Source organism: Maniola jurtina, chromosome 16 (genome assembly GCF_905333055.1).
Source record: "Maniola jurtina chromosome 16, ilManJurt1.1, whole genome shotgun sequence".
Classification (NCBI taxonomy): Eukaryota; Metazoa; Arthropoda; class Insecta; order Lepidoptera; family Nymphalidae; genus Maniola; species Maniola jurtina.
The window spans coordinates 11,448,194-11,592,372 of NC_060044.1; the positions used below are offsets into that span (position 1 = coordinate 11,448,194).

At 37.5% G+C, this 144,179-nt stretch overlaps 9 protein-coding genes across 21 annotated transcripts in view; 6 read left to right on the forward strand and 3 right to left on the reverse strand.

The window, feature by feature from the left end:
- Positions 1–3,393: 3,393 nt before the first annotated feature.
- On the forward strand, positions 3,394–23,287 carry LOC123873298. Its single transcript, XM_045918097.1, has 6 exons — positions 3,394–3,547; positions 14,398–14,555; positions 20,843–21,059; positions 21,784–21,911; positions 22,215–22,395; positions 22,793–23,287. The coding sequence occupies exons 1-6, from the start codon at positions 3,499–3,501 to the stop codon at positions 22,840–22,842; spliced, it is 783 nt and encodes a 260-aa protein (XP_045774053.1). The 5' UTR covers positions 3,394–3,498; the 3' UTR covers positions 22,843–23,287.
- A 5,927-nt stretch (positions 23,288–29,214) lies between these two features.
- Positions 29,215–55,351, reverse strand: LOC123873291 (centrosomal protein of 164 kDa). 3 transcript variants are annotated; one of them, XM_045918080.1, is made up of 22 exons: positions 55,157–55,351; positions 54,043–54,154; positions 51,962–52,109; positions 50,739–51,195; positions 50,001–50,214; positions 48,926–49,239; positions 48,270–48,459; positions 46,775–47,696; positions 46,068–46,245; positions 45,487–45,644; positions 44,450–44,611; positions 43,950–44,050; positions 43,342–43,519; positions 42,559–42,673; positions 41,595–41,666; positions 41,142–41,211; positions 39,314–39,447; positions 38,478–38,635; positions 37,743–37,880; positions 31,138–31,282; positions 30,351–30,415; positions 29,215–29,759 (listed from the first exon to the last, which is right to left on the reverse strand). In XM_045918080.1, exons 1-22 carry the CDS (start codon positions 55,221–55,223, stop codon positions 29,676–29,678), a joined length of 4,182 nt encoding a protein of 1,393 aa, XP_045774036.1. In that variant the 5' UTR covers positions 55,224–55,351; the 3' UTR covers positions 29,215–29,675. The 3 variants fall into 3 exon arrangements, 2 of the variants coding, with proteins under 2 accessions (XP_045774036.1, XP_045774037.1); XM_045918081.1 differs by lacking the exon at positions 37,743–37,880; XR_006797655.1 differs by lacking the exons at positions 29,215–29,759; positions 30,351–30,415; positions 31,138–31,282; positions 37,743–37,880; positions 41,142–41,211 and having other exon boundaries at positions 38,500–38,635.
- On the forward strand, positions 52,379–59,314 carry LOC123873297 (26S proteasome non-ATPase regulatory subunit 8). Of its 2 annotated transcripts, XM_045918096.1 has the most exons (6): positions 52,379–52,389; positions 55,803–55,921; positions 56,052–56,227; positions 57,169–57,376; positions 57,930–58,100; positions 59,107–59,314. In XM_045918096.1, the coding sequence occupies exons 2-6, from the start codon at positions 55,814–55,816 to the stop codon at positions 59,248–59,250; spliced, it is 807 nt and encodes a 268-aa protein (XP_045774052.1). In that variant the 5' UTR covers positions 52,379–52,389; positions 55,803–55,813; the 3' UTR covers positions 59,251–59,314. The 2 variants fall into 2 exon arrangements, with proteins under 2 accessions (XP_045774052.1, XP_045774051.1); XM_045918095.1 differs by lacking the exon at positions 52,379–52,389 and having other exon boundaries at positions 55,712–55,921.
- A 1,160-nt stretch (positions 59,315–60,474) lies between these two features.
- Positions 60,475–78,331, reverse strand: LOC123873294 (nuclear RNA export factor 1-like). Of its 3 annotated transcripts, XM_045918088.1 has the most exons (18): positions 78,037–78,331; positions 76,818–77,024; positions 75,416–75,534; positions 74,757–74,882; positions 73,943–74,023; positions 73,149–73,298; positions 71,976–72,117; positions 71,031–71,181; positions 69,999–70,076; positions 69,749–69,844; positions 69,138–69,375; positions 68,337–68,460; positions 67,712–67,928; positions 66,945–67,143; positions 66,563–66,735; positions 65,407–65,607; positions 60,878–60,996; positions 60,475–60,701 (listed from the first exon to the last, which is right to left on the reverse strand). In XM_045918088.1, exons 1-18 carry the CDS (start codon positions 78,129–78,131, stop codon positions 60,608–60,610), a joined length of 2,610 nt encoding a protein of 869 aa, XP_045774044.1. In that variant the 5' UTR covers positions 78,132–78,331; the 3' UTR covers positions 60,475–60,607. The 3 variants fall into 3 exon arrangements, with proteins under 3 accessions (XP_045774044.1, XP_045774045.1, XP_045774046.1); XM_045918089.1 differs by lacking the exon at positions 76,818–77,024; XM_045918090.1 differs by lacking the exons at positions 76,818–77,024; positions 78,037–78,331 and adding an exon at positions 77,957–78,030.
- On the forward strand, positions 61,265–71,537 carry LOC123873295 (nuclear valosin-containing protein-like). Of its 2 annotated transcripts, XM_045918093.1 has the most exons (3): positions 61,265–61,946; positions 70,995–70,997; positions 71,405–71,537. In XM_045918093.1, the coding sequence occupies exons 1-3, from the start codon at positions 61,409–61,411 to the stop codon at positions 71,473–71,475; spliced, it is 612 nt and encodes a 203-aa protein (XP_045774049.1). In that variant the 5' UTR covers positions 61,265–61,408; the 3' UTR covers positions 71,476–71,537. The 2 variants fall into 2 exon arrangements, with proteins under 2 accessions (XP_045774049.1, XP_045774047.1); XM_045918091.1 differs by lacking the exons at positions 70,995–70,997; positions 71,405–71,537 and having other exon boundaries at positions 61,291–64,193.
- A 2,283-nt stretch (positions 78,332–80,614) lies between the features above and the next one.
- Positions 80,615–90,919, forward strand: LOC123873292 (putative molluscan insulin-related peptide(s) receptor). 6 transcript variants are annotated; one of them, XM_045918086.1, is made up of 8 exons: positions 80,615–80,655; positions 82,039–82,204; positions 83,758–83,986; positions 84,896–85,036; positions 85,473–85,678; positions 86,771–86,917; positions 87,759–87,921; positions 88,609–90,919. In XM_045918086.1, the coding sequence occupies exons 2-8, from the start codon at positions 82,182–82,184 to the stop codon at positions 90,463–90,465; spliced, it is 2,766 nt and encodes a 921-aa protein (XP_045774042.1). In that variant the 5' UTR covers positions 80,615–80,655; positions 82,039–82,181; the 3' UTR covers positions 90,466–90,919. The 6 variants fall into 6 exon arrangements, with proteins under 6 accessions (XP_045774042.1, XP_045774038.1, XP_045774039.1 ...); XM_045918082.1 differs by having other exon boundaries at positions 80,618–80,763; positions 82,002–82,204; XM_045918083.1 differs by having other exon boundaries at positions 80,618–80,763.
- Positions 90,920–93,646: 2,727 nt separating this feature from the next.
- LOC123873296 lies at positions 93,647–109,682 on the forward strand. The gene is made up of 2 exons (XM_045918094.1): positions 93,647–95,288; positions 109,671–109,682. The coding sequence occupies exons 1-2, from the start codon at positions 94,251–94,253 to the stop codon at positions 109,680–109,682; spliced, it is 1,050 nt and encodes a 349-aa protein (XP_045774050.1). The 5' UTR covers positions 93,647–94,250.
- Positions 109,683–109,921: 239 nt separating this feature from the next.
- Positions 109,922–117,241, forward strand: LOC123873461 (odorant receptor 4-like). The gene is made up of 9 exons (XM_045918305.1): positions 109,922–110,180; positions 110,984–111,136; positions 111,790–111,975; positions 112,457–112,664; positions 113,564–113,660; positions 114,063–114,167; positions 114,917–115,005; positions 115,837–115,903; positions 116,690–117,241. Exons 1-9 carry the CDS (start codon positions 109,922–109,924, stop codon positions 116,744–116,746), a joined length of 1,221 nt encoding a protein of 406 aa, XP_045774261.1. The 3' UTR covers positions 116,747–117,241.
- Positions 117,242–141,473: 24,232 nt separating this feature from the next.
- The window catches only part of LOC123872918, a 17,072-nt gene continuing 14,366 nt past the window's right edge, over positions 141,474–144,179 (reverse strand). The window contains exons 2-3 of one of the 2 annotated variants that reach the window (XM_045917517.1): positions 142,932–144,075; positions 141,474–142,901 (exon numbers count right to left, since the gene is read on the reverse strand). In XM_045917517.1, the coding sequence (XP_045773473.1) occupies positions 142,651–142,901; positions 142,932–144,072 (1,392 nt within the window). In that variant the 5' untranslated portion in view covers positions 144,073–144,075 and the 3' untranslated portion in view covers positions 141,474–142,650. Of the gene's footprint in view, positions 144,076–144,179 lie in introns of both variants that reach the window. The other variant, XM_045917516.1, reaches the window with a different exon arrangement.

Sequence of the window (144,179 nt, forward strand, 5' to 3'; positions counted from 1 at the left end):
TCTATTGAAATTCAAACAAACGAAAAATTGCGAAATTCTAGAAACTTAGAAACACGCTCAATAAATTACATAGCTGTTCTTAAATTTATATACATACCTGACAATCCTCAATTTCGTTTTTATAGAAAATATTACGATCAAATTTATTATTGTAAAGTGTATGTACAGGTCATGGGCCGCGTGGACTATTGTGTCAAGACTATTGGCTGCATTTCCACCCTGAACAGTCAGGCTGAATCTTTGCACAAATGATAATCCAGCACACGCCCTGTCACTGTTTTAAAAAAAAAAAGAAATAATTTCACTTGTAAAACAGGTACCTAACCATAGGTACTATATTTAAAGAATTAAAGCCATTGTACAAAAGTACTTGGCACTATCAACATTCAATTTTATTTTTCAGATAGAATTCAACTAATCGGAAATTCGCCAAAGTTTCTTGACAGCCGCGGCCAGAATCGAACCTATTAAAAGGGATTTTTGTGTGAAACTTTGCGTAGAAAAATGTCCAAAACTTTTATAATAGCCAAAGTTTTTATCGATCATTGAAACGCGGATTATTAACAATCTGTTTGCTGTTAAACTTTGGAAAGGGCGTATTCATTTTGTTCAACGGGACCCGGCTTGAAGGCTTTTTATATAAAAAAAAACTTACACAATAAAGGTCGACGTTAACCTATATACAAGGAGTGGAGTGGAGTGTGATGACAACAACTTTTTAGAGTTCCATAGTAAAACTAGGAACCTATAGTTTAGTACAGTACATCTGGCTGCGTGTCATAGACATTTAAAAAATAAACTGTAACAGAGTGCAGTTAAAAAAATTATTACATACTACATTAAATTTAAAAAAAAATGTAAATTGCTAAATTACTTGCTAGTCATGAAAAGTGAAAATCGAAAAGTAATATTGGGTTTACTTTCTCGAGTGAATTCTAGTTAAATAGATATTTTCAAATAAAATTAAAATAAAAATCGCCAAACTTTTAAACAACAGCATGGCTACGGAGCCATCTTTTTATGCATATTTTGACACACACTTAACTAATTTTTACTTATCAAACGGCTGAAATTTGGTCTCTATAATGAAAACAAACATGGAAGGGAACAAGTTTAGTTTGCAAAAATTACGCTCCACCTTGACTCAACTCCACTTTGCCGGTGGGCGTTGCGCCTTGGCCTGAATATTTCAGACTTTCCCAGAAACTGTTGTAGGCATAATCCTTTGAACGAGCAATTTTACACTTCGTATTACCCTTTTGAACTATAGAACTTTTTCCACCAATTTAAAAATAACCTTTTCGGATTTCAAAAATATTTATTCACACAAATAAATACAACTTGTCTGTATAAAAAGATATTAAGGATAGAATTCTGAAATGATTGCTCTATAATCAACATTATGATTCGTACCTATTAATACTTTCTATTATTTAGTTTAGAACGTAGAGTATAAATATAAAAATAATAAATAAAATAAAGGTTAAGCGCCCACTCAGAAAGGATTTTTGGAAATTTCAATCCTAAAAAGTTAGTTAAAAACTAATAGTTTAAGTATTTCAAGGTTTTTAGAAATTCCACTCCCAAGGCGATTAAATAGAGGATGAAAACTTGTATGAAAGTTCGTCATTTTTCAAGTTATATCTACGAAAATTGGTATTTTATAGTATTAGGAAGAAGCATCTAGAAGTTTCAGGATTTTTGGAAATTCTACTCGAGTGAATCTGGGATGGGTCACCTAATACTTAGGTATATTGAAAAAGTACCTGTCGTATGATTATAAAATATGGACAAAACAAAAGATAAATAAAATCGATGACAGTTTGTCTTAGACCCCGCATCATCAACACAGTTTATAAAATCATTTTTTGAGGGTTCCTTTTATTAAAATACACTCGACGAATATTGGTGCCACCCAAAATGCAAAAACTTGTTCCGTGGGTGGAATTTATTCATGGACATAATGTTTATAGACTTTTGGAAATATTTCTAATGGCAGCAAATACCTGTTCCACTTTAATAGATATTTAAGAGTAATAGTTAATAAGGTAAGTGGTTAATCTGTTAAGCCATACTAATATCATAAATTCGAAAGGGTGCCTGTCTCTGATCTGTTTGTCACGTGTTGATTTTGACGAAATTTGGTACAAAGATACCTTGCATCCTGGAAAACATAGCCCTAACATTTTATTATTGATAAAGTTAAGTATTTTCCACGAGAATTTTAATGGCACGTTCTATTAACAGATTTAAATAAAATTTTACTTGCATCCTGGAAAATAAACAGTTTGCCACAAGGTTCTTGAAACCCTAAATCCAAGAGAATAAAGTCGTAGGTGGCCATCTAGTGATCAAATAATTTAATTATTGTATTAAATTTGTGAGTACATATTTAGATTTCATTTTGATTTTTTACTGATAAAAGTGATTTTGACACGTTCCTGTGCTTAAATCGCATTAACAAATCTATAATTTACTCGCAACTCGATACTAACTTAATTATTTAAATTAACCTTATTTCATTGTAATAAAGATCATTTTCGCCAACACGGGCTCCGCTTGTGGTGGCTATGAATTTTAAACGAGCTTTCATTTATGTCAGTATCTGTCTGGTATGCGAAATCATGAACAGTCTGTGAAATCGTATTTGTTGTGGTCAAATTAAGCTTGCACGTTCTATCAAATATGTACACGATGCATAGTAAATCTCTTTTGTTCATTTATTATTGGAATTGTGTTTTCAACAATCTTGTTATTGTTCATTTTGAATCAAAATTTCAAAGATAGTTCAAGTTCAGCAAAATAATTTGATAGATGCCGTTTGCCGTTGTGTTGTGTGTGTTGAATGCCGTTCCAATGAGATGGATCTTGAGGTTGGGCGTGAGTTTCGGGACGGTGAAAATTGACGTAAAAATCAAGGAATTCTACGTCGTTGTCTTCCTTCCACTTAACTGAGAGGGTTCGTAGGGTAGGGCCCTACGAACCCTCTCAGCTAAGTGGTGCATCTACAGTGAAATTACCTACCTGAAACTCCCGCGTAGTATTATTTTTAATGAACTATCAGTTAGTTAAAAAATAACAATCAATTGAAAAAGGATGTATATTACTCAGTTTCTACAGCAATTTGAGCTGTACCTACATAAATATGTCATTCAGTCAACTTCTCCTTCTGTACTCGTTTAATACGTAGTTTATAATAAAATAATTAATGGGCTTAATTCTGGAAAAAACAATATAAGACATATTTACTTTTCTTTTGATGTTGTAGTTTCTAAGAACTTTGTAGACCTTTCATTAATAAATCATTACACACGTACTAAGTAGAACGCTTGCATGCTTCGCACATACATTGGTCGAATGAAGTTTAATTTATTGTGTGCGCGCGCGCCGCTTTTACAATAGAGACAGTTTAGTCAAAACTGCTTTAAACAGTGGACGTGTTTTATATACGGTTAATTGTTCTGTTTATTGTACAATTCGGTTCAATTAAAGACTGTGATGGCATCTAGGATGTACTTTATAGTGACCGTTACGCTAACGCTATTGGGTAATTAAAATTTTACTACTAATTTCTACTAACTACTACATCCTACTATCACTACTCATATTATTACAAATGAGAAATTGTGTTTGTTTGTTAGTTTATTGCTTACTTGGTTTGGCCTTCAATCACGTCGCAATGGAGCAACGGATCGTCGTTATTTTTGCATGACTATTGTTCAAGACCTGGAAAGTGTCACAGGGTTTTCATCCCGAAAAATCAAAGAGTTCCCTCGGGATTTTCAAAAACTAAATAGTCGCGGGCATCAGCTATGTACTAAGTAGGTAGATACCTACTGAAAGTGTGTTTGTTTGTCAGCATTCACGCGGCAACGGAGCAATAGATGGACGTGATTCTTTTTTTGCATGGACTTGGTCCAAGATCTGGAAAGTGGCAATAGGCTTACTCTTCATCCCGGAAAATCAAAGTGTTTCCACGTACTTTTAAAACCTAACTTCAGGCAGATTTTAGAGTTTCCACGGGACTTTCGAGTCTAAATCCAAACGGGTGATGATCTAGTTAGTCATAGCTTTGATAGCCTAGTGCTTTTAACAGGGCTCTCTCCGTCACTCGTTTCATACAATCGTAGTTCCAATTTCATTTGAATATTAAGCAACCAAAGTTCATGAAATTTTGCAGACATATTCTAGAAACTAATATCTGTGTCTGTGGTGTTTTAGATTTTTCTAAAAATATGTAGTTTTAAAATTACAGGGCTCAAAGATTTGTATTAAAATTTTTAAGACCGCGTAACTTTGAAACCGAATATTTTAACACAAATCAGAAATCAAAAATTCATGGACTTTGGTTGCTTAGTATTCAAATGAAATTGGAACTACGATTGTATGAAACTAGTGACGGAGAGAGCCCTCTTAAGACGTCGGCCTCCTATTCAGGGAGTCGGGGGTTCGATACCGGGCACGCTCTGCTAACTTGTACAATCAAATATTTTATTCGTGTTTTATCGGTGAAGGCAGCATTGGCGTGAGGAAATCTGCATGCTGAGAGCTCTCCATAATGTTCTCAAAGGTGTGGGAAGTCTGCCAATTCGCATTGAGCCAGTATGACGGAGTATGGCCTAAACGTTTCTCATTTTGAGATGAGACCCGTACTCAGTAGTGGACCGGTGATGGGTTGATCATGATGATGATTAGATAGATACAGATATAGGTCGAAATTCCACGAACTCCTACGAAGCGATTTGCTTCCTCGTTTCTATGTATAGGTACCTACACATTGCTAGAATATGGAATCTTCAAAGAAGAGAGAATAGGCATCACACTTCACACTAATATTATAAAAGCGAAAGTATGTGTGTATGTGTGTGTGTGTGTGTGTGTGTACGTTTGTTACTATTTCACGCAAAAACTTGGCTGAAATTTGGAATGGAAAAAGTAGCCTATATGTGCTAATCCAGGATATTATCTATATCCTGGATTAGCACATAGGCTACTTTTTATCCCGGAAAATCAAAGAGTTCCCACAGGATTTCGAAAAACCTAAATCCACGCGGGTGATGTCGCTATCGGCTAGTCTTCTGTATAGGCGCGCTCTACCTTAGGATCATCATCACTTACTATTTCGTGTGATTGCAGTCAAGCGCATGCCTTAATATTAAAGTTGGAAAAATAGCAAGGGAAAAGCTAGTTGAAACCGCAAACCGTCATATACCCCGGTTCCCATCTTGCATATTAAATTTTTCACATCACCCGTCTCTATTGCAGATGTCTCTTTAATTATGCTCAATTGGCAGCAATTACTAAGCAAGAGAAGTTTCCATAAAGGGACCTCGCGACTCCTCGTTTGATGGCGGCCGTAAAATGACATTTTGCTTAATAAAGTACCCTTTTAATCTTCGAGCTCCCCATAGGAATAGCAATTATATACTTTAGCTTATTATTGGAGTAATAATGCTAAGTAGAGTCGTTTCATATATCTACAACTAGATCATATCCGCGACCTCCGCGTGGAAATAGGCTTTTTAATCCCGTGGGAACTCTTTGATTTTCTGTGCTAAAAAATAGCCTGTGTTACCTAAGGCAGAGTATAATCTATCTCTATCACACACACACACACTCATACATACACACACACTCGCGCGCGCGTGCACAGAATCAAAATCGGTTCAGCGGTTGAATTTCGTCAAAATTGGTTCAGGACATGTTCAGGACCATGTACAAAATCGCGCCGATCCGTTGCTCTATTTCGACGTGATTGAAGGACAAACCAATAAACAAACACTACCGCATTAATTAATTATTATTATAATAGATATGGGTAGGGTAGGATAATACTAATAAGTGGTAAGTGGTAACACAATATTTTATTTAATTTAGTAGGAAGCCAAAAATATACACTATACAAAAATATAATTTTATTATTCTAAGACAACTTATTTCAACTTAAGACTAAGATAAGTGTAGCTTCAAGTTTTATTATGATTATATGATTACTTTTTTTAAATAAATTACTAACTAAATACTTAAGACTATCGATGCATACCTACCTACTCACTTACAGGCTAACTCAACATACTTACATAAATTATTCTAAAACTGATTGATAACACAACTAAAACCATTCTTTGCTTGTATCTAATCTATAATTTTATATTATTTAATAAGCTAAAAACACAAATTTCAAAACACAAACAATTTTAAAATAAGTCTACTAGGTACTTATATTTTCTTTAATGGTTCGTTAATACGAGAAAGAAGACTAAACTAAATGCATCGGCATATCGACTTGAATTAAACCCGCGTTAAGAGGGGTCTCTCCGTCACTCGCTTCATACAAACGTAGTTCCAATTTCATTTGAATATTAAGCAAACAAAGTCCATGAAATTTTGCAGACATATTCTAGAAACTAATATCTATGTCTGTGGTTTTTCAGATTTCTGTTAAAATATTCGGTTTCAAAGTTACGCGGTCTTAAAAATTTACATACAAATCTTTGAGCCCCTGTAATTTTAAAACTACATATTTTTAGAAAAATCTAAAACACTACAGACACAGACAAATAATAGTTTCTAGAATATGTCTGCAAAATTTCATGGACTTTGGTTGCTTAATATTCAAATTAAATTGGAACTACGATTGTACGAAGCGAGTGACGGAGAGAGCCCTCTTAACGCGGGTTTAATTCAAGTCGATATGCCGATGCATTTAGTTTAGTCTTCTTTCTCGTATTAACGAACCATTAAAGAAAATATAAGTACCTAGTAGACTTATTTTAAAATTGTTTGTGTTTTGAAATTTGTGTTTTTAGCTTATTAAATAATATAAAATTATAGATTAGATACAAGCAAAGAATGGTTTTAGTTGTGTTATCAATCAGTTTTAGAATAATTTATGTAAGTATGTTGAGTTAGCCTGTAAGTGAGTAGGTAGGTATGCATCGATAGTCTTAAGTATTTAGTTAGTAATTTATTTAAAAAAAGTAATCATATAATCATAATAAAACTTGAAGCTACACTTATCTTAGTCTTAAGTTGAAATAAGTTGTCTTAGAATAATAAAATTATATTTTTGTATAGTGTATATTTTTGGCTTCCTACTAAATTAAATAAAATATTGTGTTACCACTTACCACTTATTAGTATTATCCTACCTCTAGAGAATCCCGGGCATTATGATGCATAATTTGAACGCAACGACCGACGCTTCAACCTCATTCGCTAAATGCTTAATTGAAATGCATCTAACCAGCTTTAATACATAATTAAGCGTAGTTGTCATCAAATTATTGGGGTACGTTTCGCGTTTTAGACTGAAGTGTAGATCATTGGAAACTCACCCTTAATCCCCGTGCAAGCGAGGCGGGTCACAATGGCATAATATTATTGCAAATTAGCTGATGCCCGCAGCTTCGCCCGCGTGGATTGGTCAGATCCCCTGCAGCATCAGGATTGAGGAGTTGGACTCCAAATTTTTTATGAAACAATGTCGCAAAGTTCCTCTATCGATTAAAAAAGAAATGACGCAAATCGGTTCAGAAATCCCGGAGATTTCGGTGTACATAGGTAGAAAAACACAACTCCCTTTTTGAAAGTCGGTTAAAAAAGTAGCCTATGTTACTCCCTGGTCAATTCTCTACTTGTCTGTGAAAATCCCGTCAAAATCGGTTCAGCCGTTCCCAAGATTAGCCTTTTCAATCAGACAGACAGACAGACAGACAAAAATTTTAAAAACGTGTGATTCAGTTATAGTATCGTTCAAATAACCATAATTATGACCTTAATATGCGGTAGTTATTTCGAAATTACAGACAGACACTCCAATTTTATTTATTAGTAAGTATAGATTGAACATTTGAATAGAGCAACCGCCGAGTTTCTTGCTGGTTCTTCTCGGTAGGAATGACATTCCGAACCAGTGCAGTAGTAAATTCTTTGAGGAAACCTGCATGCCTGAGAGTTTCCCATCATGTTCTCATCTGACGTCGCAAGTTTGTCGTCGCTTTACCTCAGTAGATGTTAAGAAAATACCAGGTATTTCAGTTAAGTTCGACTTCCTTAATCTCGGAGCCAAGACAATCCCATAATCCGGGGAAAGCAAATCTTTCCTTAATCTTTGGTACAAGCCTGCCTAATAAAATATGTATCTTAGAAAAAAGTAAGTACCTGAGTAGCTTTATTTATTTTATTCATTCTTGTTTTTTTAATAAATCCAGAATTTTGAGTTTAATTCAAATAAATCCCAAAGCGGGATATAAAAATAATGTCCAGTTGTTTAGGCAATATTTTTTAACCCCCGACCCAAAAAGAGGGGTGTTATAAGTTTGACGTGTGTATCTGTGTATCTGTGTGTCTGTGTATCTGTGTATCTGTGTATCTGTCTGTGGCATCGTAGCGCCTAAACGAATGAACCGATTTTAATTTAGTTTTTTTTGTTTGAAAGGTGGCTTGATCGAGAGTGTTCTTAGCTATAATGCAAAAAAATTGGTTCAGCCGTTTAAAAGTTATCAGCTATTTTCTAGTTTTCTTGTAGAAAAGAAGGTTAGATAACCCTTAGGTTCATAATATTCAAGTGCCAATTGACAAATGTCAAGCTGTCAAGATGGACGTTGCCTAGATATACATAATTATTTATTTGAAAATGATTTGTCGGGGGTGTTGAAAATTTTTAATTTACACGTGTAGCTCGTTCTATCGGCTCGCTGAGTGACTCAGAGCTTTATCTATAACTAATTGACGTTAGGGTCCGAAAGTGATGGAATGGCGACCTCGCACCTGAAATTGCAGCGTTGGAAACCCCCACTAGGCGGACGGGCGGCATCAGGCGAGTCGCAGGGGACGGCACAAGACCGTGGCGTGTGGAAGTCCCTACAGGAGACCTATTTCCAGCAGTGGACGTCTATCGGTTGTCGATGATGATGATGATTTAATCGTTTTATCAGAAATCGTTTCCTGAGCTCTTGTGTTAAAATGTCATCCATGGTAAGCCACCAGAGTAAAAATAATAGCACTACTTGCCTATAGAAAAAGAAAGTTTTTTTTATTGAAAATTCAGATACTCTTACAATTTACTACTTCGAATAGTCTAATGAATTTACCGCTGGTTCGGAATCCACTTCTTACCGAGAAGAACCAGCAAGAAACTCGGTAGTTGATTTTTTGTAACAAATCAAATCGAATCATTTATTCAAAGTATGCCGATTTTTCCACCATTATCATCTTTTTTACTGTCAATCCTTGAATTTGTAACTTAACTTATAAGATAATGATAGTTTGGTGATACTTGTAAAAAACTTAAAACTAAAGCTACGAAACGTCAAAATAGTCAGTAGAGTGAAATAGTCCAGGGAAATTAAACAAGCAGAAATCTCAAACTCAACAAAAACAACAACGAAAAACGAATTCCCGGGAAGCTGGATTTTGGTATCATTTTGTCAATAAAGTGTCAAAAGTCCCCATCGATCCGACTGCAGCTAAAAAATTTAGGCGGGGTCCAAAAGTCACCAAATTTTTTCGTAAATAGGTATCTCGGTAATGACTAATGAGCCCTTTATTACCTAACTACGTTTGCCGAGCGCTTCATTGAAATGCGTCTAATTAAGTAGGTAATATACATAATTAAATGGCTGGTGTATTATGTAATCGCGTTCCGTAGTGAATTTACCTACATCCTTATAACTACGCATAATAGTAGGTACGTTGTAGGTACACTAATTATCTCTAGGTTCTATGCGTCCTCCGACCCAAAAAGAGGGGTGTTATAAGTTTGACGTGTGTATCTGTGTATCTGTCTGTGGCATCGTAGCTCCTAAATTAATGAACCGATTTTAATATAGTTTTTTTGTTTGTAAGGTGGCTCGATCGAGAGTGTTCTTAGCTATAATCCAAGAAAATCGGTTCAGCCGTTTGAAAGTTATCAGCTCTTTTCTAGTTCCTGTAACCTTCACTTGTCGAGGGTGTTATAAATTTTTAATTTACACCTGTCCCTATGGTAGATAGGTAAACTTTTGATGCCGTTGGTCTGGTTTATTGTAAACTTTGCTATGCTAGAGTCGTGTTAAGCGCATAGAGCGATAATGGCGTAGCTATTGAGACGTCAGAATCCTATTCAAAGGGTCGGAGGTTCGATCCCGGGCACGCACCTCTAACTTTTCGGAGTCATTTATGTGCGTTTTAAACAATTACATATCACTTGCTTTAACGGTGAACGAAAACATCGTGAGGAAACCTGCACACCTGAGAGTTCTACCATAGTCCATAGTACAAACATAATGTTCTCAAAGGTGTGTGAAGTATGACAAGTGGTTGTCTGTGGCCTAAATCATTCTCATTCTGAGTGGAGACACGAAAATCACGTGCTCAGTAATGGACCAGCGATGGGTTAAACACTCTAATACTCTAGGCTAATACTCGTATTAAAACAATGACTTAATTGATGCATGTCGGTTATTATCCACGCATCAAAGGCGATGTGCCTCGGAGTATCACAAGACGTCCCGAGTGGTACATTAAAGTATTAAGGCGCGCATGACTCTTCAATTGAACGTATTAACTGCTCGTTTCGGAATGTCCAAAACTGAACATAATAGTCAGTTATGACTGTGTATCGTGACTATAACCTATATGCATAGGCATTATACTAAGAAACGACCTAAATAGTTAGGGTAATTCTTGGGCGATTACAAGTGTTAATTAAAAATTTATAACACCCCCGACAAGTGAAGGTTACATACAGTAACTAGAAAAGAGCTGATAACTTTCAAACGCCTGAACCAATTTTCTTGGACTATTCCGCGCCTACGATCCAAAGTATCTGAGTTTTCCAAAACATCATTTTCAAATAAATAATTATGTATCAAGGCAACGTCCATCTTGACATTTGTCAATTGACATAATATTATGAACCTAACGGTTATCTAACCTTCTTTTCTACAAGAAAACTAGAAAAGAGCTGATAACTCTTAAACGGCTGAACCAATTTTCTTGAATTATGGCTAAGAACACTCTCGATCAAGCCACCTTTCAAACAAAAAAAACTAAATTAAAATCGGTTCATTCGTTTAGGCGCTACGATGCCACAGACAGATACACAGATACACACGTCAAACTTATAACACCCCTCTTTTTGGGTCGGGGATTAAAAAATAGAACAGTCAAACTACTTTATTTGTTGTTAAATGCGAAAGTGCGTTTGTTTGTTGGTTTGTCCTTCAATCACGTCACAATTACGGACCGTGTTATTTTGTGTGGTTATAGTTAAAGACCTGGAGAATGACAGGCTACTTTTTATACCGGAAAATCAAAGAATTCGCACGGGATTAAGTCGTGGACATCAGCTATCACTACCCATATTATAAATGCGAAAGTGTATATGATTTGTCCTTCAATCACGTCATCGCTATCTAGCGATCTCTTCCAACCAACCAAAATGGTGCAAAGGACATAGCTATAGATATTAGAGGTAGGTGGTGTAAGCATAATACATTAATGTGTAATAAACAAGTGTAAATTAAAAATTTATAACACCCCCGACAAATGAAGGTTACAGTATTAACTAGAAAAGAGCTGATAGCTTTCAAACGGCTGAACCGATTTTCTTGGATTACAGCTAAGAACACTCTCGATCAAGCCACCTTTCAAACAAAAAAAACTAAATTAAAATCGGTTCATTAGTTTAGGAGCTACGATGCCACAGACAGATACACAGATACACACGTCAAACTTATAACACCCCTCATTTTTGGTCGGGGGTTAAAAATAAGTAATTCATAAATAACCATTCATAAATATCTTTAGTAGGTAATTTATTGAACCGAGGAGGTTTCAGGTCAACCTTTGAGCTATTGAGACTTAATTAACGTAGCTAGTACTTGCTAACTGCATTAACAATGCATCTGCAAAAGGACTGATGAATAAATCAGACAGGTTTATTCATAAGCGAAGTCTATTGTAGATTGTCAAGTATTTGATTATGCAGATTTCTGTAGATCGATTAACAACGCACGGGGAATTAACTCCCGGTCACTCACTCCTAGTGTACCTACTGTGTACTAAATCTAAACAAGATTTTACCTTCGGCTTCGATCGTGTTAAACAAAATCAGGTAGGTAAATTTCTTTCTTTCTTTCTTTTCTTTCTAGTGTACCGATTTTAGTCAAACTTAGCGCAGAATCCATTCTCCATACTTAATATTATAAATGCGAAAGTGTTTCTGTCTGTCTATCTGTCCGTCTGTCCGTCTGTCCGTCTGTCAGCTACGTTTTCACGGCCCAACCACTGAACCAATTTTAATGAAATTTGGTGCAGACATGGGATACATCCCGGGAAAGGACATTTTTTATCCCGGGAAATCAAAGGGTTCCTACGGGATTTTAAAAAACCGAAATCCACGCGGGTGAAGCCGTGGGCATCCTCTAGTATATATAATAATATGCTTGCAAACTGAAAAAATTTCGTTCTGAAGGGTCTAATCGTACAATTGCATCATCATCTGCAACCGATAGACCCCTAAAAAACTGTTTGACAAATTATATCTCTTGAAGGGACTTCCACACGCAAAATGTAATTCCTTTTATTCGTGAAATTTATAAAACAAAATGAGAGTTGTTTAAATTGCACATTAGTGACATTTTTTCTCTGAAAAAAGAAAATGAATTACCTAACACTTAACTTTTAAAACGCAACTCATTAAGCACCTTAAATACAATTTTCCCTAACGAAACTAAGCGCATTTCCTGCACTAAAACTCTTATCAAATGCAATCACTTTAAAGCTAAATGTTTTCGCGGGCGTGGAATAAACAAACCCCATTGCATAGACAACAGGAAAAGTACAGATGGAGCTCTCAAAAACAAATCCTGTAAATAGATTTTCGCTAGCGGCATCCAAAATTCACATGACATAATGTATAGAAACGAGCTATATTTACGACTAATTCGCGGAACCAAAGTAAGTCTATATTTTGAGAACATTATGGGAGACTCCCAGATATGCAGGCTTTTTCACGATGTTTCCCTTCATTATTTATTAAAAAAATAAAGGATATTAGCCATGTTAAATGACTAATATTCCCCTTTCCTCTCCAACTAAGCGTCAGGCTTGTGCTAGGAGTAGGTACGACAATAGTGCAACGGGCGGGTTTTGAACCGTCGACCTTTCGGTTTTCAGTCCACTCCTTTACCGGTTGAGCTATTGAGGCTATATTATTAAAGCAAGTGATATTAATTAATTGCTTAAAATGCACTCAACTCCAAAAAGTGCACGGGATCAAGTCCCGGTTCTCCCTAATAGAAACCCGAAATCACCGCTTTCTCTATGTACCTAGTAAGTCTCTAACTTAAAGCGTTTTCTCTAAATCGGCTTCTTATTCTAGTAACCCGTTCATCATCTATCTTTTTCTATTAGTCCAAGCCTTATTTGCGGCGCTAAAACACTTTATTTACATAACGTTTTTGTCAGCCAAGTGGATTAAACAATTAATTATGCAAATGTGGTCTAACACCTGACTATGGGTGGGTCACGAAGCTGTGAATAGCGTGCGCTTTGTGTGAGCGAAAAAGTACAGCCTACATTTAATTAACGACTTTCGTAATACTCTACGACCCTTTTACGTGAATCTAGGTCATTCTGGGACAAAAAGTAGTCGCTGTACTCTAAGTAACCTGTATTGATGCAAAAAATAGAGACGATGAGTAGCTCCATTGCTGCGTGAAAGGATCAATCAATACATCAAACTAACATACACCCTATATCACTTGGAATGGAGTATAGACCATTAAATATATTCGAATGGACTGCTCAAAAAATAACAACTGACGAACTTACCTATCTATTATTTATCTGACCATACTGCATAAACTGGTAGGCATAAGTACAAAAAGACAGAAATAACAAATTTTTCAAAATTTAAAAACCCCCACCAGATTTTTATTAGAATTTGGCTGGACGCTAATTTGCATTGGTCGGATAGTAATAAGCGGTCTAATAAGAAAACTAGAAAAGAGCTTAGACTTTCAAACGGCTGAACCGTTTTTTTTGGATTAGCTAAGAACACTCTCGACCAAGCCACCTTTCAAACAAAAAAAACTAAGTTTAAATCGGTTCATTCGTTTAGGAGCTACGATGCCACAGACAGATACACTGATACACAGATACATACGTCAAACTTATAACACCCCTCTTTTTAGGCGGGGGTTCATAAAAGAAAACCCAAAGGAACTACTTAGAGGCAGAAAGACCTTTTTATGAAGAGCTGTGTTTAACGCGGGGTAAAGCACCCATATGCTTATTGCCTCAGATGAAATCACTCGATTGAAAGTGTTATTTATTATGATCAGTGGCCTCACTCAATAAATCATTGGTCTCGATGCATAATGCACCTGTTTGTATTTTGTATTCCAGCAACAATAGCCCGAGCAATAGATGTGAACGTCACGGGCGAATGGAGGCCGGAGCGTGGATGGGAAGTGACGTGTTCCTGGGCGACCCTGCCCAACGACACGCTGCAGTCTGTGCGCCTTTACAACAACGGACAACAGTTCATGATCTACAGACCTGAGGTTTGTAACACGAGCAATAGCTGTGAACGTCACGGGCGAATGGAGACCGGAGCGTGGATGGGAAGTGACGTGTTCCTGGGCGACCCTGCCCAACGACACGCTGCAGTCTGTGCGCCTTTACAACAACGGACAACAGTTCATGATCTACAGACCTGTGGTTTGTAAATTATTGTTTCAGGAGCAATAAATGTGAATGTCATGTGCGAATAGCGGGTGGGAAGTGACGTGTTCCTGGGTGACCCTGCCCAACGACACGCTGCAGTCCGTGCGCCTTTACAACAACGGACAACAGTTCATGATCTACAGACCTGAGGTTTGTAAATTATTGTTTCAGGAGCAATAAATGTGAATGTCATGTGCGAATAGCGGGTGGGAAGTGACGTGTTCCTGGGTGACCCTGCCCAACGACACGCTGCAGTCCGTGCGCCTTTACAACAACGGACAACAGTTCATGATCTACAGACCTGGGGTTTGTAACACGAGCAATAGCTGTGAACGTCACGGGCGAATGGAGGCCGGAGCGTGGATGGGAAGTGACGTGTTCCTGGGCGACCCTGCCCAACGACACGCTGCAGTCTGTGCGCCTTTACAACAACGGACAACAGTTCATGATCTACAGACCTGAGGTTTGTAAATTATTGTTTCAGGAGCAATAAATGTGAATGTCATGTGCGAATAGCGGGTGGGAAGTGACGTGTTCCTGGGTGACCCTGCCCAACGACACGCTGCAGTCCGTGCGCCTTTACAACAACGGACAACAGTTCATGATCTACAGACCTGAGGTTTGTAACACGAGCAATAGCTGTGAACGTCACGGGCGAATGGAGGCCGGAGCGTGGATGGGAAGTGACGTGTTCCTGGGCGACCCTGCCCAACGACACGCTGCAGTCTGTGCGCCTTTACAACAACGGACAACAGTTCATGATCTACAGACCTGAGGTTTGTAAATTATTGTTTCAGGAGCAATAAATGTGAATGTCATGTGCGAATAGCGGGTGGGAAGTGACGTGTTCCTGGGTGACCCTGCCCAACGACACGCTGCAGTCCGTGCGCCTTTACAACAACGGACAACAGTTCATGATCTACAGACCTGAGGTTTGTAACACGAGCAATAGCTATGAACGTCACGGGCGAATGGAGGCCGAAGCGTGGATGGGAAGTGACGTGTTCCTGGGCGACCCTGCCCAACGACACGCTGCAGTCTGTGCGCCTTTACAACAACGGACAACAGTTCATGATCTACAGACCTGAGGTTTGTAAATTATTGTTTCAGGAGCAATAAATGTGAATGTCATGTGCGAATAGCGGGTGGGAAGTGACGTGTTCCTGGGTGACCCTGCCCAACGACACGCTGCAGTCCGTGCGCCTTTACAACAACGGATAACAGTTCATGATCTACAGACCTGAGGTTTGTAACACGAGCAATAGCTGTGAACGTCACGGGCGAATGGAGGCCGGAGCGTGGATGGGAAGTGACGTGTTCCTGGGCGACCCTGCCCAACGACACGCTGCAGTCTGTGCGCCTTTACAACAACGGACAACAGTTCATGATCTACAGACCTGAGGTTTGTAAATTATTGTTTCAGGAGCAATAAATGTGAATGTCATGTGCGAATAGCGGGTGGGAAGTGACGTGTTCCTGGGTGACCCTGCCCAACGACACGCTGCAGTCCGTACGCCTTTACAACAACGGACAACAGTTCATGATCTACAGACCTGAGGTTTGTAACACGAGCAATAGCTGTGAACGTCACGGGCGAATGGAGGCCGGAGCGTGGATGGGAAGTGACGTGTTCCTGGGCGACCCTGCCCAACGACACGCTGCAGTCTGTGCGCCTTTACAACAACGGACAACAGTTCATGATCTACAGACCTGAGGTTTGTAAATTATTGTTTCAGGAGCAATAAATGTGAATGTCATGTGCGAATAGCGGGTGGGAAGTGACGTGTTCCTGGGTGACCCTGCCCAACGACACGCTGCAGTCCGTGCGCCTTTACAACAACGGACAACAGTTCATGATCTACAGACCTGAGGTTTGTAACACGAGCAATAGCTGTGAACGTCACGGGCGAATGGAGGCCGGAGCGTGGATGGGAAGTGACGTGTTCCTGGGCGACCCTGCCCAACGACACGCTGCAGTCTGTGCGCTTTTACAACAACGGACAACAGTTCATGATCTACAGACCTGAGGTTTGTAAATTATTGTTTCAGGAGCAATAAATGTGAATGTCGTGTGCGAATAGCGGGTGGGAAGTGACGTGTTCCTGGGCGACCCTGCCCAACGACACGCTGCAGTCCGTGCGCCTTTACAACAACGGACAACAGTTCATGATCTACAGACCTGAGGTTTGTAACAAGAGCAATAGTTGTGAACGTCACGGGCGAATGGAGGCCGGAGCGTGGATAAGAAGTGACGTGTTCCTGGGCAACCCTGCTCAACAACACGCTGCAATCTGTGCGCCTTTACAACAACGGACAACAGTTCATGATCTACAGACCTGAGGTTTGTAACACGAGCAATAGCTGTGAACGTCACGGGCGAATGGAGGCCGGAGCGTGGATGGGAAGTGACGTGTTCCTGGGCGACCCTGCCCAACGACACGCTGCAGTCTGTGCGCCTTTACAACAACGGACAACAGTTCATGATCTACAGACCTGAGGTTTGTAACAAGAGCAATAGTTGTGAACGTCACGGGCGAATGGAGGCCGGAGCGTGGATAAGAAGTGACGTGTTCCTGGGCAACCCTGCTCAACAACACGCTGCAATCTGTGCGCCTTTACAACAACGGACAACAGTTCATGATCTACAGACCTGAGGTTTGTAACACGAGCAATAGCTGTGAACGTCACGGGCGAATGGAGGCCGGAGCGTGGATGGGAAGTAACGTGTTCCTGGGCGACCCTGCTCAACAACACGCTGCAATCTGTGCGCATGTACAACAACGGACAACAGTTCATGATCTACAGACCTGGGGTGTGTAACACGAGCAATAGATGTGAACGTCATGGGCGAATGGAGGCCGGAGCGTGGATGGGAAGTGACGTGTTCCTGGGCAACCCTGCCAATACACGCTTCAGTTTGTGCTCCCTTACAACAACGAAGCAGTTACAACAACAACGGACAACAGTTCATGATCTGCATTCTGCAGACCTGAGGTTTGTGTCTTTATTGAACGATAACGCGAGCAATATTATGTAAAAGAAATTTTATTTTATTTAATTATTTTCAATAGATGTGAAGTGGGAACATCACGGGTACCTAAATGAGAAATACATAGTTCATTGACCCAATGACTATTAACATTCATGATCAGATTTTGACTGGGATAAGTCAAGTTCTTGGTCAAGTGGGAACCAGCGAAGAGCATATTAGGTATTGTGGGATGTGTGTAAAATTGATAACAAAAATTATGTTCGCTATGGGTAGCGTGACGTACGTAGATAGTACGGTTGTTTTTGAGTAGCTCCATGCAAGCTAATTTCTTTATTCGAATTGAACTTCACCCTATACTCTTTTAATCAGGTAAATCCATTTTTATTATGGCTATACCTACTTGATACAGTAATTATCTAATCTCGGTCACATCTGAATTCTGAATCGAACGAATCACGATTGATCTTCTAAATCTCAAATCTGGAATGGAGAATAAATTAGCTACTCAGTTGGTTTAAATTCGAGTTAGATAGGTATAAATAAATTTTTATCCGATTTGGTCTGCAAAAAAAAACTTTTTATATCAAGCCCCATATAAATTGCTCGGAATTTAGCCGTAATCTAAATTCAAAAGATAATCTTCATAAATACATCCGTGTAACCAAAGGTTTTCTTTTCGAATGGCTTTCCAGTCTGTTAGTTAAATAAAAAGGGACCAAGGTCGGGTGTAACGGCAAAATTAATTGCTTCCCCGGCTATTCATAATAAAAATTTCCTCCGCAAATGTATTTTGTTTAACCACTAAGCTTGAGATAGATAAGGTCAGCTAAAGTGAGAAATTTATTTAATTACTTTGTGGAACGACTAGTGTTTCACTTATTTTAATCTAAGTAAACTTTTACAAGTAGGTACCTTTTGAATTGTCAAAAGCATCTACAGCCGGTTCGGAATGCCTTTCCTACCGAGAAGATTGTGGTATACGTTACCTAGTATACCCTAGGGTGGCTGTTTTAGGGTAGTTAAACGGAATAAGCCACGAAACTGTGCCTGTCTGTCTGTTACCTTTTCACAACTCATACCTCTGTTTAACCGATTTTCACGAAAGCTTGCATTCTGGAGACGCACGTAGGCTTCTTTATGTTCATTTAATTTTCATTGTTCATTTTTCATAAAATTTTCAACAGATCGACATGGCAATCGACTTTTTTATGTAACCTAGGTAGGTATTATTACCAGAAGGTACCTATTATACGTTTCCAGAAAGAGCTAAATTCATTATTATCTTTGCGCCAACCAAAGATATTAACCACTACTTAATTAAGTCTTGTACCTACCTAACTACAGTTTGATCTCAAAAAAGGTTAATATAATATTATTAGGAAGATTACTTAATCTCTTTGGGTTCAAACGATAACATAGGTGCTTATTTAAATACCTAAATAATAAGTATAGGTAGAATATAATATTCGTGTATTCTGAGTTTGTTGTGGGCTCTTCTCATACCTGGACGCGTTTGGAACCCTCACAGCTTTAGGTTTAACGTAACACCATTACATCACTATCTTACAAAATAAATAATCTAACAATTGACAATCTAAAAGTGGACCTCCAATGGTAGGTAGTATTATTGGAATCGCAATCGTTGTGATTGGCTGAATTTATGGTATTCTTGTTCCAAGAGTACATTGTATGCGAGCATCAACCAAAATGACCAATCAGAGATGATTGCGATCGTGACATTGAAACTGTCACTCTACCGCAAGCGAGCCGCTGAGCTTTAGTAGCTAAGTATAATTCCCCTTTTTAGGGTTCCATATCTTAAAAGGAAAAAGGGAACCCTTATAGGATCACTTTGTTGTCTGTCTGTCTGTCCGTCCGTCCGTCGTGTCTATCAAGAAGACCTATAGGGTACACCCCGTTGACTTAGAATCACGAAATTTGCTAGGTAGGTAGGTCTTATAGCACAAGTAAAGGAAACAATTTGAAAACCGTGAATTTGTGGTTACATCACACAAAAAAAAATTAAAATGTGTTTCAATTTTCAAAGTAACAACTAAGTATACCAAGTGTGATCGTATCAAATGAAAGGGATTTACCTGTACATTCTAAAACCGATTTTTATTTATCTTTAAGCATTTTTTTTGATTTATCGTGCAAAATGTCGGAAAAAATACTCGAGTACGGAACCCTCGGTGTGAGAGTCTGACTCGCACTTGGCCGGGTTTTTTTCGCGAGGAAAATCCATCATGGAAACCACCGGCCACGGGGAAGAACAGTAGTTATGTTAGAGTTTAGACTCCTACCGACTAAAAACCTCACGAACTGCTGACGACGGATTCCCTTAGTTTAAGCTCCCGCCATACACAAGCTACGATAGGTAAATGAACTTGTCTTATTTGAGTCATCAGTGAAGTGGAACTGAGTGGGTCTAATCTTCCCCATCCTAGTGTTGCCGGTACGACCGTCCGCTTCCTTTCTATTATGTACTTGTTAGCTACTTAGATTGATCAACAGCGGGCCCTGTTTAACATGTCATGAATTAGAAACACATTGGCATCATACAAATTGAGTGTTTCTGCTTAGGTTTGGTATTTCAACTTAGGCACTTAGGCTGAGGTCTATAGATCACTTTGACTGTGTTTAGGCGTAAGACACTGTTAAAACGAGACAGCGTTATACCGCTGGCATAAATCTGTCTCGTTTTAACTAAAACTTAAGTCTAAGCAAAGTCAAAGTGCAAGTCTAGGCGTATCCGGTGCGTTGCGGCGCCGCCCCGCAGTGTCTTTGTGAAGGATGCCACACCGGCTTCAGAAAATATTATTAAAGAACTACATTAACTCTTGTATACATAATAAATTCGGTAACAAATTAAGTTAATTTTAATTATTAGTGTTATCAATTTATCAAACACGATTGTCGTCTAAGCGCGAGCCTATACAAAAAAAATGTACCGTTTTTCGTTATACTTAGACTTTGAAACCATCCGACCGATGTGCCCCAAAGCAGTTTCATTAGAAAGGCAATAATGCGAAGATGGTTTTAGAGTGTTTTTTGTTTCTTAGCGTAGTAGTACCTACGCCAGGTATCCGCAAGTAAAAAATTAAATCTAACCAATCTACCCCCTTGTTACAGAAACACGGCCATGGTCGCACGGACGTTTTTCACGGAGCCGACAAGGTGATGACAGTGAACTGCACCACGAGCACCTACAGAGGGCAGGAGGGTCGGTGTGTTCTACTGCTGGAGCCCTACCAACCTCCTGCGGGCAACTATAACTATACCTGCGAAGTGTCTGGCGAGAGACCGATGTTTAGGATTGGGAAGAAGGATTATGTGATTCGGGCTCTTGGTACGTAAAATAGTCTTTTTTTAATATAGGTACCTACTGATACCTACGATGCCGTGTAGAAATCGATTAATGTAGTTATTTATGGGCTTATTAAACTGCCGGGCCTCTTCCAGCCGGGCGATTCAGAACACTCGATTCGGTAAGTTATCGTTCGATAAGACGTATTTTTCAATGAAGAGTACGTCTTATCGAACGATAACTTACCGAATCGAAAAATCGAATCGAGTGTTCTGAATCGCCCGGCTGGTTACTTTTCCATGTACTGCGTCGTCACTAACCACGAGGTAGATCGCAGTCAAGGACAATGTTATCGGATTTAAAAATCCTTCAATCTCGGTCTCAGAAATTGCATGTATGTTTGTATTTTTGTTGCATTGTAGCGCCTAAACTACTGAGCCGATTTTGATGAATGAGGTGTTAATCGATTCATTAGTATGGTCCGAGTGACATAGGCTACATGTTATACCAAAAAATAGACCTGACGTTACATCCAAAGTGGAGGTCTCCAACATTTTTTTTGCTATTGTATCGATTGGGATATCAAATGGAAGAGGAAAAAATTCTGAGTTCATAAATATTTAATATACCTAGTACAATGTTAAAATACACTGAGCGACAGAAAGACAGTTTTATACTATATCTATCGCTAACAATCAGCAGTTCGCGGGTAGTACTTGGGTTTTAGTGCGGTTTAACTATATACTAAACAATCTTTTTGCTCTAGTTCCACCATCTGATGCGATTCTAATAAGCAACAAGTATGAGGACTCGTCTCCAAATCGTGTGATGCTGAACTGTTCTTCCACTGGACTGCCGGCGCCAAACCTGCTGTGGACCGTCGGTGATGATATGGTAGGTACCAACCAACCTATTAAAAAAAATCTAGAATTAGGCATGTTTTAAATGAATACCTACCTACCTAGGTATATAGCAGTTCAGTAAAATACAACATAATATGGTCCATCCATACTGCATGAGAGTAATCTCCGTACGTACCTATTTTATCTTATCTTAATAACCCTGTTTGCCTTTAAATGCTACGAATTCTAGGTCAACGGGAGTACCCTATAGGTTTTCTTGACAGACAGACAGACATCAGTGATTCTATAAGGGTTCCGTTTTTCCTTTTGAGGTACTGAACCCTAAAACTTACAGGTTCAGGCTGACTTCTCCGGTCGCATGTGGAACCCAACGTCAAAGTTATGGAACGTCTGGTCTTACCTCTCGTACACCAGAAACGACGACTCCAAGGTGCTGTGCAGTCCCGAAGTGACCTCTAATAATGAAATTATTAGAGGAAGACCCGCTGAGTACAATTCTGCTAATGGATTGACTGGTATGATATTAATAAATAATTAATTAATAATAAGTAACTAGACGATGCCCACGACTTCTTCCGCGTGGATTTAGATTTTTAAAAATCTCGTGGGTTTTCCGGGCTAAAAAGTTGCCTATGTCAATTTGCAGAACGAAGCTACCTCTGAACCATATTATATAAACCGGTTAAATGGATGGGCCTTTAAGTATCCCGTGGGAACTCTTTGATTTTTCCGGGATAAAAAGTAGCCTAAGTCCGTCCCCGAAATGTAAACTAACTCTGTACGCATCAAAATCGGTCAAACTGTTTTGCCATGGAAAACTAGCAGACTGACAGACGGACACACTTTCGCGATTACAATATTAGTTGGGATTGGATAATAGAAGTTCTCTCTGACCAGTTTCAACCTTTTCAGGAACAGCAAAAGTAACAGCCCTAGTTTTGGCTCTTAGCCTACTGAGATGATCTACCTAACTACATAAGGATTCGAGTTGGATTAAATTGGACGTTTACTTAAATGAAAACCAGGACTTTGATAATGACTGTAATATTGTTTTTATTTCAGTAGAATATCGTTGTTGACTTATGATTTAACATGGTGGAGTTGTACTGAAACGATTAATTTATCTGTTGAAATAATTGTGTAGAACGGCTATTCCGAACAAAAATCGTGGTCCATAGCTGTTGAACCAAACATGACATTGGTTATCAAGTTAGAATAAGGCCTCATTTACACGAGAGATAGATTAGCGTTTGAGTAGGGTAAGTTTATACACTAAATTAAAAGGACTGAGAAGCGTAGCTTCCCTTCCACAATAATCCCTGCTGAAAATCACTGCTGCTTATAGTCCGGATTTTTTTTACAAAAGAGTACCTTGTAATCCGACAAATTACAGATCCAAAGATAAGATTCTATATGTTATACATACTCTGAAGTACAAATCATACTTTACTATGTATGTCAAATTTAGTAAATTCAATAATAATAATAGACGTCGGATTACTTACAGGGGGTGCCGGATTAGACAGGGGCCGGATTACCGGGGGTCCACTGTACTTCAAATAAATAAATAATATTCGTTCCAGTACCTACAACACTTATTAAAACAATAAAATATAATGTTACACCCCCATACTGCAATAAGTATAATTTTAATTGTGTAGTGTACTACGTATCAATGAGAACATGATCCCGATTGGTCTGTATTGACCCTAAGAGAGCGCGTACTGCGGTGCGTCGAGTTGCGGTGCGTATTAAAATTCGTGAATTTAAATCAATCACAATCCCGTGCGGAATGAATTCCGGAGTGCGCATGTTTCTATGTAGTTCTCATACTTCACAGATTGTGCGAAAAACAAAACGTACGGTGATTTACCGTAGTGCGCGCTAGCTCTTAGGTTGCTATAGAGCGCACTTTGACTTTGCTTAGACTTAAGTTTCAGTTAAAACGAGACAGATTTATCCCAGCGGTATAACGCTGTCTCGTTTCAACATTGTCTTAAGTCTGAGCAAAGTGAAAGTGCGCTCTATAGATAGCCTAAGACCTATAACGCGCGGTTGACTAGTCGCCCGGCAACTCAATCGACGGCGACCGTTAGAATCTGTAAATTATATGAAAGTCGCCGTGTGTATACGCACAAAGTAGTGTATGCTCATTTCAGGGTTCATTTTTTCTTGAGGTACGGAAACTTAAAAATCAAGGAATTCAAGGTCACCCACGAGCTGTCTCATTAAAGTAGTACACACACAGTTTTCAATAATATTTAAATACACATTTTTATGCTTTTCAGTTCACTTGCAGTATGGAGATATTTTTTATATAATATCCAGAAGACAATACGAATAGACACATAAACCGATTGAAATAAAGTTTTTGTGTGTATATCCGTCTGTCTATTAATAAGGCCGTTTTACGCCAGATCAATACAATGCAAATTTCGGACAAGCCACAGGGCTGCATTCTACAATAATAGTTGCTGATTTGACTAGGGATCATCCATAGGGATGATGCCTACAAAGTACTACAAACCCGTAACTTTTTATCAAGCGTCAAAACGCTCGCTTAAAGCCGATTGACACGCGCGCACGTGACACTTGCTTGTGACGCGCGTGAATCCGTAGACATAACTGCACGCATTACGTTCACGCCACGCAAGCGGTATGCCATGTCTCATACAGTTCCATACATTACAACGCAATGCTGCGCATACGCGGCCTGTGTGGCCGGCGCTTTAGTAAGGGATCTTGTATGAAGTACATTGACGTGACGTCATAAACATTTGACGTAAGACGTACTTTTTTAGTTAAATTGATATAGTTAATTTTAAATAATTAGTTAACTTCAAACTAACATTGGGCGTTGATTTAATTTTTGAATTGTGAAAGAATAATAATAATATATATAATAATAATAATATATTTTTGACATAGGCAGTAGGCACCATCCCGATTCAATCCAACGATGTTCTCTCGGCTGCATGAGGCCGCAAAATTAATGTTTTCATTTGTAGCATGGTGTATTATAGCATTGTTTTTGCTCAGATGTAAAACAGCCTTTACATAACATAGTTATAATATATTTGGCATTCGGGTAGGACTTGTTGCAGTTTTACATCACTATAGATTACATTTTCAAATTTGTTCGGGGTTACACATTAAAATCCATTATACAAGTAACTAGAAATCTTATATAATGTTATATTATGTATTATTTATAGTAGAACCATTGATAATTTTACTTTAATGTGCGCAGAATTGTTATAACAATTTAAGAATAAATTGTAAACAAAAAAAAACGTGTCTGTACAGATTGTAAATAAAAAAATTATATTCTTTTTTTTATATGGACGTTATTTGACGCAATTGATTTCAGTTAACATTTTAAAATAAGTGTAAATACAATTTTATTTTATTTTAATAATAATAATATAATTAATATACATATTATATGTAATAGGAGAGTGAATATGAAATGACTAGGTCATTGAGATAGAAGCTCAATATATTTTTGTAACTTTGAAGATAGGTATATTTAGCTAGATTTTACATAAACTTCTACTTTTAGAACTACCTTTGTCTTGACGAAAATTCGACGTAAAAGTACTTCTTACTTCAAGGCTCAAAGTTACACATTAACTTAATTTAGTTAAGACCCGATTGCACCAAATAACTCAGGCTACTAAATCAGGCGTTAGCTAATGACTGTTAAAAACAACAGGACTTATGTTAATATACGCTCTATAAAATATTTTTGACAGACCATCAATAAATCAAGCATTATCTGAATGACTCACAAAACATCCACTCTCGAAAACGACTAAAACGAAATATCTGTATAATATGTCGTTGCTTTAAAAATGTAAGTATCCCATTTTACATCGTCAAGTTATACGATTTATCGTTCTGCCAGTTTACTTCGAATCATTCGTCAAGACATGAAAACTTTTGTAAGGTAGGTAAAGTAGTATAAAAATGTTACTGATTTTCGTAGTTATTAATTTTAAATTACTAATTAAGGTTAAATATGTACAGTTTGATTCTTACACGAAACATTTTTGTGCGTTTTTGAACATATTTATTGCAGAGCAATATTCGTTCAGAAGACATTTTATTTTATTTTTTCAAAGTTTTACAAATCGTTCATGTGTTCAGTAATAAATTTTATTTTGTTCAAGCCAAGTTTTATTAAATAAACGCTACGTTTGTTGAATGGCTTTTTATTAATGTTTTCCTTTTTCTTCAAACTGGGAGTTGGCCAATAAAGAAAATTAGCCAAAAAAAAAGAATATACCCTGCAGGAAAAATAACACATGAGACTTTAGAAAGAGATAATAGGCGGCTTCGGTTTAATAGAGCTTTGTCTCCATCGTACAGGCTGACAAGTCAGCGACAAAACATCATAAAGGTATAAGTGACAGAGACGACACTCTATGAAGACCAAGCTGCTATCTCTTTCTAAATTTCGGTGTGTGATTTTTCCAGCCGAGTACTGCAGTAGTACCTAAGTAGATACACAATTACTAAGTTCAATAGTATATGTACATGTTTTACGTGTTAAGTGTGTTTAAACCACGTTTATGCCAAAATCTATAAATAACCGATTAGGAATATTAGATTTTTTTTTTGTAAAAATATGTGCGTACGAAGTACGAAAGTGCGCAATTCAAATTAATTTTAATGGGATTTATGAATAATAGGCATGTTTACGAACTACGTTTATTATCACAGTACCTTTCTTTCCTTCGCACTAACAATTTTTCTGTATCTGACGATTATTCAAACTAACCGAAACTCAAAAAATAAACACAGGTGTACTCTATAATCCCTCACTCTCATAGTCTAATGGGACAGCAATCTGACACGACCAAAGAGAAATCAGGCGCAGGACAACGGCTTTATTTTATTTCTGAGGTTGAAATGTACAAAGCGCACTTTGAGTTTGCTCAGACTTAAGACACTGTTAAAACGAGACAGCGTTATTTGATTGACATAAATCTGTCTCGATGATTCCTAGTGCTAGCACCGAACAGGGAATTAACCTGCCAACTTCCCATTTCCATACAGCGCGTTTTGAATATTTTTCAATAATTTTTGGTGACCTGAAACTGGGACCTCATGATCCTCAGGCGAAACCACGAAACCAGAAAGGGATTCTATTAATTGAAATCGTTAGGTACAGTAAATTGTTAGCCGATACAAGCTCGTAGCAATAGTTCAGTCTACTTGATTAAGGGTTAAAACATTCATTCAAAAGGACTAGAAATATTAAGATATTTTAGGCAGAAATCTCAAGAGCCTTCGACTTTGCACCATATTTACTTAGAAATAAAACGAGATAGATTTGTAGCTCTTACATAAATCTGTCTCGTTTGCTCTTTCTAACTTTAAGGTTCAGTTGCATGTCATGCGTTGTCGTCGTTTGACCAGTAAAATGTTAACTACAAAAAATATTTTAAGTGTTATCGACACAAAAAATATTTTTTCGCCAATTAAGAAAAACTTGTTTCTAAAAAGTTTGCTTTTTAGGACCAAACTAAAAGCTAACTTTAAATGTTGACCATCCTTGTTTAAAACATTAGTTTTTGGAAATTCCCACGTTTTTTGGGGATAACTCAAAACTGTTTTTTGGAGTTAATAGCTTTTAAGATATGGGACGACAGTGTGTCTTATGCCGTCAATAAAAGCAAAATGGGTTAACCAATAACCTTAATCATGGTGGTATATGATAGTTTAACAGTAACCTGAACGTAACTTAAACGCCTGATATGCGGCTGGCTCTTTAAGTTAAAACGAGACAGAGACAAAAGTTTGTCTCGTTTTAACTATAATTCTGAGCAAAGTCAAAGTACCGTCTGTAGATTTCAGCCGTAATATTAAAACATAGTAGGTACATGAATATAAATATAAGCCTTTACATAATTGTTTAAAGGGACCCAGAGTTCTAGGCGTTAGTACTAAAATCTGTTTTAAAAATGTATTATATCAGACATCCAAACTGTCAGACACAACAACTTATATATGTATATTTATATAATAACACATTTATTACATTTTCAACTAAATCTGAACCTTAATCGATAAAGAAATAATGACTATTATCACCATACCACTAAATACAGACGAATTTGAATTACATATTAATTATCATAATTAAGCTAAGAAATCACGAGTCGACTAGTTTCAAATCTCCACACACATTAATTTCTAGAAATACTTCATTTATTTTCTAGAAATGCTAAAGTATAATATGCGATACGATACGATACAATCAGTCAATTGACTAAGTACAATTTACTAACGGACTAGTTTTGATAGACTTTTCGAGAAAAATCTAGATTACCACGAAAGATTCACTATAACCTGTAGGTCGATTCCAGAAAACCTGCATCATTATAACAATCGCAATTGTGATTGGCTGAATTTATGGTATTCTTGTTGCAACAATGCATTGTAGCCAATAGTGAGCGAGCATCAACCAATCAGAGATGATTGCGATTGTGACATTGTAGCTGTCATTTTACCGTAATCGAGCACCTGATAAACTAACATTTAGTGACTAAAGTAAAGCTGGCTTCAGACAACCGACAACAGTACCAAATACCTTGTACACAAAACTTAGAACTAAATCGCTATGACCTGCGCGAACCGTCAGAACTTTACTTATTTTATATTACGGGGACCCTGAGATACAAATTTAGCAAACTTAATTTAGGGTCAATTTTAAGAACAAATAAATCATTTAATCAAATCATTTATTTTGCGTGTATTATAAAAGCCCTGCCAATTCATCTCAAGTTTTATGTACAGAAAGGTATCAGAAATTTTATTGTATCATTTTATCAAAAAGTAGTGAATCAGACACTTAGGTTGAAATCTATAGCACTTTGACTTTGCTTAGACTTGTTTCAGTTAAAACGAGACAGATTTATGCGAGCCGTATACCGCTGTCTCGTTTTAACAGTGTCTTAAGTCTGAGCAAAGTCAAAGTGCGCTCTATAGATCTCAGCCTTAGACTAGTATAATCGGATACAGGTTTGACCTGACGCACAGGCGCACTCCAACACGCCGATTGTGTTAGAAAAATATCATGGTTATCGTTATCGTCTAAAAATTCTGCCCTTTGATTGGTTCATTCGCTGTTTACCTTTTTTCACAGCCAATCAAAGGGCAGAATTTCTTGACGATAACAATAACCATGAATTTTACTTCTCTCTCTTCTGGCTGGCTTTACACTGATTAGCCAATGTCAAGTTTGTGTTTGTAGTTATTTACAAGTTAGGGAAACTATATGTATAAGTACGGACTTCGACTGTGCCGGCGCCCGCTGACATACACGCGGCGCCTCTTTAGAGCGCTTCCCAGTCAGTTCCACCACCAATAAACACCAGCAGAACACAAGCAAACGCCACCACAGACGAAGTCCTGAATTTTACTTACACAATCGGGGGGCTGGTCGGAGAGCTTATCGACCATTGAATTAATCGACAGTCAATCCAGCTGGAACCTATGTATCACACGTAACATATTTCTGAATCCATTGTATTTATAACTAGCCTAGAACACGTGACTTTGTCCGCGTAGACTACACCAATTTCAAACCCCTATTTAACCTCCTTAGAGGATGATTTTTCAAAAATCCTACCTTAGGGGATGTCTACGTCATAATAGCTATCTGCATGCTTCCTATACGTTCACTAGTATGAGCTGTACGTTTATAGATCAGTCAGTCACCTTTTCCTTTTATACCCGTATATTTAGATATATTATTATATAGTGAATGATATTCGTATCATAATGATTATGGCGCAGTTTGTAGCCAGGCGCGCAGCCCTTTAGCCCTCTCTGCCACACCGTCCGAGTTGTCCTGCATCACGGGCTCGGGCTGTAAAGTTTTATTTCGTATAACTATTTATAAAAAGCCGGCCAAGTGCGACTCAGACTCTCGCACTGAGGGTTCCGTACGACTTTTGCGACATTTTGAACGATAAAAGCTATTATGAATTACAATAAAAAACAGTTTTTAAAATATATAGGTCAAGCACCTTCATAATATGATACCCCACTTGGTAATAGTTGTCTTACTTTGAAAATTGAAAATGCTAATCATTTGTTCATGAACACATTATAATTTTTTTCTTGTGAATCAACCACAAATTCACGGTTTTTGGATTTTTTTCTTTACTTGTGCTATAAGATGTGCCTACCTGCCAAATTTCATGATTCTAGGTCAACGGAGAGTACCCTATAGGATTTCTTGACAGGCACGACAGACGAATAGACAGACAGATAGACATATAAGGGTTCCTTTTTTCCTTTTGAGGTACGGAACCCTAAAAACGAATCGAAAATAGAGGTGTTAAATCATTCCCTCTCACTTATACTCTTTAGCAAAAGATTTAGCACATTTTTTTTAATGATAATTTAAAATTAGCAGTGTACTTATAGATAGAAAATGAGTAAATCCGATACTTACAGCGGATAGTGTCATCCTGGTCTGGGAAGTCGTGGGCATATTACAGGAACTAGTTTCTGGTGAAACTGAAACAGAAAACAAACTAACCATAAGAGGGAGCAAGACAGAGCACAGCATCCCTTCTGTCTGGTGAGCCGTGAATAAGCTGTGCGTTGTCGTACAGATGACATTTATGTCACAGAGGCACATCACAACTTTTGTTATATGTTCAAACCCAGATGTATCCTATAGTTATGTCATTCTGCAATTATAAAGAAGACCAATCAATACTAAGGCATATAATCTATAGAGTGCACTTTGACTTTGCTCAGACACTGTTAAAACGAGACAGCGTTATACGGCTGTCATAAATTTGTCTCGTCTTAATTGAAACTTAAGTCTAAGCAAAGTCAAAGTGCACTCTATAGATTTCAACCTAAGCTATGCTGCGCTATGCTCTATCGCTCCTCTAAGATAATAACGAAGATACAAAGAAGCCCTATTGCGCTGCGCTTTGTACGGCTGTGTTGTGTTTAAAACATAGCAAGGATCACGCGACACAGGCTGGCTCGCTTGTCATCGCATTGCCCATTTCGTTCACGCTTCTTTCTCGCTTACACTTGTGCGCGTGCATGTCACGCTGTCGCAGTTGCGCAGCACACCGCATACTTTACTTAAAACAATATTGTTTGTAGAAAAAACATGGCACCAGAAAGTTAGCTTAGCTTAGCCAGCCTCTACTTCATTCTCCGCTTCACTGCCCGATGCTTTATTCGTCGATACCTCCTTGTCAACAACTGATACTCACCCGTGTTAAGTCTCCTAGCGTCCAGGGCTCGCCAAATGTCCCGCACGTCTGCGTGCAAGGCGCGAAGCGAGCGAAGCACCGCGCCGCCGGCCTCCACTTCATTCCCCGCTTCGCTACCCGACGACGCTTCGCTCGTCGTTACCTCCTTGAATTGATAAAATGTGACGTAAATTCGAGAAAGACTGGAATTTTAGGGCGCTTACACAACACTGCGGCGCGACGACGCATCACAAGAACGATGTCGCACCGTAACGCAAAAACACAACGCAAAAAATTGCATCCGGAATCATTTGACAACACGTTAACCATTTAATCTTGTTAGATATGGATAGCACCATGTGTGAGCTAGCTTTAAAACGCATCAAGAAAAATCAGAAAGTACTGGATACATTCGTTTATTGCAGGACAAAAAAGTAGCGCATCATCGCATCTCAAATTTGTACGAGTTTTGTGCGTCATAAATTTATGCGATGCGGCATTGTGTAAGCGCTCTTAGCAAAAGGGATATATGTAGATTGGTTTTCTTTCACTTAAATATTTTTTTAAACGCTTATTTTGCGGTAAGGGCATAAGTTAGTTTTAAACGTTACAGTTAAGTGTAATCTAGTTTTTGTATGTGGAATACAAAAACTAGACGATCCTTCACGAGTCACCACTGTAATCAGAACCAAGTGATGTGCACTCCGAACCGTAACAATAAGATCTTCATCCGGACTCTTGGATCCGGTTATATCTTCTAGTTGTCTAACGGAGTATTACAAGAGTAATACTCCGTTAGACAACTTCGTTAGCGCGATTTAGGTTCTTTGGCGATGAGTTGAAAACCCGGTGGCGACATCTCTATTCTGTATCTAGAGACTGCCACAACCATCAATTAGTATGTAAAGTAGCGCACATTTACAAGCTACACCTTACTAAAAGTAACACATAAAATTAAGGTTTAAAAGAAACTTTTATCGTCATGGAAGTTGAAACATGAAACTACGTAATAGTCCATTTTATAGCATTTGTTACTTTTCCAATCAATAAACGTGTACAGGGCCACGTGGCGTACATTTACCACATGTAGCCAGCGATAGCTCCCTTGCCATTTTTAGAGGGTTCTTATATAGAAAGAATTTTGAGCGCAATACTGAAACTGTTTTTCACGCTGGCCCAATATGTACTGTAGCTTTCAGTTAGGTTGCTTAGGCTTATGCTTAATCAGGGGCAGGCACAACCTATTAGCAAAACCTCCATCTTTTTCAACTTTCGTGACGCGTGTTGTAAGGTAAAATTCTAAAGCTCGACATAGAAAAATGCGACATCCAAAACAAGCAATGAAAAAATAACTACACAACCTTCCGATAACATGAGCAAACAAAATATATCGATGAATGAACCTGTACAAAATCATGAGATAGACAAGGCAAAATAAGTACAAGGAACCAAAAGCTTAATTTGCTATAATGACTGACCAGTGACCATACAGTCTGTTAGCAAATGATAATTTGCTAACAGACTGTATGGTGCAACGAGTATTATAGGTCCTTGGGTGCAACATGCAGCATGTGATATGCTGGGCGATAGGACGGACGGTGCATATCGCATGCTGAATGTCGCACGATACAGATTTGACTGTTTCAGCGAATTATTAGCAAATTAAGCTTTTGATTCCTTGTATATCATGGACTTCCGCAAAGTAACGCCTGCTTCTATACAAGAAAAATAAGAACAGCAATCTTCAAGCCACTTTTTCTGTTGCGGAACACAAAATCGAAAGAAAAAACATATATATATGACCATTGATGACAATGAAAGCCGAATGAGAGGATGAAGACGAAATGCGAGAGCTACGTGGAAAAGGCTGGGTTGGATCACCATGGCTAGATTGTATACGTGAATACGCAAACGTGTAAAGAATAATACATTCTTTACGAAAATTTGTATTTTGTACTGTAGGGTAAGGACGATTACGCACTGCATCCGATCCGAATACGTGAAAATACGTTCTGAAGTAGTGTACAATCTGCTAAGATGTTTTTTATAAATTCGTAATCACGTATGTTTAGTTTCCGTAATCGCGGATAGATGGCGTTACCGCCTGATTGTGTCGCGCGGTCAGTTGTGGCCTGTGAAAGAATATAATATCGAATGCGGTACTGTTCATTGTTGTACTCAGTTGTATACGAGTTTGTTAATAAACAACCATATAACCAGTGACCTGAAGTATCATTTTACTGTACACACCGGAAGTTGTAGCGTGTACATATGTTCCTGCGATCCGGATATAGCGGATTATAGGGTTGGTGGTTTGTACAACCTAGTCGGCATCGACGTGGTGGCGGATTGTCATCGATGGTGTCAACCCTGGAGATTGGAGCCAGGGGTTTCAGCCTGAAGAGGAAGACCAGGCTGTGACGTCAGCGGCCAGTGGTGGAGCGAGAGGGAAGATCAACCGAGGACGTCACGAGGACCCGATGACGACACGACCCGACCAGGAGTGTGAAGTTGGTGCGGAATATAGTGAGTGAAGTGTGCCGTGATAAATTGTGAGTACTTTATTAATTACTTATTTGTCAAGCTAATTTGGACCTTCAGTCAAAGAAATAAATTCAAGCAAAATTGGACCTTAAGTCAAAGAAGAAAATAACTTTAACAAATTAAAGCTAGTGCATGGACATAGACTAATTCTCGAAGAAAAGTGAAGTGACGGGGAATCCATGCCCAAATTTCGTCTATGTCCGTAATTCTCAAACACTTCTCAAACAACAAATTTCGGTAAATTGGAACATAGGATTAGTTAAGTTAAAATAAGGACTTGTGATTTTTCTAAGTTGAACTGTAACTTGTAAAATATTTTGCGTTCTATTTTGGACTTGTGAAAATTTCAAGATTGAATTTTAACTTGTATTTTATGTTTAGATCTATTTGTCAATTAGTTTAAAATTTCATTTGTTTAAGTTTAAATTTCTCACAGTTATTTGTTTATGTACCACATAAAATAGCCATGGAAGTTTTCGATAAACTTCAGGAGGATAATAAGGAGCTTATCTCTAAAGGTAAAGTCAACTTTAGGAAATCACCTAAAGATCGTATAACGATTTCATATGTAGAGACGCGTTTGGAGGCTTTAGAGAATCAATGGCAATTATTTGTGGACGTGCATAGACAGATGATTACAGAAGTAACTAAGGAAGAATTAGAAACGTCTAGTTATTCTAGAAATTCAATATATGATAGAACGGAAGAAATATATTTTGATTATAAAACTGAATTAAAAGAAACATTACTAAAATTAAAAGGCAAAGTTAAAGCACCCGTAGAGTCAGTAAGTTTGTCAAGTGAAGATAGTAAATCTAAATATTTTGTTAAATTGCCTGAAATTTCTATACCAAAGTTTTCTGGAAAGTACACAGAGTGGACAAGTTTTAGGGATCTTTTTACTTCATTAATACACAACAATCCTAAATTAGATAACGTTCAGAAACTACATTATCTTAAGAGTCATTTGTCTGAAGAAGCAGAGCAGCTTTTGAGACATGTTCCCATCACTGATGAGAATTATAGTGTTTGCTGGACTCAGTTAACTAATCGTTATGATAGTAAAAAATATTTGGCTAACAGCATTTTACGGCGTTTCATGAGTCAGAAAGCATTGCACAATGAATCGTCTAGTGCTATTAGAGAATTATTAGACAATATGAACGAATGTCTTAGTGCTCTACAAAATATAGAGATAGACATTAGTAACTGGGACATTATTATCATTTACATTATAAGTCAAAAGCTGGATCCTGAGTCCAGGAAGCAATGGGAATCAAAGGCAAATGAATCTGATGAATTGCCTACTTTGTCTGCTTTTAAAGAGTTTCTTGAACATAAGTATAGATCTCTAGAGTTTTTGGATGTTAAATCTAAGCCTTCTAATGTGAGCAATAAGGTCAATGTTTTTCATGTAGCGAATTTTAATGGTTCTAATACACCCAATCTGTCCAAATTTAGCTGTCAAAATTGTAGAGGCGATCATAAGTTAATGAATTGTAAAGAATTTGCGAAGAGTGACTATAATACCCGGCATAACTTTGTCCAAACTAGTAGGCTGTGTTTCAATTGTATGAGCCCGAACCATTTTGTCTTTTCATGCCGTCAATCCTCTAGATGTAGAGTATGTAGAAGGAAGCACCATTCTCTACTTCATCCCCAGGCAACGGATAATGTAGAGTCAGAGAAGGTAGAGTCAGAGAATGGAGAGTCGAGTGAGAAGGATGTAGTTGTTTCGTCAGCAACCACATCACAAAACGAAGAAATTGCCCGTTTTTCAAGGGTTTGTAGCCAAGTCCTCTTGCCTACAGCTCTTGTTGAAGTAGAGTCGGAAAGAGGTGCTAATGTAGCTGTTAGATGCTTGTTGGATCAAGGCTCAATGGCTTCTCTAATCACCGAGTCAGCTGTACAAGCGTTAGGACTGAAGAAAATTCCCAACACGGTTTACATTTCAGGAGTTGGTAATCAGGACAAGTCTGTAGCTTCTATGTCAATGGTAGAAATCAAGCTGAAGTCTATCCATGATCCTCAATACACTTTGGTAATCAAAGCTCATGTAGTTAACAAACTGACGCCTTTTCTTCCCTCAAAGAAGGTAAACGTTCAGCTATGGCCAGAACTAACTAGGTTGAAGTTAGCTGACCCGAAGTTTGATATACCCAATAAAATAGATTTGCTGCTTGGTGCAGAAGTGCATAGTCAGATTTTAGCTGAAGGTCTCATCAAGGGTCCTCCTGGGTCCCCTGTGGTCCAAAACACTCACTTTGGATGGATCTTATATGGCCAGATTCATGCAAATCCTCAAAAATCTAAGTTGTGCCAAGAAAACAGTGTCATGGTCAGCATGCACACTCAGATAAATGAGAATGATATGTTGAAGAAAATCTGGGAGCCAGAACCACATGATATTTCATCCAAGGAGAAATTTCACGCTCGGACTGACTCTCCCGTAGTACTTGCGTCGCGTAGCAGTCAGCGAAGTAGATGGAAGACCTTCAATGCTAATCGTAGATCGGATATTTGAGAGCTGTCGAAGATCGCGATAGTTTAAATTTGTGGAAGCAAGGTTCCTCTTGGCTAAGCAAGGTTAAAATAAATTACAGTCCACATAAAGAGTGCCAAGATACCAAACTATTAGAGAAAGACAGACAGACATCACCGAAATCTTTTTGCCGTATTTCGCCATCTAGTCAATCCATCGTACGTCCGATGGGTCAGTTTTCTCACTCAGCTAGATGGCTATAGGACGTAATCGTTGCCAAGCATGCTGGTTCGGACAATGTTACGCATGATGCACGATAGGTAGATAAAAGATCACTTTGCTGTTAGCGATTAAGTCACTGACTTACAACTATCTTATAGATATCTATTGTAGTCTAGAAATTTGAGAATTTGTAATTAATTAGTTCCTAAGTATGACTTAAGTTTAAGCTTTGTCAAAATGTATTACTTGTATGAATTTATTCTGTAAAGTCACCATGGACTAGAGATTAATGATCCTCAAATTGTTAAGTTATATAATAATTGTTATACTAGTTACTTATGAACCAGCAGCGGTTCATGGTGGGCGGAATGTACAATCTGCTAAGATGTTTTTTATAAATTCGTAATCACGTATGTTTAGTTTCCGTAATCGCGGATAGATGGCGTTACCGCCTGATTGTGTCGCGCGGTCAGTTGTGGCCTGTGAAAGAATATAATATCGAATGCGGTACTGTTCATTGTTGTACTCAGTTGTATACGAGTTTGTTAATAAACAACCATATAACCAGTGACCTGAAGTATCATTTTACTGTACACACCGGAAGTTGTAGCGTGTACAAGTAGTCATAACCTCAACTATTTGTATGGTAGCTTACGCACTAGCTCCGACTTCCGTCATCAGAGTTTTCTCCGTCATCCGTGAGAATATCTCGGATGTGCCTCGGATTCCAATCGGAAGCATGACGTAGATAATAGATATATCAGAGGCCCACTGAATTAGCTTGAATTTGAACCAGAGATCGGATTAGTGTCGGTCAAAGTTGTTTACATTATTTTCACGGACTCGGATTGGATGAGTGCGTAATCGCTCTTAGCATAAGTTTTTATATCTCATCAACGTTGATAAAAATCAGGCGGCAAAACAATGACGCCAGAGTAAAATCGACTTAGAGTTCCTTTATTTAAATTCTATCAACGTTTGTGGGTAAAATCTTAACCCTGTCGCCAGGGGCGGATCTACTTAAAGGCTTTTTGGGCTGCAGCCCAGGGCCCCGCGAATATAGAGGGCCCCCAACCGAACTGAAACCAATAGACAGTATTATCAATAATAAAAATTATCTAGAATTAATAAAAATAAATAAGGTTGGCAACACTACGATCAATCAACCCGTGTTTTAAACAGAAAACAGTTTCTTGTCAAAATGGCAATTAGTCTTCAATTAGTTGAGTAATTAGGTAGGGCCCCTAAGCAGTATTAGCCCAGGGCCCCACAAATTCAAGATCCGTCCCTGCCTGTCGTTAATCAATAACGATGTTTACTTTTTTAAGTTTACAAAAGGCGTATTCACGGCAACAATCAAGCGCACAGTAAAATCCACCTGTATCAAAGGTGGTGGCTGCGCGTCGGCGAGCCTGCGCAGCGCGCGCTCGATGTGCCGCAGCCTTATCTCCTTCTCGCCGAGCAGCGCGCGCGCTCGGTGTAACGCGACCTCTAGCTCGGTCGCCTCGCGTTCCTCCTATGTAACGAGGCACAACTCACCATATAACGAGTTATAACTTATGTCACAGTTCAAGACAACAGTTGACAAAACGCCGAGGCTTCAACGTCACTGGCAGACGTCAAATGTTCCTACATTTGACGCTAGGTAGCCCATGAGTAGCCTACCTTTCTTTGATCTCACGTCATCTATAGCCTAATACTTAACATATCGTCGATTCAGGATCAAGCCGAGAGTTCCCTCATTCTAGTTCACTCTGCTTATGTTACGTTAGGTTATAACTTACAATGTAAAAAAATATAACTTATACAACGAGTTATAACTTATAATATACCTAGCGAGTTATAATTATCAAAATATCACTAAATATAACTTATGTAACTAGTCATACGTTAAGTTGTAACGCATTATAACTTAAAAGTAAAGAGTTATTATTAAAGCTGTTACGAATTACACATTGTAACGCGAGTACCAACTTACCACTTACGGTAATAAATTATAGTGTATTGAATATAACTTGTGACGAACGGACCATATTTTCTAAATGACTAAGGTTGAGATAATAGCTTGTAACTAAAGAGTTATTACTGATTCTGGAGGAAAAGATAAACTTACCGACGGTGCTCTATGCGGGGACAGCGAAGCCCTAGACTCCCTCAGCGCAGCCCTGCGGCGCTTTAACACGGCTCGCGCGCGGCGCATACCCTCCCGTTCTATTAGCGCGCGGTGACGGACAAACTCTAATTCCGGTGTGTCGGCGGTTGCGACCGCACCTATCAATCAATCGATACTACTTAGTATAGATTTACCTATTCTACTCCATTTACAACCTCTCGCACTGCCAAGGGTCACTGGTAGAGATCTCTTATAGAGATAAGTGCTTCCCTGTCCACTTTTTCTTTCCTTTTATTTATATTGTTACAACTTTCTGGTACAAATAAATAAATAAATAAATAAATTTACTACACTAATAGTATAATAAATGCGAAAAAGTGTCTGTCTGTCTGCTAGCTTTTCACGGTCCAACTGTTTAACCGGTTTTGATGGGTACAGAGTTAGCTTACATCCCGAGGGCGGACATAGGCCACTCTTTATTCCGGAAAATCAGAGTCCCCACGGGATTTTAAAGGCCCATCCGTTTAACCGATTTGCATGAAATTTGGTTCAGTGACAGCTTGAATCCCAGAAATTGATATAGGCTACTTTTTATCCCGGAAAATACAACCGTCCCCATGGGATTTAAAAAACCTAAATCCACACGGACGAAGTCGTGGGCATCATCTAGTCTTAAAGAAAAGGTTAACAACTTCAAAGGCCCATCCGTTTAACAAAAATATGTTTGGTACAGAAGTAGCTTGCGTCTATGAAACTTGCGTATAAACCGTTTTATTGTATATAATATGTTATAAATCACATATATTCGATTAGATAATCTATATCTGTGCACATACCTAATTCGGAAAATGGATATCGTAAACTATAAGCCGGTTGACATGCCAAGTCCGGGAACTGGTCTTCTAAGTCATCTAACTTGCGTAATTGCTGTCTTAGGGATTCTAATGGACTGGACCAACCTTCGCCCCGCCTAGAGAAAAACAAATGATTATGGTCAAACATTGGTCAAATATCGGAAAATTGTAATAATATAAGATTACCTGTCCACTAAAGCTGAGCGGAGAGGAGTCGTATTTATCATAATAATCAGATTATCCATGATCGCTACAACCTAGTGCAAATTTGCAAGATTTCATAACGATTTCTTAACATTGACGAATCATTATTTATTATATTATATATATTATATTATATTATATTATATTAATTAATAACAATGGCAATCAAGAATATTCTGTGATTACAAATACAAAGGCGATGCGCTAAAAAATGTTAGCCAGAGGGTATAGGTATATGAAAGACAATAAATCCTGAATACAGTCATTTTAAAGTTTATTGTTGTTATTTGGTTCACTGGATGCGTGCATTATGATTTTGAGTAACCTGCCCCCGATTGTGTTAGAAAAACGTATTCATAGTAATCGTAATCGATAGCAAATTCTGTCCTCTGATTGGTTGAATTCGCTGTTCACGTTTTTTTACAGCCAATCAAGGGGCAGGATTTGCTACCGATTACGATGAATACGTTTTTCAGGGGCTGATCATTTTAACGATAGGTACTTGGGCGTGTTTATGGAACAAAACACAAGAAAACAAACATTTGTTTTAATGCCGGATCACAATCCAGCAATCCCGGTATCCTGCAGTTGTATCTATATTGATCCATGATTAGGTCGCTTATCGCAAATTGCACTACTCATTCCGATCACTGCAGATTATACAGAGATGACGTAATAAAATGAACACGTCATCTCCCAATAATCTAATTGGTCGGCCAAACACGTCTCCGCTCCGCTCCGCTTCAATGGACAGAAGCTACGGTTTCCTAGGCTAATTTAACTGCTGCCAATTTACTTTTAATACATTTTTTTTTTAACTGGGTATACCCGGCATTCTTTAATATCTATATTAAAGAATTCGTGAATCATTTTGGACCGCTAAAAAAACGTCGCAAACCTGTTAAACTGTCGCCGTAAATACGGCCGCTATTTGATGTTACGGAAACTCCGCACTCAAGGAAACCCCAACACGTTTCAGTGACGTCCATCGAAGTTACAATAACGCCGCTATAATAATATGGACCACTCTCTTAGGAAACCGTAACTTTACTAGAAATAGAAGAAAAATGTGAGATATCCCAAAAGGCACTGTGCTGTCTTTGAATTTAACAAGTATGTTGCATACAAAGCTTTAGTTTTCTTGGATAGATGAGCCGTCATATAACGGCCGCTATTGACGGGACCCCTAGAAATAACGCTTTTGACACCTATGTCAAAACCTCTAGGAAATCACGCAATCTTGTTTTAATAGACAAACTTTTAACTTGAAGTCATTTGATATTAAGTATGCCACTTTTAAACAAATCCCTTTTTTTATAATGGCAAGATAATATAACTTTAAATCGACATTTTTTCATATTTACTATGGAAAATATATTATTGATTTTGCGAAATATCTTATTTAATTTACACTAGCCACAAATTTTGCCACTGTTTTACCTAATAAATAATTAATATATAAATATATTGATAGCAGCTCGCAATATTTTTCGAACGTTTATCGAACGTTTATAGCAAAGAAAGCTTGTAAGATTTCTTGGAAAAAAAAGAAGTAAATGTAGAGAATTGGAAAAGAAAAAATGCTCTTATGTATATTTGCACATACTTAGGCGAATAGTTAAGGCGCGACGTTGACGCAGATTTTAATCTTGTAAAACACCTACGTCGGCCGTGACCTGAAAATAATTTGTACCTGGTTTCACACAAATAATCTAAACTACGAATATGATCGTGAATGCGAATGAGTTCGTCTGTTTGTGTGTTACCTCTTTACTTGAAAACTGTCGATTCGTATAGTATATTTTTTTAATATCAGCTAAATAGGTCACATAAATCCAATATAGCGGATGCTTTAGAAAAATTATAACTATTTTAGAGACTTATTGAGTAAGTAAATACAATAATATAAATCAATGATTTTTTATCTCAATATTTATTAAATGTTTGCGTAATTACTTACGGATTTTATTGTATAGAACTTTAAACAATCGAAACGACGTGTGTGACGTCATTATGAAATCAATATGGCGGATTATTAAAAATAGTTTTAAATACGTACCATTTATTGCCTCTTTTGGCTTTTCATCCGCAGTGGTAGCGTCTGAAGAATCTTGGCAATCGGTTGTAGCACCTGAAATAAAAAAAAATTATATATATAACTCCCCCCATAAATGCAACAGAACTAGTTTTTAGAGAAGAAAATAACTAATATTGTGGCTAATTCTGAGCGCAACTAAATTTTAGAGTATTTGCATCTTTTTCTTACCAATGTAATAAGAAAAGGACAGACAAACCTAATTTAATTTAGAACTGTCAAACTTCGTGACTTTAGGTGCCAGTCGTGGGCCGTGTTTAAAGTAGAGCACACTAAAATTTTGAATAAATTTAAAATTCCTATTCCGTCCTACTTTAACAATATTAAAAAGAAAAGGATGCAGATACTCTTAAATTTAGTTTAAAGAAAAATATCAGAATTGACGCCTATCTCTAAAATGAATTATTGTTGCCCTTTTCACAATGCTCTCTGTGGAAAAGCATAAGGCCGCCAAATTGTACTACTTACTTTTTATATTGCTTGCTGATTGATGTGCGTTTTAAAAGCTTGCTGCGTAATGTTTTATTGTTATATTTCTTTTCATGATGGTATACAATAAAGCATCTAAGTCTAGATTGAAATTGAAATCGAAATATTATTTCGATTTCAATTTCAATCTAGACCAGTCAGTTTCGTTTAGAGATTGTATGCAACAGAATTAACCACCTTTAATAACTAACCTCGGTCAAGTTTTTAAAAATAGCTTATGCCTGCGACTTCGTTCGCGTGGACTACACAAATTTCAAATAATTTACCCCATTAGAGGTTGAATTTTCAAAAATCCTTAGCAAATGTCTACGTCATAATAGATATCTGCATGTCAAACAGCCCGCTCCGTCCAGTAGTTTGAGCTGTGCGTTGATAGATCAGTCAGTTAGTCAGCCAGCTTTTCCTTTTATACATTTAGATATTGAAATTGAAAATGTACCTGCATCTCTATCTCTCTCTCGTCTTCGCCTGGGCGGTTCTCGGAAGGCGACGCTGGTTCTTTTTGATCGAGGGTGCTTGACCGCCGATATTTGTGATGTGTCTGATTGTAACGTCTGCGAATATTCATAAAAAAATTGTACACTACTGTCCAGGCCGGAAATAAGGCAATTTACGGCCTAGTAATATTGGAAGGATGAGGCAAAGCTGAGGACTTCCCAAGTGATTATAAAAGGCCGAGGCACCCGCCGAGTCGTTTTAAACAAAACGAGGCATTTTTTTTTGTTGTATCTTATCAGTAATCATCAGTACTATTACCTAGTCTTCGTTTTTGCGTTCTGGTTACACCCTGTATATTTCCTAGTTTTTAGGGTTCCATACCCCAAAAGGAAAAACGGAACCCTTGTCTATCTGTCTGTCCGTCCGTCCATCCGTCCGTCGTGTCTGTCAAGAGAACCTATAGGGTACTTCCCGTTGACCTAGAATCATGTTTGGCAGGTAGGTAGGTCTTATAGCACAAGTAAAGGAATAAATCCGAACACCGTGAATTTGTGGTGACATTATTAAAAAAAATTAAAATGTGTTTCAATTTTCAAAGTAAGATAACTATACCAAGTGGAGTATTATAATGAAAGGGATTTACTTGTAAATACTAAAACAGACTTTTATTCATTTTTATGCATTATAGTTTTCTTTTATCGCGCAAATTGTCGGAAAAAATACCCGAGTACGGAACCCTCGGTGCGCGAGTCTGAGTCGCACTTGGCCGGTTTTTTGTACTTACATTGTCCCTCCTAAGCTTCCAGTCTTCGTTATTATTGTCGACAGATTTAGGCGCATTGCTCTCCGAATAAGATGTCTCGTTATCGTTAAACTTGATCGTTGGATTGTTGTTCCTAACTCTAGTTGGCTCCGCTTCCACCACAACACTGACTGATGTGGTTTCATTCAGTTCTTTACATCTGAATGAAAGAGATATACTATTATTCTAGAGGTACTATACTCAATCCACGGAGAGAAGTTAGTATAGAGCTTATGATCAATCCATCGCCAGCTCACTACAGAGTATTGATCTCCTCTCAAAATGAGAAGGGGTTTGGCCATAGTCTACCATGCTGGCATAGACTTAACATGTCTGTCACAGGGTCACCTAATGTTAAGTGATTACCGCCGCCCATGAACATTTGCAGTACCAGAAGGACCGCCAATGCGTTGCCGACCCTTGCATTGCGTTGAATAGCCATATTGTGCTTTTATAAATTCCACGGAAACTCTTTGATTTTCCGGTTTTCATTGCAAAACTGAACAAATGACTAAATAATAATTATTCGTCTATTAAATTTTGTTTGGCTATTAAAAAATAGACCCTAACTTTATTTTTATGTACCTTACCTTTCCAAAGACTGGTTGGCTTTGTGCGAATTCGATTTTTCAGTCTCCGAACCGGTTGTCATACTCATCTCGCGTCTTTTGTTACGCCTTTCGATTGACATCTGTAAAAATGCAATTAGATTAAAACAGAAACTCTTTTATTCAAATAAACTTTTAAAAGTTATTTTTGTATATTTAAATCTTTTAGTAGTCTGTGTTTAGTAGCTTTACTCCTTTGTAAAGGTAAATCTTAAATGTATTACGAAATTTCATTATAAATATATACTCAAATGAAATGTTACGCAATATTAACGACATGCCTAAAATAAACCTGTATACAGATTTATTTTATATTGTTTCCCAAATTTTATTGAGCATAGTTTCCTGAGTGTGAGTGTGTGCGTGCGTGTCTGTGTGCCTGTATGCGTGCGTGTGTTTATAAGTCGACTTCATCCACACCCGCACGTGTCTTCTCACGGTATGGCTTGCGATTAATGATTACCATATTACTGATGAGTTACCTTAACATCATGCTTCAACCTCGCGTATTTTTCCTTCAAACACTTGTATTTCTCATGAACAGCCCTGTCATCATGTATTCTAGCAGCGGCCGCCCTCTCGCCCGCCAAGCGAGCCCTTAGCTCTTCCAAATGACACCCGTGTTGCGTCCTTAGACGTTCCACCTGAATAGATAATACCCGGCTGAGTTTGTTGTGGGCTCTTCTCAGACCTGGGCGCGTTTGGGACCCTCGTAGCTTTAGTTTTAAGTTTACGTAATTAATTATCAGCATTTTATCATCTAACAAATCTAACAATTCGGACCATCAAAAGGTGTACAATAGTACCTACTTAGAATAAATGATTTTGAGTTTTAGTTTGAGTTTGAAAGATCACTATTCGATAACTACCTACTGATATTTCGAGGAAGAAAACTCCTACTATTATATAAATAATCGAAAAGGGTCACGACCCGCAGCTATGAGGAATACGATGCCAAAAGAATCAATCATTCAGCCTGTTTGCGTCCACTGATACACATATAGGCCTTCCTGAGACGGAAGGGTTCTGTACCGTCGTAAAGAAATAACAATTTCTAACTTTCATGGCAGCCATTTAGAAATTTTTACTATTTGTTGTTATAGTAGCAATAGAAATACACATTTTGTGAAAATTTGAACTCTCTACCTATTACGGTTCACGAGATACAACCCGCTGACAGACGGACTGGCGGACGGACAGAGACTTAGTAATAAAGTTCCGTTGGAACTCTAAAAAGGGCTTTAGACACATAGGTTTCTCACATGATGGCCGCAAAATTTAACTTCAAAGATGGTACAAATAGCGATAAAGTTATAGCACCTACGCGACTGGTCGGGATTGCAATCGGGGTATAAAGCGGGGGGAACCCCCACACACCCGCACGGGCATCGGGCACCGGGTTAGCGCAGGGGCTGTGCGGGTGTGCGGGGCGTCCCACCCCGATTGCCATCTCAACCCTAGGGTCCAAACCCTTCCTTTGTCGCTGACTCTACATGACAATGATTAGTCTAACCCTTACCTCAGCCCTATAATCGTGTCTCAAGTCAGTAACTCTATTAGTGTGTTCCTCCCGCAACGTTTCCAAAGTAGCTCTGTTCTCTTCTATCATACGCGATCTCTCTCTGTTGAGATTCATTTGTAACTGACTGTGCACATCCGTTAGAGCGCGTTCATTTTCTGTGAAAAATTAACGTTTACTCCTTTATAATTATAAATGTTTATTTACACTTTCCTTTTCATCCAACCAAACAAAAAGAAAATAAATAATAATTAAACATAACCAACCCATCAATATGTATCGATTGATAGGTATGGGTTTTTAAAAATCAAAGTCAAGTGGTTTTATGTCAACTAAAATTAAGTTTACTATATTTTAACAACATTTTGAAAAAAAAACTTATTTTCTTTCATTCGAGAAAGGCTGTAGCTGGCACATAAAAACCAAGAAGCCCTAATAAAATAAATGGTCGAAGCAAAAGAATCAGTCAAAGTATACAGTTGCAATTAAAAACTATAGTACAAGTGGACCGTATAATTTCTTTTGCAATTTTATACGAGTAAAAATATCATTGAATATATTCATTCTCAAAACAAACTTACCTATTTCTAATTGTTCCCGTAACTCACTAAACTTTTTGCTATAATCATCTCTCAACTTCGCTAAATTGATTTCATGTTGCTTCGCTGCCATTTCGGCGTCGCAATGATATTTTCTTTCCAACTCTTTTAATTTATTTTGTAATTCCTGCCTATGTGATTTCTCTGCTTCTGTGAGAGCCTAAAAAATTGTACAATGCATAAATTTTGAGAAGTCACTCGCCATATTTGCTCTGTGTGAACTGTCGTCTAAAGTACGGTTCATCCTTAAATTAAGGACTAAAATCAAAATGTACGCACTATATTACACGTTAGTCAGAGAGATTCGTTAGTCAGAGTCAGAGATCAAAGATATCAGAACTCCAAGATGAACTCTAAAACTCCAGATAGGCAAATCTCATATTTTAAAACGTGGAGACAAATTCGTACACCTATGTGTGTGACACGCATGTGCGTAGCGGCATAGACTACACAGATACTGGTGGTGTGGCGTATACGCATGTTTGGGTAAAACGACACCTATGAGCATGCTACAAAATATGACGAACCATTACCAGTTTATAGAAGCCGTTGACGTCCTAGTAGTAATTATAGTTTTAACAAATACGCAAAAGGGTTACAATTTACAAATCCTTCAAGATTTTTAAGAATAAGATAGATTAATTCTGAATATTAAGGTAGATTTAAAAGATATTTTAGTCTGAACTTACTTCCTCCATCTCCCGTTGATGCCTCAAAGCCTGCTCAGATAATCTCACTCTCTTATCATTTAAAAATTTCTCCTCAGCCTCTTTTAACTCTTCTTGCAACTCTGCTCTCATTCTCTTCTCTTTAGCCGTGAACTCCATCCGAATTACTTCCAACTCCTTTTGCATCGACAGCTCTAATCTTCTTCTTTCGTCTTGCTTATTTCTCTCGATCATTTCTCTTACTCCCATATCAGGGATTAAAGGAGATTTTATAGGTTTCGGAGATTCATCTTGAGTCTCAAACTGGTAAACTACTACTACGTTATCAGAACTAGATTTCCCTTGAGATAGAATAACTCCATCTAATCTTGGACTTGCCAAACCTTTTCCTAGACTCGTCGCAGAATCCGACGATTTTAAAGGATTAATACCGGGTTTAACTAAAGGTTTAAAAGTAGATAGAGGACTAGACCAGTTTTTAGTAAATTCTAATCTAGGGGACCTATCGGAACCTAAACTAGGAGTAGGGGATAATTTAAGTTGTGTTTTTATGTCTTTAGGTATATCTATACTGTTCGATCTAGCGTTTTTAGGCTCATCGTCTTTAGATTTTCTGGAATCTTCTGAGTCGGAATGTGTAAATTTGGCTTTGTTTTGCGTGAAATCTAACTTAGGAACTCTTATTTGAGGTATTGGAATGTCACGAGATCTTTGTATGGAATCAGTAGCTTTGGAATGTGATTTTTCAGAGTTATCTTCCAGTCTTGGGCTTTTTTCTCTTTCGCTTTCTTTCAGTTCTATTATATCTTGTTTGTTAGAATCGTCCAAGTCGTTGAGGTCTAGATTAGCGAATTCTCGGTCCGGGGAGTCTATAGATGTTTCAGACTCGATACTTTCCATGAGGTTTATTGATATTTTGCTTTTGAGTGGTATTAATGGTGACCTAGAGAAAATAAAATATTTGAGACAAAACGTGTAATGTATTTCTAGCTAAATACAAATCCTAAACTAAAAATCATTCTGCCCTTTTGAAAAAAAAATAGTTCAATAGCTCCCTATATAAACATTTAGAGATTTATCCGTTCTAATATCACGGCCAACGTTGCGCGTGGTCAGGCGCGAGCGGGCATGCCTACCAACAGTTTCGTTATTGCTTTGAATGGCGCCGCGACATCATATAAAACCTTAGCGGTTCGTATCAAACATTTTTTTAAATTCAGATACAAGTTAACCCTTGACTGCAATTTCACCTGATGGTAAGTGATGATGAAGTCTAAGATGGAAGCGGGCTAACCTGGAAGAGGTATGGCAGTTTTTATTAAACCCATACAGCTATCCAGTGCTCTCGATTTTTCGCTGATTTCTCATACTGCATGAAAAGAAAGCATGAGTAAAACAATCACGTGACTTCATAGGCATTGCGCTCCATTTGGAACTACTCGATAAATCACCCACTGCGCAGGTTCAAGGTTAGAGTTCTGATTTTTCGTGATTCCGACTGAATTGTACTTCTTACCTTGGTCTGCTCCCCTTCTCCGAAGTAGGTTCTTCTAAAGTAAGAGAAGGTGGATCGATGTCCGCGCGTCGCACCAAATCGGCTATCTTCTGGAAATTCTTTTGGAATAACTCCGGCTTTATGTATTCAGCCGGTGGTGGCTTTATGAGGCGACGTCGCGGGGATGTGCCACGGTTTAGACTTTCACTGTCTAAAAAAAAAAACAATGAAACCGATTCAGTGCGCAACTTAAATTAAGAGTATTTACATTTCTTTCTTACCAATGTAATAAGAAAAGGAAAGACAAACCTAATTTAATTTAGAGCTGTCAAACCTCGTGACTTTAGCTGCCATGTTATGAGCCTATTGCTTTTAGTTATTTAGTCTTTTTTAAATTCTTGTTCCGTCTTTTTTTAGCCATATTAAAAAGATAAAGATACAGATACTCTAAATTTAGTTTCTATGAGAGAAAAACATGACACTCGACGCCATTTTCTTTTAAATACCAATTTTTTTAACAGACACTAAAGAATATAATACAATAATCATTATAGTATTTACTTTAAATTTCACAAGTATTCTCATAATACGTGTTCAACCTTGCACTAACTATCCAGCACAACGCATAAAACTTAAAAAAAACTTCTTTAGATTTTTTAATTTTACCCACAACTTACCTAAGGAATCCCTTTCAGAACCTGATATGCTTTTGACTTCCCTCGGACTGTCAAGACGGGGAGGCAAAGGCGGTCTCGCAACCAATGGTGCCAATGGTGACAGCGTATTCAAAGGCACGGGGTGTGTGATGGGTGTAAGTGTGATATTAGACGTGATAGGTGTGATAGGGGACGGCATGATGGGTGATGAGGGTATGATAGGCGAGGGCATGGTTGGGACAGCGCTGATTATTGAGCTTTGGCCGTCGTTTTGTTCTGAGGAACTGTTTGAGCCAGGACTAACTGTTGGTTCGGGAAGGTTTTCCAGTTTGAATCTGAAAAAATTGAAAATCAGAATGTAGTTTTTATTCTCCTGTTTATTAAGACATTTTTGACTGGCTCTATGATGAACTTTGTCGCTAGCAAACACAAGAAAACTGGAAAAGAGCTGATAACTTTTAAACGGCTGAACCAATTTTTTTGGATTATAGCTAAGAACAAGCCACCTATCAAACAAAAAATACTAAATTAAAATCGGTTCATTCATTTAGGCGCTACGATGCCACAGACAGATAACACCCCTCTTTTTGGGTGGGGGGTTAAAGAGGACCGGTTTGAATTCCGATCAAATCTACTTTGGAAATTATCATTTTTACACAACTGTGCAATGGAAAGGAGTGTTGTGTTCATCGGGTATCATCAGAACGCTAGCAAAAACTTAGAACGATTATATTATACTACCTAAACACAATCCAATACCAATAACCATTTGCTTTATACTTGTAGTTTTAGTGATTTAGTATTTTTCAAGGTCCAACGTACAAACTCGGGGTCAATGGCCCACCGACGCGGCATGAACCCCGCGGCACCTAACAACGCAACATTCGTTGACCTTTAGAGTCAGTCAGATGTTTTATTTGTCATACATAGCGAACTTTAAAAATACGCGTTTGCTACGGTATTTTAGCACTAATTATTACTACTATCAAATATCTTCGTTTTTGTTAGCGTTCTTCATCTTAGACGGCATCATCACTTGCCAGCAGGTCTGATTGCAGCAAAACGCTAGTCTATAATTTAAAAAAAGTATACTAACCTGACACTCTTCTTATCTTCTTCAAAGCTAGGTATTTGTTTAGGCTTTCCAAACACTACGCTTTCAGATTTCCTCTGCAGTGAATCAGATGTTTTCTCTCTAAGTATGCCCTTTGGTGGATCGCTTTTCGTGACTGAGTCTAAGTGTAACGATTTCTCTGTGTCTGGACTGGGCAGGTTTGAGCGAGATATTTTGAGGAACATACTGCCTTTACCTAAAATTATGATATCCATATGTGATATAATTTGAAAGAATTAAAGAAAAATAAATTATTTTGGAAATGAAATGATGTGAATAGATATTGCATATTCTGAAAATACAGTAGTTTTTGTAATTTTCCAAAGCAAATTATAATTATTTTTCATTTTTTAAATTGATGTGAAAACACGCCTTTCTTTAAATGGTTCTAAATAAAATGATCAAACATCAAATTAATTTTACAAGCTATCAATAAACTTTTTATCTAAAAAAAATACAAGATTCTCATTATTAATGTGGCCTGTCAAGGTTATTATATTTCTTTAAATTCGTCTTCTTATGCTACCTTCAGTAAATTGTCAACAATGAGGGTATTTCCACTGAAACGGAGCGGAGCGGAGTTTATAACGCATCAGAATATTGAAAGATAAAAAATATTATCACGTCATCTCTAACAATAGCCTGATTGGTTTATTGAACGTCTACGCTTCGCTACATTGCAGTGGAAACGCACCCTAAAACAGAAACCAAAGAACATACCAGTCAAAGGCAAACCCTTTTCTATTTTCGCCGAAGCAAGTAAAGGACTAAAATTTTCTTCTTCAGGACTAGTTAGCACATGCATTTTCAAATCAATTATTTCGGACTGTTGTTTGAACAACATCTTAGGCCTTTCGAACGTCGGTCGACTCAATATATCCCTATCAGATATGTTTCTTACTAGCACCGGTTTGGGGGATATTGGGCTTTCTGTACTACGTCTTAAAGGCGATATTCGTAGATCACTTAATTTCTTGTCCAGTCTCGAGAGTGGTGCTAGAGGTGGTCTGCCCAAAGGAGCTAGGCGTCTATTCCCTGGTAATAAGGTTGAGTTTGTATTGTCCTTTATGTCTGAGGGGTGTTGTTCGCTGTCTGTGCTGAGGTCTTCGTCTTCGCTTTCCACTTTGGTTTCGATACGTTCAAGGTTTTTGGTGTTTTCTTCAGACGTGAGAAGTTCCTGGAAATAGAATGGTACTTTAGTTTAAAGGCCGGACGGCATTACAGCGGCACTGCACAGCGCGGCAAGCGTCAAAATACTCTTTCAATCATTTCGTATGGTGCAAAGTCGCTTTAAAGCGCTGAACTACAATCATACATAAACAGCAGATGATGCAGTCTAAGGCGGAGCGCGCCTGCCCAGAATATACCTATTCATTTTTCTTTTGAAGTTACCAATATTATAGCTAGGCGGGCGGCTAGATATTAAGCTGTAGAGATAATATTGCATAACAGTGTCTTTTCTCTGATATATTCACTGGCGAGCCGAGAATCTCGTAATTGTTCTTGTCCCAGATACATAAATTATAATAATTTACCATTTGATGACTTATTTACAAGTTCTGAAGCTTTGATTATAACCTGACTATCGTTGCCTGCAATTATATTCGTGTGGGTTTAAGGCAATGAATTAAATTAGTCTTTAGTTCTAATTTAGTTTTTTCATGAATACTAGTTTTCTATATATCCTTGATGTACCTATTCTACTCCGTTAACAATCTCTCGCACTGCCAAGGGTCACTGGTAGAGATATCGTATAGAGATAAGTGCTTCCCTGTCCACTTTTTCTTTCTTTTCCTGTTTATTGTTACAACTTTTTGGTACAAAAATAAATAAATAAATAAATTTGTACCTATAGAAGGGCTATTTCAATCCAAAACTTTTGCCGAAGGGTAACAGAGAGCGCTATACTAGCTTCATTCCGTAGATAGGTTATTTATAGTTACCTGCACAGAAGCGCAAGTATCATCTTGCATGGACGCATCGCGGGCCTTCTTCACCAGTTCTCTGTACACGTGGTCGAGCGGGTGCTCCCACTGGGTCTTTTTCGTGTCCTCGTTATAGTAGTAGTGGGTTTGCAGTTTTTCGTCGAAACTGGTGACAAGTAAACTGTTAGGGAGCGTATCAGTTACCCCGGGACCCGACAGGGTCCACGTGGACGACCTCCTTGTGGGAGCGTATACCTACACCAGACGAGGTCGTATCCCGATTGGGCGAACAGTAGGCGTCTTACTACCCTCTAGCTGAGGGTGCAAACAGAGTGCGATCTAGCGATCTCTTGCGATCACATCAAAAGGAAAAACGGAACCCTTATAGGATCACTTTGTTGTCAGTCTGTCTGTCTGTCCGTCGTGTCTGTCAAGAAAACCTATAGGGTACTTCCCGTTGACCTAGAATCATGAAATTTGGCAGGTAGGTAGGTCTTATAGCACAAGTAAAGGAATAAATCCGAAAATCGTGAATCTGTGGTTACATCATTAAAAAAAAATGTGTTTAAATTTTCAAAGTAAGATAACTATACCAATAAGTGGGGTATCATATGAAAGGGCCTCTACCTGTACATTATAAAACAGATTAGTATTTATTTTTATGCATAATATTTTTTGATTTATCGTGCAAAATGTCAAAAAAATACCCGAGTACGGAACTCTCGGTGCGCGAGTCCGACTCGCACTTGGCCGGTTTTTTTATAATACACAGTCACATGCCTCCAAGCAGTCCACTGGACTGCTTATTTTGGGCACATGTATGTGACAACGCACGGTGCCATGATTGCCTAGTGGTAAGTCTGTCTCTTAAGCGGGAAGTTGGGAGTTCGATACCAGGTACGCACATCTATCTTTTCGGAGTTATAATATTAGTCATTAGTAAATCCTACTAATATTATAAATGTGAAAGTGTGGATGTTTGGATGTTTATTACTCAATCACGCAAAAACTACTGGACGGATGTGGCTGAAATTTGGAATTGAGATAGATTATACCCTGGATTAATACATAGGCTGCTTTTTATCCCGGAAAATCAAAGAGTTCCCGCGGGATTTTGAAATACATAAATCCACGCGGACGAAGTCGCGGGCATCAGCTAGTATATAAACAATGATGAGTGATCGTATAACGTCCTATCCAACAAGCTCGCGTGTTTAACATTCACGTGTGCTTTTACTAAATACACGCCATCGTTCGTGCGAGTCAAATCATGATAAGATAACCCAATCTGGGAAATACTTTTTTTATATTAACAATTATAATAAATCTTTATTTGGTAAAAACAAGTTAAATCCTAAGTAAACCAAGGTAGTCACACGCAAAATTCCTGGCCCCCAAACTAGGATTCCCTGTGCTATGGGACGCCAGCAAGAATGCTACACATTACATTTACCCTAAAATTTTACAGCTAATCTGGAAATGGTCATGTAATCATAGGAAAATAAAATAAAATTCAAAAACTGAAATCCAACTACTCTTACAAACACCAACACCTATCTAAGAGGCGTAGAATAGAATAGAATAGAATTTTATCCAATTAAACTGCATAAACAGATGGTTAATTAATACGTATCTACATATTATACATATAAAAGAAAAAGCTGACTGACTGACCAATCTATCAATGCACAGCTTCAGCAAGAAACTTAGATTCCAAGAACTAGTTTACTATGATAGCCGAATGGTTATAAGACATCGGAAAGGAAAACATCAAAAGAAGAAATGCAAGAGTTCTCCATAATGTTTTCAAAGATGAAGTATTCCAATCTGCACTTGGTTAGTGTTGGACTATAGCATTAATTCTTCTCATTCTGAGGAGACTCTTAGAGAGCTCAGTACTGAGATGATAGGTTGTTGATTTTAAACACATATCAAAATTGCAGAACTGACAGGCTTCGAATCTGTATCCCCCTGGATATCATGCCCTGAACACTTTCTACCACTAAGCCACAGTCCACTTACTGCCAAATGCCAAAATTTCAGATATAGATTTCCTTAAAGTGTAGGTAAAAATATTATCATAAAAATTATCTACTTACTATGCTTTCCATGGCGCAGGTAGTGCTTGCATGAGGCCATCGCGAGCCAGCGGCAGGAGATGGCTCTCGCTCTCAGGGTCAATGCCCAGTTGGCATGCATAATCAGATATTTCTGCAAAAATGTATACTCAGATATTATTATTTTACTGATCTCTTGGTAGAGGGGTTGTAGTAATACTGCAATGCTGTGAAATGTTAACTATACCACTTCATTCTTTTTTGATTAAGCTGCCTTTAAGGAGATGAAAATTGCAGCCCTCACTTAGTCTATTCATCTCAATTATTTACTAACTAATGCTTAGAATGCTGTGTTGCATTGTATCTTTTGAACAACTTGCATGGACCTTGTGTACACTGATGGTGCTATATTAGAAACCATCACCCAAGTGACAACAACAACAGTACAAAGTTTCAATTCAATCAGATGAACAATAGGTGAACATATAGATATGAAACAGAGACACAAAGCAATGCTAACTTTTATACATAAAGTAATAGTCTGAGCAATATTATGCTAATACACCTAAAGTTCTTGTTGTGGTAAAGTTCTTTCCATGAAAACCTGAAAGAAACAAACTGAAACAGGAAGATGGATCCTAGGTTACTTGCTGAGGCCTAAATTGTCATACAAATTGGAAAAGCTGTGACTTGAGCTTAAGGATAAGCAATTGGTAAGTTTAAGATAATAAACAGATGATATGAAATTTTAAAGGTTCATTACTGAACTTTATTCTACCTTGATGGTTAACGAAAGGCTGCATTGTACTAAATTTCTTCATGAACATTTTTGAATGGGCATTGGACAACTATATTTCCCAAAACTAGCCTTTTATCTGGATATTTTTGCAGCTCCAGAGTTGGAATATAATTTCATAAGTGCTGTTTTTAAACTGTTAAAAATATGTGTGCTGAATTAGACCTAGCCCTGTTTGTGTAATAGGGGCAAAGCATACAACTTTAAGAACATAAATGTATGATTAAAAATTATATAGTAAAACAGTAAGTAGGTCATAAGTTTTACTGTTGGTGATTTTCTAATAGTCTTCATTGCACATTTAACTAAATTTTAAGTATAGAAAAAGGTAGTTTTATACAAAATACAAACAATACAAACCCTCCGCCGAAGGCTGGCTGTTTTCGTCGAAAATCTCGCGGCACACCACCGCCGACGGTGAACTCATATTTTGATCTCATGCTTTTTCATTTCACATAAATGCCGCTACTAACGCAGCTGTAATTATTTAATGAATTTAAATCCATTATGTATTGAATAATCGACGAAAATCGCAAACGTACCCCCATGAAAAGAAAATTTTGACAACTAATGACAGTTTTAACTCAGAGTTACTATGTGTAAAAAATGTTTACCTCTAAAGCGTCTATATTACTATACACGTCCAGACTCCACACCAAGCCTCAACTCGACTTACTTTTATAGAAATCGAAAGATTTCAAGTAAGTTTTAGCATGTTTTTAGTAAGTTAGTTAAAAAAATTAACATGTCTACGCCTGAACGACGTTTCGTGTGTGAACGGCATTAGTTGATGAAATCACATTCAACGTAGGTTCCAAAAAGCTAGAAGCCAGAGCCGTAAAGCCAGTAGGAAAAAAATACTTTTGACATGATGCCATTTTTTTCTGGTCTGTGGTTAATCTGCGACAATAAAATATAGTTTGTCTATGATCAAAATAAAGGCGAAAAGGCAAGTGTTATCGCGTTTGCAAATAAAATAAATTTGTGTACTTTCATAATTAAAACACATAAAATAATATGACTTCGGTTAAAGACGTTGCTACGCTCTATCAAAATCTCAAAACTGAATGGGCAAAGAAACCACGCAAGCTCGAAAAATGCGGCGAACTTTTGAACAAAATCAAGGTAGGATGACTCGTCAAAACTCAAAACAATAATTTCTAAATTTTATCTAATAACATCGCTTTTAAACCTAATAATATTCTTATTAGTATTGAAATAAGGATTATGTGATATCTACTTTATTTATTTTCAGATCGCACTAACACAGTTAACCTTTTTACCAAGTAACAATACGGTTGCCAACCAGAAGGAATTGATATTAGCGCGCGATGTGCTAGAAATTGGTGCCCAGTGGGCCGTGGCTACCAAAGATATGAAGGCTTTCGAGAGATATATGTCCCAGTTGAAATGTTATTATTTTGATTACAAGTAAGTCTGTAAAACTAAAAAATCACGCATCTTATTTAGGTACTCTAGTGTTTAGAATTTTTGTGACTAAACAAGAGACCAATATAGTTGATAATGGTGATAGCAAGTAGGCAATATTCTAAAGTGAATGTTATAGGCCTCTTCAGTCATTGAGGCAAATTCGGTGATAGTCTATTTATTTATTTTTATTTCTCATGTAGGTATCAAAATTGTAGTTACAAAGTAATAATAAATTAAGTGACATTGGAAATGCTTATCTCTAGACAGAGATTTTTTCCAGCTTCCCGCACAAGGTTATGAGTAAGGTGCAGTAATATGCCTATTAATATCTATGTTATTCTATGACCATTGTCTATGTATGCTCTTCAGAAACATCAAAGGTCCAAAAGTATTGCTACTCTCCACACATACACACACATTTTTTTATTTTTAACTGACTTCAAAAAAGGAGGAGGTTTCATCGATCATTGGAATCTTTTCTTTTTTTATTAGACCACAATTTACAGATTTGTGTATTTACAACCAAATAGGCCTTACTTGAGGCTGCACACGACTTATTAGTGCAATGTGTTTGTAAAGAGGCACAGAGATGGGAAATATTTACATGATTTCCCATGCTTCACTAGATTGGCAGCTGTAATTACTGTATTAAAGATTTTAAAAAAATCAAATAAGCCTTGCCTTAGCCTAGTCTAAGCAACATGGCTACTTTTATCAGACTAGCTTATTCTTGGCTTGTTTGACTGGATGTATACTTTTGGATTTTTTGAGGAGCTCAAATCATCAAAGTTTACATTATAATGATTTTTTTTTGAAAATTATGTGAATTATTATTTTCTATTTTGATTCACAAAAAATCCACTGGGCCTTGTCTTTCAGTCAAACAGTGTACTGTTATAATATTAGGTATTGATTATAATCAAATATGATTTTACTTTCAGAGACCACCTTCCAGAATCAGCCTTCATGTACCAACTGCTGGGCTTAAACCTACTCTTCCTGCTATCTCAGAATAGAGTAGCTGAGTTCCACACAGAGCTTGAACGTCTGTCCGTTGATGTGATCAGAGTGGATCCCTATGTGAGGCATCCTTTAGCTTTGGAACAGTATCTCATGGAGGGAAGTTATAACAAGATTTTCTTGGCCAAGGTACTGAACTTAAAATCCATACTAAAATCCTTATAGCGAAAGTGTGTTTTCTTCTTCTCTATGATTCTTTGTACTGCAGAAAAAAGTGTCTGGTTGTCTGCTAGCCTTCCATGGCCAATCTATTTAAACTATTTTGACAAAATTTGGTACAAAGGAAGCTTGCATCTTGGGGATGCCTGAAAATCAAAGAGTTCCCATGGGATTTTTAAAAACCTAAAATCTAAATCAATGTAAAATAAGCAGCGGGTATCACCTATGTAGTTATGTAATATTTTTTGGTCAGCTAGGATGAAAATGAAAGGAGAGAATGAAATCTTTATGTATTTATATACATAAAGATTTCATTTTATTTATTCGATTTCAGTACACCAAAATTCATCAAAGTGCATAAATTACAAATAATACATCTTTGGCTATCTTTCTCTTTCTCTTCTTCTTTCTTTTTCTTTCTGTCTTTGCCTTTTTCTTATTCTGTGTGACAAGCCACTTTGTGATACACAACTATTGTAGGACAAACAGCAAAAGATTTAATCATAGAGTGACTTATTGACAGGATAATGTGCCAGCAGAGAGCTACACCCTGTTCATGGATACCCTGCTAGACACAGTGCGAGGGGAAATAGCAGCATGTATTGAGAAGGCATACAACTGTATATCGTGCAACGAGGCTGCCCGCAGACTCAACCTGCCTTCGCAGCAGGCTGTGCTGGAATATGGCAAAAAGGTAACATACTTTTAACCAACTGTCAAAAAAAGAGGAGATTCTCAATTCAGTGTTTTTTTTTATTTACCTGATGATAAAGATGAAAACCAGTGTATGGATCGAAACTACACTGTCACACTAAACATCCACATACAAATGGACAAACTAATATATTATAAAAAAAACCGGCCAAGTGCGAGTCAGACTCGCACACTGAGGGTTCCGTACTCTGGTAGTTTTTCCAACATTTTGCATAAATCAAAAACTATTATACGTAAAACTAAATAAAAATCTATTTTAGAATGTACCTACAGGTAAAGCCCTTTCGTATGATACCCCACTTGGTATAGTTATCTTACTTTGAAAATTAAACCACTTTTTTTTTTAATGATGTAACTACAAATTCGGGGTTTTCAGATTTATTCCTGTACTTGTGCTATAAGACCTACCTACCTGCCAAATTTCATGTCTCCAGGTCAACGGGAAGTACCCTATAGGTTTCTTGACAGACACGATGGACAGACGGACAGACAGACATACGGACAGACAACAAAGTGATCCTATAAGGGTTCTGTTTTTCCTTTTGAGGTACGGAACCCTAACTAGCCATTACCCGCGGCTTTGCTCGGGTGACTCAAGGTTTTAATAATTATTGAGGTGTGTTACAATATTTTTGGCGCAATGCTTAAGTTATTTTATCATGTCTAAGCTGCATGCTATCCTGCGGGAACTGATTGTTTTTTTTTTTCGAGAGAAAAGTAGCTTACATCACTTTTTAGGTCCTTTTACGTCCTCGACTATAACTATGCAAAAAAAAATTGTCAGTTCATATCTCTGCTGAGGTGTTATTGAAAAATAAATCTGAGAAAAATCGTATGGTATCCCGCGGGAACTGTTTGTTTTTTTTTTTTTCGGAAAAAAGTAGCCTATATCTCCTATATCCAATCTTAATCTAAGACTGGATATAGGCTACTTTTGACGTTGTCACATGACTTAAGTATCGTAATGTACTATTGTTTTATTTCAGCGCAACTGGACGTTGGGCGCAGACAACTGCTACCACTTCTCAGCCTCCGAGGAAACCAACGCGTCGGCCGCCGACGTCTTCCCCTCGCTAGAATTGGCCGAGCAGACCATAGAATACGCTAGACATCTTGAGATGATTGTGTAGATTGTAGTCTTAATTTAAATATTGTATTACTAAATAAAGCATTTTGAAATAAATATTATGAAGTTTTTTTTTTTTTTGTGCTACTTAAGTTCTATGTGATAAACCTACCGCATAGCAGGTACTTTAAGTTTTTTAATTCAATTTAAATTTTACAGCACTAGGGTTTATCTCAAGCTGGAGTGATTTTATGATTTAGAATAGAAACCTGCAATATTATGTGAACCTCCATAGCGGAAATCAGGATCAATATCGGATTAATGCATGGACGCACGTGAGCTGCGCTGAGCGCCACTGCGCGGCAAAATATTATATATAACTTATAATATGAGTTTGTATGGAGCAAGGCGCTGCCGCGTCGTGCAGCGCAGCGCAGATTGCGTTTGGATATTTATTACTCGAAAATATTCAAAATATAAAGTATCAAATAGGTTTGACCTTTGGGGATACTACGAAATAGGTTAGGAATAAATAATTTGTTATTTAGGGATATACACAACCTAAAATTTTTAAATTTGCCGCTCTTTCTCACTGCTCCAATTAAACAGCCTATACTACTAGTCGATATACTATACTGGTCGATTCTCAAAAAACTGGAATCCAGAACCATAAACTCCGAGTTAAGAAAAAAAACAGTGTTTACAGTGGGAAAAACCAAAAACTATAAAGCCCTTTACACATGAGGAGGACAAAAAAAAGATGACACACCGGATTCTTAAATTCTACTTCACCTTCACACGATGCGACATGTCGTAAACAAATTCGTTTAAAACGTGGTTTTAAGTGCTTTTAAGGAAATGATTTTTGGAAGGAAAATAATTAATAGTGTCTCATGAAAACTGGTAGTGATATTATAGTTGGTTGACTTTTAACGTTCCAATTTTATGGTTACAGTGTACTATAGTACAGTCAGCAACAAAGCTCTAGGTTTGCACCTGCCCATAGTTGCTTGTACTTGGCGGGTGCAAACCTATCTTTGTTGCTGACTATACCCTAATGTACGCGACAGGCAAAGATTAATCTACAATAACTTATAATTTTATTATTATGGTAAGCAAGGTAGATCAGGTATTCGTACCAGACCATGCGCGACTTACTTAACAATCGATTGCCGATTTTATCACTAATAATCGTTCATCGCTAACTCAAAACTAAGTTTAGTGATTTTCATAGATTGAAAATTGGAACCTCTTTTATGATAAAATTGTGATTAAATAAAAGTGACACTAAAGTAAAAGCTTTTTATTTCATAAATTACAACTAGTATTTACAAATTATTCAGGACTGAAATAATAATATTTGTAGAGTCAAGACATATTTAGATATTTAACTATTTCAAAATTCATGAATTCATTATTCTTTAAGTCATTATTTTCTGTAAGTTATCTAACTTAAGAAGCTTCATAAAATATTCAAGGGCGTGCTTCATATGCCAATCTTTTGCTTCCAAACACCTGAAATACAACAATACAAATTTTATTGAATAATAAACTCAGAAATAAAAGCTTTAACTAGGTATATAAGTTTTTTGTAAGTATAGTATAAATATTTCATTAGAAATCATTGAAATATTATGCTGTGTGTGTGCACAAAACAGTAAATAGTTAAAAAATAAAATGAATAAAAGCACCTTTCACTCGGCAATTTTTCTAACTCTGTTATTTTCATGAAAATTTCCACGAGGCGCTCTTTAGTGTCATCGTCTGGAGGTGATTCAAATTTAATATCCAGTACGTTTTTTTTTGGGACCTGAAACAAAATAAAACAAATTAACTAGTTAGTTACTTTTTTTTTTTAAATAATAATAGTAATAATTTGGTCCCCTTTTTAACAACCATACTAGAATAGAATATATTTATTCAAATTAACTTTTGCAAGTGAATTTTTGAATCGTCAAAATAATTTACCACTGGTAAATTACCACTGGTAAATAATTATATGTACTATAGTTTTGCCACTGTTCTTGTGCAAACAAATTTCTTAAAAGTCGCCACGTCTGTAGGAAGCTTTATTTTAACACCATAAGCAAATACATTTTTTAACATGGCAACGAATCGATTGATTCGAAGACGCCGCTGTCAAACATTGCAATTTGCGACGAAGACAGTGTGAATGTGAAATTATTTTTGATTGTAATACTAGTATAAAACGAGCGTAAAACATGAAGAAACACCAAACAAGGCAAAAATCTTTAAACGATCCGATTATAGTGTCGCGGGTGAAAAACTATCTCGCGGAGAACGTGGACAAAACGTTTGTCGATGTGAGTCAAATGGCGCGTTCTCTCAAAGAGCGGTATCGCGAATACAACAACAAAAGCGACAACGTTTTCTGTCAGATGGTGGAGGGCGCGTACAAAGTGGTGTTGCACAGCTACGGGCTCGACGGCCCCTCCACGTCCGAAGGCTCCGAAGAGGAATCCGACTTGGAGTTGCTAGACGAGAACAACAGTGCGATGAACGACCGCTTATTAGCAATGTACAAAAAACGGCCGACGGCCACCCGCCGCGCGACCGACAAGTCGGGCGAGCCCATCGACATACTCAGCAGCGACGAGGACGGCGGCGCAGCGGCCAAGATCCCGAAAATCAACGACCAAATAACCATCACTCCACACATACCCAGTCGCAATGCCAACAGCACGAGCGTGGAGCGCTCGGCGAAACCGCAACAACACCAAAATACGACCGAGAAAAAACGTAAAGCGGAATCAATCAAAAGTGCTATTTCAAAGAAAAAAATGGAATTTGCTGCTGCCAAAAATGTTAAGGTTAGTTTTGAAGACATTGGAGGAATCTCTGAAATTATTACACAGATCTGTGACCTTGTGTTGCACATGAAACACCCTGAAGTTTACACCCAGCTGGGTATAAAGTGCCCCAGAGGAGCACTGTTGCACGGCCCACCGGGTACAGGGAAAACTCTGCTAGCCCATGCAATAGCTGGCAAACTACAATTACCATTAATAGCAGTGCCAGGAACAGAATTAGTGGGCGGTATGTCTGGGGAATCTGAAGAGCGAATAAGGGAGCTGTTTGAGAGGGCTGTATCTATTGCCCCTTGCATTCTGTTCATTGATGAAATAGATGCTGTATGTGGCAATCGAATACATGCTCAAAAAGATATGGAGAAGAGAATGGTCTCTCAGTTACTGGCCAGCTTAGATAGTTTAAGTGAAAACAGTGCCTCCGTATTAGTACTGGCTGCGACAAACAATCCTGATGCTCTAGACCCCGCCTTGCGAAGAGCTGGGAGGCTCGAACAAGAAATCACGTTAGGAATACCTTCATTGAAAGCTAGAAAAGAAATCCTTTCTATACTCTGTAAAAACTTAGCTCTTTCAGATGATGTGGACATGAACACTCTCGCCCAAATAACACCTGGTTTCGTGGGTGCTGACTTACAAGCACTTGTAAACAAAGCCAGCACATATGCTGTCAAAAGGATATTTGCTGAAATAAGACTACAGAGCAAAGCACTGAGTCCTAGTAAAAGTGAGAAGGATACAAAAGCCAATGATGAAACCAGCGCCCTCCCGAATGGAGATAAAGAAAGTGAAGAAAATGTACCTACAGAGCCAAATGCAGATAGTACTGAGGAGAAACCTGCAGAACCAGAGAGCTCGGAGCCTGCCACACAAGATGCTAATGAAAATGGAATCATCTCTAACCATACAGCTAATTCAGCGGACAATAAACCGATGGATCCAGTTGATGAAGTTGTGAGTCTTCTGGAAGACACTATGCCTTACTCAGAAGAAGAGCTGGTAGGTCTTGCAATCAGGCAAGATGACTTTGTAAAAGCACTCAAAACAACCAAGCCTTGTGCTGTCAGAGAGGGTATTGTCACAGTTCCTGATGTCACATGGGACGATGTTGGGTCATTGAATCAAGTACGCAAGGAATTACAGCTAGCTGTGCTAGCTCCTGTTAAATACCCTGAACAACTGAAAAAGCTTGGCTTGGCTGCACCGAGCGGCGTGTTACTCTGTGGTCCACCAGGATGTGGCAAAACATTGCTAGCCAAAGCTGTTGCCAATGAGGCTGGGGTGAACTTCATATCTGTGAAGGGCCCCGAACTACTGAATATGTATGTGGGAGAGAGTGAGCGGGCGGTACGTACTTGCTTTAGACGCGCGCGTAATTCTGCTCCTTGCGTAATATTTTTCGACGAATTCGACGCGCTGTGTCCGAGACGTAGTTCTCATGATAACAATGGAGCTGCTAGAGTAGTGAACCAGTTGCTGACGGAAATGGACGGCATAGAAAGCCGCGAAGGAGTCTTCGTACTGGCTGCTTCTAACCGACCTGATATCATTGACCCAGCTGTATTACGACCGGGCAGATTAGACAGGATAATGTATGTGGGTATGCCAGCAACTGAAGACAGATTTGATATACTACAGAAGATTACAAAAGGAGGCACGCAACCCCAATTAGGCCCAGATGTAGACTTGCAAGTGATTGCCAACTTAACCGAGGGTTACACTGGTGCGGATTTGTCTGGCTTAGTAAGAGCAGCTGCAACTAATGCTTTGACGAGTCATATCGCGAATGGTACACTGGAGGAAGATATATTTGTAACATTTGAAGATTTCAGGGCCGCACTTACAAAATGTAAGCCATCAGTTTCGGCAAAAGAACAGTTGCACTATGAAAAGTTAAGACTCAAGTACGCCGGTGGCAACGACGAGAAAGAGATGGAAATGGAAATAGAGCCCACAAATGAAGAATCTATGGACACAGTGATATAACTAAGAAATGTAGTAATAAGTTAAAGTATTCCATTTTTATCATATCCCATATAAGTGTGTAAAACGGATAGTGCCAATTTGAATGTCATATTGTTTTGAGGCATTAAATGATTTACAATTCTTGAGTTCAAAATACTTTTAGTACACAATCACAATAATGTAAAAGTTTCTTTTATTAAACATTGTGATAATATAATTTTGTCTTTTTATTTTGTAGTTTTTTGTGTGATTGTAAGATAATTTCATGAATCAAATGCAGCAAAATTATGCTTATTGAGGTCAATATGAATTTAACAAGTTCTTTTGAAAGCTAAAATTGGCTTAAAAGGGAATTATATAGGTACCTACTTATACTTATCATAGTAGAATCTTGTAGTTTAATTGAACTTTTCTTTAAAATGGTATACTTACCTACTTTGTAGATTATTTTGGGAAGCCATTTACTTATAAGTTTATGCACTTTCAAATTCAATGATGAATAAAATATTTTGATAACATTGTGCCCTATTTATTTACCTACTTTAAAAATAGTTTTATTTTAATTTTAGGTACATAAAATTAGTACATTAGGTACATTATAATTGTACTTTTTATTGCATACCTTAGTAACATTTAGAGATGAGATTTTATTCTTATTATAAAAATGCTTTAGGCATTTTTGTAGGACCTATTAAATTATTTCTATATAGTAAACATTATTATATTCTATTAAATAAAAGCCAAGATATGTAAAAAGTTTATTTCAATAATAATCATATATTTACACCTTACCTACGGGTCCATATTTCTATTATGGTTTAAATTTTATGGGTATTTCTTGCCATATTGCCTTGTCCTTATAGCGACTACATAGTACATACATACTAAAATAAATCGGTATGATTTTTTTAAATAATTATATAATCCTATATATCCCGCTCCGCCCGCGTGGATTTCGGTTTTTTTTAAATCCCGTAGGAACTCTGATTTTCCGATTTAAAAGTAGCCTATGTCCTTTCCCGGGATATATCCCAAGTCTGTACAAAATTTCATTTAAATTGGTTCAGCAGTTGGGCCGTGAAAACGTAGCAGACAGACAGACAGACACACTTTCGATTTATAATAGTAAGTACTAGCGTATGCTCGCTACTTTGTCCGCGTTGACTACAAATTTCAAACCCCTATTTTACCCCCTTAGGGGTTGAATTAACTCATAATAATAGCTATCTGCATGCCAAACAGCCCGCTCCGTCCAGTAGTTTGAGCTGTGCGTTGATAGAGGAGTCAATCAGCTTTTCCGATTATATTATTTAGATAATATTGGTAATGATAACCACCATTCCACCGGTTCGGAAAGCAAATCCTACTGAGAAGAGTCGCGAAGAAACTTCGAAATCTAAAGTCGTGAAACAAAATTAAAAACTTACCGAGAGCATCTGGAAGGCCCTTTTAGAAAACTCATGGGTGGGCTTGTCCCAGTACAGCATTTCATTGTATATTTTGTATTCGCTTCCGTTTTTGGTGTGCAAATGTATGGTGCGAGTGAACGCTAGTAGGGTTTCGTCTTCGGCCAACGATTCGGCGGTTAGTTTGAGGATGCCGTTTATACGGACGACGGTTGATGATTCCTGTGCCAAATTGGGGGTAAATTACAGGCATATCTGAGTTGGTATTGCAGGAGTGGAGAGGTGCGGGAGGGGTGTGATGACGTGACGCAGAGCTCAGTGATTGGTCAACTTGTTACCACTGTCACCCTCCCGCACCACTACCGCAGGAGCCTGCTCAGTTATGCGCTATAACTATCACGCGGCAGGTCGAGATGGCAATCAGAGTATGAGGCGGGGGGACGCCTCGCACACCCGCACTGTCCCGCACCGGGCTAGCACGGGTGTGCAGGGCGTTCTCACCCCAATTGCCATCTCTACCTGTCACGTACTACTTAGATTATAGACAGGACAGGTCACATGGTTATTTATATAAATGTAGCGGTTACAACTTAGTGGATAAGGCTTCGGCTACCAACCTCCTAGTCGGGGTGGGGTCCGGGGTTCGATACCCGGCACGCACTTCAAATTTTTCGGAGTTATGTATCAAGTCAAGCAATTATACATATCACTTGCTTTAAAGGTGAAGGAAAACCTCGTGAAAAAAGGCGTTAAGGTGCAAGAGACGGGTCTGCCCGCGAAATTAAAATTTAATTTGGTTTTTCGCAATTTGTAAATTAATACGACAAAGTAAGCTTATGGCATTCTAATTCCGCCGATGGCAGTATCATCTTCACAGGATTACATAAAAATCTTTACTTAAAAGTGTTCAGTTTAAGAAATTAGTCAAAATAATGAGTTTGACATGAGTTACTCACAAATTAGTCGATACTATAGCTAATTTCTTAAACTGGACCCTTTCAAGTAATGACTTTTATATAAACCTGTGAGGATGATACTGCCATTGGCGCAATTCAAGTGCTATAAGCCTACTTTGTCGTATTAGTTTACAAATGGCAAAAAACTAAATTAAATTTCGCGGGCAGACCCGTCTCATGCCCCTTAAAACCTCGGCATAACAACACCCAGTATAACTCACGCTGTGGAACATAACATCGACAGTGAAGGTGGCCGGGTCGTGCTGTATATTGGGCCACTTCTTCAACAGTTTGACGATGCTGCTCGCGCCGTGCACCTCGTCACAATCGCCTTCCAGCAACACTCGACTCTTGATTAGGAGGTTCCGCGCGTCTTTGAATGTTGGGTCGTGACCTGAAACATACTTTTTTAATAAGTTAAAGAAGCCAGAACCAAGCAGGAATGTGAGAAGCACAGATTTTACCAGTTTTATTACCTATACTTTTGAGTGACATTGACAAATCCAACATGATAAAAAATTACATCTTATGCAATAAGACAGTAATTTAGGGTTGAATTGGGTCATCTTTTTTGAACGATCAGTCTAGAATCTAGATACTCACGCATTCTGTTCCTATAAGTGATGGTCATAACAGCTTTGTCGGAATACATCGACTGTATGTCTGCCCTGTCCTCACGCGGTAACTCCAACAAGGGAAAGAATATTTCTAGAAACTTCTCCACTACCACCATCGCGTCGGGTGGGCAGTAGTTTCTTTGGAAATTAGGCATTTCACCCTTGAGAACTATTGGTATATCGTCCTGAAAAAGAAACTGGGCTTAACGGAAAATTCTACTCAATCCACGGAAAGAAATTAGTACGGAAAATATTTGCTCGTTTGTTGGTCTTTCAAAATGCGCTAGCGCCTACTGACTTGTTGTCTTTGTCATTTGTGTGGGATTACGTAACAGAAAAAGTGTTACCTTCTCCCCGTGGAATAGGATTTAGACTTGCCTTTACACAAGTTTAAAAAATCTATTAAAAGTATCTATGCTCCTGAAAAAAGCTTATTATACAATCGAAGATTATGTAAATGACAAAAAAGCTTGGAGTTGACTCGCTCCAGCAATACACGGGGCTGCAATTGCTTGTACAGTATGGCATATTATTGAATATTAGTAATAAATTGAATACTTGAAAAGAGCAACCGCCGAGTTTCTTGCTGGTTCTTCTCGGTAGGAACGGCAATCCGAACCAGTGGTAGATTATTTTGACGATTCAAAAGCACTTGTAAAAGTTTAATTGAATAAAAATATTTTGAATTTGAATTTGAATCACTTCAGAGGTGGCTGCCTGCATTGCAAAGGCTTGACGCTATGATATACTCACCAGTTCCCTCAAAGTGGGGTATATAGTCTTCATGACGGTGACGTAACGTTCAGGATCCGTGTAGTCCGTGCAGAGCGGGTTTCCTTCCAGATGCAGTCGCTTTAGAGGCAGTTGTCGGCATTGCAGCAACGGCTTTATATTTTCTATACAATTGTGCGAGAGATCGAGGGTCCTTAGTCGAGGTGTTGTCAATTCTAAGTTGAAACCTTCGAGTGATCTGTTAAATTAAAATGAATACAAGTAATTATTTTAAATGATTATATAGACTTCACTAAACTTCTAGTGACCTTATTAATCCTTATACATGTCTGAGAATTTACTTTGAGGAGATCCCCAATGTGATGCAAAAAATATATTTTGCGAGGTAAATGATAGCTACAACAATTCATATACTAACCCTTTGTCTTAAACTCATAAATCGTGTACATTACACAGTGTGCTAAAATCAAGAAAATCCCACTCTGTTGGTTAGTTGGGATAGCATAAGTCAAAAAAAATGACAAAATTTAAAAATATCCGACACTTGGACATTTTATATTTAGCATCGCATATTTACAACGTTTCTAGCAAATAAATAACTACTTATTCATTTAAGGTGATCAAAGTACGAAAAATTTTAACTCACGTGATCTTATTATGAGACAAATTGAGTTCGGTGAGATATTCCCAAACCACATCGCTTTGTATCCGTACTATCTCGTCTTGGTTCCAGGACCGATTCAGCGGGAAGTAAATGAAATGGCTTATATCTGGAACAACCCACATTTTTCAAATCACAATCATAGCATTGTTATAGTTTGGTTGTTTAGTTGAAATTCGAATCCCGACAGGAGCTTGGAATTTTCTAATTTCTAAATTTCTGGTTTGATCTGGTGGGAGGTTTCGGCCGTGGCTAGTTACCACTCTATCGGCAAAGCCGTGCCGCCAAGCGATTTAGCGTTCCGGTACGATGCCGCGTAGAAACCAAAGGAGTATTGGTTTAATGAAAACTGACATATGCTTTCATGTTAACCCGCTTTTATCTTAGACTGCATCATCACTTACCACCAAGTGAGATTGCAGTCAAGGGCTAACTTGTATTTGAATAATAAATCTTTCTATTGTAATGGTCGAGTGTACATCATTTTGTCCCATACAATTTTTTGATGAAACTAGCTTGATACCCGCGACTTCGTTCGCGTGGATTTAGGTTTTTCGAAATCCCGTGGGAACTCTTTGATTTTCCGGGATAAAAAGTAGCCTATGTGCTAATCCAGGATATTATCTATCTCCATTCCGAATTTCAGCCAAATCCGTCCAGTAGTTATTGCGTGAAGGAGTAACAAACATACACACACACACACACACACACACACACACACACACACACACACACATACATACAAACTTTCTCCTTTATAATATTAGTCTGATAAATAAACCTTACCATATTTAAGCGTAAACTCGCTCAAATCCAACACCCGCTCGCCATCATAGTTCATAGCAATACGTCTCTTGATCACAGCTCGCGGGTTGAAATCCAGCTTTTTAATAGAGATATTGCTAAGGGATATAGAGATCTTTAGTTCCACATCGTCTTTGCGCATCACGAAGCCGAGCCAATGTATCGTTAGCAGCGCGCCTCGGCAACGAATTACGAAGAATTTGCACTCTTTTGAGTTGAACTAAAAAAAAAAACGCATCGAACTAAGAACTCCTTTCAAGAATTTCAGGTTTGCGCTTTCTTAAGGAGCATGAGACGGACCTGCCCGCAAAATTCAAATTTAATCTGGTTTTTCGCAATTTGTAAACTAATACGACAGCGTAGGCTTATGGCATTTTAATTGCGACAATTTCAGTATCATCCTCACAGGTTTATATAAAAATCTTTACTTCAAAAGGTCCAGTTTAAGAAATTAGTTCTAGTATCGACTAATTTGTGACAATAGTCGATACTAGAACTGAAGGATTCAACTGTAGATTCCTTGCATATCACTTCCGCGAAGTTACTTTAGTCCGCCTACTTTCATCCAATAAGAAAGATAATTCTAAGCTCACCTCTATAAATAAAGGAACAAAACTTTTTCCTTTTAAATTATCAAGCATCGTATCCAGTACATCTTCTTTTGCCCAAGATGGCGGGTATCCTTTTACCTAAAATAATTTCCAAATTCGTTAACATGTCGTTGAAAAACTTAACATGCCCTTGAAGTTTTTACTCATCCTTAAATGCGTCTAAACATGGTTTCACTTTAAAAAAATTAGTTATCTAACATATTTTATAACTGTCCGAGCATATAAAACTTACTGCGATCATAAAATAAGCATTATCTTTCTCCGTGGCGTATATTTCCTCCATTTGCTCTTGTTCCATCATCATGACAGTCTGAAAAAACACAAAAATAAGAATGGGTCAAGTCGTGAAATAGGGTTCCGTAAGCATGCTAGTTACAAAAAAAAATACTATTAAATTAAACAATTATTATTATTTACTAGATACCCGCAATTACATAAATTTGAGTTTAGGTTTTTCAGAAATCCTATGGGAATTTTTTATTTTTCGGAATGCAAGCTTTCTTCGTACCAAGTAGATGAAATCCGCGAATTCATCCACGTGGATTTAGGTTGTTAAGAATCCTGTGCGAACTCTTTGATTTTGCGGGGCAAAAATGCTCCCGTCCATAATTGCTTGTACTGGCAGGTGCAAACCTAGTTTTGTTGCTGACTGTACCTACTAAGGATACTAAGGATATCCATACTATACTAATAAATAAAATTGAAGTATCTGTCTGTAATTTCGAAATAACTACCTCATATTAAGCTCATATTATGGTTACCATAACTGAATCACACGTTTTTAAAATTTTTGTCTGTCTATCTGTCTGTTTGAACGGGCTAATCTTCGGAACGGCTGAACTGATTTTGACGGGATTTTCAAAGACAAGTAGACGATTGACCAGGGAGTAACATAGGCTACTTTTTTAACCGCCTTTCAAAACGGGAGTTGTGTTTTCTACCTATGTACATTGAAATCTCTGAGATTTCTAAACCGATTTGCGTAATTTTGTTTTATCGAAAAAGGAACTTTGCGACATTGTTACATAATACAATTGGATTATAACTGTTCAATCCAGATGCTGCAGGGGACCTGACCACCAAAACTGATGGGATTTAGAAACGGGACGGGCGAGCTACGGGCTTTAGACGGGCTATTACGGATAGGCTACTTTTGTCCTGGGAAATCAAAAGTTCCCACGGGATTTTTAGAAACCTAAATCCACGTAGGCAAAGCTGCAGGCATCAGCTAGTATGGGATATGGATCTCAAAGTAAATACAAACCTTCGAAGTTCTGACGGTGACAGTTTTCTTGGCAACTACCTGTTGCTTCCACGGCCAAACTGGCAGAAACTTGATGACGGTTTCGTCCGTGCTGTTTACTATTTCCTCGTTGTCATGTACTGGGACATCTTTTTTAATTTCTACAACTTCCCTGCAAGGTATTAGAAGCATTCTTTTTTTTCTCTCTCTCTCTCGTTAGGCTTTACACAGATTAGCCAATGTCAAGTTTGTAGTTATTTACAAGTTAGGGAAACTATATAAGTATGGACACCGAATTCGCGCCAGCAAACGCCAACACAGACGAAGTACCTAAGCATCCTTTACTACGCTGATTTTAGAGTGCACTTGTATTAGAATATTTCACACCAAGTGAGAAATGTATAAACATGATAGTATTAGCAATAGCAATAGAAAAATGTTAATTTCAGTTTATGAAATCATATAATGAATTTTATAATTTATTTTAAAGATTTCATTTTATCTGTTCTAAAAATATTAGAAACACACGAAGCTAAGTTTTTCAAAATGGGACGCCTTTACATAAAAATGCTTATACAATGGGGTAAAAATATAGTAGTATAGCGTGATAGCTACACCTTTATAATATGTACTTGTGTGTCTATGTCTTAATGCGCGATTACTTTGCATAGTTCTACTGCGCATGCGTGAGTATAGTTCTAGGCGGCTCCACCACGGCACAGGCGCGCATGGCGTGACCATCGTGCACTTTACATCAGCGAGCGCCGTTTCCCCGCCTGATCATATACAGTCAGCAATAAAGCTAGCTTTGCACCCGTCCATGTCACTTGTACTGACGAGTGCAAAACTAGCTTTGTTGCTGACTGTACTTACGAGCCTAATTTTAGTTTTTTGAGACCCTTGGGGTCATTAAAGACTTTGTTGTTTGGCATTGTTGCACCCACAAACCCCATAGTATTTTTTTACCTAACATCTTGGTCCTTGCTCAAACTGAGGTTGATGGTGAGCTTAGGCTTCTTCGGTTGCGCGAGAGGTCCTAGCCTTTCGAAAGCGCTGAGTCGCTTCTGACCTTGTTCCAGCATGTCTGGGGATTCGGAGCCTTCACGGTCTGGAATCAAAAAAAAAACATTGATAAAGGACGCCTGACAGAAACGAAGTTTCACACATCATTCGCTGGAAATAATTTGGGCCGGTTCCATCCGATTTGATCCGGTCTAGTCCAGTTTAAACCAATCCTTTTTATTGTAATTATTACATTGTAATAGGCTTGCAATTGACGACAATAATGCCTAAGAAACACAGCAATGATGAGGTCAGGTTGAAACGCGCTTGCCTGGAAAATGCCTATTCACTCTTGCCATGAAGGTCAAATTCAGTCATTCAGTAGTTTGTAGTCTTCATTTAAGACGCGCACCTATATCACCTGTGTATTTATTTATTCAGATACAAGTTAGCCCTTGACTGCAATCTGACCTGGTGGTAAGTGATGATGCAGTCTAAGATGAAAGTGGGCTAATATGGAAGGGGTATGGCACTTTTCATTAAACCCATACTTCTTTAGTCACTACACGGCATCGTACCTGAACGCTAAATCGCTTGGCGACACGGCTATACCAGTGGGGTGGTAACTAGCCACGGCCGAAACCTCCAGGCCAGACCAGAAGAAATTATGAAATTCCAAACCCTTGCCGGGAATCGAACCCGGGACCTCCCACTAATAAGACTACAGCGCTTACCACTGCACCAGGAAGACCGTCATCGGTCGTCAATATCTATTTCTATTTTACTTATATTTAGTGCTAGAGGATGCCCGCGACTTCTTCTGCGTGGATTTCGGTTTTTAAAGATCCCAAAGGAACTATTTGATTTTCCGGGATAAAAAGTTGCCTATGTCAATTGTAGGGACGCAAGCTACCTCGGTTCCAAACATGCAAATCGGTTAAGCGGGTGGGTATTTAAGAAATCCCGTGGGAACTCTTTGATTTTCGGGATAAAAAGTAGCCTATGTCCATCCCCGGGATATAAGCTAACTCTGTATCTTTCGTCAAAATCGGTTAAACCGTTGGGCCGTGAAAAGGTAGCAGACAGCAGACAGGCACACTTTCGCCTTTATAATATTAGTGTGATCATTGCTCCTACCTTCATTATTTGTCGGAGAATATACTTGGCGTTGGCCCTTGTCGGCCTTGGCAGTTTTGACAGACATATTTTGTGCCTCGTATCCAGGAACGGGTTGCTCCAACGGCGTTTTTCTGTCCCATCGTGATACCGGCGGGTTATTCGGAAACGCTAGAAACATAAAATTCAAATAGATTTGTTTCATGTGCCAGCAGAATTCTTTCTTTAGCATCGTATGGCATTCTTTAGCATCGTAGAGACATGACCCTCAGCAATGAAGGGTCATTGCTGAGGGTCATGTCTCCTTTCCATTAATCACATAATGGCAGGAGTTCTCTTGGGATAATAATGCGGTTGGTTCCGAGATCCTTCTGCATACCAGGCACTAAGAGAACGAAATTTCGATTCTTAGGTTTTTACAGTTATTATCAGATGGTAGTGATAATGGGACCGACGGCGTAACGTGCACGGAGGCACGGCGGAAACGAAATACGGACCACCAAAGTCGGTCACCCATCCAGTTACCGACATGGGTCAACGTTGCTTAACAACCGCAATCGATTGATATGCGTTGTCACAATTAGGCCACCACGTCCATTGAAGCAGAATAATGTTGAATTAATTAATTTCAGCTTAGTAGATTTAGTGCTTCACATAGTGTCTGAAAATTTTAAATTTGCGTGTCCAAACATTAATAATATCCAAAAGATATTCGTCGAAAACACTTTCTGCCAGGACTACGTCATCGTTAAAAATCGTCATTCGTCATCAAAAAAACGCTTATAAATTATGTTTCTAATGTATCTTTTTTTCACCTTTCTGTGGTTCGATGGCGCCAATTTTATTTTGATGAATCAAAAAAGTTTTCGGGATACCTGCTGGAAGCCTGTTAGACCCTGAAAAAAAAAATGCAATTTACTTATGAATGCTCCATGGAATCTAAAAGTGTGTTTACAGTGTACGCTGTATTTGAGAACGCAACGAGAGAGCAGGGATCAACGTTTTTAAGATTTATTTTATTCAGTTACAAGATAGCCCTTGACTGTAATCTCACCTGGTGGTAAGTGATAATGCAGTCTAAGATGGAAGCAGGCTAACATGGAAGGGATGTGGCAGTTTTTTTATTAAACCTATACCCCATAAAATTCCAAATCCTAACTATAAACACAAACGCGCCTACACACACACACACACACACACACACACGCGCACGCACGCACGCACCCACACACACACGCACGCACGCACGCACGCACGCAAGCACGCACGCACGCAAGCACTCACACACACACACACACACACACACACACACACACACGCACACACACGCACACACACACACACACACACACACACGCACACACACACACGATAACATGATACTGTATTGTTATGGAAGAGCGGTGTCTTATGACACAGAGGTAGTTCTTCTACTCAATACAATAGAAGGCTCCAACCTCCTACAGATGATTGTTAACAAAGTTACCGAAAATAAACAATTTTGAAATCCCTTAGTAATTCCGAGGCTTATATTGAAGAGTCGTCGTGGTCGTCATTTACCACGACATCAAAAGCGTCAGAATACTGTGTCTCACCTTATACTTTGGTATGGGTAGCGTTATATTTTACCTTGATCGTCGCTAAACATATTTATCTGTTCATTCATGTTTTGTCGAATGTTTTCTCTGACAACTTCTCTAATATCAGAAGACAGACCTTCAAGAAGTTCTTGATTTGCCTTTTTTCTGGATTCCTCTGAAATATTTGATAAGTGTGTGTGATTTAAGTAGTCTATTACTGCACATTGTGAGTTATATTCAACCATATAAATATAGGATCACTTTGCTGTCTGTCTGTCAAGAAAACCTATAAGGTACTTCCTGGTAACCTAGGGTCATGACATTTGGCAGGTCTTATAGAACAAGTAAAGGAAAAATCCAAAAACCGTGAATTTGTGGTAATATCACAAAAATAAATGAAAATGACGTGTTCATGAAAAAATTAATTTAGTAAATCACATATAGGTGGCGCTACATCTTGTACGATGGTACGGAACCCTTTGTGTGGGAGCACGACTCGCACTTGACTTGTTTTTAGGGTTCCGTACCTCAAAAGGAAAAATGGAACCCTTATAGGATTACTTCGTTGTCTGTCTGTCTGTCTGTCTGTCCGTCGTCCGTTTACTAATAAAACACACAAAAATGTGTCACACACATAAATTATTAATTCATTTATCTCATCCAAATTACCTAGCAGCACAGGAGTATACATAAAAAATATTTGAGTACCTGGTGTAAGTTGATTTGATGACTCGGAAAGCCTTGTTTGTAGTTTCTTAGCGTATTTTTCTTGTAATTTCGTTTGAAAACTTTGTTCACTTTGTATGAATGTATTTTTGAATGTATTTCTAAAAGTAATAAACATCAAATTAATATTTAAATAGCAACTACTTAACTCGTCTTGGGAATGGTCAAATAAAATCCCATCTTACATAATAAAAGTATAAATTAAAAATTTATAAAACCCCCAACAAGTGAAGGTTACAGTAACTAGAAAAGAGCTGATAACTTTCAAACGGCTAGACCGATTTTCTTGGATTATAGCTAAGAACACTCTCGATCAAGCCACCTTTCAAACAAAAAAAAAACTAAATTAAAATCGATTCATTAGTTTAGGAGTTATGATGCCACAGACAGATACACAGATACACGGATACATAGACATACATGTCAAACTTCTAACACTCCTCTTTTTAGATTGGGGCTTAAAAAGTAAAGCTATTTGAAAGTAAATTATATAAGCTATTTGAAAACAGAACAAACAAACTTAACCTCTTGAAAATGTATAAAATATATTATTATTATTAACACTCCATTGACCTTTTAAATTTCATATATAGAGTGCCTGAGCCAAGTAGTACAGATACCTGAATATGTTATGTGGTTCATACAACACGAGACAAGACACAAGTGTTACTAAATTGTCTCACCACTGTGAGTCCTCATACATACAGATTGTAACTAGAATGCTAGCAAAAACGAAGGGCAGCAAAAACAAACTGATGATTACTGATAAGATGCCACAAAAAACATGATGAAAATTTTAAAATATCCTGTATCTTTTAAATGTTTACAATATTGCAAATAAAGCATCTGACGTTTGAGTAAATAACGAACGTTGCGTAAATAGACCCCTCGGAGTCAATGCCGCGTCGTAGGTGGGGCATTGACTCGAGTTTTGCATGGTATACATTGCTGGTATGAAAAATACTAAATCACTATAATTGCAGGGTAAGGCAAATGGTTATTGGCATTGTATTGCGCTTAGGAAGTATATAATAGAGCGAAGTCTTCGCTAGCGTTCTGGACACACCCTGTATATGACCTCCCAGGGATAAGATTATGTATCAGATCAGACTGTGACTGAATGGCGTGGCCCAGTTGGGAAACGAAAGAGAGGTAGACCTGTAGAAAGCTGGGAAAATGAAATTAAAGAAACGGGAGGTATAAACTGGAAAAAAAGGCTCTAAACAGGAAGACCTGGAAAAATCTGGAGGAGGCCTTTACTCAATGAGGTCCTTAAAATTAAAATAAAAATTATTTGTTTTGTCAACCAATTCTTTGTTTAGTAATTTATTAAGGTTAAATATAAGGCTTTTTTATTTTATTTTTTTATCAGATCATAACTTACATCTTATTATCCTCTCCTATAATTTGTTTACAATTGCTAGTTTGGGTATTGAAACAGTCATCGTTTAGTTCAACCACTTCATTATCAGTATTTAAATTACATGTATTGGTGTTTGTATTTTGATTTGTATCAAAAACTTTTAGCTTCTTACGCTTTTTACCCTTGTACTTTTTTGGCTTCCTTACCGTATTTTCAAATGTGACCACCCTGAAATGTTTATTTTATTTACTTAATAAAAGCATTATATTTGTAATGCACACATGAAAATATGCTTTAAATGTACCTAAATACACTTTATAAAGAGGTAAAGTTTGTCTGTAGTGTTATCAGAGTAAATGAAGTTATTTCACAATTTCTAGGAAGTAAGTACCTACCATACCCAGTCACACCCAGTTCAATGTTTATTTTACTTGTTTGGTCATAAGTAAAGATAAAGTTATTTGGCTCAGCAACAAATGTAACATAAATGTAACTCTACTTTAGTTATAATAACAAACACTACTATAAGGAGGTATATATATACTTAAATATTTTATTAGCTTTTAAAATAAAAATATTTTTAAATAAAGGATTATTGTTGTTAAACTACTTAGTATGAACTTGCTAAAGAATATATCACACATTTTACAAGTAAATAAATAAAAATTACATTTCAATCTGAGAGACATTACATTTTCAGAAAAAGCTTTCACGCTCATCTCTAAAACAAGTAATAACTTAATAAGGTACATATATTGTGTAAGAATATATTATTCCTATTGTTTTAACACTAGCTCATTGCCACCAACAAGACAATTTGATCAGCTGATGCAATCCAACTGAACAACTCAGAGAGGTACCCTTCATAAAGATGCATACTTTTTACTGGTAGACCAACTTGGTTCTACTGGTGTCCTACTGAAATGGTGCCTGAAGATGTCTATTCATTTTTGATTAAAAGGTAGGTACCTACCCACCTTCAAATCAACACTGATTAGGCATCTTCTAGACAATCACATTTCACCTTAAACTGCATCTTGATTACCATAAGGTGTGTTCAGTTGTTAAATTGCTAGTCTTATTAAAAGAGTAAAAGGTGGAGCTGCTTTGGTTACAAATACCTATTATTCTATTTCCTGGTTCTTTTCAAATCGGCTTACCTTACAGGTTCTTTTAAAAGTTACATCTCTCCTATTGTAAATGACTCTATGGTTTGAATAAGCCAGCGTTTAAAACTTACGCTATATTTTGTCCTAGAACTCTCGGTGTTTCAAGTTCATCCAAAGTGTTTTCAGTTGTGATTGTATTCCCTTCGGTTGGATTTTCATCCGACATTGAACACAAGCTTCTGCGATATTTGAGTTTATGAAAGTGCTGGATTCAGAACGGAATTTATTATTGTTTATCACCAAATCACGCTTTCTTCAATTATGATAAAATCCAAACCGAAATGTTAATTTTGAGGTGATTTTGATTTCTTTGGGTGCCTCTGTAGTCTGTTTTGAAAAATTCATTTTGTTATGACATTCACGTGACATTGACAGCTAGCAACTTCACAGATTAGCATGTGACACTTGACAGATGTGTGACAGTGCCATAATATTTTTTTTTCTTTCTTTAAATCTGGCTTTACTCTGATTAGCCAATGTCAAGTTTGTGATATTTTCAAGTTATTGAATTTATACAAGTATGGACTCCGTCTGCGCCGGCGCCCGCCGACATACGCGCGGCGCCCCTATGGAGCGCTTTCCAGTCAGTTCCACCACCAAAAAACACCAACTAACACAAAAACCAGCCACTCTTAACAAAAAAAAAACACTCCAAACAAGCACAGCACGCGCGCCAGCAAACGCCATCACAGACGAAGTCCCTGCCATTATATTTAACGTTAGATAGGTACCTACCCTACCATAGACTTACGAATTTTTCGTGTACCCTACTATAAATTAAATCTACGTAAAAAGCGGGAAAAGCCATGGAAAAACGGATACCATAACCACAGAACATTGAATATTAAGTCCAGAATTTATGAGCACTTTGAGCCGATCTCTTCGGGCGTAGCTTAGGCACAGGTTTGTGGTGTAGGTAACTACCTTGGTAGTTGGTACCTATTTTGAAGAACGTCGTAGAATATCAACCAAGTCATCTTAAAAAATCGGTATTATGCGAATCGGACTTGCATACGAAGGGTTCCGTACTTAAATAGTTTCCTACCATGGTAAGTATAAGTACAACAAATTACATTTTTTAATGTTTTTTGTGTTGTACTTAGCCAGGAATTCACGGTTTTCAGATTTTTCCCTTGACATTGCTACCTACCAAGGAAGCACCTAACTACTACCCTTGATTATTATAGAAGAGAGCCACTGCTTATTCTGAGGTCGGTACAGTCTGAAAGGAAACCCATTGACGTATAAGAGAGGAAACCCGTGTTCAGTAGTGAGTCGACTACGAGTTGATTATGATGTTATGATTTATAGGGTTACGTACCCGAAGGGTGCCAATGGGACCTTATTACCTACTACGAGTATAAGCCTCCGCTGTCTGTCCGACCGTCCATCTGTCAGTGGGCTGTATCTTGTGAACCGTTGTAGTAGAGAGATGATTTTTATTTCTTAAATAAAAAAAGATTCCGACGTATTGAGTACCTCTCCCTTTTTTGAAGTCGGTTAAAAAAGCTGTAAGTATCTAGTTACTATGTTGTAGGGGTGGCTCTTTCAAAATCAATGTTGTCTATCTCGGTTAAGTTGTGAACTCGATATAATAGGCAAATGGCAAAGACAAATCCGGCTCAACGTTCTAGTAGAGCAATTTTGGAGACGAAAAATTCGCTCGCACAAGAAAATCCCCTCCTAACCGTTGTTTTAAGCATGCACTCAAAACGTCGTACATCCGAGGCACGGGCACGAAATGCAATATTACTTGTTAAGTCCACTTGACCCGGGCCTCTTGTACAGGCTGTTTTATTACTACTCGACGACGGGGCTATGATGTTTTGTGTAAGAGAACGTGAGCAGGACGTAAGATGAGAACAAACTCCAGGTTTTATGATTAAACAGTGCTAAGCTGAGAGCTGACTAGGCTTTGATAGAGTTTAGTTTAAAGCACGGTCTCCAATTAAGCGGAACGGAAAGGAAATCTGTAAAGACAACCAATCAGATTTTTAAATGTTGTATGTACCTGTAGAAGCAGGCGTTACTTTGCAATCCATGATATACAAGGAACCAAAAGCTTGATTTGCTAAAATCCGCTAAACGCCGAAAAGCCAGCCACCAAGCGAGCAATACGAACCACCACCACACAGCAACACACAAATCCCAAAACCACTCGACGCACTTTTCGCCCCGACACGAGCATTCTCAGAACCTTACAAAGCCCAATTGCAAAATTTTGCAATTACAATTGCAAAATTGTCTTTGCAGTGGAAGGGCGGGCGGTGCATATTGCATGCTGCATGTTGCACTATACGGTAGGTACAGATTTGTCTGGTTAAGCGAATTATAGCAAATTAAGCTTTTTGCTTCTTGTAAATCAGATTTTAATAAGGTGGGCGTGATAATTTTGTCACGTCATCTATTAAGAATATTGGCTGAACGCACATCCCCTCATCTCCACTTAGGTGGAGACCGGGCCTGACATTAGCGCCACGCACGTCTTGTCCACAATACCTCTGGACTACACACTGTAAATAATAAGAATATCCTGAATCTTTTCAGATCACCCTATATAAGAATGACCCCTGCAGGTCAAACTCCTAAATTAGGAGCCTATCGAATCTTCATGGGCGTAATTAAATAATTTGCACCAATACCGACCTCAGTCCGTACGGTGGCATTACTTTGATCGGCCGCAGCCGCAAGTAACAATTAATTTTAATAATTCTGTCGTCAACTCAGTATTTTTCCTTGTAGTGTCGCGATAACTTATTATTTATACTTACTTGCATTGCATATATGCATAGAGTAATGTATGTAATGCTTATTTTACACAACTTGTAAAAAAAAATCAAATAGGTACCTAAGAAGCGCGAAGAAAACTAGTTACGTATTTTTTAAGAGAAAAGTGTTCGGCTATTTAGATAAATTAATTATCTGTATTTAAAATATGCACTTTACAGCAGGAAAATTATAATTAATTTGCACAGTTTCTATAAAAAGTAAAAATATATTATCTAACATCTATGTAACGCGAACAAAAGCATTTTTTTTTGAGAAAAGTGTTCTGCTATTTTAATATTTCTCTAATAAGTAGGTAAGATGTCTATGGGCTGATATTACTTGAGACAAAATTTTTGTTCATGGGTTTAATTTTTTTTTTTTTTTTGAAATTTGAGCATGTTTTTCCATGTGCATGTTTGAGCATGTGTCTTTTGAGCATGGTTTAAATAATTTTGCAGTCCGAAATGAAACTAAAGGACTGCCTTTTCTGAGAACAGCCCATTAAATTTAATATTGCGCAACAGGGATTATCTACATCGGTGCATTTCCTGGAAATCTCAGATTTCCTGGAAATCTCAGATTTCCGCCAATTCACGGAAAGGTACGCATCCACCTCGTTACTATTCGCTAAACCCCCTAAAATCCTAAGAGGTTCCTAGGGGATAAAATTTTCATTTCTTAAAATGTACACGCAGTCCCCAACGATGTCATCAAGTATTTTATGATAATCTACTAGTTTAGGTTTTTTTTGTATACATTTTTTCAAGTTTTAGTATTTCCAAGGAATCTTTGATCTCCAAGAAACATTTACCGTGGCTGTGGTTGTCTTTGTAGGAAGAAGTTCCAACAACTTTCCTGGCTAATGTTATCCCATTAATTTGACATTACAAGTACGTAGCCCAGTCCTCAGCTGCAGGAAAACTTACATCGTCTAATCACCATAAAATAGTTCACCATCAGCTTCTGCACAAAGATGCAGAAGCTCTGCATCCTTAGCACGACTTTGCAGATGACGACAACGTTTATTGATTTCGAGTTTCGAAACAATATAAGTCAAAAAAAAAAATACGTCTGTTCCTTTAATTTCACAAAGTTTTTGCTGGGCTTTAGATTCCGTTTTTCCTCTGTGCTTTAGATGTGTCTACTAATGAACTCAAACCTCAATACAATGCGTTAGGTCCATTCTACTTTGACGTTTCGATTTTCGAAACCTATCAATGTTGGCGCGCAAACTTGTACTAAGAGTACCTACTCCTCTCTTCCAAAGCTTGAAAACCAGGATAGATTATACTAACTTTCTATAGTGCAATGGAAAATAGACCTGCAGAAATATGTGTTTTTCAAGTGGAACTTTCTTGAAATATTTTGGCCGGTACATTTTGAAGAGGCGTTTTGCTCGAAAGCAGAAGAAGTACAAAAGATTTGACACCAGGAAACTCAAAGTGACATGGCTAAGGACACGTTGATGTGGTAATTACTAATTATGTACCTATTGCAAAAATTATTACCTACTTATTCTGTTGATAATGTTGATATGACCTAATTGCGTTGGGTTGCGAGCTTTATCATAATTAATAACGCAGGACTTAAAAGGTATTAGCTAATGACTTAAACAAGTAACACTACGATAAATTAATATCAATTATTTAGGTACTTATTATAATAATAATTGTACTTATTTTTTAATCTATATAATAGAAAAAATCACCTAGGTATATGATGTCAATAAGCTAGTTGAAGTATCTACCTATTTCTATGAAGCAGCTCTTTTTAACCCCCGACCCCAAAAGAGGGGTGGTTATAAGTCTGCTGTCTGTGGCATCGTAACTCCTAAACTAATGAACCGATTTAATTTAGTTTTTTTTTTTTGTTTGAAAGGTGGCTTGATCGAGAGTGTTCTTAGCTATAGGTAATCCAAGAAAATCGGTTCAGCTGTTTGAAAGTTATCAGCTCTTTTCTAGTTACTGTAACCTTCACTTGTCGAATGTGTTATAAATATTTCAGGATAAAATCCATCATGTGTGAATTAAAAAAAAAAAATGTAGACTTATTTTGTTTTAAGTTTTTTTTAAAGAAATACTGAGCGAGCGAAGCGAGGTTTCCGAATCTACTTGGGTGAATTTTTATTTGTCCGCCCGTCTGTCTGTCCATTCATCTGTCCGTCTGTCAGAGCTTAATTATTTAAATGAATGTATGTAATAATGACTTCTATTTCACAAACAATGGCCAAGATAATAACATTACAGAATTAGGTAGCAAATAGAAATGAAATTAGGTAGGTAATAGTACGGTTATAGATTTGAACTGCGCGCGCGGCGATATTTAAGAGAAAAAGCGCCTGTCTCATTTTTTCCTGTAAAACCTTGTCACAATATCAATATAGACGGCGCTAACACCGATCGGCCCGAACTCCGAACTCCCAAGATGCGAGGCCAGGTCTCAGGTGGCTTCTGTTTGGAGCAAATAGGTACTGGTAATATTTTGGAACAAAATATATTTATTTACTAAATAAACTAGCCGTGCCCGCGACTTCGTTCGCGTGGAATAGTGACTTTTCGGGCAGCGTGATTCTTTAAATTGACATAACTTTTTTATTTATGAACCGATTGACATGAAATAAACACTAAATGTTAAGTGAAGCTTACTACAATATATTAGTGAAAACCGTATCTAAATCGAATAAGCCGTTTCTGATATTAGCGTGCACAAACACACAGACAAACAGACAAACAGACAAAAAAAAATTAATTACAATTTCGGGTTCGGCATCGATATAATAACAACCCCTGCTACTTTTTTTATATATTTCCATTGTACAGACACCACTTTTCTACAATTTTATCATATGTATAGAATAGATAGATGATGCCCACAACTATATCCGTGAATATAATATATCCAAAATCGATTAAACAGATGGGCGGTGAAAAGCTAGCAGACAGACAGATAGTCAGACGGGCAGACGGACGGACGGAAGGGCAGATAGTATGGATATTGCTACTTTAAACTTTTAATTTTTCCAGCATAATGATCTACAGTATCATCCTCAGTTTCTCCTACGTAGTTAAGAGTACAAGTACGTCGGAGCCAGCTGAATATAATGGATTTTGTATTGACATGTTTATACACAGAAAGTCACTATTTTCGAAATTGGAGAATTGTACTATTGTGATTGGTGATCTGAAAATTTCTCCGCTAGACAGGACAAAACCGGAAGACTTTGTAAATGTTACGTTTCCTAAATTAAAAGAGGTAAGAAGGTTTCTTACTTTGTGCGGTAACAATAGAATTCTAAATTACTTAATAGAAATGGTATCGGAATTCGGATGTCTTCTTTTGTATACTGGGAACAGAGGCGAGTCGCTGATTTTTAAGCACTCATTCACAAATAATCTGAAAACATAATATGTGTAGCGTCCAAACTAACGTAAAGTAGGTACTGGTAGTAATCACGCAAGAAAGTCATCCTCACCATGATCAACCCGTCGCCGGCTCACTACAGAGCACGGGTCTCGTCTCAGTACGAAAAGGATTAGTCTACCACATACACAAACACACACACATACCTTTGAAAACATCATGAACAACTCTCAGGTAGGCAGGTTTCCTACAAGTTCGCAAGTATTAGTAAATATACAATATACTAATATATATAATCAAAAGCTTAATTTGCTATAGTCCACTGAAACAGACAAATCCGTATGATGCAGCATGCGATATGCTTCTATACAACATTTAAATATACGATTTTACAACCAATTACAAGAGGGTACAAGTACCTAGATGTAGTTTAACCTAAAGGGGTTATTCCTTATTAAAGGTACAGTGATATAAGCGCAGGGTAATCTTATTATTTAGGAACAATTAATTGGTGCTTTGTTTGTATATGTATATACTCAGTATGTGTACCGTGCTGTACTGTATGTGCATGTGTGTGTGTTAGTTCATCAGTTTCCTCATAATTGGCAAAGTAATATTTAGGTAGATTTTCATAATATTCATTCACTACATTTAATAAATACTCGTTATCAAAACGCGCACTGATTTTTCACTAGACTTCACATTGGTTGCGCGAACAAGTTAATGCTCCTTTCCTACTTCTATACCTTTAATTTTTTGAATTCTGCGGTTCAATAAAGAGATTTTTGATTAATTTTTCAGGTGACTGGATTTATGGTTGTTTACCGTGTATTCGGATTAGAGACTCTGGGAAACTTGTTTCCGAATCTAGCCCGGATTCGCGGGAACACTCTTTTATATAACTTCGCGTTGGTTATATACGATATGGCTGGATTACGGGAGGTTAGTGGAAAAAAACAGTCAACAGCGAGTCGAATTCACACACGATGGGTTCCGTACTATCGTACAAGAAATAACACGTTTTGTTGCCACATAATAGCCCATCGTGCATTCGTGACCTCAGGGACCGCGGGTCATATCAATAGATCCACGGCTTGTACTGAACTAGGTAGGCAGGTTTGTTAACGTCTACCACGCTGGCCTAGTGTGAATTGGCAGACATCACACTTTTGAGAACATTATGGAAAACTCTTAGGCATCTTTCCTCACTATGTTTTCTTTCACCGTTAGAGCTTAAAACGACATAACTTCGAAAATTTAGAGGTGCGTGCCCGGGATTGAAGCCCGAACTTCCTAATAGGAGGCGAATGTCTTGACGACTAGGCTATCACGGCATAGCTGCCAAACACCGCCTAGCATTTAATATTCATAATTCCAGGTGGGGTTGCCCAATCTTCTTAAGATAGACAGAGGCGGAGTAATAATCTGGGGAAATCCGCTAACTTGCTTCGTAGACACGATCGACTGGGATGCCATCGCGCCAAGTTCCCGACACGTTCTCAGAATACCCGATAGGGAGGCTCGCTGTAACTTCCCTTGCACCTGCTCCGATATACCGTCTCGGAACCGCTGTTGGAATAATAGGTACGTACAACGTAGGGTACCCGCATCAATGGATGAACACTAGAAATTGACAGTGGCGGAGTAATAATCTGGGGAAATCCGCTAACTTGCTTCGTGGACACGATCCACTGGGATGCCATCGCGCCAAGTTCCTGATATGTCCTCAGAATACCCGATAGGGAGGCCTGCTGTTAAGTCGCCCCAGATTATTACTGTCTCGGAAGCGCTGTTGGAATAATAGATTAACACCTATGATGGTGGAACGTAGGTGGTAGGATGGTGGATGGTATAACGGATGGAATAGATGGACACCTATGTAGATATTTACTCGTATCTAAGTAGGAGATCATTTGGAGATTCGGGTAATCAAAATAACTGTGGCTTCCAGCATCATTGAAATAAAATTGATTATTTTTGTACTAAGCTTCTTTAAGTAGTTCATTCTTACCATTCGGAATGTCTCTCATTAATCATGACCTCTATCTTTACATTTCAGTGGCGTTCTTGATTGATTTAAGTACTGCTGATTCAAATGCACTTGGTCAGTTTATTTTTATAAAATACTCTAAAGTAGGTACTTCCCTACTTAATTATACAAATTCTGTTCCATGTTATATACCTAATACTTTACATTCACACAGTTCACTGTAGTTCTAGTTAAAACGAGTGTTCTTTAAGCGGAATTTAGATTACGAAATTAGTGGCGCGAAATTCGTTTCACGACATTAATTTCATCATCAATTGCACGTGTAAATGCATGCATCTAATATGAAATTAGATGCATGCATTACGAAATTAGACGTTTGCACGTGCAATTATTGATAACTAGCCGATGCCCGCGACTTCACCCGCGTGGATTTAGGTTTTTTGAAATCCCGTGGGAACTCTTAGATTTCAGGGATAAAAAGTAACATATATGCTAAACCAGGATATTATCTATCTCCATTCCAAATTTCAGCTAAATCTGTCTAATAGTTTTTGCGTGAAGGAGTAACAAACATACACCCACACACACATACACACAAACTTTCGCCTTAATAATATTAGTGTGATGAAAATAATGTCGTGAAACTTTTGTGCCACTAATTTCGTAATGTGAATTCCGCTTTACAGAAAATGCCAGCGTTTCCTGGAAGGGGCGGAGCGCGAGAATTGCAGCAGCGAGTGCGTCGGGTGTCGCAACACGAATACCAGCAGCTGCTCCCTCTGCCGGAGTTACACGTCCCGGGGCGAATGTGTCCCGCGCTGTCCGGGTGACACGTATGCTTGCTGCTATTTGCTCACTCACTATATTTCCAGACACGCCATCTCATATTAATATACCTACACTAGCTCCCTCTGCCGGAATTACACGTCCCGGGGCGAATGTGTCCCGCGCTGTCCGGGTGACACGTATGCTTGCTGCTATTTGCTCACTCACAATATTTCCAGACACGCCATCTCATATTAATATACCTACACTAGCTCCCTCTGCCGGAATTACACGTCCCGGGGCGAATGTGTCCCGCGCTGTCCGGGTGACACGTATGCTTGCTGCTATTTGCTCACTCACAATATTTCCAGACACGCCATCTCATATTAATATACCTACACTAGCTCCCTCTGCCGGAATTACACGTCCCGGGGCGAATGTGTCCCGCGCTGTCCGGGTGACACGTATGCTTGCTGCTATTTGCTCACTCACTATATTTCCAGACACGCCATCTCATATTATTATACCTACCTACACTATATGATGCCCGCGACTTCGTCCGCGTGGATTTAAGTTTTTTTAAATCCCGTGGGAACTCTACTTTTCCGAGATAAAAAGTTGCACAAGTCAATTTCTGGGGTTTATGCTACCTATGTCCCTTTCATATAAATCGGTTAAACGGATAGATTCTTAAGAATCTCGTAGGAATTCTTCGATTTTCCGGGATAATCTGTACCAAATTTCGTTAAAATCTGTTCAGTGGTTGAACCATGAAAATGTAGTAGACAGACAGACAGACACACTTTCGCATTTATAATATTAAGTATGGACTTATATGGCACTTAATTGTTTACTCTACCTACCTAAAACTTGCATAATATTTAAACTTTACATCATAAACTTTTTCAGCTATATACTATCCGCGAGCAATTATTGCCTTACAAAAGACGAATGCCTACATTTAAAACACTGGACTTTGAACGACAAGTGCGTCTCAGAATGCCCAAACAATTACAAAGAGGTAAACAAAAATGGAATTATCAGCTGTGTTCCCTGCAAAGATTGCCAGATGGTAAGCAATTCTAGGCTTATTTTATATCTAGAATTTCGCGGGCAGACCCGTCGCTTCCACCTTAATAATAAAAATGGCTTATATAATAACTGATGACTTAAAAGTTAAACAAGTAGCTTCTCGCTGAAACGCGTAACGTACGCGAAATCTATAGAGCGCACTTAGACTTAGTTTAGACGACTTGTTTCAGTTAAAACGAGACAGATTTATGCCAGCGGTATAACGCTGTCTCGTTTTAACAATGTCTTAAGTCTGAGCAAGATTTTTAAAGATGCCGGGCAATCACGTTACTTACGCGTTTCTCCGAGAAGGTTACTGCGATTTGTTTATCTTTCTCAGCTAAGGAAAACTAAAGTATCTATATCTTAGGTACTTGTAACGATTTATGTCCATCATAACACGTCAAATAATGTGTTAAAGTAACCAAACTCCTATGTGCGGTGTTCCCACAATTCTCAAACAATGAAAAATATTATATATTAGAGTTATTCAAGATGTGGAGAACAAGTCGGTAATTCTCAGATCACCTTATAGACTATCTATCGTCGAGTTATTTCGTTACTATTTATGTTCTGAAGACTCGCAGGTATTATACTTAGGTGTTTTGTAATTTTGCCTTGATAAGATGGGATGTGTAATTTAACACTATGGATGCATTATATAAAAAAAATTTTTATTTTGTTTCAGACATGTAAAAATCTCAATCTACAGGATTTGTCCACAATTCAGCTCGCAGAAAGATGTGTCTACGTCCAAGGTTATTTGAAAATCCACATCTGGTCGATACCGCAAGTGGTCGATGAGCTAAATTATTACTTGAGAAATATTGAAGAAGTGTCAAAGTATATTCTCATCTATGGTTCTATCCAACTTAGTTCATTACATTTTCTTTCATCTTTAAAACGTATAAAGGGCGAAGAATTGTATGACGGGAGTTATAGCCTGGTTATATACGACATGCAAAATCTGCAGACCATGTTTTTGCCAAATGTAACGCGAAATCTCCAAGTAGATAAAGGTTCCCTAAGAGTATACACAAATAGAATGCTATGTATGAGTGAAATAGATAAAGTGAAGGAAGCATTTCCCGTATCTCCTCGTGAAATTGATGTACCCCCAGAATTGAATGGATACAGTGCAGCGTGTGACGAAGTATATCCTAACCTAAAGATAGAAGTAAAGAATGAAACCTTTGCCATAGCAACATTTTCCCCGCTACCCAAAGATAACGTTCATTATGCACTTCTGTATGTGAAAATACCACATGGTATACATTCATCGATGGTGCCAGAATCGTGTAGTGATTCAGAATGGTCTGCTGTTAATATTCCAAACACAGCTGGCAGCACTGTCACAGTGGAATTATCAGCGCTGAAGCCAGCTACAACCTATGCAGTTTGTATAGAAAAGTATGACCCAACAACTCGACATCTCGCGCGAAGCAATATCACAAATTTTACAACGGCTGTTGGTAAACCAGAACCACCGTTTATCTTAGAACTGGTCGCGTCATCATACAATATCATTGTTATCAGATGGGTAAACCATTTGGATTATCGACCTTATATAACTAAGTACGAACTGGATGTTGTTCTTGTCGATATCAAAGATCGTGACATTACAGTACGAGATCATTGCGTGTGGATGGATGATGATTTGTTCGAAATAGATTATTCGCGACATGCAAAAGTAATGCGTCCACCGAATAACTATGAAAAAGGTTGTGAGTCTACGTGTGGTATCCTGTCTTCAGTCACTCAAGGAGCAATGGTTGAAGAGTACTTTGACGTATGTAGTGCGATAAATGGCTGCGACCATGTGACTGAACGTCCTAAAAATTTTAGTTCTCAAGGTGTTATTAGGAGTTTGGCTTTAGATTTAGACGGTCCTAGAAACAATAGTTATCAAGTTGGAGGTTTACTTCCATTCAGAGATTATAGATTTCATTTAAGAGCTTGCACAAAAGATGGATGCAGCACATCCGCTAGAGACGTCGTTAGAACGTTGCGGTTGCAAAGTGCTGATATAGCAACTATTACGTTTGCCAGTTCCAATAGATCTGGTTATATTGATGTGAAATGGAACCCTCCGACACGAACAAATGGACCTTTACTATCGTATACACTTGAAATTTATTCAAATCCACAAATTTATGATATTAATCATTTGCTACCTCAAACCTGGTGTGTTCTTGGAAATGTAACAAGCCTTAAAGTGAAATCAACTGTTGCCGAGAAATATATACTGAGGATTTGTTCCACAACGCTTGGAAATGCTTACATTTGCAATGATTGGAAGAAAGTGTTGACATTAACTGAGCATGAATTAGCTTGGTGGTGGGGCGGTTTGTTATTTGGGGTCTTCTTACCCATGTTCTCGTGCATTATAGCCTGGCATCTGACTGAAAAATTGAGAGAAACTGAAAATATACCATTGGTTGATATGACATCTACTCTACGCCAAGAAACAGAGGCTCCATCCACTATGTTCTCCGACTTCATGCCAAGTAATTACATTTCGTTGAGCGATTTACATTCTGAGTAATTTCTTTTCAAACTAGATTTTATTTATGTTCTTGGGCAATTAAGTTAAATTTAAATATTACAATGTAAAGACATGAAATGAATTTTAAAAACTATGTGCAAGAAATAAACGAGATATTAAATATGTGTACACAAATATTTTGTTTGATAAAAAAAAATGAAATATGTCTAGTTAGATACGCTCAGTCGAATCCAAAAATTACAACAGTAATTGATGATTATACATAGAGATATAATTTTTCACTTTACTATCTGTCCATAGTATAATAGGTTCATGTGATTATATGATTTCAAATATTGTACTATCAAATATCAGCGATAACTTGTTTTTAAGCCTGAAAATAGGTTCTTATATTTATGTTGTAAATCCACTAGGTACATTAGGAGTACAATTGCTACACATTGCACGAAACAAATGGAAATAAACAATTGAACAAAATATTAACATATTTTTGCGGATGTTTGACAAAAGTTTTATCCACATAAAGAATTTCCTGTCCCCGAATCCGCTTAGTGTCCTAATCCGACACTATCTACAGAAATTCAGACGAACGAACGCCCGTTTGACAGTCAACCGTGAAATCACGGTTTATCTCTATTCAGCAGATCGTCCCGACTTTAATTAAACCTCCGAGCGTTTGCTGCAAACGTCTCCGTATCCGGTTCCCCTGTTTTAATATTGTGGACGAATATGTTTTTTGGTCACAATATTCAACAATTTCTTATTACAAGGAACCAAAAACTTAATTTGCTACAAACCAGACAAATCTGTATGGTGCAACATGCAGCATGCGATATGCACAGCCCGCCTTCCCACTGCTAAACATGCAGGAAAAGCCAGCCACCAAGCAAGCAATACGCAGCACCACCACGTAGCACCACACAAATCCCAAAACCGCTCTACGCACGTTACATCGAAATTGGCGAAACGTACCAGACCAGACCACAGAAAATTTAAAAATTAAAAATTTTCATGGAATAATCAGAGCGTAAGGTACGGCCCCATTGGGCGAAATCCTATTACATTTCGATGATTTCAAACGAGACATTTTTGTATGCATATTATTTTAAATAGGTATAATAATATACGTACGATATTATTTTAGTATCTCGGGAATAGCTCAAACGATTTTGTATGACTAGATAAAATGTTTTACATCGCAGGAATTCGCGGGGAGCGGGTGGATGAGGAAGGCGGAGGACCGTGTTTGGTGGCGCGCTCTTGGCCTATGTCCAGCAGTGGACGCATACAGGCTGATGGATGGATAGTTTTTGGAAACATCTCTACAATTTGGATGTTTGGTGTTTAGATTTTAGGTAATATTTTCCTTTAAATCTTTATTCAGAATTTTTAGATATTTTTGATCATTGCTAAGTTTCCACGCAAATAATTCAGGGATAGCACCAATTAAGACACCGAAGGCCAAGATGTAAGTACTGTCATGAAGGTACTAAACATATTATGCCCCCGCATTCAATGCTATAACAGAAGCTCAACTATTGTCAAACTAGCTTTGACAATAGTGCTTACTTATAGATGTAGGTACAAACAAAACACTAACAAACATCCGGATGCTTAATTAAAGCCGGGGGAATACGCTCTGTCGAGATAAGTCCGGATTTTACGGTTGATTGTCAAACGGATGCTCGCCGTCCGGGACACCCGTAAATAATGGTAAACTAGGGTAAGTAAAGCCGCATTGATTGTATTGGACGGCTTTTTATACACGTGGAATGTGGATATACGTTTTAACGACTTTCCTAGTGTGGGAATTATATTTGGGAGTCTTTGGGGGTGTGAAAATGATACCTACTCTGAATCTGATAATATATTTTATAATTAGGAGCGCTGGAGAAGTATCTATATAATGAATATTTAGATAGTGGGAATTTTAAGTATGTTTATAGATATTTTTTACTTTCTATGTTTATCTAGATTGGTATCAATTGTATTCATGAGTTCCAGCGAGAATTCAGGGATAACATCAATCAAATTGGGAGACATTGATGACCAAGGATGTAAGTTCGGCCATGTATTTATTCAATGTATTAACAGAAGCTCTGGTTTGACAATAGTACTAGATGTAGCTACAAATGTAGTACAAATGTAATAGTAGTAATAGATGTAGCTACATATAAAACACTAAACAAATACCAGGATGCTTAATTAATGCCGGGGGAATACGCTCTGTCGAGATAAGTCCGGATTTTACGGTTGATTGTCAAACGGATGCTCGCTGTCCGGGACACCCGTAAATAATGGTAAACTAGATAAGTAAAGCCGCATTGATTGTATCGGATGGCTTTTTATACACGTGGATATACGTTTTGACGACCCCTAAAGTGAGGGAATTATAATATTGGTTCTAGGCGTCTATTTGGGGTAAAATAATACTCTGAAATATATTTCTGAATCTTATAACTTTGTTTAACACTAGCTGTAAATTGACCCACCCCTATTTCGCTCAGGTGTTACGTATTTGTCATAATCTTGTGGGGATGGAATTTTCAAAAGATCCTAAGACAAACTGGTTCCAAACTGTAAAATTCTGTATTTTACCTCTTCCACGGCCCAATTTTCCACGAACTCTTTGGGTATAAACTCCAAACATTCAAATAAACAGTTGGGAGTTTATTTACATGCAAGAATATCTGTGGAGTCGAGATAAGACGTGATTATACGGGCCAGTGTTAAACGGCGTTTGCTGTCATGAATTTGTGTAGGCAGTATTCCTATTTCCTATTCCTAGAATACCTACCGATAGCTTTTAGGGATTTAGGGAATAAGTCTTCTCTGTGCAATATAACTGAAGGATGCACGTAAAGGTATTTCACGGGACAAAGATTGAATCAATGAATGTATGATATGAATAAATGAATGGTGTGAATGGAGTGAGATAACTATACCAAGTGTGGTATCATATTATGAAAGGGCTTTACCAGTACATTCTATAACAGATTATTATTTATTTTTATGTGTAACAGTTTTCGATTTATCGTGCAAAATGTTGGAAAAAATACCCGAGTAGGTACAGAACCCTTAGTGCGCGAGTCTGACTCGCACTTGGCCGATTTTTTGTTTACAAATATCAAATGAAAGCCTTTGCACCCTTTTGCACCCTCATGTATAGTTCTGTGTGTTCTGTATATCATATATTATGTATATGTTTGTGTGTGTGTTACGCTGGACGACTTCCATCATCAGCGAAACGTGCCGAGAGAGTCAAATAACACCATATACAGAATGCAGACTACAATCGAAGCCTTCGTTACCTACCATCGGTGCGAAACGGACGTATCTCTAATTATAATATGTAATATTCATGTAAATCAGTACCTAATTAAACCATTCCACAACCAAAAGGATTTCTACTTTCTCTACCAGCTCTGGACAGTCGTCCTTATGTAACTGGCGCAGTCTTAAAGGATATAGTCCTGGATGTTCAAGGTCGTCGTGGTGCATCGCCTAAAAATCAGGTCAACGCCTTCAACTTCCTTGTCAGGACTAGAGAACCTACCAGGAGCTACTGTCATAGGAGCTGCCGCTGAAGACTTCGAGTCATACTGGAAATCGATGGATCGAAGCTCGCCAGCGACTTGGGTTTTGTAAGTACATGAAATCCTTTTTATTGGTTGTTATATTAACTTTTGCGCAGGGTACTATAATATATTACGATCTTTGCTCACCCGCGTAGTTTAATTACAGTACTATTTTAATTTGATGAATTTTTGTTAATTAATTATTCGATAGATAATTTTTACTTAGTTATATTTATAAAAAAAAATATGCCGGAACTTAGTCAAGTAGAACTGTTAGATAGAATAAATAAGTCCCTTAAGTTTTTACCGAATTTTGATGGAAATTCTCACACACTAACTAGATTTATAAATTTAGCCGACGAATTAGTACGCTCATTTTTAAATCCCGCTCAAGAGTATGACCTTTCAAACCTCTCCTTGATTAGTGGTATTCTTAATAAAATTACTGGATCTGCAGCAAGAACCATATCAACCAATGGAATTTCCGATGATTGGAATAAAATTAAAGCTACATTAATTAACAGTTTTTCCGATTACCGAGACGAAATAGCTTTACTTACAGACTTATCATATTTAATTCAAGGTCCTGATACAGTACAAATCTTTTACGAAAAGGTTCAAAATTTACTTTGCACACTTATTACTTACGTAGAGCTACACGAAACTGTCAAAACTACTGTCGATGTAAAAAGAACGCTTTACCAAAAATTTGCTCTTAAAACCTTCTTAAAAGGTTTAAGAGAACCTTTAGGGTCAAGAGTAAGGTGTATGAGACCCCCCACATTACAGACTGCTCTCGCATTTGCCAAAGAAGAATTAAATATAATACATCTGCAGAATAGAACTAAATTTTTCCAAAATTATCATAAGCATACTCGTAGACCTTATTCTTTTTATTCACAGCGTAATTATAACAGTGACACGAAATTCCCTTCTAGATCAAGAAGATATTCAATGTCCCAAAAACACGTTCCTTCAGAACCTCAATACCCATCAAGTACTTATATCCCATGTCAACCTTACCCTGTTCAACAAAATTGCCCACAGGTGGAATTAAATCTACTGGAAGTTCCAGAAACCAAAATTCCTGTAAATTATTATAAATCTGACCAATATTATAACTCCCAAGAAAACATGTCGACCCGGTGTGAAAATGAAATTGACACCGCTGCTGACGATAAGCAGAATTACGAGTTCATATTATCACGTTTGCCCATAGATCAGTTAAATGAAGAAGAGGCTACTAATTTAATTAATTTAGCCAAAGAATATTCCGATGTATTTTATTTAAAAAATGAGAATTTAACTCAAAAATTTCGACAAGTTAACTTCTGTACGATGGAAAAATCGTATCCGATTTCAAATTTAACCGACGTTTTAGACAAATTAGGAAGGTGCTTGTACTTTAGTACCCTAGGTCTTAATTTAGATAATGAGACTTTTCAAAATTTTACTGACAATAATCTTCAAAGTCTGCCAAATTCCATAGCTTACTTAGGTAAAATTTTAGTTTTCTCTACATCGTTACAGGAACATATAATGAATTTCCGTGCTATTTTAGAAAGATTAAGGTGTTCGAATTTTAAAATTAAAATAGATGAATCGGAATTCTTTAAACACGAAACGCCTCTGTGCCATATCTATTCTCCGCATGGCATACAAGCGAACCCAGATTATATTTCACATGTTTTAAATTTTCCATTACCTAACAGTCGCAAAGAAATTAAAGAATTTTTAAGTATCCTTGGCTTTTACAGAAGATTTATACCAGACTTTGCAAAGGTGACCAAGCCTTTAACATCTTGCTTGAAAAAAGGAGCAAAACTTAATCATGATACAGATTTCATTAATTCTTTCGAAAATTGTAAAATTCTTGTAAAAAGTATCCCAGTTCTAGCTTATCCCGATTTTAAACAGGAATTTAACTTGACAACCTTTGCCTCTCATATGACTTTAAATGCAATATTGTCCCAAGGCCCTATTGGCACCGATATACCTATTGCATATGCATCCCGTACCTTAAATGATAGCGAGATTAAATATTCCAAAACAGAAAAAGACTTTCTGGCAGTGGTCTGGGCCACTAAGTACTTTAGGTCATATCTTTTCAGCAGAAAGTTCAAAATCATTTCCGATTTTCCTGATTTATCGAATTTAAAAGACACGAGTCCCCGTATTACGCGGTGGAACTTAAAATTAGCAGAATACGATTTTACGGTTGTTAAGAAAGTAAAGCCTACTGCAGACGATCACTTGAAAGAAACTATACCAGTACGCGTTAATCGCTCTAAAAATTCAAAATCTGTTAAATTTTCAAAATCAACAGTCAAAAATTCTTTTCATACTGACACCACTTGCACTAACTTACCCAAAAATCCCGAAATTCCTATCCAAAGTTCAATTACTCACAACCAAGCTATATACATATATACTTCGAGAAAAAACCGGAAAAAACCCTTTCCAAAATCCCGATTTAAAAAGGCTCAAATAAAATGAATTTTCATATTACATTTTAATTTAGCAGTTAGGTATCTAATCTAACTTCCAAGTCCTCGCGACATTCCCACGATCGAATTTCATCCTACTGATACAAGTACACTATAAGTATATTATTTTATCCAATTAATGCTTTTTAATTAGAAAAGCGCAACGCATCAATTACAGAACTGAGCCATCATAGTCCTAAGGTATCTGGTTACATTTAGCGTATTTTATCAGTTTAGCTTATTTCAAGTAACGTAATACTATAGTACCACCTGCACATTCTTATATCAACCAATTCTAAGGCTTTCATTTACATAGAGGCTGAATGCCCGAAGGTCAGGTCTTCAAAATTATGCGAGCAGAAGATATCACTAACTGAAGAACCAACTTATCCGGAGAACACATCTACTAAAATCATGCTGTTACAGGAGATAGATGAAACCCTCAGAGAGAGCAACTCAACCATTACTCCATGAATCAAGAACTTCTTTAATACTACCAGTATGCCGCAATATTCGGCTTCACTTTCAGCATCACCGAATAATTGCGCATCCAATGGGGGAGGTGTTACGCTGGACGACTTCCATCATCAGCGAAACGTGCCGAGAGAGTCAAATAACACCATATACAGAATGCAGACTACAATCGAAGCCTTCGTTACCTACCATCGGTGCGAAACGGACGTATCTCTAATTATAATATGTAATATTCATGTAAATCAGTACCTAATTAAACCATTCCACAACCAAAAGGATTTCTACTTTCTCTACCAGCTCTGGACAGTCGTCCTTATGTAACTTGTGCAATAAAGAGTTCTAAATAAATAAATAAATAAATAAAATGATTTCCGTATGAGAAACATAAAACGTAATGTCCGTCGAAGTAGTAAAAGGATTCGCTTATCAAAAAGTTTTATTATACACGTTGTCGGTTGTTAAACTGATATTATACCTACCTATTTATCATGCCATACATCAGATATTACTGAAATGTACGAAGGGAGAATCTAATAAACATTTTTTTTGCGTCCATTGAATACTTATTTATTCGTAGTACATTCCAAACAAACGAAGTTTAGCTCTCATTTGAATACCAACCAATCGAACTCAATGTAGAAACGTTCTAGGATAAAGAATGATCAATGTGTGTGGTTTTCCATATTTCCCGGTAAACTATTCGGTTTCAAAGTTACACGGTGTCAAAAATTTACGTAGGTGCCAGTAGGTACAAATCAACCCGTGTACCTTTAATCACACTAATATTATAAAGGCGAAATTTTGTATGTGTGTGTGTATGTTTGTTACACCTTCACGCAAAAATTACTGGACGGATTTGGCTGAAATTTGGAATGAAGATAGATAATATGCTGGATTAGCACATAAGCTACTTTTTATCCCGGAAAATCAAAGAGTTCCCACGGGATTTCGAAAAACCTAAATCCACGCGGGCGAAGTCGCGGGCATCGGCTAGTCGTACATATTTTTAGGGAAATCTGGAAAACCAAAGACAGATCATATTTTTTTTTTAAATGTGTCTATTTTCATTGACTTTGGTTGCTTAATATATCGTTATTTTCAGAAAGTTATAACTATGTCGTTTGCTTGTGGTCTCCACACTAGGTAGTCTGTATCGCGGGGACCATGAATGACTTCCTCGATGGTTTCACAGAGGGCAGAGGAGAGTTCCTTTTGCGATCTCAATATTTTATACATTACTAGCCGATGCCCGCGACTTCGCCCGCGTGAATTTAGGTTTTTCGAAATCCCGTGGGAACTCTTTGATTTTCCGGGATAAAAAGTAGCCTATGTGCTAATCTAGGATATTATCTATCTCCATTCTAAATTTCAGCCAAAACCGTCTGGTAGTTTTTGCATGAAGGAGTAACAAACATACACACAGACACATACATACACACAAACTTTCGCCTTTATAATATTAGTGTGATAATTAGTGTAATAATGTGAAGTGTGATAATGTGATTGACGGAGAGACTACTCAGCGAAAAAAATTAGAATGTAGATGGTTTATCATTAGGTACGTACCTAATTATAATTGAGTTACCCAACAGGTTTCGGGATTTTTCAAATGCCAATGCCTCCGAAATTGTTAAATGAATCATCACGCGTGGCGTCTAGACATAATGCAGTTTTCTAAGGGCGTGTTGAGAAATACAGAGAGCTGTTACTTAGCTGAAATAGTAAAAATCTCAAAAAAAAAGAAAATGTAATTTACATTATCAGTTTGTAACAAATACTAAGTATTATGTACAAAAAAATACGTATGCGTATAACCCAGTGTGTTAGGGGTTTACGCGAGTCACTACGCAGTGTCACATATTGTACGCAATTGTGAATCAGCCTTTAAGGTCCAAAAATTCAAACGCATAATTATTGACCTGCGCTGCGCGACGAAACGCGACGTGGCAGTGCCTTGCTCCATACAAAATCTATAAACTATACTTACTTAAGTACTTACTATACCTACCACGCTGCGTCTCGCCGCTCTGCACAGATCAAGTGCGTTGGGACCTTTATACTACCTCTTAGGTATTCAGTGGTATTCATCCACAAAGTAATTCTTCGATTCGGAGTTTTAGATATTCCAAGTAGGTATTTTGGTGGTTTTTTTTTTTTTGTGTTGGTTAGTTAGTAAAGCGTGAAAACATTTTGGTTGCTCTATGTAAATATTACTCGTAAGTTTCTAGGCGGAGCGGGAGGCGTGTCATCTAGCCCTCTGCGGCCTGAAGTGCCTCAGGAAGCGTTTCAGACTAATCAAGGGTCTCTGAGGGAGTAGGTACCTAAGGCTGAAATTGAATTAAGTCTGCAATACACGGGAAAAACATTCCTTTTATATTTTAGTTTTTTTTTTAGTTCATTAAAGGCAGGAGCTTAATCACAATTACACCCTATGGAAAGTGATGATGTGGCCTAAGATGGAACGCGTTTACCTAGATGCCTATTCACTTTAATAATACCCGGTTTTTAATTGGGAACTTTTGCTTGAACATGCTTCACCATTCTCATCATCAACCCATCGCCGGCTCACTACTGAGAACGAGTCTCCTCTTAGAATGAGAAGGTTTAGGCCATACTATGTTGCCGCTGGTCAAGGGTGAATTGATAAACTCAGGTACACTTTGGAGAACATTATGGAGAAATCTGAGGCATGCAGGTGACCTGTTTTTGCTTCACCGACAAATCAAACTTCACCGTTAAAATTATATAAGTATATCATATCACTATCCAATTTATTCACTTTTCGGGAACTAAGAAAGTATACTAAATTTTTTACGCCATAATAACTTAGTTCGCAAAGTGAACGTAGCATGTGCCACATTAATCCTTCTCCAGACTCCGTGTGCACTTCCAGAGAGTTTTCTAAAGATGTATGTGCTCAATTTATATCAAGTATTCACAGTTATATACCTGCAGTTACTAGCTGAGCTTTTTTTTCTTTTCGCTTCCTGAAATGAAATGCATCGCGCACAAAAGCTGGTATGTGTAGCTCATTAGTACTGCCAGGATAACAAAAAAAACCCAACATCTCAGGAATCAGGATCCCGGCTATCGGACGCGACTGAGACGTCCCGCGACGTCGCGTTGAACCGGCTCAGGTTGCAGGATTATGAAATAGAAATATTTTTTGTTTAAATACATATTTACAAATCCTTTTGATTCGTCAAAAGAATCTACCACTGGTTCATTGCTACCAAGAATATTCCCTTTGGAACCAGCAAGAAAATCGGCGGTTTCTCTTTTCAAATGAAGGTCATGGTATGAGTATGATTGAACAAAGTAAGTACTATTGTACTCCTTTTGGTAGTCAGAATTGTTAGATTTGTAAGATGATAATATAGTTATGATAATTAATTACGTAAACTCAAAACTAAAGCTACAAGGGTTCCAAACGCGCCCAGGTCTGAAAAAAAAACCGACAACAAACTCAGCCGAAACTTGAAGGTGTTGAAGTATAAAAGAAAGCTAGGCATATAGTGATATAGTGATACATATTTATGATAGACTATGGACATCAATACATTGAGATAATCAAAATTTAGTTGTCAGACTTTGGTGGTACTGGGGTGCAAGAGTAAGACCTCTGATTCCAAACTCACTACCACGCTTTCGAATATCAAAGCTCTCGGATTACTAAGCAATCATGACTCTTGAGGAAAAGCTGAATGTGAAAAATATGAATGAAATTGATTGTTAAACGCGAGGCAAACTTAATAGAGCTTGTCACAAACAGATCCACTTACGCTCAAATTGAGTATTGGTTTGTTCAATACTTCCTGTGGTGGTAATTGCGTAATGCAATTGCAATCAGCAATGAATTGAAATGCAATGAAATTATTACATCAAAGCCAAGTTAGTTTCTTACATTTGTTGAGCTTTAAGAATTGAGATTTTTATTCAGGAAACTAAGGGCATATTGTATTCACCGTACATTTTTCGAATCCATGCTATGCATATTGAAGCCATATTAAATAATGAAGCGGTGACAGTCTAGAAATTAGCTCTAGTATCGAGTATAACTCACGAATTAGTCGATACTAGAGCTAATTTTTTAAACTGGACCCTTTCAAGTAAAGATTTTTATATAAACCTGTGAGGATGATACTGCCATTGGCGCAATTAAAATACCATAAGCCTACGTTGTGGTATTAGTTTACAAATTGCGAAAAACCAAATTAAATTTGAATTTCGCGGGCAGACCCGTCTCATGTCCCTTACGGTGAAAAAAAAGATCTCGAGGAAACCTGCATGCCTGAGAGTTCTCCATAATGTTCTCAAAGGTGTGTGAAGTCTGGCACTTGGTCAGTATAATTATGGCCAACCCCTTCTCGCTCAAGATTATAAATGCGAAAACAAAAGTGTTTTTCTGGTTCCTTTTTACGGCTTAGCCATAGAAAATCGGCACATACTCGTAAATAACTTGTTAAGTTAGAAAAGACTTCATCAATTCATGATCCGATTTGCTATTCTAGGACAACTCTGTAAGGCGATTGTAGGTATCTATTCGTGTTCCAACTTCCAACAATTGTATTTGGGCGGCCGTGTCCGATTTGGGCAGGTAATAATGTAGCAGTGTTTACAGCTCGCCTGAAAGCTCTCTGCTAATGGATGTAAAAGCCGGCTCACTGGCGCTGCCTGATACCTACTCGATGCCCAATGTGGGAGAAAATAAAACTTACCTCTATTTTAGCAGGCTAACCAGGAATCCTTTCCTTTTTTAGGGTTCCGTACTGAACGGTGGGAATGAGACCCTATTACTAAGATTCCGCAGTCCGTCCATCTGTCTGTCAGCGGGTGGTATCTCATGAACCGTAATAGGTAGAGAGTTGAAATTTTCAGAGTTGTGTGTTTCTATAACAAAAAATAGTGAAAAACCAAGATGGTAAGTTTCTAAATGGCCGCTATGCAAATAAAAAATTTGATTTAAGTATTATTATTATAAGTTATACGATGGTATGGAAATTTCGTTGTGCGAGTCCGACTCGCTCTTGACCGATTTTTAGGGTTCCGTACCTGTAGGATAAATACCTGGATTTAGGCAGGATAGGTCACCGGTGGTTTGGAGTCTTATCTTTCTCGTATTCCGTGGATAGTTTCTTCGAAGCACAGATTCGCAGAACACTTCACTTAATTTTAAAGTTTATGTGATTTTAACTTATGTACTTAGCGTAGCGTTTTTACAGTTTAATAGCGGGTTTTTGCGTGATTAATTTAGCGTTATATGAGTTTTTTACACAAGCGGCGCGTGGCGTTTGTACAGCGGGCGTCACGCAGTTAGCGGGTTTCAGACTCGACGTGCGTAAACGCCGGTTCAAAGGTAACTGACAGGTGCGGGGTGTAGGAGCGGGTAATAGGATGGAATTTTATGTGTGCGTGAGTGTTTGTGTGTGTGTATGTATGATAGCGTAATTAAATATATAATAATAACTTAAGTAACTAGAGGGCGCTTACAGTACCTCAAAAGGAAAAACGGAACCCTTATAGGATCACTTTGTTGTCTGTCAAGAAACCTATAGGGTCCCGTTTCCTAGAATCCCTAAACTATCCCTATTTCCTAGTTACCTTCCCGTTGTCCCAGAATCATAAAATTTGGCAGGTAGTTAGGTCTTATAGCACAAATACAGGAATAAATCTGAAAACCGCGAATTTGTGGTTACATAATAGTTTTTGATTTATCGTGCAAAATATTGGAAAAATTACCCGAGTACGGAACCCTCAGTGCATGAGTCTGACTTGCACTTGGCCGGTTTTTTGTTATCAAAAAACAAAGTTACGGCAATGGGCACTAATGTGCTTCAGTGTTCAGTTCACATGTGTAGCAGGAATAAGATGATTCTTTACCCCCCTCCCCCCCTCTCTGATCTTTTAACTGTTAGTTAGTTAGTATACTGACATGACAACGATAGCATTTGTGACATGTGAGCATTGGTCGAGTTTCATCTTAGGCGCTAGGCACAACGGCAGAGTGGAGGGAAACTTTTTTGAAAACTCCACTGTGTTAGTGTGTTTGTGCCTTAATTCTATTAATTTATTAAGTTAGTTATTATTATGATTGCGTAATCGTAAAAAACTTGAGGATAAGCTTTATCTTTCAGAGATTAAAAAAAAATGAAGACGTAACAATTACGGATGGGACAAGAGAGAGACCGCTTTAACATTCAATCAAATAAGCGAAAAATGCTTTATTGCGGGAGCTTTTATGCAATTCTCGTTTTGTAAGTAAAAATAAAATAATAAAAAAAGCTTTAATTAAGTTGAAAGTAAAGTAAACAGACGGGAAAATTCTCGTTGAAATTTCCTCGCCGATACAGACTACTGAGTGTACTTGAAAGGTCGGTAATAAAATAAAGAGAGATACGGTCGGCGTACCAGCATCCATCACGCGGATATTTTATTATTTAAAAATTATATACAAAGGCCCTTTACTAATAAAAATGTATGCATAGGTACTGCTTATAAGTAGCTTAGGTATACGTAGTCAAAACACTCAACTGTATGATATGAACTTTATTTTATAAGTCATGGAAGCTGTTTGCATTTTTTTTGAGGAAGCCCTTTATTATTCATACTAATCTAACTACTATTATAAAAGCGAAAGTGGGTATGTCTGTCTATCTGCAACGTTTTCACAGCCCATTTGTTCGTAATCTGTACCAATTTTGACCTTTGGTACAGGGTACTTAAGCTTACGCCTTGGGGACGGACATACCTACGAGTAAGACGTGCCTACTAAGGTTACTTTTTGTCCCAGAATACCAATTTTTTTTTTTGAAAAAACTTAAACTTATGTGGATGAAAACGTGGAGATAATCTATTTGAATTAAAGATACTTAGCTTAGCTTGCATCCTGAAGACTAATATATGGGACTTTTTAGCTTTTATTCCGGAAAATCAAAGAGTTTCCGCGGGATTAAAAAAAAAACTACCCCTACGCCGAGGAAATCGCGAGCATCATTTAGTAGGCACATAACGTTTTATTTCTTATTTCTTCAAAAACAAAGCTCCTGTACTAAATAAAAGGCGGGCGTTACAATATATTTAAATGTAAGTACTTATAGTTACATTGAAAGAAATAATATGTTATGATTCTCATCCGGAACCGTTTATGGGTATAAAAATTCCCTTTTTGTTTGTGTTGATAGGCATAAAACTTTCACGGTGACCTAAATAAATAGTTCTTTGTTCCAGCAAACAAGAAAAATTGTGATTTGCCCAGATAAAGTTGAAGGCATGAGGAAAAAGCTTAACGTATAAACAAAATAAGGGTAAACGCTGAAAGGGGTCAAGGCATAAAGGGTAAAGAGGCGAAAAAATACCTCTCGTGATGTTTGTGTCAGCATCTGCATTTTTTCGGATGAAGTACGGAAACAAAGGAGAAACGAGTAAAAGGGATAGTGGAAAATGATTCTAGTATCATTTTTAACCCCCAACCCAAAAAGGGGGGTGTTAAGTTTAACGTGTGTATCTGTGTATCCGTGTATCTCTCTGTGGCATCGTAGCTCCTAAACTAATGAACCGATTTTAATTTAGTTTTTTTTTGGTTTGAAAGGCGACTTGATCGAGAGTGTTCTTAGCTATAATCCAAGAAAATCGGTTCAGCCGTTTGAAAGTTATCAGCTCTTTTCTAGTTACTGTAACCTTCACTTGTCGGGGTGTTATAAATTTTTAATTTACACTTGTATAAAATGTAGATAGATAAAAATTATTCTTTACTAGAGGCTGCCCGCGACTTTGTCGGCGTGGACTTAGGTTTTTAAAGATCCCGTGGGAGCTGTTTGATTTTCCGGGATAAAAAGTTGCCTATGTCAATTACATGGACGCAAGCTACCTCGCTACCAAACATACAAATCGGTTAAGTGGATCTAAGGTCTTTAAGAATCCCATGGGAACTTTCACCTCTGTACCTATTACGGTTCATGAGATACAGTCCGCTGACGGACAGACAAACGGACAGTAGAGGCTTACCTAGTAATAGTTGTGGGGCTTCTTACACGAAAGGTCCCGTTGGCACCCTGTACAAAACATCAGTAAGTACAATATGTTTCACTTTCAATATTGTTTTCACTGTACTTTTTCATACCTTTCCATTTTCAAATCAAATCGTACATGAATAAAGTTTAAAAAGCGTGAAATAAAAATTAAATTAAAAATTTAAAAAACCCCCGACACATAAACCTCTAAAAAGTAAAAAATAATAGGTAAATATGTATGGGCCCTTTAAGAATAGTATAAATAGTAAAGTTTTATCCAAGCGCTCGTTGCGCCAGGGGACCGCTACCTATCATAAACTATGAAAGTCATCTGTTGTAGAAAGAATAGTCTTTAGCGGTCCCCCGACGCAACGAACGCTTGGATAAAACTTTACTATTTATACTATTCTTAAAGGGCCCATACATATTTACCTATTATTTTTTACTTTTTAGAGGTTTATGTGTCGGGGGTTTTTTAAATTTTTAATTTAATTTTTATTTCACGCTTTTTAAACTTTATTCATAAATTACCGTTTTTTTGTGCCATTCTAAAACCCAATTTCTATAATAATATAAATCCAATAAGGCAGCTAATATCTCTTCAAAAGTAACATCAATGTTATGTTAATTATACGTTCCATGAAATATTTTTGACCGAACATCACTAAATCAAGAATTATCTGAATGACTCACATAGTTTAACACGACCAAAACGAAATATCTGTTATTAATCTATACATATAATAAAATTGTAGAAAAGTGGTGTTTGTACAATGGAAATATATAAAAAAAAAGTAGCAGGGGTTGTTATTATATCGATGCCGAACCCGAAATTGTAATTAATTATTTTTTTGTCTGTTTGTCTGTTTGTCTGTTTGTCTGTGTGTTTGTGCACGCTAATCTCAGAAACGGCTTATTCGATTTAGACACGGTTTTCACTAATATATTGTAGTAAGCTTCACTTAGGATTTAGTGTTTATTTCATGTCAATCGGTTCATAAATAAAAAAGTTATGTCAATTTAAAGAATCACGGCGCCTCGCGCCTGAGCGTCCGTGGCTATATAAAGCGCGAAAAGTCACTATTCCACGCGAACGAAGTCGCGGGCACAGCTAGTCTCTTAATAAATACATGTCGTTGCTTTAAAAATGTACCCATTTTACGTAGTCGTATAATAGTTCGCTTTTCAAGGTACACCTACGATTAAATTGAAATCGACTTTCACCCGATGAAATCTATACATATAATAAAATTGTAGAAAAGTGGTGTCTGTACAATGGAAATATATAAAAAAAAAGTAGCAGGGGTTGTTATTATATCGATGCCGAACCCGAAATTGTAATTAATTTTTTTTTTGTCTGTTTGTCTGTTTGTCTGTGTGTTTGTGCACGCTAATCTCAGAAACGGCTTATTCGATTTAGATACGGTTTTCACTAATATATTGTAGTAAGCTTCACTTAGGATTTAGTGTTTATTTCATGTCAATCGGTTCATAAATAAAAAAGTTATGTCAATTTAAAGAATCACGGCGCCTCGCGCCTGAGCGTCCGTGGCTATATAAAGCGCGAAAAGTCACTATTCCACGCGAACGAAGTCGCGGGCACAGCTAGTAAGGAATAAAGTGGCTTGTATTTCATTTTGTTTGTTATTGCATGTCAAATTTTTATTTGACATAACTTTCAAAAACCGGTCAAGTGCGAGTCTGCCTCACACATGAAGAGTTCCGTACAAGTTTTTTTTTATGTAATGACAATTCAGTTGTCGGATTTTTCTCTTTACTTATCCACAGGAGTAGAGTGCTTGGGCTATAAGATATTGCTACCTGCCTTTCATGATTCTACGTAAACGGGAAGTACCCAATTTATAAGTTTTGATTCTCTTGAAAGATGACATACAGACAGACAACGAAGTGGTGAAGGAAAACACCGTCAGGAAACCTGCATGCTTGAGACTTGGCCATAATGCTCCCTCAAAGGTGCGTGAGGTGTGCCAATACGTGCTTGGCCAGTGTGGTAGCTTCTCATTCTGAAAGGAGACTTGTGCTCAGTAGTGAGCCGGCGATGGGTTGATCCTGATGATGATGAATTTTAAACGTATTTTGTCAAAGTAAATAAGCTGAGTTCAAGCAGATAAAATAAAAAGAAGGTGCGCCTAATGCATCATCCAAACCTGCGCGACAAAGCGACTACGATGCGGGAACCTCAGCCGCGCGGAGGGTCATCGCCTCCTACGATATTTAATGGTGCCATGCACACCTACGCGACTGCAACAGTCGAGGCTACCTACAACATCTTTTTTTTTCTACAGATACCTACTGAACCCTAAAAATAGATTGACTATGGTTTGGGTTTGGGTTGATTGTTCGTGGCCTTTGGTTGACTGTTGGATATTATAATTGAATTGATGTTTTCTCGTTTAACTGTGATTATAATATTTTATAAATTAGAAACTCCGCGCCTACGATCCAAAGTATCGGAGTTTTCCAAAACATTATTTTCAAATAAATAATTATGTATCCAGGCAACGTCCATCTTGACAACTTGACATTTGCCAATTGACATAATATTATGAACCTCTGTTACAATAGTGAAAGATCCCAGGGCCACCAGCCGTCACGTATTTTCTGACGAACGAAATGTGGACGATTGAGTAGTGTTACTATGTACTAAGAACGCATGCCTACAGACCTGCTAGCTTGCTTAGACGACCAATTTTCAGGTATCAGGTAATCAAGGTACATAAAAACATTACTTACCTCACGTAAATTCTCCAATTTTTTTTAATTTTTAGCAGATTTTTTTTAATATTAATAATTAATTGAGATAAGTAAACTATAAGAGAGTGAGAGAGAAGTCAATATATCCTAATACATGTCTTACTCAGTCTCATGCGCGTAGATAATGATGCCCTCGCGCTCAAACCCACAGAGGCATTAAAATTGAATTTAGGGGATGATTGGCCCTCTGGATCGGTCTGTCTTCTTGTAAAAGGTTTTGAAATAGTTGTCTGGTGGACATATATAAAAATGGAGCATCAGAATTTACGTGCAGTTAAGTAATTACTTATTTTGGGAGCTTTAAAGCGTCTGCAAAGCAATACGGCCGACGCGGGAAGTGTCTGGGAGTATTGGCGACATATTTTTAAGGATATTGCCTAAAATATATGTAAAAATCAGTTTGGCGAATTTACGTGAGGTAAGTAATGTTTTTATGTACCTTGATTATCAGATACCTGAAAATTGTCCGTCTAAGCAAGCTAGCACGTAGGCTAGGCATGCTTTCTTAGTACTTACTAACACTACTCAATCGTACATATTTCCTGTGTCAGAAAATACGTAACCTTTGGTGGTCCTGGGATAAAAGTAATAAGAAAACCAGAAAAGAGCTGATAACTTCCAAACGGCTGAACCAATTTTTTTGGATTATAGCTAAGAACACTCTCGATCAAGCCACCTTTCAAACAAAAAAAACTAAATTAAAATCGGTTCATTCGTTTAGGCGCTACGAGGCCACAGACAGATACACAGATACACAGATACACAGATACACAGATACACAGATACACACGTCAAACTTATAACACCCCTCTTTTTGGGTCGGGGGTTAATAAAAAAGGACACACCCAGTTAATCTGTTCATTTGCTATTCACAAAGGCTCTATCGGTTTGTAATTTGCGATGATGAAAAACGGCGTGAAAATAACACACACAAAACGGCGGTAGACTGATTTTTATATAAGCATTCATGTATTTTTTATTAAAACCACGTATGAAATAAAATATTAGAGAGGAGCAACGAGGTTCCGTACAAATATTAGCCATTTACTTATAGCTTTGCGGGTGTTGGTAATTAGCCATGGTTTTAGCCTACCACTACGTTAAAGCCGTTGACTAATTAGTTAACTTCAGAATTACACCTCTTGGTTTGTAATCAGAAACCTCACATCAATAGATCAAAGCGCTTACCAATGCCTCAGGGAGATACGTAGTTAAAAATGGTTGCTTGTATCCGGTGCATGCATGTGGAAGAAGTGAAACTTTTTCACGTTCGTTTCAAATACTTGCATGGATGTCATTAAAAGTACTTTCAAAATTTTACGACTTGGATGTATTATTTATTTGAAAATTATAAATACAATAACTTTTGTTTCGATATCTGATTTTTAAGTTTTTTTTAACGAATGGACGTTCAACGTAGCACAACTTAAGGGCCTTTTCAGTGCGACGCGGACGCGGACGCGGACGCGGACGCGGACGGACGGACGGTAAAATGTATGAAACCTCAACAACTCCGCGACGCGGACAGCTCCGCGTCGCTCTGAACGCGCTGTTGAGGTTTCATACATTTTACCGTCCGTCCGCGTCCGCGTCCGCGTCCGCGTCGCACTGAACCACGCCTTACGTTTGGCAAAAGACGGGGCATTATAATAAGATGAAATGACAGCCAAACCACAATAGTCAAGAGGAGCGAAAAAAGAAGACGATGAAACACAAGATTTAGGTAAAACAATAATTTACGAAAAAACTTTTTGACCTGGGTCCTCCTTCACCTTTCTATTATCTTATCGTAAGATATCGTCAAGGTCTGCTCCCGTAGGTACTCGAAATACCACGGACATGTACGAAGCGATTTGCCTCCTCGTTTCTAATTCGAACCGCTAGGACATGGAACGCTCTACCGGCATCAGTTTACCCCTTCACTTTTAATATAGGTACCTTCTAATCAAGATTGAATTGGCATCTTCTAGACAATCACTCCATCTTAGGCTTCATAATCACTTGCCAGCAGATCTGATTACAGTCATGCGATAGTCCATAAATTTAAAAAAAAAACTGTTCCTTCCACGAACTAAACGGATCTCCAAAACGGTTACATAAAATAATAAGGACTCAAATAAAAGGACACGCTGTTTCGCTTCGAAACGAGCAAACAAATATCGCGATAGAAAAAATGGACGGAATGAAAGATTTTCCTACCGAATTCACCAGGCCTTTCTTCGTCTCTTTCAATTATTTAAGGAAATGTAAAATTGGATATTTCGATAACGACGTGCCCTTTTGGCAGAAATACTGGCGCTTCATTATTAAGACCGTGCTTGCATTTTTGAACCTAATCTCTATGTGGATGTACTTGTTCAGCGTTTTCGGGTCGCAGATGAATATTGCTGATATCGCATTCATGGCAACTTCTTGCTTGATAGCGCTCCAAAGTAAGTTTAAAGCCGATTCACACCAAGCACGTACACGTGACACGCGCATAGTGACGCGCATGAATCCGCACATATAACTTGCACGCAATTACGTCTACACGAACGTTCACGCCACGCAAGCGGTATGCCATGTCTCATACAGTGCCATACATTACAACGCAATGGTACGTGCTACGTCTACGCTCGCGACGCATATTACGTGGCCTGTGTGGCCGGGCGCTTTAGATTTCACCTTCCTAGTCACCTTTTTCTCATATCTTTCCATGCCCTCCAAGAGATAGTTCAAAATAGGCGTTGGTGAACTATTATAGACCTTTAGAAAATACTGCTAAACACTTGCTACTACTTTTAAAACAAATACAATGTAAGTATATAGGTAATCCGTGACTTTATCACAACTTAAAATACTAATGTGTTTCTTTTTGTTTAAAGAAGTCTTCATAAACATAGGTACAACAAGTGTAAATTAAAAATTTATAACACCCCCGACAAGTAAAGTTTACTAGAAAAGAGCTGATAACTTTCAAACGGCTGAACCGATTTACTTAGCTAAGAACACTCTCGATCAAGCCACCTTTCAAACAAAAAAAACTAAATTAACATCGGTTTATTAATTTAGGAGCTACGATGCCACAGACAGATACACAGATACACACGTCAAGCTTATAACACCCCTCTTTTTGGGTCGGGGGTTAAAAATACAAATACTAATTTTATGATTCTAATTTATTTAACTACATTGTTAGTAGTTACCCAATATACTTAACAAGTGTTGATAAATTACTACTTAGTTATATTTCTAGGTGTATTAAAAGCAACGGTTCTGTTTCCAAAGAAGAAGGAAATCGAAAACCTGATTAGGGGTCTAGCTAGGATGTGGAAAACGGAAAATTTGAATAATATCCAAACGAAGCAGAAAAACCGACGTCTAAAGCAGATGAACGTTGGTCTGAAAGGTAAATATCTTATATCTGAAAGGTAATCTGAGCAAAATCATTGTGTGTAAATTAGAATATGCGGTCTCTGTTTAATATTCCTCAATGTTGAGGGTCGTAGCCTTTTCCATTAGTTACTGAATGCTAGGTATATGAATGGGGTAATGAGGCGAGTGTGCTTTTTTCAGATAAAATTTTGGGTCTTGATTGGGTTACGGAGTTTGGAATCTTAGGTTATCAATGATAAAAATTGGGTCCGTGGGGAAGCTCGGCGAAAATGAAAGTGGATTAAGTACTTTATTAGGTTAATTACTTATTTTAGTTATTATATTATATTTTTAAGGCTTTTAGTTTTAGGTTCATTATTTTAATAATTTAGATTTTAGATGTTATAATTGTAAATAATAGTCCAACTAAGTACCTACTGTAAGTCTTATTAAAACACAAAATTCGCCAAAAACGCTGATGATAATATTAGGTAGATTTATGTAAAACCCTTCTCATCCTGTGAGGAGATCCGTTCTCAGTAGTGAGCCGGCGACGGGTTGATGGATAGCCAGTATCACGTACTTAATTACTTGCTTACTTAAGTTACAGTGAAGGCATATTACAACTGCACAGAGATCTGTGCAGTTAATTGTAAATAGAGATGTAAGTAGTATTCTGTGTTTCAGTTTTTTACTGGGCAAGCAGGGCTTCAGTGGTTCTAAATCTAGGTCCTCAGCTGATTTATACCGTGGTCGGGAAAATTCGTCAGCAGGACTTTGAATTTATACTGCCATTCGGATATGTGTATCCGTTTGATCCCGTCAGGAATTGGGGGCGATACCTAGTGGTTTACTTTTTCCAATGTTACAGCTGTAAGTTCTGTTTTATTTATACCTACTTTTTTTATCTGACTCGCGGCTGTAACAGACGGCGCAAGAGTCGTCTGACGTGCATTTTTCAGTAGGTGCAAGAAAGACAGGTTCGCAACAACAAGTGTAACGCAAATATGGTGGAATAGACTATAGACATCACAATTTAGGTGTTTATCTTTTTTTCTTGAGCGGAAAAGCGCATTTTTCTCTTTTTTACCTATCTAATCTAAGAAATTTAAAAAAATTAATATTTCCTAGATTATTTTCATAGGTACCTCTGCCACCTACCTCTTACAAAAAGTGATGACCAGAACAAACTGTCGGCATGTACACCAACACTTTTGCCTAATGTTTAGCAGAATAATTACTTACGCATATCTTTTTTCATGATTCTAAATTATATATACCTTATCCTAATATTTATATTATTTAAGTAGGTAGTAAATTCGCTTCTAATAATATTTTATTGGTATGTTTGAAGTTGTTCACTTGACGGACTACTACCTCGGTGCACAATGTTTGTCCATAACTTTGTGCTTGCAACTTAGTACGGAATTTGCTCTTTTACGAGAAGACATAAAAAATGCTATACCGACGGCCAATAAAAACATAATTACACAGGAGACGAAATATGTGAGCAAAAATATGAGAATTGAATCCATGGTCAAAAATCACCAAGAACTAATCAAGTAAGAAAATCACACTAATATTATAAAGGCGAAGGTTTGTATGTGTGTGGGTGTGTGTGTGTGTGTGTGTGTGTGTGTTTGTTACTCCTTCACGCAAAAACCACTGGACGGATTTGGCTGAAATTCAGAATATAGATAGATAATATCCTGGATTAGCACATAGGCTACTTTTTATCCCGGAAAATCAAAGAGTTCCCACGGGAATTTTAAAAACCTACATCCACGCGAATGAAGTCGCGGGCATACCTAAATTTTGATTCAAATACTTGGTCTTCTTATTTGTTCGGTCTAATCTTCAAAGCCCCTGGATCAATTTTGATCAGACCTTGGCAAGTCATACTGGTTCGGTGGAGATCATCATCATCGCGTGCCTTCTTCGAAACGAAGTTTGCCGATCATCATCCGAAAAGCTTTTCAACTTACAAAGTTCGGTGGAGTATGCCCGTCCCGGTTCCTTTTTCAAAGGACCTTTGATCACGACGCAGCGCGATGGATTTAATTTTATAATGGACTAGCTGATACCCGCGACTTCGTTCGCGTGGATGTAGGTTTTTTAAAATTCCCGTGGGAACTCTTTGATTTCCCGGAATAAAAAGTAGCCTATGTGCTAATCCAGAGTATAATCTATGTCCATTCTAAATTTCAGCCCAATCCGTCCAGTAGTTTTTGCGTGAAGGAGTAACAAACATACACACACACACACATACAAACTTTCTCCTTTATAATATTGGTGTGAAGTGTGATATCACTCAATCTCCTAGGGTTTTGGCATAGTAAATTGAATTATATGCGTTTAAACTTCAAAGTCCCTAGCAAACGAGAGCTGATCGGATTTGTGGAATAATACTAATCTTTCCCTGTTGTGTATTCAATGCCTTTTGAAATTGCTATTTTTTTAGACTGGCGGAGTTATTGAATTACATTTTCAATCAAATGGTTTTCATCGATTTGTGCTTCTTTGCTGTCATACTGTGTTTTTTCGCCATTAGTATATCGGTAAGCAAAATGTTTCGAAATTCATGCAAATAACAATTCATTATTTTTCATTAAGTCTATTTACTGGAGACCAGAAAGCTGGATGGGAATTTGGTTAGCATATCAGCCTGGCTATCCAAAAGAGTAACGTTGCTACCTTTCTGGGTTGGTTGAGATGGTATGGATTTTTTCTATTCCATTACAAATTATCTCTTTACTCCAGTCTTACCTGTGTACTAACTTAAGTATTAGTTAGTATTAAAGTTGATATGATTCAAGCGTACAATAAGCGTAATTAAGGTCTTTTTTTTTAAACTGATGTGTTTCAGTGATCAGGTGTGGAATTGGTGAGATCTCGCACTAAGCTGGCACATATATTTTTATTACAATAATTTTATTTTATGTTACTTTGTTTGTTCGAAGGTATCTCACGATGTTATGGATAGGATCACCCATATAACGAGTTTGCTGACCGTTCTGGCTTTGGTTTACATTGTCTGCTACTACGGCGAAATGCTGAAAGAGGAGGTGAGCTGTCAAAATCTTTATTGTATATTCTGGATTTTCAGTGAAGGAAATCATCACTTATCATGGGAAATCTGCTTGATATTATAATATTACAAATAAAGTCGCGGATTTTTTTTTTGTATAAATAGCCAGTAGGTGGATCGCCTGAGCACTTGAATCTAAAGCTGCACCAAAGCAAAACCGCCAATGCACTGCAAGGCTCTTCAGTTACTTGTTGGTCCGTCGGCCGCTGAACAACTCTATGTTAAAATCGGGTGTTAACACCGTCAAAAGAAATTGGTTCCACAATTTGCGTGTGCGCGGAAAAAAGATGTAACGTAAACCAGGCGCCCAGGTAAAGAGGGTATAATTATTGTTTTCGGTGGCGTGCGATAACGTGGAGTTTTAGTTGGAGTCTGCTCAACTTGTACGCGTACGTACTTGTATTGAACCACGTAGGTTCAATACACAAGCAGGCTAACAAATTAACATTTAAGCAGCTTAACGATAACGCCACTTCGTGTGAACAGATCGGAGATCCATGAATATAACGCCCGGACAGGCATAGTCAGGCATACTCCAACAAAAAAATAAATTTGAGCCAGCTTATACATACTTACGTATATTTACAGGCTAACAAATCTCTATCTGACTCTAAGGGCCGGCGCACATATGGCGGAGCGCAGTGCAGATCTTATTAGAAAGCTTCCCGGGCATATTCTGCGCTGCGCTCCGCCATATAAGTTAGTGATCATAGTTTAAAATTGTAGAGTGCGGCAATAGCAGAATCTGCGTATGAGAACCCATGGTACAAGGGAGGTACACACTACCAAAAGACCATTGCATTAGTCATCATGAGGTGAGCAAACTAATAATTACTGTTTGATGAAGGTGTATAGACGTCATCAAACGAATCGCAGGGAGCCGCTGGAATCCAGCGGTTTCCACATGCCACCTTCTTCCGCGGAAGTCTCTACATGAGACCTGTGTAATAAATACTGTGGACTTCGTCTGTGATGGCGTTTGCTGGCGCGCGTGCTGTGCTTGTTTGGAGTGTTTTTTTTTTGTTAAGAGTGGCTGGTTTTTGTGTTAGTTGGTGTTTTTTGGTGGTGGAACTGACTGGGAAGCGCTCTAAAGGGGCGCCGCGCGTATGTCGGCGGGCGCCGGCGCAGACGGAGTCCATACTTGTATAAATTCAATAACTTGAAAATATCACAAACTTGACATTGGCTAATCAGAGTAAAGCCAGATTTAAAGAAAAAAAAAATACTGTGGACCTCAAGCGATTTTTTACAATGATGATGATGATGATGATAGTTCATGAATGTCAGCTGTCAAAATAATATGTACTTATAAATAATACTAGCTGATGGCCGCGACTTCGTCCACGTGGATTTCAGTCTTTAATATCCCGCGGGAACTCTATGATTTTCTGGGCTAAAAAGTATCCTATGACTCTCCAAGTCTTTAGGTATGCCCATGCAAAAATCACCGAACGCGTCGATCAGTTTTTTTTTTTTTTTTTTTTTTTTTTTTTAATTAGACTTTTACAAGTTCTTTCGAAGTTGCTTTGTTGCAGCGTGATTGAAGGACAAACCAACAAACAACACACTTTCACTTTCACGTTTATGATAAGGATAGTGATGTACCTACTTAAGATAATTAACTTTTTTCTAATTTCTAACCACAGAGCTCAACATCCCTGCCATGTGACATCTTTGAATTATGCACCGATATCTCTCAACACTTTTACTAAGGTAAGGTCAAAGGTCTTCGCACATTACACAGACTCTACTCCGACTTGATTCACAGTAAAATATGGAATGGTAGATTTTTTGCTATGACGTATTATAGGGGGGTAAGCTTTATATCGTGTTCTTTATGGTGGAATTTTCAACATCGAAGTGTATAAGAGATCCACGCAATATCTTGCGTGTGTTACAACTACATAAATAATTTCTTGTCTTAAACCATCTTCGCATTATTGCCTTTCTAATTAAATCGGTTTGGGACTTACCGATTAGATGATTTCAAAGTCTATAAGGGACATAGGTAAAAACATTTTTTGTGTTTTATTTCACAGGATTTAATAGTAACCCCCCGTCCACACACTGCCCGTGTGGCATGGGAAGAAGTGAGGAACGGAGGTAGATACGTAATGTTGCCGTTACTCGCATTTTCCTTGTTCATGCCCATCGTTCTCTATTTTGTCGGTAAGTATGCAAATAGCGCGCACGCTGCCACAGTTTCGACGTACATCGCGTTACAAAGGCAAGCGACCTAGTGCGGTGGTGTCGCGATTTTGCGCGAGTAGGGCAGTGTGGACGGGGGGTTAGAAACATGCTATAAAGCTCACATTTTCGTCCTTTATTATGAGTTGAGTTGGAGTGGAGTCGACGTAAAGTCTGTGTAATGTGCGAACACCTGAACTCTGATGTCTACTTAATAGGTACCTATTAAGTAGACATTCAGTAGGTACCTACTGAAATGTCTCTTTTAGTAGTCTCTATAACTTTTTCATCTAACTCATCTATTTATTGCAGGTAGTCAGCTCTACATGGTCTTACTTCTCTTTAGCTATGACAATTGTGCAGAAATAATTTACCAAGTTACTTAAGAAGCATAGAAGACACTTTCTATCTTACTTTTGTCCTTTGGGTCCCAGTCTATTTTTTGAAGATTTCCTCGAGTATAGTAATAATTACTTAGCTTCTAAGCTTTAAATAACTTATCGACACTTTACGGATGGATCGATTAGATTTATCAATAGATAGCTTCTAAGCTTTAAATAACTTACGAACACTTTACGGATGGATTGATTAGATTTACCTATCAATTGTCGTCGTAAATTCGCAGAATTCAATCCGTCTTTTTTCCTGAGCTAATGTGTAGTTTGTAGTCACAGAGACAGTCACTACAAATCCTATTTATCCAGTACATTTCCCGCTCGTCGAAGCTGTTGGGGTAAATATTGGACTGCATGCATGGAGTATTTGCTCCTCGTGTTCCACGTTCATCCCCCGTCGTCTTAACAAGTTAACACAGGGAATCCTAAACGCATCTATCGAGTGATTTGTTTACCTGAATGTTTACTTTGTGGCCAGCAAGTATTACGTATTTTACAATGCATAAAGCTTGACTTTTTCGTTTGCCTACTTTGGATTGATTAATGACCTTGATGTTGTTTACTCTGCAAAATTGTGTAATAAATTATTGTAAGTACAATGGTGTTTTTTTTTATTTTTCCTCTTCCTCCCTTACTTAATTAAGTGTGAAATTAGAGCTGAGTGGGTACATCGTCTAACAACCAAAGGTGGAGATTCGAATTTGGGACCAATGGACATTTCTATTTTTCCCGTCCAAACAATATTGAGATTTTCAACCTGATTATCAGTTTGTATAAAGCCTTCAATTCACATTGACCTAAAACGTTCGGCGAGTGCCGAAACTCTGTTGGGATCCTTTGATGTGTAAACCAAACCAACCAGTTTTGGTTGAAAACCAAAATTAGTCATCAAGCTATTTAGTGTCCAATGCTGGCCGCTTGTATTTACACTAAGTAGCCTAAATTCTACATAGTTCGCCAAGTGCATTCGTGAAGTTCGGAGAATCAACGTGTACTACTTACTTAGTTTTTGTCCACAATTGCAGGGGTAAGACGGTTGCCATTTGCCATTGACCGCACCTGGCACTCGGCAAAGTGCCAAGTGGTTTGCCAAGTGCTGAGCTTCTTGGGCCAAGTGAGAATACCAGTGAATTGGTAAAAAGATAATAAAATCTACCTGACTATTGTCGAATAGTCCGCGAAGACAAAAAACACCAGATTTGTACCAGCAATATTGCGTCACCAGATTCGATAAAGGAACAAGCGGTAACAGGAAAAAACAATGTAAAATACCCATATCAGTAACCCAATTGATTCCCCTAACTTCCGTCCCGGCTTCATTACATTCGGGTTCACCGTGTCAGGGAATATTTCCATATTCAGCAAGCTTAGGGAGCGCGACGTAAAAAGCTTAAAGTATTTTCATTTTCGAGCAAACTTCGCTCCTGATATTGAATTTTTATGAACTTTTTTTGCTTTTTAATAAATTGGTTGCAGATGACTTTTATGTTTTTGATGTATTTTGACTACATAATGTTTTTAATGAAATATTACTTTGTGAATTGGGGACTTTGTACTCACTTTTGACCGTTAAACGAAGTGTTAATTAAAGATTTGTAACACCCCCGACAAGTGAAGGTTACAGTAACTAGAAAACAGCTGATATCTTTCAAACTACTGACCTGGTTTACTTGGATTATAGCTAAGAACACTCTCGATCAAGCCACCTTTCAAACGAAAGAAACTAAATTGAAATTGGTTCATTCGTTTAGGAGCTACAATGCCACAGACAGATACACAGTTACACACGTCAAACTTATAACACCCGCTCTTTTATGGTCATCGAATTAAACTAGGATCGGTGACCCTGCACCGTGGAAAACACAGCATTGGGAGACCCCAACCAGGTTGACGAACGATCTCAGGCAAGTCGCAGAGGATACCAGCAGCAAAACACCTTATGATAATTTCATAACAGTAGCAATGACTCTCAACTTCCATCTCAACTTCATTACATTCTAACTAGTTCAGAGAATATTTTCATATTCAGCAAGCTCTGCTACCCATTCGCAAACCAGATCCTACTGAGAAGAACCGGTAGGTATTAGGTAACCTATAATACAAGTTGTTTGGTAGTGCATATCGACACATAGTGAAAATTAAATGAGTTAATGTAGCACCCTATAATAATCACCCTATAATGTTTAACAGAATTTCACCCTTCAAATTATTATTATTGTCATAAGGATTCTTTCTTTACAAGATTTTAGAATTTTCTCGGATCTTCATAAGACTTTTGAGTCTTGTTTTTTGATCGTCGATTTGTCGACGATCGCAGGAAAAAATATAGTAGGTAGGTAGCTGCTTACACAGTTCATGAAGTTTTCAAAAAGTAGATTCAGAGGGTGTAAAAAATCATAATTGTATAAAACATCAGCTAGATAATTTGGTAAAAATTGATTAAATTAAAACTTTCGATTGCAAAATATGGAGGTCTTGTCTAAAATAAAACATTATTTGTTTATTGATCCTCAGGAATCGGCCGTCAGGAACAAAAGCAAATATCTTAAACCCCTGCTTCAATTTTCTAACACAACAAACAAATCGAGTTTCCAATACAAATCGTTTACTCGGAACGTTGAGCTTGGCCGACATACATAATCTCTCTAGCAGCTAAGAATCGACCAAGGAAATCTACACGGAATCTATGTATACAGGGTGTTATTAAAACGCTAGCAAAAATGAAGACAAGTGATATAACTGATAATTACTGATAAGATACCACAAAAAACGCGATTTTTTTTCCTGTATTTTTAAAAGTTTGCAATGCAGTGCAATTTACGAACGTTGCGTAGATAGGAGTCGTGGGGTCAATGCCACGTCGTTGGTAGAGCACTGACCGCGAGTTTGGCACGCTATCGAATACCATCAACTTTGGTGGTTGTAAATTCTCATACTCTCTAAGATCACACTGATCTTTTGGTGAGTACTTGAGTAGGTAAACTAATTGCTTGAATTGTCGTCAAAACATCTCGGTTTGTGGTAAGCAGAAACATTGCCATGTAATGGAAACACGCCCCGAGGAATCACTAAATTTGCATAAAACAAAGAAATTAAGATTATAATAACAGACTTCGGTAACTCATTTGTGAGTCAGACTTTGTTAAAACAATCAATGTTTTTAGACTGGCATTTATTTGAGGCATTACCATAGAATTGCCTATTACTTAATAAGTAGCCTACGTATTGTAAATAATAAGTAGCCTACGTACCTATTATAAAGTAACCCTTACCAAGTCTATGTAAATTCTTTATTTATCTCTCTTCGGTTTTACAAATTCAACTTATGAACGACTAGCTGATGCCCGCGACTTTGTTCGCGTGGATGTAGGTTTTTTAAAAATCCCGTGGGATCTCTTCGATTTTCCGGAATAAAAAGTAGCCTTTGTGCTAATCCAGGATATAATCTATGTCCATTCTAAATTTCAGCCCAATCCGTTTAGTAGTTTTTGCGTGAAGGAGTAACAAACATACACACACACACACACACACACACACATACATACAAACTTTCGCCTTTATAATATTAGTGTGATGACGGCTGAAAAGATAACAACTGCATTTCAACCGCAGTATCTAGTGTGTTTTTTTAAACTGGGTCAATAATAGGTATAGGGAAATCCAAAACCACTATGGTTTATTTAACGGTCTCTGGGAACATTAGGTATTTTTTTGTGATTTTTTTAGCATGAAATGTAAAAAGTGTTATTGCTTATACGATGATACGGAACCCTTCGTGTGCGGGTCCAACTCGTACTTGACCAATTTTTTAAAGATTTCAAAAATCAAGACGACTCCAACACAGTAACAATCCATCCATCCATCCATCAGCCTGTAAGCGTCCACTGCTGGACATAGGCCTTTCCAAGAGCGTCCTACACTGCGCTTACCGGTACGCGGTCTCCACTCCAGCTGAACACGTCTGCCCCAACGGCCGGGGCAGTAACAATACTTTAACAAAAAATATGTTCCAATATTTAAAATCAAATATTTCAATCACAGCATAGCTGAAACTCTCGAAAACGTGAAAAGGTTTCAGTTTCGAGCCATTTCAGGTGCTTGAAGTTGGAAGGATCGGATCCTAGTTTCAAAGTCAATTGATCGGCCTGAGTGGTACAAGACTGAAGGGTCCTTACTAAGCATTTGAACCTTATTCCGGGTCGGACTCTGAAATATCTTAAATCCAGGTGGATGACCTTGTTAGCATTATTTCTTGGTACAGAGACAGTTTACGTCTTGGGGATAGACATAGACTACTTTTTATTCCAGAAAATCAAATATTTTCCACGTAATTTTGTAAAACATTAATCTATGCGGATGAAGTCACGGGCATCATCTAGTAAATAATAATAATCAGTATCCGGAAAATAAGTGAAAAATCAAGAAAACTTCAACATAGTGTTAACAATCCATACTAATCCATACAATAATGTTATAAATGCGAAAGTGTGTCTGTCTGTCTGTCTGCTACGTTTTCACGGCTCAATCGCTGAACCAATTTATATGTAAGGTACAGAGGTAGCTTACGCCCGGAAATTGACTTCGTCAACATTTTACCCCGGAAAACAAAGAGTTCCCACGGGATTTTTAGAAGATCTAAATCCACGCGGACGAAGTCGCGGGCATCATCTAGTATTTTAATAAATGATGTTCCTTCAAATATCTAAACTCAAATATTTCAATCACAGCATAGCTGGAACCCTTGAAAACGTGAAAAGGTTTCAGTTCAGGCCATTATAGGTGCTCGAAGTTGGAAGGATCCTAGTTTCAAAGTCAATTGACCGGCTCGAGTGGTAGATACAAGACTGAAGAGGCCTTACTGAGCATTTGAACCGTGTCTATTCCGGATCGGACTCTGAAATATCGGTTCACCGCAAAGAAAATAAATTTTTCGATGAATAAAGTTGAAACTTTTTTATTGCCTTCATAACTCTACGGTGTTTTGATTTCCCGGGTTTTATACAACAGCTATACGAGTAAATCGCTTTTGTAGCTGTATAAAAAAAGTCCTAATTTGCTTCTGATAGTTAAGCATGGTTTGCTTTTTCACTACGTAGGTAGTTAATACTTAAATAATGAAGTCGCTACCTACCGTTTATGTACGCTTAGATCTTTTAAACTACGCAACGGGTTTCAATGCGGTTTACATCAATAGATTAAGTAATTCAAGAGGATGGTTTAAATACGTACAGTTTCATATTGTTTTGTTTTAATTTGTTGAAATAAGACGATTATTGTTGAAGATGTCGCAAGAAATCACTTTCATCGACAAGTGTAAATTAAAAATTTATAACACCCCCGTCAAATGAAGGTTACAGTAAATAGAAAAGAGCTGATAACTTTCAAACGGCTGAACCCATTTTCTTGGATTATAGCTAAGAACACTCTCGATTAAGCCACCTTTCAAACAAAAAAAAAAAACTAAATTAAAATCAGTTTAGTAGTTTAGGAGCTACGATGCCACAGACAGATACACAGATACACACGTCAAACTTATAACACCCCTCTTTTTTAGGTCGGGGGTTAACAAAATAACCACACTGACACCACATTAGTATCTTCATTACACCCGTACGAAACCGGGACGGGTCGCTAGTTAACAATAACGTAAGAATTGAATAAATGCAAGGTGTTTTTACTTAAACTGCGATAAACCTTCCAAGTTAGCCCGCTTCCATCTTAGACTGCAATATCACTTACCACCAAGTTAAAAAATCGTATCCAAACGATTATTTTACACACATTTCTTTACACTTTTAGTGAAAACATAATAACATTATGATTATACTAGTAACTAGATTGAATAAAACGTCTGAACAGTGAAAAATAAAATCTTATTGTGTGAAGCACTAAAAATATACATTTAGCTTTCTAGATCTATCTATAATACAATAAAAGTAGGTAGGTACATATCATGAACGACTTTATATGCCACTTTTCAATTGTAGTTTTCAAGTGTACTAAATATAACTTCCAGCAATAATAATGTGTTTTATATTTGTTCGATATAAAACACAATTTTATGAAGCTCTTGGGCTGCCATAATAAATAATTTAAAATTTTATGTCTCCCCGTTTCAATTGATACGGTTGGAAATGCAGTTTATTGAAAAATTGTTCCTACTTTTGTTTTATTGTGCGACTCAGCAACAGCACGTTTCTGTTGTTTAATCAGGGTCTACTGAACAGTTAAAATCTGCACGATTGTTTGTGGAGATAATAACCGAGATTTATCAGAAATAGACACTGATTTTTCTAAGGTTCCGTACCTCAAAACGAAAAACGGAAACCATAAAGGAACACTAATTTACTGTCTGTCTGTTGAAAACTTATAGGGCACTTCCCGTTGACCTAGAATCATGACATTTGGCAGGTAGGTAGGTCTTATAGCACATGTAAAGGGGAAAATCCGAAAACCGTGAATTTGTGGATACTTTAAAAAAAATGTGTTTCAATTTTCAAAGTAAGATTACTACTAAGTGGGATGTCATGTCATAATATGAAAGGGCTTTCTTTACCTGTACATTCTAAAACAGATTTTTATTTCTTTTTATGCGTAATAGTTTTTGAGATATCGTGCAAAATGTCGAAAAAAAATACCCGAGTACGGAACCCTCGGTGCGCGCGTCTGACTCGCACTTGGCCGATTTTTTTAATAATATAAGGTTTTTTAATAATTCAAGGCTGTTATAGGTTTTAATGATGTTGTCTATTATACTCCAATGGATGCGATCCGACTTTTTTATAGTGATCATTAATTTTTCAACCTTCATTTCTTTTCTACGACAAATAAATTTTGTATCCCCAAAAAAAAATATCACAGTATCATTTTTAGGACTGATTATTCAATCGTCAAATAACTTTTATCTGAGGAATGAATGTAAAGTTTTGACCTTTTTTCGATAGGAAATCTATCAGAAAGTCAAATTTATTCCTTAGATAAAAGTTATTTGATGATTGAAAAATTGGCCCTACACAACTGCCCAGAAAAGTTGTGTAATATTTTCAGGATTCATGGGGTTCATGTATATAATTGTAGTTTTTGAGTTTTTTTAAGCCATCATAGCATCTAAATGCCTGAACTGATTTGGATGTAGGGAGGTATCGGTAGAATCCTTACACCATCCCGTACACCATCGTCATCATCATCATTTTTTTGAAAGATAATCACACTTATAATTTTATAAAGGAGAATGTTTGTATGTGTGTGTGTGTGTGTATGTGTGTGTGTGTGTGTGTGTGTGTGTGTGTGTGTGTGTGTGTGTGTATGTTTGTTACTCCTTCACTCAAAAACTACTGGACGGATTGGGCTGAAATTTAGAATGGAGATAGATTATACCCTGGGTTAGCACATAGGCTACTTTTTATCCCGGAAAATCAAAGAGTTCCCACGGGAATTTTAAAAAACACACATCCACGCGAACGAAGTCGCGGGCATCAGCTAGTGTTTATTAATTTTCGAAATAGATTCAACTTGTTTCTGGTATTGAACAGAAATTGACTTCAACTTTTAGAGCTTTTGGAAAATATTTTATTTATGCGATGGCCGGTAAATCTGCGTTCAATGTTGTAAATAAATTCAATTACTCTGCAAGAGGCAGGAGCTAATAGAGCTTGTCATAAACACTCCCACTTCCCGGTGAAATTGGACTGCAGCGCCCTGCAGTACCCCTCGGGTACCACCTTGTTTATATGCACCTATTGTATTATTATACATACTAGTTGACCCGACCCGGCTTTGCACAGGTGGGCTTGCATTCCATAGAAAAGTCATACATACTTAATAGTTTAATGAATAAATACCTTGTTTATATGCACCTATTGTATTATTATACATACTAGTTGACTCGCCCCGGCTTTGCACAGGTGGGCTTGCATTCCATAGAAAAGTCATACCTAATAGTTTAATGAATAAAGTACACGGTTAATTTACACTTTTCAATTCAATTCAATTCAAAATATTTTTATTCAATTAGACTTTTACAAGTTCTTTTGAATCGTCAAAAGCATCTACCACTGGTTCGGAATGCCTTTCCTACCAAGAAGAACCAGCAAGAAACTCGGCGGTTGCTCTTTTCAAAGATTTGATATACCTACAATATTATGCCATGTATAAAAACAATTGAAGTCCCGCGCATTGCTGGAGCGAATTGTAGGTCAAATCTACGCTCTTCTCTTCGATAATATAATATGCTTTTCTCAGGAGCATTTTTTAATAGATTTTTTGAACTACAGGTTTATTCTGATTTTAACTTAAAATTTACTATACTTACACGCCACTTGGCTTTACAACTTTACTATACGTCATAAGTTTGTATCGATTAAAGGCTATAACTATTATCATATTCATTACAGATTTTTTTTATATGAGTTGGACTGTTATGCGTTCAGTCGTAGACTCTTAGAGTATAGCTCGAAAAGATAGCTATACTTATATTCTCTAGCTAGGGTTAAGCTAAGCTGGTATTCTGAAAGGCGCAACGTAAGCCGCGTCAAGTCATCAGATGAAACGGGCGGGATAAGTTGCTTGGCAGCGCGCCACTACAGACATACCTCGAATAGAAGTCAAGTAAACAGGAACCATAAATGCCGAACGGAAACTTTTATGTGTCGTGTACATTCGCCCTAGATAAAGGTGTACGTCTACTGAAGGCTCATTCATGCCAAGAACATAATCCTATAAAGGTTTTTTCATTCGTTGATAAGTAGATCTTTGACGGTAAAATCATCTAGGGGTAACTAGTTTATTGCAATCTAAGATATTATATTCATGAGAGATGTTTTGATTATCAGTTGGAATTACTCAGTTACGCGGTCAAGTCGTAGACTCCTAGAGTAAGGTACTTACTTATATTATACGCTAAGTTGATATTCTGAAAGGTTCTATATAAGCTGTGTCAAGACTCAAGTCATCAGATAAAACGGGCAGGATAAGTTGCTTGGCAGCGCGCCATTACAGACATACCTCGAATAGAAGTCAAGTAAACAGGAACCATAAATGCCGAACGGAAACTTTTATGTGTCGTGTACATTCGCCCTAGATAAAGGTGTACGCCTACTGAAAACTCATTCATGCCAAGAACATAACACTACAAAACGTTTTTTCATTCGTTGATAAGTAAACCCTTGACTCGGTCCAAAATAATCTCGTTTCTCACTGCCGTCTCATTGATGGCGGCAATAGACAAACACTCTAACACAAAACCGGGACAACTAACTTACTGACAGGAACACCGGCACTCAATACTTCAGATCGTAATATGTCCCGGTGTACCGGGACGTATGGCAGCCCTACACTAATAGGCATACCTCGAATACGAATAGAAGTCAAGTAAACAGGAACCATAAGTACTGAACGGAAACTTTTATGTGTCATTCGGCCTAGATAAAGGCTCATGCCAACAGGCAACAACGTAATACTATAAATAATTTTTTTATTCGTATTTTAACATTTTTAAAAACCCATATTCTATTTAGGTTAAGGTTTAGGTTTATTACAGGTGTGCCTACGGTAAAACTCAAGTGGCGAGTTTATGAATACACCTGAATTTTTATAGACTGTATACCTATGTGTAAATGTTTTCTTACATAAATTTTTATCATTAAATATTTACGGATCTTATTTATACTAATTGCTAAGTAAAAAGCACTTCATTACAACAGAGAGAATTAGTGTGCCTAGATAGAACTACAACAGATCGCAAGTGTGTGAAAACCCTTAAACTAGATAAAAGTACCGACATGGGCATCACAATAAAGAAGTAACGCCAGTGTTTCTGCAAAACTGGAACTGTGCTCATCGAAAAATTCGATATTGCATCTCTTAGTGAATTGAAACAACAGGGATTTTGTGCGCTCGCATGAAAAATCTTTCATTTCATACATTTTTTGTGACTCGCTACATCTGTTAGTATAATGCGAAGAGGAAATAATGCTTCCTATTATTCTAGCGTTTCTGTGTGAATAGGATATTTTTATGTTTCTGAGTTCCATTATTTTACAATACCTACATAATATAAATTTTTTAACTGAGTAGATATTATCCGCTACCAGCCTATGCCCGTGACTTCGCCCGCGTGGATTAAGATTGTCAACAAGTGTAAATTAAAAAATAACACCCCGGACAAGTGAAGGTTACAGTAATAACTAGAAAATAGCTGATAACTTTCAAACAGCTGAACCGATTATCTTGGATTATAGCTAAGAACACTCTCGATCAAGCCACCTTTCAAACAAAAAAAAACTAAATTAAAATCGGTTCATTAGTTTAGGAGCTACGATGCTACAGACAGATACACAGATACACACGTCAAACACCCCTCTTTTTCGGTCGGGGGTTAAAAACCCGTGTAAATTTTTTGATTTCCGGAGATAAAAAGTAGCCTATGGCACTCTCCAGGTCTTCAACTATGTAAAAAAAACAGGTCAATCCGTTGCTTTGTTGCGGCGTGATTGAAGGACAAATCAACATAGAAACACACTTTCACATTTATAATAATGGGTAGCAAAGTAGCGTGGCGTGACCAGAAATGCTCGGTCACGCCACGCTACTGTGCTCGCTCATGTAGTGTGAACACCTCCCAAGCCCCTTTCCTTGTATTACAACTTCGGAAAAATTTCCTTTAGACGTGTTTTACAATCCATACTAATATTATAAATACGAAAGTGTGTCTGTCTGTCTGTCTGCTACCTTTTCACAGACCAACAGTTTAACGGATTCTGACGAAATTTGGTACAGGGTTAGCTTATATCCCGGGGACGGACATAGGCTTCTTTTTATCCCGGAAAATCGAACAGTTCCCACGGGATCTTTAAAATCTAAATCCACGCGGACGAAGTCGCGGGTATCAGCTAGTATTTAATCGAAATTCCTCGAACACGTACGAAACGATTTGCTTCCTCTTTCCTAATTCGAACCGCTAGGATATGGAACGCCCTTCCGGCGTCAGTTTTCCCTTCCACCTATAATATGGGTACCTTCAAGTCAAGAGTGAATAGGCAACTTCTAGGCAAGCGCGCTCCATCTTAGGCTGCATCATCACTTGCTAGCAGGTCTGATTGCAGCCAAGCGCTAGTCTATATAATTTAAAAAAAAAAAAAAAAAAATGCTAAAAGTATCTTCACTTAAACCTTTGTGATAGTTACGTAAAGATGTAAAGGGTACGTAATTCCCCAAAACTGATGACGCAGTTAAGCTAAAGCGTTGATCCGGAAAGAGGTAGGGGTATGGCAGTTATAGAGATCCATTTTCGTAATTGGTTACTATACGCCGTAACTGATATAGGATAAGCTATACTGACACCGGCTGATTGGAGTTCCATCCATTTGTGCTAATCCATACTAATATTATAAATGCGAAGGTGTGTCTGTCTGTCTGTCTGTTACCTTTTCACGGCCCAACAGTTTAACCGATTCTTACGAAAGGTACAGAGTTAGCTTATATCCCGGGGACAGACATAGACTTTTTATCCCGGAAAATCAAAGAGTTCCCCTGGATTCCTAAAGATCCATCTGTTCAACCGATTTGTATGAAATTTGGTACCGAGGTAGCTTGCGTCCCTGTAATTGAAATAGGCATTTTATCCCGGAAAATCAAAGAGTTCCCACGGAATCTTTAAAAACCTAAATCTACGCGGACGAAGTCGCGGGCATCCTCTAGTGAGTATTAAAGGTACCGTCTGTTGAGTCCGCATCATCTTGATAAACCCATCGCGGCCCACTACTGAGAACGGGTCTCCTCTCAGAATGACAAGGGTTTGGCCATAATCCACCACGCTGGCCATGTGCGGATTAGCAGACTTCACACATCTTTGAAAACATTACGGGAAACTAACAGGCAAGCAGGCTCCTCACGGTGTTTTCCTTTCCCATTAAAGCAAGAGCATAGGATATAAGCTATACTGATACCGGCTGATTGGAATTCCATCGATTTGTGCTAATTAGCAGACTTCACACATCTTTGAGAACATTATGGGAAACTAACAGGCAAGCAGGTTCCTCATGACGTCTTCCTTTACCTACCGCTAAAGCAATTGATATATTTCAGTTGTTGATAGCCTAGTGGTTAGAACGTCCGCCTCCTTATCTGAGTTCGGGGGTTCGATCCCGGGCGCGCACCACTAACTTTTCAGTTATGTGCGTTTTAAGCAATTAAATATCACTTGCTTTAACGGTGAAGGAAAACATCGTGAGGAAACCTGCATGCCTGAGAGTTCTCCATGTTCTCAAAGGTGTGTGAAGTCTGCCAATCCGCATTGGGCCAGCGTGGCAGACTATGGCCTAAACCCTTCTCATTCTGAGAGGAGACCCGTACTCAGTAGTGGGGCGAACATAGGTTGATCATGAGTTGTTGAAACCACATATATAGCTTTGAAAAGTTAGTGGTGCGTGGCCGGGAACGAACCTCCGATCTCCCGAAAAGAAGGTGGCTGTTTAACCACTAGGCTTTCACCGCTATGAGATTAGCACATAAATATAATACGTGTTGTAAACAAGGGGGAGACTTGTGATGGATGCTTGTTTTGCAATCGTATTTCTCTTTATTTTATTACCTACCTTTTAAGTACTTACTCTGTACCTACTTTGTATCCAGGAGATTTCAAATCGGAATTTTACTGGCTGTTTACTTTACATTCAACTTAATTAAAGGGTTTATTTTACTTCTGAGTTTTTAAGATGTACTTATAGTGGAGTAAACGAAGCATTTTCGTTGGAAGTCCTCAGAAACAGCTCCGATTTTGATGATTTTTTTTTAAATTCTTGTTTTTTATACATCTAGGACTTCCTAAGATTGGCTATTTTACGGCTTTATTTACTCAATTATTACGTCTGTCTTACTTACTATTACGCAGGTATTTACCTATGCAGTCAAAATTTCTATTTACCTAATTTGATTAATATTCATGCAATATCAAAACGACGCATAGATTAATAATTTCATGCTGAGCATAGTTTGTGATTGAATCTCCGTCGCATAATAGCCATTTGCATGTCTTGAGGTCAAACTTGTGCAGAACTTAGATTATATTACGAATCGCAGACGAACCCTCTTGGCGTATTAGTTCTCTGATTAAGAGATGATTTGTTTATGTTTGAAGGATTAGTCTCTCATACCCGGCACCATCGATATACCTTCCACATATTGATTAGAGATATGATTGCTAACTATTGGTCTCATAAGAAAGCTCAGTGTCACTTGGCAGCCAATAGATAGAGCTATTCTTGGAATCTCTATGTGATCAAACCAGAAATGTAAACAAGTGTAAATTAGAAATTTATAACACCCCCGACGATCCAAAGTATTTGAGTTTTCCAAAACATCATTTTCAAATAAATAATTATGTATTGAGGCAACGTCCATCTTGACAGCTTGACATTTATCTATTGACATAATATTATGAACCTAACGGTTATCTAACCTTCTTTTCTACAAGAAAACTAGAGAAGAGCTGATAAATCTTAAACGGCTGAACCGATTTTTTTAGATTATAGCTAAGAACACTCTCGATCAAGCCACCTTTCAAACAAAAAAAAACTAAATTAAAATCGGTTCATTCGTTTAGGCGCTACGATGCCACAGACAGATACACAGATACACAGATACACAGACACACAGATACACACGTCAAACTTATAACACCCCTCTTTTTGGGTCGGGGGTTAATAAAGAAATAAATTGTTTATTGTCCAAAAACATAAGTAAAAGTAAATAAGGAGATCCGTTCGAGATTTAGTGTAACCGACATAATATGCAGCTCAGAGGGTTGCGAAGCTCTGAAGTGGCAGGGCACGTAGTTCGAAAAACCGTTAGGTGTTGGGGTCCCAAGGTGCTGGAATAGAGACCTTGCACCTAAAAGCTAAGCGATGGCAGACCTTTTACTGGGCGGAGAGGCGAATCAAATGAGGGAGTCGATGGATTCAGGCGGGCGTAGGCTGTAGCGTTAGGTTAGTTATTGAAATGCTTAGGACGTGTCATATTTATCTGCGTGGACGCAATGTCGAGATTTTCCACGTGCCAAGTTTGTCCCTGGCCTTTACCGCAATAAGGGTGCCTGTTAGTGTTCACTAAAGTGGAACGGAGCGGCTGCGACGTTTCAAGAAACAAATATGTTTATATAGATCAAGTGATAATATTTTAAACACACCTTTTTGTAATGCGATTGGTTTACTTAGCACGTCTTCGCTCTGCGCCAATTCAGTGAACAGACCCCCTAAAAGTAGTAAAATGTGTCAGCGGATGACGAAACTTGTCAAAATCTACCAGAAAATTTATTTCAAGTTTGACTATCAACTCGGCAAATGTACATTTCGTTTATACAGATGTGAACTTTATATTCGCTGGGTCCTGGGACGTAGATCGACGAGACACGACCTAGGCTGGGATGGGCCATATCCCGCGCCGCGCAGGTTATAGGTACCTACAATACGTATATTTTGTCATATCTTAAATCGTAAAATTCATATTCCGTCCCTTTTAGCAATATTAAGAAGAAAAAGATGTAGAAATCTAAATTTATTTTAGAGAAAGACAACAGAATCAGCACCATTATTATTTTCTCCGGTCTCCCACGAGACCTACCCTTAGACTTATTTTTCTGTTACGAATGTGGGCGATAGGGAAACTTTGTGGGGTACCTCATAAAGCAAAAAAAATTATTCGTACAACACAATTAGCGCGGTGTCTTCACTCTTCAGTCTCAGTGTACAGTCAGCAACAATGCTATGTTTGCACCGGCCAGTACAAGCGACTTAGATGGATAGTCGAAATTCCTCGAACACGAGCGAAACGATTTGCTTCCTCTTTCCTAATTCGAACCGCTAGGATATGGAACGCCCTTCCGGCATCAGTTTTCCCTTCCACCTATAATATGGGTACCTTCAAGTCAAGAGGGAATAGGCAACTTCTAGGCAAGTGCGCTCCTCATAGGCTGCATCATCACTTGCTAGCAGGTCAGCTTACAGCCAAGAGCTAGTCTCTATAATTAAAAAAAAAAACTTAGCTTTGTTGCTGACTGTACCTAAGTCATTGATGTCGAAGGAATTCGTGTAACTCATGGTAGGTAAGTATATCTTCAGGAGGCGGGTTGAGGTAGCATTTCGCATTTGGGTGCTCGGATTTCATCCAGTATAGGCTATAGGAAAGTTTACAAGCATGAAACGCAGCTCTGATTGGATGTTCGGCGTGATTGAATACGGTCGGGTGTTCCAATAAGTTTGCTTAACTTAAAATTTTTACTACTGCAATGGAATGTTGAATCAGTTTTAAAGTGCAGTGCTCTTCGAATCATACTCGAGTATATTCCAAATAGATTTATCGAGTCGTGTTCAATTCAAATAAGAAAATTATTTTTAGGGTTTCGTACCTCAAAAGGAAGAAAACGGGCAATTGCGAGTCAGACTCGCGCACTGAGGGTTCCGTACTCAGGTATTTTTTCCAACATTTTGCACAATAAATCAAAAACTAATAAATAAAAATCTGTTTTAGAATGTACAGGTAAAGCCTTTTCATATGATATCCCACTTGGTAGGTAGGTACCTATAGTTATCTTAGCTTGAAAATGTCCGTCCGTCCGTCCGTCCGTCGTGTCTGTCAAGAAAACTTATAGTGTACTTCCCGTTGACCTAAGAATCATGAAATTTGGCAGGTATGTAACTAGGTCTTATAGCATATGTAAAGGAATAAATCCGAAAACTGTAAATTTATGGTTAGATCACAGAAACAAAAAAAAACTAAAACGTTAACTATAGGTACTAACTGGTTTATCATATGAAAGGGCTTCACTTGTACATTCTAAAACAGATTTTTATTTATTTTTAAGCATAATAATTTTTGATATATCGTGCAAAATGTCGAAAAAGTACTCGAGTACGGAACTTAGCCGGTTTTTTTTACATGAAGTTTGCACTAAAGTTACGTTTCCTACTAAAACTAGGAAATTTTGATACAAAAGACTTTCTTAGTTAGGACAAAGCTGAAGTTAGTCAACGGGAAAGTTACATAAAAGAACAAATAACTAAAAAAAGAAAGGAAAAAGTGCGAAGCTTTGGCTGATAATAATAGAGCTAATAGAGATTGTCCCGAAAATTTTGGATGAAAAGACAATTCCTTTTATATACTTATTTTATTTTAGGTCATCTCAAATTACTTACTTTCGCCCACAGTCCCACCCACATTGAAAATTATATCTAAAAGAAAATTATAAGGCATCGAAAATATCAGGTCTGCTAGCAAGATTTTTCTAATGATTAGTTTTTATTTTTACATAGCTTCATAACGATAAAAATACTACGAGCAGGGCACCCGATGATCACACTGAAAGTGTGTGTGTGTTTGTCTGTTTGTTACTCTTTCACACTAAAACTGCTTCAGTAAACTACGACAGATTTGGCTGAAATTTGAAATGGAGATAGCTAGGAGATTGGATATAGATACCCTGACGTAACGTAATATTCCAATTCTACAGCACGATGTGATCTCAGCTTAAAATAGCTCTCTCCGTCACTCGTTTCATACAATCGTAGTTCCAATTTCATTTAAATATTAAGCAACCAAAGTCTATGAAATTTTGCAGACACATTTTAAAAACTAATATCTGTGTCTGTGGTGTTTTAGATTTTTCTAAAAATGTGTAGTTTTAAAATTACAGGGGCTCAAAAATTTGTATGAAATTTTTTAAGACCGCGTAACTTGAAACCGAATATTTTGACAGAAATCTGGAAAATCACAGACATAGATATTAGTTTCTAGAATATGTCTGCAAAATTTCATGGACTTTGGTTGCTTAATATTCAAATGAAATTGGAACTACGATTGTATGAAACGAGTGACGGGAGCCCTCTTAAAAGCCGCTTACCTAAGTATGTCGTACGGAATAAAACTACGTTTGTATTAGGTGTGACTGTAATCATCGAACATAAAGAAATATTTGGGTCACTATGCTGAGTAAGCAACTTTGATCCAAGTCAACGTTGCTTACTCAGCATAATCCACTCAAATAGGCTTTGTCAAAAAAGCCACCCGTAGAAAGGTACACGTAGTACTTAGTAGTAGTCTCCGTCTTCATAATCTAAATTACATCATAACTTCCGTAGAGTAAGCGTTGCAGTCAAATACAGTTTATCTAAGTGAAAGCCTTCAGCCGTGGCTAGTTACTATTCTGCAGACAACGGCAGCGGCAAGCGATTTATCGTTTTGGTAGACAGTAGAGTGTAGACTGCCGTGCAGAAACCAATTAGGGATATTAGACGACCTGCATCCAGTGGCGTGCAGTGTTAGTCAAGTTATGTAAAAGGTACGAAAACATAGTACCTATTTCTAAATTAGTTTCATGGTTCTACCACAGACGAAGTTACATTCCTGTTGGTATTTAGTTGTAGGTTCAAATATAGCAGGACTTCGTCTGTGTTGGTGTTGGCTGGCGGGCGTGCTCTTCATTTTTGGAGTGTTTTTTTTTGTTAAAACTGACTGGAAAGCGCTCAAAGGGGGGCCGTGCGTATGTCTTCGAGCGCTGGCACAGACGGGGTCCATACTTGTATAGTTTAACTAACTTGTTACAAATAACTACAAACTTGACATTGGCTAATCTTTGTAAAGCCAGGCGAGAGAGAAAAAAAAATATAGCAACAAAATATTAACTTAGCAATTTTGTTCATAATCATAGCTTTTATTTAAAGCTTTCATTTAAAGCTTTATATTATTTGTTTTGTTTGTATGTTGTTATTCTGTCGAAATTCGTAACTGATTATTCGGCTATTTCAAATCAAAAAGACTCAATAATAGCTTAACGGTTAAGAAGCGGACTGAAATCCAAAAGGTCGGTCGTTTAAACCCTAATATTATTAAACCCTAATTAATATAGACTTTGTTTTCTTATGTAAGTTTAGATCCTTTGTAGTACAATAGATAAATGTTTTATTTTAAGAAAGTTTTTTTAAAGTTTTAACTTATAAACTAAGTTAAAATATAACGTGCTGTTATAATGGCATCTGACATGCAAATTAAATGATAACCCTTATGCTAAGATGATGTTGTTGCATAATATGAGCGTCGTTGCCTTTTAAATTCTGCAGGCGCTACGCTCTATAAACTGCTTTAAGTATTTTGTAGCAAAGATTTTATGGAAAGTTACCTATTTGGAATCTTCCGAGGTTGCTTCTATGGAGGAGGAAACGTGTATTGTCATTTTAAATTATTTCCAACCGTAAAAATAATATCTAATGTTACTAAGGAAAGAAATTGATACGTCTATCAATAATTTTATTTATCGATAGAATAATCTTAAGAAGATTTATATGGTAACATATTTTTATCTAGTTTTTAAATGTTTTGCGGGCTAATTATACTCACATCTTCATCTCTTTTTGGGGTGAGGGGGTGCAGGTCTCTATATCACGTCAGTTATCACCGAACTATTGTGGTTTTATCTATTTTTGTGGCCTCCAGGTAGAGCAACACTTTCCTGATTAGAATTAGATTAACTTTCTCAGGGTGTAAGTACTATGTAATTTTCAAAATAGATGCTACAACCTAGTAGCCTACAACTACGACAGTGCAATAAGAAATATAAATCAGAATCATGGCAGGCTTCTGGCATAGTCTTTTTTTTTCATACAAGCCCAAGACTGCAATCTCACCTGGTGGTAAGTGATGATGCAGTCTAAGATAGAAGCGGGCTAACCTGGAATGGGAATGACAGCTACGTAATGCATCATGACTTTGTGAGTGAGTGGTATTATATGCTTTCCGACTCTTTTTAGTAAAGTCTACAAACTGAACTGGAGATAGAGTCTTGACATATCTAAGTGGCTCAAGTTTTCATACATGAAATAAACTCATTTAATTTAATTTCAATAAGTTGATTAACAAGATGCCTTAAATGCATATGAGTTTGATATTATTACTTAATTTGAATTCAAGCCACAGTTTAACTCTGCCAATAACCATAAACTTCGTACACGCGATATCATAAACCCGAGGCAAACAAACAGTACAGCACATTGAACACGAACTGATAACCTATCGCCCATCAATAATCTAACTTCGTTAACAAGCTACGGCCTCCATTTATCTACAATCCAACAGATTGAGGCTTAGGGTGATTACACATATGTGGACCAATTACATTAGAGTCCTACTAATTTCCGTATCGATCAAAATTATTACCCTTAGAATAACCACTTATTGCCTTGCCTTAAGAAACTGGCATAATATATTATTATTAAGTATCGATGCTTTTGATAATAGACAAATAGAATTACATTTTACAAATTATTCCTAGTGTTATTCTAGACTTAATTTAATTGACTAAGAAGTGTGTGTGTGTCTTGCATAATAATGTTGCTTTTATTAACGTAAAATACCAATACCAATGTTGTAAATGGAAATTCTGTTTTTTCATGACTCCGCCACTGTATCGATCTTAAAAAACAGTTAAACAGTATACTTCTGTTCCGGAAAATTAGACAAATTTTGCGGGATTTATATAACCTGAATTAACGCAGACGAAGTCATAGGCACCAGCAAGCATTACATGGATGTAATTTATTTCGATACAATTTACTTAATCCCATATTATAAGATTTTATAATACCTACCTTAATTCAAGAAAGCCAAATTACATGACGCGGTCGTTTTCTGATATAACCTAATTAAAAAATTTGACTATAATAATGGCAAAATAATTTGCCACTGCTCTAGTACTGGTTCTATGAAATACTTTGAAATTACATTCATATTGTAGTTATTAGTAAATATGTATTGTAATGAAATGTGCTTAACTCTTTACACCAAATAATGCATACGCAAATATTATTATGGTCTGTGGTTTGGTGATAAATCTGGTTCGCAAAATTGTTTGTGCGATCCGCAAAATGAGGTTTACGGGCTCTACAAAGAATTGAAAGGGAATATGAAGTGGATAATTTATTGCGAGATTGTCATTTATCTCTTTAGCGGCTTTTTTCGATAAGCCGAATTTATGACCCTTTTTTACGGTTGGGCTTGTGTGAACCATATTTTTTGTAGTAAATTATGGAGTAGCCAAGGACGTTGTAATTTGGATTAGAGATACTAGGAGGGTACCTATAAGATATATTATACTTAAGATTTATATCTCGCAGGTTGTTTTCTTTCTGTCAATATTAATGGGAGTACTAAATCTTATAGATTAGTATCGAAACTGAATCTGTGATTGAAATATTGGATATCACTTTTAGTATCTCTGAAAAGGAAACTGATCATATTTCAAAGGACTGTTTGTTTGTTAAAAAAATATATAGGAGTAATAAAATAAAAATCGTAATAAGACATCACGTCATTCTCTTCTTCGTTATCTTTGATTTAATCTTTCTAAACTTGTGAAATATTATGTATGAAAAAATATTTTTCATATTTCAACTGTACGAAGGTAATATTATTGTTATAAAAACTATTATTCATGCAATATGGAAAATAACAGATACACACATTTGTGTTTCAAAATGTGTGTGACAAGGGTTATGAATTTTATCGGATCTTTGTCAGAAAAGGGTATCTGTCCGTTTCAAGCTTAGCTTAAAAGTAGTTTATGACATTTTCCAGAAAAAAGTCCACACGTCCTCGCGATAACTCTAAAATGATCATAATATTATTATGGAAGGAAAGATATATCCTTCACAGTTTTATAATTATTCTTCTCCATGTACACATTTTTGCGCATGTTTTTCATACATTTGAAACTGAAACATTACAATCAAAGTTAGAAATCCTTGAGATTGAGTATTGTTCTTGTTTACTCGATGACAAGTAGACCTTGATTGTGATTTCACAATTGCACCTGGTGGTAAGTAACGATGATTGATGATGCAGTCTACGATGAGTGATGATGCAGTCTAATATGGAATTAGGCAAGTTTGGAAAGAGTGTGACAGTTCAACTTATAGATATAGCCCTGTTAGGTTTCTATGGTGCATTTCGTGCCGGAACTCTAATTGCTGGGTGTGCCACCCATTGCGGACCCTGAAGACCTGTCGTTGCCGTTAAGGTGGTAACTAGCTAGTTTATTGTAGTGTATCATCTAGGCTTGCGTCCATTTGGATGTACTTGTTCTAAGCACCCTAGTACAAGCTTTATTTCATTTAGATGAAAAGAAAAAATAATAATTTAGTCATGTCTGTTTATTAAAAAAAAAGAAAAACTAAATAGCAAAATATTCTCTTGCATCTAATTGCTATTTAATTTTTACAGGTGCAATATTTTTAAATAATTACGTCAGTGTACATTTTTCTAAAAGTTTGATAACTAAGTAACAGTGGCTTTGTAAAATCTGTTCCAAGTAAACTAAGTAAGCAAATCCGAAATATCAAAACTAATTTAACTTACGACAGCCACACTTTAAATTAATCAGATTAGATTAATAATTTTACTTCAAAGTGAAACACTTAGCAGCTTCATATGTATCACGGTAAATCTAAACAGTTTACTGAAATTTGACAGTTGTTTGTTTATGTAATGGGAGTTTACTTAAATTAAATTTTCGTGACGAAATTACGTGAAAACGCTGCCTAAGGGCCGGGGCACATATGGCGCAGCACAGCGCAGAGCATTTTTCATTGAAATGATATCTAAAATGAATTGTGCATCCGTGCGGGTACTCGCGCATCCGCGCGCAGTCCTATGCTTGCCCTCGCATTCTCTGGTACAAATTCGCGTAATGTGTCATGCCATTACAAAACTTCACGGGCATGCTCTGCGCTGCGCTCCGCCATATATGCACCGGCCCTAAGGCAGCGTCCAAACGTCATTTTACACTACTACTTACCTATGCGAAGCAGCCTGCCTCGCATAGGTTTCATAATTGATGATAAGGTAATACATATAAGTAATATTAATTAATTTTAGATTTAAGAAGAGATAGAGAAAAAATAGAGCCGTGATAGCCTAATTGTTAAGACTTCTGCTTCCTATTCATGAGGTCGGGGATTCGATCCCAGGCACGCATCTCTGACTTTGCGGACTAAATAGGTATCACTCAGTAGTTTTAACGGTAAAGGAAAAACATCGTGAGGGAACCTTCATGCCTGAGAGTTCTATATAATGTTCTCAAAGGTGTATGTTCTCTCTAGTTCACTCTGTCAAAGTCATCTTTGAAATGATAATTAAATTATTATGTATTTAATTAATTGATTAATTTAATTAATAGCTAACTTAATTTGTTTAATTTTGCATGATCAATTTCTACTACAAATGACATTATTTAGTACCTAAATGGACTATAATATTTTACCATAATAATACCGAAATGTGATGGTGCAATTTCGGTTAAAATTAGATTAGAGCTTAAAATTCAGGCTTTGAGATTATCTCTGTACTATAGGAGTATTATTTTCCGTTGTTACAAAATAATTAAAATATGTACCTATAATAGTACCTAGGTATAGAAAAGCGATTTAGTTTAGAATAACGTACAAGATAAATTTTCACTGTTTCAAGAACTGCTTTTGAGTGAGTAGGTAGATACCTACTAATTATGGCAGTCAAATTCAAATTCAAATTCAAAATATTTTTATTCAATTAGACTTTTACAAGTTCTTTTGAATCGTCAAAAGCATCTACCATAGACTGGTGATAGCTTAATCCATACTAATATTATAAATGCGAAAGTGTGTGTATGTCTGTCTTTCTGCCTATCTGTCTATCTGTCTGTCTGTCTGTCTGCCTGCTACCTTTTCACGGCCCAACAGTGTAACCGATTCTGAAAAAATTTGGTATAGGATTAGCTTATATCCCGGGGACGGACGTAGGCTACTTTTTATCCCGGAAAATCAAAGAGTTCCCACGGGACCTATAAAAATCTAAATCCACGCGGACGAAGTCGCGGGCATCCTCTAGTGCTCAATAAAATGCCGGGCACGCGCCTTTAAATTTTTCGGGGCTAAGTGCCCATTTGCCTTTTTAACCGACTTCAAAAAAAGGAGGAGGTTCTCAATTCGTCGGAATCTTTTTTTAATTATTTTTTAATTTTTTATAGGTACTTAACAGACAGATATCCGCAACAATAATAAGTATTATTATGGATAATAATGAGTAGTAATAGTAATAATTATTATGGATAGTTCATGGATGTATAAATGGATAGTTGTAGTGAATAGTGATTGCCTCTTAAAACTTCGATTCAAAGATACTTACTTCAAACAGTTTGATATTGGTTTGATGTTAGGCGCAACACAACGTTTAAACTAACCAGCGATTTTGAAACTAACAAATATAAGAGCGAGTTTCCATTGTACTAGTCCGTCAATATCGACGGGAAGCTGTCCACGGATGTTTATGCATCTGCATTGGTACATACCTTTTTCTAATGTGCTTCATTAGAAATAATTTTCATTTCGTGCCATTCATGTCTGTATTTTTTAATTTTTAATTTTTATCTTCTTCCCGATACAATGTCCAAATCCTGAGCTAAATTATATTTGTCAACTTTACAGGGCGGCGGCAACGTTAACTACATACGAGTACAATACGTTCTCTCAATGTGGTGCGAATTTCTTAGTACATTAAAAGTATAGTGTGTTGTGGCCACCGGTGGTACACCCCACCTAATCAGAGAGTACCTACTCTATGCTCCACCTGTGGTACACCCTGACTTAAACGTGTAAAAACATTATGGAGTACTTTCTAGCATTAAGGTTTCCTCACGGAGTTTTCTTTCACCGTTATATAATTTACAGTTAGGATATTTGATTCCTTAAAACACACATAATTTCGAAAAGTCACTGAAGTGTGTGCAGGGAAATCAAACTCCCGACGCCCAATAGTAGGTCAAGTTATCACTGATTCAAAATAATATAAATTCGAATTTGACGTTCCGAGAATACAAAAGGCTTGATAGGTACAATGGAAACTCGCTATAATAGTTGTGAGGTTGTAGATAGCGCCAAATGCTTATAATTTATGTCAAAACATTTGAGTTTGTAATACTTACGACCAAGTTTGAGATGCTGGTGACATATTGAATCAAATTATAGAAACTTTGCCAGTAGTTTTCGAGGTCTTGAATAACGTTTATGCTTGTATCAACAGTGAAAGTGTTTTTGTGGAAACAATTTACAAGATAGGTAGGTACGCTGCTCGTTACGTAACATACTGGAATAATAATCATAAATTATTTTTTATTGATAGTAAAGTTAGATTAAAATTAATGCAGTCTATCAGATGGAACGTTAAATTGTAAATTGTAATAGATGTGGCAATTATGTAATAGATTTCATGATATTTAAGTTAATTTCCATTATTTTAGTTTTAAAACTAGATTTGGATATCCCTAATCCTACGGTCGGTAATATACGTACTAATATATAATAATATATAATATATATACGTACGGTCAAAAAGCATTTAGAATATATCTCAATAGCCAAACATTGAATGGAATTATTAAAATCTTGACGAAATTTAACATAAGCACAGCTCTTATCCGGGAGTCGAATAATTTATTATCTCTGTCCTAAGCTCATACATGATTTACTTATACTTACATATACAGGGAGCTTGGAAATTCAAAAAATATTAACAGATGACCAGAGAGTACAAAAATAAATGGGAGATAATTAAAATACATTAATCAACATAGTTTATTTTAAAAACCATTAAAATTAAAGAGCTATTTACAACTGAACAGATGATTCTAACACTGCATGTACATTGCTTCTATCGCCTGAGCATCTAACCGCTCTAGCAGCTATGGCGTCTAAAAAAAGCTCTAGATTATTAAAATTTATGGCAGGTGTTCAATATCCATACCAATATTATAAATATTAAGGTGTTTTTTCGTCTGTCTGCCTGTCTGCTTGATTTTGACAATATTTGCTGCAGAGATACATTGCATCCTGGAGACAGATATAAGCTATTCTATTCTATTCCATAAAATCAAAGAGTCCTCACGGGATTAATTGCAAAAACCTAAATGAAAGTTGCTTATATAATCTAGTAGCCTAAAATATTACAAAAGATTTATGGTGGGTTTGTTTGTGTTCACCCAATTATAGACAGCAGAAAAGCCTGAGATTTAGTACAAAGTAGGTATAAAATTCTCAAAATATAATTCCATACAGATGCCCGAGCCACCCTTTGAGCAACTCGTTGGAAATCTTAGCTGCTAAAAACGACCGCTTAGCTCGTGACAAGAAACGTTCGCTCAGGTGATAACAAACAATATGCGCTTAGCCTTATTGGCAATAACACAGTCAGTGTAAAGCATACGTCACACGCGACGATTTCGCTCCTTTTGCTTTCATGCCCGCTTTGGTCTAGTAGTCACGACCTGACTGATTGCATTCCTGTGCATTTCACTTGAAAATGTAACGCTTGTGTGTCCATCGTTACATGCAAGGTTGACAACCTTGATATATGAAAGTATTTTTTAAATAACAATGGTTTTATACTTGATCACTATCTTTTTAATTGATGGTAAGAGTATCTACGTTATAATTAAAATGTAAATCCGTTTCATCTTCAGACTACTTTAGAATACGTACTGGCAGATGACTTTACTAGGCGTATAATTTATACAGTATCAAAATAATACGTTAATTTATTGTATGTATTTAGTAATAGACATTTTTTTACGATCTACTCGTGCTACTTACTCCATTTTGGGTAAAGCCTAATAATAAAAGAGTATTTTTACTAATTCAGCTTTTGTTTTGATCACTTTCATAAAAATTGAATGCTAATATTTTTGAACTATCTCGTTGTAGTTTGTCAAACAAGTAAACGTTGTATAACCTTGAATATTCCTTTCATCTATGAAACCTTACTAAAATCCCCATTAGACTAGAACACTACTCAATGTCTTTGAACACATCACGGTACGGTGACAGGTAGGAACATTTGTGGATCACCAAGTTTGGGTTCAAACCGAATGTTCACTTTTGTATCACCATCCCCTACTTCTAGAAAACTGTTCCAATCTACCATCCAGTAGAAGCCGTTTTTCCGGGGTGGGGGGAGTTCCGAGTCTCCAGGTTCTGCAGGTACAGCTCCGCCGAAAGAATCCTCGAGATCGGCAATAGATGCGCCTGCATCTGCATTTGAAGCGACGACGTCTGGCTCAACTGCTCCGGAAACTTTTGCGTCACTTTCAGTATCTCCTGAGGTTTTTGCGTCACTTTCAGTATTCGTAGATTCAGTAGTTGTGGTGCTTTCACTATCAGGAACACTTGTTTCATTTGTCTGTCTCTTATTTTGATCCGGATTAGCATTCAAATTAACTTCATCTTCCACTGGATTTGGACCTTGCGGTAGTGGTATAACTTTTATAGAATCGTAATCTATAGGTTCATAATTAGGTTTTGGTGATTCTTGAATGGCTTTGGTTTTTCTCGGTTTTGGCAAATCGAGTGGTAGTACGGTGTGTTTGGATTCAGATGATGAAGTGTCCAATTCAAAATGTATTTCGGGACGTAAAGGCTCATATAAGAAATTAGTTTGAGCAAATTCTTGATCCTTAGTTGATGATTTTGTTAAATCTGATGGTGATATAAGATCATAAGTGAGCAATAAGTTTTCTGGTAGTTGTACATTTCCATCCACTATTTTAGCTGGTGGCAAAGGCTTGAATCCGTCTAGGGGTAGTAAAAAGTTGTCTTGTCCTGGTTTACCTTTTAGCCCATGTGCATCTAAGAATGCCTGTAATTCAGCTGGAAAATCAAATTTCTGTTTATTGGGACCTTTTCCATGATTTTTCACAGATTGATCAACTTTTGTACCTGATTTTGATGGCTTAACTGGTTTAGGTGTGACTTCCTCAGGTACGAGTTGGAGACGAGGAGGTCTCGTATACAATTCTTGCAGTGATGATCCGTCGCGAGGAGTATAAGGCAAAACAACTGTCAGAGTTGCCCCACTAGATTTAGTAGTGGATTCAACTGGTTTGAAACCATATTTTCCGTTAGAACTGACATCAACTGCTTCTGATAGTTTTGATGACGTGTTGATTTCATTATCTTTTTCATTTGAATGTGCTATTGTCGTTAACTCGACAGGCTTCTGTTTTGTAGTTGTAGTTTTAATTTCATTAGTTTTTTGTCCAGATATTGGTTTACTTTTAGCGTCTTCTTCTCTTATATCATTAAGTAGATCTATTATTTCAGCTCTTGTTAATCTGGGTAATAAAGCATTCGCCTTGAGTATGCTCTGCACTTGTTGTACTGTTTTTTCAACGTCGACCGCAGCGCTGGTTATTGCTAGCAATACTGCCGCTACACAGCACCAGAACAGCTTCATAGTCTGGAAATATAAAGAAAAGGAAATTAATAATAAAATAAAATAAATAAATAAGAATGCGCTGTGTTAACCACAGAATAGATTGTTTCATCTACATCCTAGGTATA

Coding starts and splice junctions, on each gene's coding strand:
- LOC123873298 (XM_045918097.1), top strand. CDS start 3,499: ATGGCATCTAGGATGTACTTTATAGTGACCGTTACGCTAACGCTATTG. Junction 3,548..14,397: donor CGTTACGCTAACGCTATTGG/GTAATTAAAATT, acceptor TTTGTATTCCAG/CAACAATAGCCCGAGCAATA. Junction 14,556..20,842: donor TCATGATCTACAGACCTGAG/GTTTGTAACACG, acceptor CCCTTGTTACAG/AAACACGGCCATGGTCGCAC.
- LOC123873291 (XM_045918080.1), bottom strand. CDS start 55,223: ATGAGTTCACCGTCGGCGGTGGTGTGCCGCGAGATTTTCGACGAAAAC. Junction 45,645..46,067: donor ACGGGAACAATTAGAAATAG/GTAAGTTTGTTT, acceptor AATTTTTCACAG/AAAATGAACGCGCTCTAACG. Junction 37,881..38,477: donor CCCCGCATAGAGCACCGTCG/GTAAGTTTATCT, acceptor CTCGTTACATAG/GAGGAACGCGAGGCGACCGA.
- LOC123873297 (XM_045918096.1), top strand. CDS start 55,814: ATGACTTCGGTTAAAGACGTTGCTACGCTCTATCAAAATCTCAAAACT. Junction 56,228..57,168: donor TGTTATTATTTTGATTACAA/GTAAGTCTGTAA, acceptor TTTTACTTTCAG/AGACCACCTTCCAGAATCAG. Junction 57,377..57,929: donor ACAAGATTTTCTTGGCCAAG/GTACTGAACTTA, acceptor ACTTATTGACAG/GATAATGTGCCAGCAGAGAG.
- LOC123873295 (XM_045918091.1), top strand. CDS start 61,409: ATGAAGAAACACCAAACAAGGCAAAAATCTTTAAACGATCCGATTATA.
- LOC123873294 (XM_045918088.1), bottom strand. CDS start 78,131: ATGTCGGATGAAAATCCAACCGAAGGGAATACAATCACAACTGAAAAC. Junction 73,299..73,942: donor CGCCATCGAACCACAGAAAG/GTGAAAAAAAGA, acceptor TTATGTTTCTAG/CGTTTCCGAATAACCCGCCG. Junction 60,702..60,877: donor GAAAAATTGCCGAGTGAAAG/GTGCTTTTATTC, acceptor GTTGTATTTCAG/GTGTTTGGAAGCAAAAGATT.
- LOC123873292 (XM_045918086.1), top strand. CDS start 82,182: ATGGCTAAGGACACGTTGATGTG. Junction 82,205..83,757: donor GCTAAGGACACGTTGATGTG/GTAATTACTAAT, acceptor TAATTTTTCCAG/CATAATGATCTACAGTATCA. Junction 85,679..86,770: donor AACCGCTGTTGGAATAATAG/GTACGTACAACG, acceptor TCCGCTTTACAG/AAAATGCCAGCGTTTCCTGG.
- LOC123873296 (XM_045918094.1), top strand. CDS start 94,251: ATGCCGGAACTTAGTCAAGTAGAACTGTTAGATAGAATAAATAAGTCC.
- LOC123873461 (XM_045918305.1), top strand. CDS start 109,922: ATGGACGGAATGAAAGATTTTCCTACCGAATTCACCAGGCCTTTCTTC. Junction 112,665..113,563: donor AATCACCAAGAACTAATCAA/GTAAGAAAATCA, acceptor CTATTTTTTTAG/ACTGGCGGAGTTATTGAATT. Junction 114,168..114,916: donor GCGAAATGCTGAAAGAGGAG/GTGAGCTGTCAA, acceptor TTAAAATTGTAG/AGTGCGGCAATAGCAGAATC.